Genomic DNA, 144,179 nt, shown 5'->3' with positions numbered 1-144,179 from the left:
GCCTGGTTTCTCTCCAGCTTCAACCCTGCAAATGCAAACTCACACCTCAGGCATGCTGTCTCTGCCACACACCTTACCCTTTAGCTTCAACCACCCTAGTGAAGCTACCAGTTCCTTAGGCAAACACCCTGACTTGCCTACACCAATTCTTACCAACCCTCCGCAACAACACCCCTTCTCTACCCTCTTCCAAAGTTCCTCTCCATGGTCTGTAACTAGCCGGAATTCTATCCCCAGCAATAGTACCTTAGGGACTCCACTGTCTACTCAATTGCCAAGCACTCTTGTTCGACAGTTGAGTACTTGCGCTCCCTGGGTAACAATTTCTGGCTTAAGTACAAAATGGGTTTTTCCTCACCATCTACCTCTTGGGAAAGGACTGCACACAACCCTGTCCCAGACGCATCAGTCTGCAGCACAAAATGTTTTTGAAAGTCTGGAGGATGCAACACAGGTTCTGCACATAAGGCTTGTTTTAAGTCTCGCAAAGCAGCTACCACTAGCTGGGACCAGATTTTTTAAACAGTCAGTGAGGCTGCTCTAGTGGCAAAGTCACGTATAAGCCTGCAATAATATCCCACTAGTCCGAGAAATGTTCTAAGCTGGGACATTCGTTCTGGCTTAGACCATGTTGCTACTGTCTTCACTTTATTGGGTTGTGGTTTAACATGCCCTCTACCCACAACATATCCCAAGTATTTTTCCTTTACCATTCTGATAGCACACTTCTCCAAGTTAGTCATAAACATGTGTGCCCGTAGAGACTGCAGAACTGCCTCTACCTTCAGAATGTGAGTTTTCCAGTCAGAGCTAAAGATGACCATGTCAGCAAGGTAAGCCGCTGCATACTCCCGATGCAGCCGAAGCAACTTGTTCAAAAGTTGCAGGGGCCCCATGCAAACCAAAGGGCAGCATTCTATACTGAAACAATCCTTCTGGAGTAGAAAAGGCCGTTTTCTCCTTGGCAGCATCAGTTAACTGCCAGTACTGTTTTGTCTAATCAAGAGTAGTCAAATATCGACTTTTTGCCAAATGTTCTACTAGTTCGTCAACCCGAGGCATAGGATAGGCATCAAACTGAGAGACTTTATTTTAGTTTCCAGAAGTCATTGCAAAACCTTAGGGCTCCCGAAGGTACTAACACAATGGGATTATTCCATTTAATGTTTGACTCCTCTATGATCCCTAAGCGCAGCACTACTTATAGCTATTCTTTTTTGGCAGAAAATATATCTTGGTTCCATCCTACCAAGTCTGTAGCTTCCCTCTTTTGATTGGGCCTTAACGAGGCTTCAATGGGCACCTGGCAGTCCAGGGTTTTAAGGACCAGCAGATAAGGTTGTCTAACACTGCCCTTCCAGGGTTTTAACAAATTAACATGGTAAATTTGTATTTCTTTTCTTCTACCATCCTGGTGTACTTTATAATTAATGGGTCCCACAGCCTCTATAACCTCATATGGACCTTGCCAGTTGGCATACAATTTACTTTCAGGGGTAAGAACTAAAACAAATACCTTGTACCCTGGTTAAAATGAGCGGTTGACTGCTGTGACATCATAATTCGTTTCGGACGTTGGACCTGGTTCATATGCTCTTTTACTAGTGGCTCAATTTGACTCAGGTGACCATATAACTAAGACACAAACTGAACGATATTAGGCTCGAGTCGGTTGCTGCTCCCAGCCCTCCTTTAAGAGATCCAAGGGTAAAGGTGCCCATCCACTAGACGATTAAGTTGCGCGATTGAATAACTATATCGTTCATAAATAGTTTGCAAAGATGTCTAAAGCAATCAGCGATGCGCGCTCCCGCTGGTCGTTTAGACATCTATCATCGAGCAAACATCCTGGAGTACCTGATTATAACTTCAGGTTCAGCATGTTTGCAGATGATTGATGTGCCTACACTGAACGACTGCTCGTTCAGTGAAGGCACATCACAGACTGACAAATGACTGCATGATTACAATGTCATAATCGTGCAGTCGTTTTGAGGTCTGCTAGTGGATGGGCACCTTTAGTGCAGGTCCCAATCTCGATTCTCTTGGAACACCGCCCGCCTTAACTGCTTAAGGGTTTGGTTAAATCAGACTGTCTGTTTGTGAGTGATGCACTGAGGTGGTAATTCTATCAACCCCCAACCGGTGACAAAGATCCTTCATTAATTTAGACATGAAAAGGGAACCCTGGTCCATCAACACCTCTTTTGGGATTCCCAACTGTGTTTATAACATTACCAGCTTCCGGGTGATCGTGCTAGGCTTAGTATTCCTCAGCAGTATCGCCTCAGGGTACCTGGTAGCGTAATCAACCACCACTAAGATATATTGATGCCCACGAGCAGACTTTTCCACCGGACCTACCAGGTCCATACCAATTTGCTCAAAAGGTACAGACACAATAGGTAGGGGACACAATAGGTAGGGGAACCAGGGGTGCTCTAAATTCTGGCCGGGATGCTGTCTTCTGGCATACTGGGCATTCCTGGCAGTACTTTTTTTTTTTACTGCAGCATGGGTACCCAGCCAGAAGTATCTTAACTGAATGTGTTGGAGAGTTTTCTCCTCTCCTAAATGGCCACCCTATAAATGTGTCTGAGCCACCTGTCGGCTTGTTACCCCTGCTGCTGGGTCACTTACCGCTCCTGTGGCCTGCCGGCTCACTCCCTGAGTTCAGTTCATGTGTCCCTGTCATTCCTAGGAGACACAGGTTTTATTGTTTCCGGCCTACTAGGCCGTAGCTCACATCCAACCAGACCCGAAGTACTGCTGTTCCGATCACCTGATCGCGATCCAGCCAATCACTAGTCAGCCGGTATCATCTGACACTGCTTTTCCAATCCTGGCTAATCCTAGGGTATATATTCTAGCCTCTGGCTCTCAGTCATTGCCAGTACACTGTGTAGCTCAGTCCCTACTAAATGAAGTTAACTGAGTTCCTGCTACATTTGTTTGTAATCCTGCTGGTGCAGTTCTGATTGGTTATTGCTGCACTCATTTCTATGTCATTCTACTTCTGTGCAATCTGCATCTCTAGCTGCTAAGGTATTTTCCAGCCTGCTCCTGTTTTGCTGATTCTGATCTACACCTGTACAAACCACACAATAGGTATATCCTGCTTCCCTGGTTTTGTTCCAGATTATTCCATAGCTACAATCCATTCCGGTGTTTGGTCTATGTCCTGTCCGGTCATTATCAGAGAAAACCCAGTTTGAGTCTGGTAAATACTTCTGCCAAATTCTGCATCTCAAGTGACCTGGACTACAGTATCAAGTAAGAAGAGTGCTTTTTATTATTTCAAGTAACAACCCAGTTCAGCCTGGTTAATCTACTGCTACACTCTTCTCTGCTACCATCAACAACACACGTCCCTGGTGGTCTAGTGGGTACGATTCGGCATCTCTGCCGAGACCCGGGTTCTATTCCAGAACAGGGAAGTATCTACTTACATGCCAGGAGGTCTCCTTAGGCCTGCCAGCTTTACCTACACACCTCCCACTTCTCATTCAGACATTTACCTGACCCTGGTTTCACAAACAAACACAAGCGCGACAGTTTGTACTGGCCAAATGGATCCGGCCGAAGTTATCTGTCCAGCACCGGACCTCCTCAACAATATTGCAGGATGTCTGGAGGTGACAAGTCACCAGCTGGCAAAATGCTTACAGTAAATCTCTACCCATCAGGATAAAATTCAATGCTCCGCTGCAGGACTTGGAGTCCCATCCTGCCTCAGTCTTTGCTCCTGCACCCAGACTCCACCTATCTCCACCTAATAAATTTGATAGAAGTCCCAAACTATGCCGTGGGTTCCTGAACCAATGTGAAGTCCAATTTACTCTGCAATCTACCAACTTCCCATCTGATAAAGCCAAAGTCGCCTATATTGTCTCCTTATTATCTGGTCCAGCCCTGGATTGGGTATCCCCATTATGGAAGAGAACTGAACCTCTACTTGCATCCCTGTCCCAAAGAACCTGATTCTGTGATTTCTGTGACTCTCATTTGTGCCAATAAATGTAAAATCCTTTCTGCTCTCCTGGATTTTGGTGCTGCTGAAAGTTTTATGACGCAGGACTATGTTAACAAATATCACATTCCTACTGTGTGCCTGATCCATCCAATTTTACTGTCAGCTGTGAATGGCAGTTTGATTCCACATGGCTCCATTACTCTGTGATCCTCAGCAGTCAAACTCCAGGTAGGGGCTCTACATTCTGAAGATATATCCTTCCTGGTCATCCTTAAAGCCACTCACTGTTGTAGTAGGGCATCCATTGCTGCGGAAACACAACCCTCAAATTGAGTGGTCCATCATGCACATTTTGTCTTGGGGTAAGAACTGTTCCAATGCCTGTTTTTGAAAAAAGTGGTACTCGTCTGGTCATCTGATCAACTATTGCTGAGTAACTACCATCCCAGTATCACTCATTCATCTATGTGTTTAGCAAGCAGGGAGCTGATGTACTGCCTCCTCACTGAGAATGGGATTGTCCCATAGACTTGATTCCTGATAAGTCGCCTCCCAGGTGTCGCACCTATCCATTGTCTGTTACAGAAACCAAAGCCATGACTGATTTTATATCCAAGAAAACCTGGAGAAAGGCTTTATCCGCCCATCATCCTCTCCTGCTGGTGCAGGGTTTTTCTACGTTAAACAAAAAGATGGGGGACTCCACCCCTGTATTGACTCAATGAGATTACAGCTAAAAATTGTTATCCCTTGCCTTTAATCACAGAACTATTTCACAGGGTGAAAGGGTCGACTATCTTCACAAGGTGCTTACAACTTGATTTGCATTCGCCAGGGAGACTAATTAAAAAGCTTTTAAAACGAGAGATGGGCACTATGAATACCTCGTCATGTCCTTTGGTTTGAGAAATGCCCCTGCAGTGTTCCAACATTAGATGACATCCTCATATTTTCCAATGATCTTGTTTCTCACCGTGACAAAGTCAAAGAAGTCCTCTGGAGGCTCTGTGTGAATCATTTGTATTGTAAGCTTGAAAAACGCATTTTCGAAGTGCCAGACATTTTTTTTCTAGGGTACATAATTTCCAGTGCCGGCTTCAAAATTGATCCTGAGAAAGTCCAAGCAGTCATCTCCTGGTCTGAACCAAATCTCTGAAGGCCATTCAGAGGTTTCTGGGCTTTGGTAACTATTACCGGAAATTTATCAAGGGATTCTCTACGTTGGTAGCACCCATCTCTGCCTTAACCCGAAAAGGTGCCCATCCAAGCCACTGGTCTCCAGAAGCAAAAACTGCATTCCAATTACTGACACAATCTTTTAAATCAATTCCTGTATTTAACCAGCCAGATGTCACTCAACCCTTCATCTTTGAAGTGGACGCATCCTCAGAAGGTGTGTAGGGGCAGTGCTGTCACAAAGACTAAAGGATAAATTACATTCCTGTGGTTTATTCTCTAAGAAATTCCTGCCTGCCAAGGATAACTACACTATTGGCAAAAACTAAATTTTAGCCATTAAGTTAACTTTTGACGAATGGCGTTATCTGCTGGAGAGAGCCCGTTTTCCAATTTCTGTTTTTACTGACCACAAGAATCTCCTGTACCAGTGTCTCACGCCCAGACAAGCCCGGTGGGCACTATTTTTCTCATGGTTTGACTTCAAAATTTCTTTCTGTCCTGGATCTCGTAATTGCAAGGCTGATGCCATATCTCGTTCAATGAATCCAGAGGACGAATCTGATGTGTCTGAACAGTATCACTGTTAAATCCTACTGTATTTGCTGCTACAGATGTGATCACTCCTCCAGGGAAAACATTTGTGGCTCCAGAGCTTCACAAGCAACTTATGTCATGGGCCAATTCCTCCAAGTTCTCTGGTCATGCAGGAGTCAAAAAGAGTTTAGAATTCATTAATAGATCCTATTGGTGGCCGCCTCTGTGTTCAGATGTACAGGAATTCATGTGTTCATGTTCTCAGTGTGCCTAGCATAAGATCTCTCGCCAGTCTCCAGTGGGTCCATTACAACCATTGTCAATTCCACTACAACCCTGGACCCATATATAAATGGACTACATCACCGATCTTCCAGCCTCCAAAGGCTTTACCATCATCCGTGTTGTAGTCGATAGGTTTTCAAAGATGACACACTTTGTACCCCTGACCAGCCTGCCTTCTGCTCCATGTCTTTCTCAGCTTTTTATTTCTGAAATATTCCGCCTGCATGAATTGCTCACAGAGATTGTATCAGACAGAGGGTCACGGTTTGTCCCTTGTTTCTGGCGAGCTCTTTGTTCATCTTTACCGATCCAGCTGAAATTCTCCATGGCTTACCACCCGCAATCCAATGGACAGACAGAGTCAACCAGGACTTAGAGATTTCCTCTGCATGTATATCTCATCTTCCCAAGATGACTGGATTGATTTTTTTTTGCTATGGGCCGTATTCTCTCTCAAAAATTTCTGCCACACTTCCTCTGAGACAACTCCCTTTTTCACTGTGTATGGGCGGCTTCCCAGAGTTCCTGAGTTTCACTCTCTTCCAGTATTCGATGTACCAGCTGCCAAAGCATCTCTTCAATATTTTGCAAACATCTGGAAGGAAGTTCATGCCACACTTAAAAAGTCTTCTGCACGCTACAAGATTTTTGCCAATGTACACGTGTGTGTATGTGTGTGTGTGTGTGTGTGTATATATATATATAGTGAAGAAAACAGCGGCACTCCGTGTATTAATAATGTCCAACGTTTCGGGGCCGTAACACCCCTTTGTCAAGGTATACATTAAAGAACAATAAACATGCTTACCTTAAATACGTGAAGAAGCCCGCGAATAATGTGCATACAGACATCCGACCACCAGAGCGCACAGCGATGACGTCACGGCCGCCGAGGTTCCCTGGTAACAGTAACCTGGGAAGCCTAGCTATGCCTGACGCATCTCGCTGGGCAGAGAAAAAATGCATAAACCAACGTGTAAGTATAACTCAAAAAAGAAACAAATATAACCAACACAAATGAAGAAGAAAAAAGGAAGACAGAATCAGAAAAGAAAAAAATATACTGAAAAATAGTGGCATAAATCAATTGGAATAGCAAAATAGTGACTTGATCAAAAAAGATGGTGATGCTTAGAGGTAACTGCCATCTCAAACCAGCTATAATAAACAAAATAATTCAACTTGTCATAACAAGTACAACTTCACATATGTGCTGGATATGCATACTATTTATACCAAACATTATACAGACTTCAATTCAATGAAATGCCTTAGGATAAAGGTAATATAAACATTGATATATGTTATACGTATCGATAGAAAAATAAAATAATATACACCTAAACCACGTACAAGTGTCAGGAATTGTACACATGGACCAAGATGTAAATTAACAAAAAAACATTCCAAGCAAATTTCTCATTCAGTCCATTGGGACTCAAAGTTTACCTATTCTGGACGGTGCCTCTCTGAAGGAACATGCAGATCGTAAATGTGAGAGTACTCTCAAATCCATATTTGGCAGCAGGTGCTATACTTGGGCCTAGTTTGGCTTCTGCTTAGGTAGCAATAGCTATTGAAAAACGGATTGATATATTGGTAGATTGTATTCAGACTGATTCTGAGTAATGTGGTTAATGGCGGATACGGAAACAGAGGATTTGGAGAATTTGCCAATTGATGGTAAATATTTATGCGGGAGGAAAGAGTTCCTTTTTGCCTTTGAAGAAATATTTTTAAACCAAGAAGAGGACATTATGTTTCTTTTAAGCTTCAGTCTATCCAGTCATTTCGAGGAAAGGGGCAGTTTTACTCGACCAGGGGCTTCAGCATCAGAAAGACCAGGGAAAACAGACTTTAGATGCCCAGGACAACTCTCTATGACTGGGGGTAGGGGGTATACACCCAGAGACCATTGAGACCAGTGGAGGATGTCTTTCACAGACAAGTGGGTCACTGACATTATAGAAAGAGGTTATGTTATCAGCATCTCGGATCTTTGCAGCAATATGGCCGACAGACAGAGAACTATATAGACTTAAATCAGGCCATAAAGAGTCTGTTGGATTCAGGAGAAATCATCCCTGTACCGAATTACTAAAGAAAGATGGGGTTTTATTTCATTCTGTTTCAGGTTCAGAAACCAGATGGCAGTCCAAGACCATTCTTAAACTTAAAGGAGTTAAATTCAATAGACAAATTCAGGATGGAGTCTATAAGGTCAGTCATCAATGGGATGTTAGCAAGTGAGTTGTTGGCATGCACAGACATCAAGGACACCTATCTCCATATACCCCATTTGGGAGAGCCATCAGAGTCTGTTAAGGTTTGCAAACAGGGAAAAGCATTTCCAGTTTAGGGCCCTTTGGACTAGCAACAGCCCGCATATATTCACAAAAGTCATGGCAGTTATGTCACGTGTTCTGAGAAAGAAAGGGATAAAAATGATTCCATATTTAGACGATTTACTGTTCAAAGCAGAAGAGGCACTTCAGTCAAATCTACTTGGAGCACTGGAAATGTTACAGTACCATGGTTGAGTTATAAATTGGAAAAAATCCAGGTTGATTCCTAGCCTACAAAAAAAATTTGGGGTCTAAAATTCAACACCGAATTGGCTAGAGTGTTTCTGACAGAGGAAAAGATCAGAAACATTCAGAAGTTATTCAAAAGGATTTTAGGATTCGGAGTCCTTCAGTTCTTTGTTGCATGAAACTGTTAAAGAAGATGGTCTTTTCATTTGACACTATCCAATATGTAAGGTTCTATTCCAGAATGTTCAAATTAAACATCTTAAGGGGTTGGTCAGATTCCAACCATCACCCATCAAAACAGTTAATTACCCTGTCGCCAGAGACAAAACAGTCTCTCAAGTAGTGGACCAATGTGAAAACCTAAACAAAGGCAAAAGCTTAATTTTCCTGGACTGGGTAGTGATTACCACAGATGCCAGTCTCAAGGATTGGGGGGTGATCGTGGTTAACCATATTCAGTGCTTATGGTTCCAGAAGGAAACAAGGCTTCCCATAAATGTGTTGGAAGAGCAGTTCTGAACACATTAAGGAAGATGGAAGACCTTCTTCTGGGGAAATCAATAAGATTTAATCTGGCAATGCTACAGCAGTAGCATGTATAAATTACCAGTTAGGGGCAAGGCATTCCATAGCCATGAAGGAAACTTTTCAGATCCTGTCCTGGGCAGAGACCAGGGTTCCGGCTATATCAGCATACCTTCACCAATCAATATAACTTTTCCAGACTCTGATTATCTGCAGACACCTTTTTTCTGGCTTTAATCATATTTTATTAAAATGGTGGTTGCTCAAATCTACTTAATGACCCTTCACAGGTGCATGAAAATGGAAGGGTTAATCTATACAACAAAAAGGATTAATGTTCCCCCAGCACACTGCAAAAGACCAGCAATGAGACTTGAATACTACATGATAATAGAAATACTGAGATTTTAGTTTGCATATATTTGTAAAGATATGTTTAAGTTAAAAGGTCTTGTCAAGGCTTCCCTGTTTTGGTGGTCCTTAACGTTACGTGATTATAGCACCCACTTTGGGTCATATAATTGCATACCTTTAGGCTACATGCATTAAAATATCTAAGTTGACTCTATTTGTATTATGTAGTATTTAAATCTCATTGGTCTTTTGCAGTGTGCTGGAGGAACATTTTTTTTCCTTTTTCTTGTCTAGATTAACCCTTCCATTTTCATGTACCTGTGAAGGGCCTTTAAGTTGATTTGAGCAACCACCATTTTATAAAACTATGATTAAAGCCAGGAAAAAGGTTTTTGCAGATAAGTATCATAGAGTCTGGAAAAGTAAATATTGATTGATGGTTTACTAATTGATGAAAGGGGAGAGTGTAACATTCCTACTTTTCTTCACCTATAATCCCTTTTTTCTTACAGGACAGTTTCTCTTTAGGTCTCATGCTAGGATCCCTGAAATTGCAAGTATCGGCTCTTTCTGTTTTTTTTTCGAAAAAGGTTGGCTGTCATACCAGAATTGAAGACATTTCTGCAGGGTATTTTACACATACAACCACTGTATAGGCATCCTATAGAGCAGTAGTTCCCAAACGCTCTCAGGGCCAGATTCAGACCCGCTCGCTAGGCTGCGTTCGCAGGCAGCCAGCCGATGTTTGCATTCTGCACATGCATACGCTTCGCAGTGTGCGAACCAGTGCGAGTGATCAAGAAGCGTTAACTCACTGTACATAGACAGCCCAGCAGATTGAGTGACAGGAGAAGCAGTTTGTGGGTGGTGACAGGGGCAGGCCGCTAGAAACGGGGGAGCGGAGGTGCAAACGCAGGCGTGCCTGAGCGTCTTAACGCATAATGAAAAGGCAGCATCATAGTACACGTCACATGGTTGAAAATCACACAATCACTCGAAGTGCTTGCGTTGGGGTATGGTCAGCCACAAGCGCTGCGATTGCTTCCGATGGTACTCGATGTTACTGATGGTTGCATAAACTTCCTGGAGATGACGTGCGCAAGTGGGCATCTTAAGACAGGCTGGTGGGCGTCTGCATACACAGAGTGATTGCACGCTAAGACATAGTGGGCGTGCTAATGCCTTGCCGTGCGATCGTCTGCCTTTGCAGGATTTGCATACGCTGGGTGCGTGTGAACACATCTTGCGAGCGGGTCTGAATCGAGCCCTCAGTTCGAAGTACCCTTAGAGTCTCCATAAGTTTTTCAAGGCATCCCTAAGACAAAATAATTACCGAGCAGTCTCGTTTTTGGTCAAAATAACGTAATAAGTATTTAAAGAAAGAGAAAAAGGAAAAACTGTGCTATGCTTCCCTATTGCCCCTCTGTCTATCTCCCATTGCATTCTCTGTGTCTCTACCTTTTCTCCCTCCGTCTCTCCCATTAGCATCCTCTGTCTCCTTACCTTTGCTACCTCCATGTCTCTCCCTTTGCCTCCTCCATGTCTCTCCCTTTGCCTCCTCCATCTCTATCTCTATGCACCCCCTCCATATGTCTCTAGTCTCCCTTTGCAGCCCCCTAAATGTCTCCCTTTGCAGCCCTCTCCATGTGTTTCCCTTTGCAGCCCCTCAATGCGTCTCCAGTCTCCCTTTACAGCCTTCCCCTTCTCCATGTCTCTCATTGTAGCCCCCCTTACTTACCTTTAGTAGTGATCATCAATGCGGTTTAGTTCAGCTGCCTAGAACAGCCAAGATCCCATTCGCTGCCTGTTGCTTACCACTGACTGTTCATGCACCCTCCCTCCCACTCACCATACCGACCCTCTCCCACCATGCAAAAAAAAGTAATAAATCATGAAATCAGGCAGCTTCTGGGCAGCCTCCCGCATATGTTGAATATATGAGAAAAATGGGTATACGTAGTTGTTTTTCAACCTATCCTTCAGTCTCTTTAATGTTCAGACAGAGGAGGGATTAGGGGGGAGGAGCTTTTAAACTACTAAAAAGTTATCTTATTAAGGCGCTGGCGCTTCTATCCCGCACTAATCCCATGGTCATTCAGTGAAGTCAGAGAAAGAGATTTAACTGGTAAGTACCAAAAATCTTGTTTTTCACATAGAAAGCCACAACATTTTTTATTTTCATTTTGTTTTCAAAGATTACACAAGTGTTTTGTCACGAAATTAGTATGTATTAATATGAAACTGCTAAATTAATAACACCGTTGAATGACCAAACCTGCAAAGATCCTCAGTGTGCAAAATGTGGGTGTGGAGTTGATAAATGGTTACATTTGTGATAAATGTGTTTCATGAAATTTACACGTTTTATTTCCTAGTTACAGCAGATACTATTAGAACTGAAAAGATGTTTGCTATTTAGTATGAAAAATGAAGTATCATAAAGTGGTGTGGTATTAGGCCTTTAATTTATCTCTCTGTATCACACTTTAGAGATTCTCCAACTTTATAAAATCAGACATCAACCACCTCACTCTAAAGTCGATTCACAGATTTTATAAAGTCATAATGTGTTTTTATCCAGACAGCCATTCCCTGAATAGTTATATCTAAAAATTTAATTGCAAGGATATTCTGCTAGACAAATATCACAAGCACTTGGCTAGATGAAGCTGCAGGTCCAACAAATTACACTGTGATCTACAACAGAACAGAAGGGGATGTGAAGTGGCAATCTGCTTTAAAAGCAAAACATTAACTTGGAGTCCACCATGTGGAAATTGTTCACTCATTCAAGTGCATCACTGTCTGGAGTTCTATAGGTTTAGGTTTCAGAGTCCTTCTCATTTTACCAGCCCCCTGGAGATGAGAAGTTATTTCTACAAGAAACTGCAGATGATGTTGCTGACCTAGGGCCTGATTCAGACCCGCTCGCAAGCGGGTCGATGGCCGGGCAGTGCGCGCAAGCCCAGCAGTGAGCGAGAAATCACTTGCTCCGGGGCTTGCAACAAAACGGGCAGCTGTTGATGTTGATCGACAGCTCGTCCCATTTTGTAGGCGGGGAGGGGGGGGGGGTCACTGACCGAACAGAGGCGTTCCTGAAGGAACGCCTGCCATTTGTGGGCGGCCCTACTGACATCACCAGTGATGTCAGTAGTGAACTTCCTGCTCTATTAGAGCAGGAAGTTCACTGGAACTTGCGGTCGCAAGCCAGATGGTCGCGATAATCACAACCATCGCCAGGCCGCTCACACAAGCTGTGGGTGGTCACCCACAGCAGTGCGAGCGGCCTGGAGGCTGGACCAAAAAAAAAAACAAATAGAAAAAACGCCAGTCAGACCTGCGAGCTGCCTTCAGCAGCGAGCGGGTCTGAATCGGGTCCCCAGTCCTTAGGCATCAAAGATGGATGGGGGATATCGATGCATGGATGGATGGATGATAAACACTCACACCTAAGCCAATACCTACTGTGCACAATGAATGATCTGGGCCTCATGCAAGTTGTTGTTGTTTTTGCACACATAAAAGTGGTCAACATGTATTAGGGGTCCATGACCTCATATTAAAACCAGTTACGTGGTCAGACCACCACCCCATTTGGTTCTCCGTCTCTACACCTCAAAAAAGAACTTTGCCCATGCAGTTGACTGGATCTCTCTGCTGTATTCGGTGCCTGTGAAGGTCCTTATTCCCTTGTCTTTTTACTACAATAGAAATGTGATGGCTGCAATGGATGCTATTACTCCTGACACCCCACATACAACATCGCCAAGTTCCTTGGTTTGACAACAGTGTTAGGGAGCTCAAGAAGGGAGTTCACAAGCTGAAAAGACGATTGAGGAAGACAAACAAAAACTAGTCAAGCATATTGTAGAATACTAATACACACAACCTGTAAGAAAACCGTTCTTGTCTACGGAGATAATAGCAGCATACAGGCCAGTTTGGCTTTTCTGTACTGTGGAGATGCTAGCAAACCTGCATGGCTGCAGCCAGATCAGCCCCTTCCCGGTCACAGCGCAATCAGTTTGTAGACTTCGTTGCAGATAAAGGGGTACATTCAATTTTCTGTGAGACTTACCATGGGTTGTAGCTCCCAGGTTAAGTGCCTGGGGCTAATCAAATACAGTCCGCAGTAATCCCTCAGGCTGCACTTAACGTAGATTTCTGTTTGTAACCACCTGAGGTACGAACAGTCAATCACTTTAATGTTAATAGGGCTTTCAGGTCTTACCGTGGCTGCCTGCAGCTCCTGGCAATCTATTGTTTACCGTATGAGAAAGCAGGCTGCTACTTGAATAGCTCTGGGTGTTAAAACCGGAAGCCGTAGCCGGACCGTATGTACTGCAGCTAATTTAATATTCCACAAAGTATGCCCCATCTGTGCTGGATTCCCAACTGTGCCATCAAATGAATGCCAAGGCTCCAAGCCTGTTAATGTAAGCTACCTGGCGTCTTGGACTATCATTGATCCCCTGAATGTAAATACATTGAAATTACCCGTAGGTGATGTCCCACTACCTATGGTCTGGCCTCCACCAAGCGTCTAATAAGGTGTATAGACATAATTGGCCCAATATTTGCGAGCATACCACAATGCTTTTTGCAGAGAAGCTTTTTTTTTTTATATATATACAGTATATATTCAATATTTATGATCCATACCCGTCAGGGCTAAGGAGACTAACACTAAAAGAACTGTGCGTAATGATCATATGACGGCGGGTGTTTTGTCAATCAAAATCCTTCTGGATCTTTATGCAACATTTGATACTGTGGACCAAGGCATTTTAATTAATCGCCTGAAAATGGAACAAATGGCACAGTTCTTAGTTGGTTCAAATTGTTTCTCAATGACCAGTCACAGAGTATCTTCAGGAGTACACTAATCATCACTAGTAGCACTGCCATATGGTGTTCCACAGGGTTCTCTCCTATCTCCCATGCAATTCACTGCATACTTGCTACCACTGGGTGAAATATGATATCATGGCCTTTTCTAATACTGCTATGTAGATAATACTCAACTGTACCTGTCTTTTGCTCTTTGTACTAAAGAACCTTATACTAGTCTGGAATGGCTATCTAGCTGAGCTTTAGGAGTGAATAAATGATAGTTGGCTGCAACTCAATCCTGAAAAAAACTGCGATTCTTATGATAGAACCTCACAGTCTACAAACTAGACCATAGTTTCATCAACCAATTGGACTTATGCTTAGAGGGGGGGGGGCAGGGTGGTTCAGAGTTGCAATACACTTAACATGGTGATGACCTGGATTGTGGCCTGACATCATGTGACAGCCATGATCAAATATTCATTCTTTCATCTGAGCAACACAGCCAGAGTTAAGCACTTGATTCCTTTAAAAGATCTGCAAAACACTAATACTTATATTTATATCATCACGCTTGGACTACTTCAAAGCCCTCTACCTAAGTCTCCCAGCAAAAGAATGCACCGCTTGCAGCTGATACAAAATGTAGCAGCTAGATTGTTAGCTAACCAGCCCTGTTCCTGCCACATAACATCCATTCTCGAATTCTTTTACTGGCTGCCTGCAAGATTGTCTTGCTGACTTTCAAAACGCTACACAACCATGGTCAAAATTACCTGCAGCAGCTCCTGACTACTTACACCCCCACTCAGTGAGATCGCTTTCCCACACACATCATGTAGGCAGAGGAGACTGCTGCTGAAGCCCGTAAAGTCCTTTTGGGACGGTCTCTTATCTCGCACTGCTCTGACATAATGCTGAATAGGTACTTAAGTAGGGGCCCATTTATCAACGTGTTTTATCATACACAACAAGTTTAAAACTTGTTGCATATGATAAATGGTTCTCAAGCAAATTGGCTCCCAACTGTAATTTTTCAAACAGATGACAGGAGCTGATTGGCTGGAGCACCATTATCATATGTAAAAAGTGTTAAAACTCATTGCGTATGATAAAACTCGTTGATAAATGGGCCCCTTACTATGCTGTCTCTTACAGTGTTTATGTTAGCGTTGGATGGTGCACCCAGATGTTTAATTAAAATTAATTCATGGTAATAAGCTGTTTCGGTAATTTCTATGGCAGAGTGGTAGGGCTCGTATTAGCCTTAGGAAATTATATCAACCTAAATCTAATAGGGGAATACATTTTCCCAATATTCTTGTCTATAACCATTCTTCCCTGATGATGTTCTTGACCAATTGGTTACACGATCAAGATTCTTACGCTAGTACAACCCTTGAATCACAGTTCCTACCTACAATGGCCACAAAAAACTTTCTTCATATTCATGATCAGGAAGTTCTGACAGAAGTACGTGACAATTCCTTTACTGATGACAACCAGATGCACATTCTGCGCCAAAATGTTTTGCCTTAATGCTCACAAATCGACCCACCTCCCGCTTTTGCATAATCTAGACTTCCAAGAGGCAGAGGTAGCCTATACTTTTACATTGTCGAGAGTGGGGGAGGTTTCATAGTTTGTCACCTGCTTGACTTTAATGCAAAGCGACTCCTGATGTTTCTCGAGGCCACTGCGAAATTTGAGACTCTGCTGGCTTATCCACTAGCTTATTTTCAGGCACAACATTACAATGTCTTTCTGGATCAATGCCCTCACGTAAGGTCATATCTAGCTATTATACATTTAAGAAAAGCCCATACTTAAGAATGTATATCACATGACTTTTATATTTCCCCTCACAGACGATATAGAATGGGTTTATCTGATTCTCATACATGCCCTAGATGTGCCAGGGAGGAGGCTGACCTTTATCATTGTCTTTGGGAGTGTCCAGTGGTCCAAAGATTCTGGAGGCGGATAATGTGACCTGTGCCATGGCGCAGGGCAGGGGGTGCTATTTGGGCCTGTCAATTTTCCTGTTTATTATCATTCTCACTTGTAGCTTCCTCTTCTCTTACTCCAGCATCTCCTGGCTGCCCCTATATCTTCCCTGGCCCTTCCCCATGAAGCCATGGCCCTTTTTCATGTCCCTATTTAAAAATGGGGGGGGGGCACCAATGCTCTCTCTTCCAAAAGCAGCTACCTTTCTTCCTCCAAGCGGATTCACCATCCAGATCATCATACAGCCCAATGCCCTCTCCAATAGAGAGATTCCAGTAATCCACAAACAGCCAAGGAGTTTACATCGAGAGGCACATTCCTCTATTGTTACTGCAGGCACCCGCTCCCATCACTCCTTCCAATAGGGAGAGTCCGGTTAAACTTCCAAACTGGTATGAAGTCTCCACCGGGGGTCACGTCCTTTCCATGAGACTACAAGCACCTGCTCCCAAGTGACTATACAGCCAAGCCGGCCGGCAGTTCCATCAGTAGCTACACACCACTTGAAACGGAGCGGAGTAACATCACTGAGAGCTCCTGCGACGAAAGGGAGATATTCCGACATCCTGTGACGGATACATGAAGAACACATGCTGTAATCATTGGGATATATACAGCACCACACGTGGACTACTGAGACTCCTGATCTGCAGATCATAGGCTGTCATATCTACCAGAATCGGGTGAGCTCATTCCATGTTGCCACAAATAGCAACATTATATCCAATTGCTGCATTAGCTTAAAAGCTGCCACAGATACAGCGTATTTATACTCAAGAGACACATTTTATATTTTTTCTTTTTTTCTGGTAACAATTTAACCAGAAACATTGACTTTATTCATTTAATTTTTTTTTCTTGTTATTATATGTTGTGTATATGTATGTATTTTCCCAGTAGGAACACATATATGTTCCACTTAGGTTCTGAATATTTTTATATTTGTGTATAATATTGTCTTATTAAATACCTTTTACTTCACACTACAGTGTGGTTCATAATATACATATCCAGTGTGACTAATTGAGCGCAACCAATTTTTTCTATTATATAGGGAGAAACTACATTTTATTTTTCACATGGACTGGACGGAAACTCTTTGATAATGAGAAGGCCTCTTTCTTTTTTGATACATGGGAAAACTTTTTGGCAATCTTGCCAGTCTCGACACAATCCCAGATCCACCATAGTATGAGTCTGACCCAGTGGTATGATCCTCCGATTACGTTGCCCAATGGGTGAGTGCCAGACACCCTCCTTTTACATTTTGTTTTTCACTATCTCCCACTTATTTATATCCAAACACTATGTATGTGTCTGTATTTTATACAAGTCAGGTGTTAAACCCTATACTTTGTAAAAGATGCCCATGGAAATGTGCTGGGGCATATTAAATGTCTGTTATGTTTGATTTACTTGTCTATGTATTGCAGATTTGGTTGCAGTGTTTTTGTGTCTATAAATAAAATATAATATATATAAAATATGCAAAAGAATAAGGCGCTCAGGTATATATAAAAATATATTTTTTTTTACAGGATTCAGTGCAACAAGCAAAATAAATATATACAAACACTACCCAATTAATGGGTGGCTGCTCTTTGCCGTAAAATTTGTATTGGTTGAAACACACTTAAGTAAAATTAGATAAATAAAGATAAGAGCGCCTACTAGTGTAAAAATCAATTGCAAAAGTGCCTAAATAAAGTGCATAAAAGGACAAGAGGATCCGGAGACTTTTCTTATAAGGGAATGATCTTCGGTCAACTCATGAAGCTGAGAGAATGCCAAGAGTGTGCAAACCTGTCATCCAAGAAAAAGGGGGGCTACTTTGAGGAATCTAGGCTCTCTTCTAGTTTGTGATGGTGTCTTTTAAGAGCAGGGAGTCGAGTGGATGTCTATGGTGGGAATCAAAAATACAGAGTCCAACACAGGCATGAACCTCAATGACCAGTCATTGAGGCAGTGGCAAAGGGTACCCAGAAAGCAGGGGACATGACAGCCACTCTTAACTGAGAGAATTAGTCATGAAAAAACAGTGCTAAGTAGGGACGTGTGTGTGTGTTTGTGTGTGCGTATATTTTATTCAGTCCTTATATTAAGGCTGAATAAAACAAAACAAAACCGTATTCTCCCATAGGGAAGTCCTGAGGCGGGGGGGGGTTGGCATGGTGTTTTAGAGGCTACACCTCAAAAGCTTTTGAATGTACCGAGCTGAAATTTGCAAAATGGCTTGGAGAGGTAGAACTGTCACTTGGTGATGCATGCACTCTCAGTTAGGACCACTTTTTTGCTGTAGTCTATGGGGGATGTTTGGGAAGGCATAAGTCAGGGTAGGGGACAAATTTAGACTTTGGGTTTGTTTTATTGGCTAGCTCTTGTTCCAGGGTAGGTGCTTTTGAGGTTCAGGTAATTGAGAAAGTTAGTTTTTAAACTATTAGCCCACAAATGCCCCATTATAGAGATAGGGAATGTCAACTTGCTGAGCAATGTCAGTTGGTGGCTTCCTGTACAGTGGCTTCACTTGGGTGCACAAACATGGCTGCCTTTTAGCCCGCATCCCGTTTTTATTAGGTGCACTGGAGGGGAATGGGGTTGGTGTAAGCATATTATCACAGTAATTAAACCCTTTGCACCGCTCACATTAATGAGTTTAATCCTCTGGTTGGAGCGGTGCCAGAGAAGTCTGATAGAGCACGACAAAATTACCAGGGTGTAAAGAAATGCGTTAGTAAGACAGTTACCTCATCCTTTGCATCATTATTGCCATCGATCGTAGGGACCCAGAAAGGAAGCCTGCATACCCCACTGTGCTAACTTCAGGCAGCTACAGAGACTCCGTTCCACTGCGCTAACATCAGGCGACTATAGAGACCATCATCGGGATTCAGTTGCTTGTCCACCCTCTTGCAGAGCTTGCAGGATACACGGGAGCTTCGGCTGGTACACGTGTCTATATGGCGTACGGCGGTCTCATCAAGCTGTATGAGCAGAGACGCTGGTAATTAGCACGGACCCTGGAGACAGCCACAGCAGTATTGGGATGGCTCTGAGACTTATCTACACATGCTGCAATGGTAAGCCGCTTTATACTATCCAGCTACTATTGGCATTTAATTTAATGGGAACGTATGTGATTACTACAGCTACATACTATTGGAGACATTGGCCCTCATTCAGAGCCGTTCGCTATTTGCGGTCGTTCGTTCAAAAACAAGGGGTGGCTATTCAAATGATCCGTTCGCAAATTGCAGTCTGTTCACACCTCTAAGTCTGAACGAGCGAGCAAAACATACGCTCTTTTATTTGTTAAAAACGCCCCCTGGCCGCTCGCACCATACGTCATGTCCGCTATTTATTAGATTAATCGAGTACATCGACCAACGTATGAACTGCTCGCTATTCTTGTGGTTGGTGTTTGCTACCACAAATTTGCGAGCAGTTCTGGCTATAAAATAACCCAGTGACGTGGTCAATGACGCTGCTGTATTAATTATGCACACCCATAATACGCCCGTTTTGACCTTTAAGCACGCCTGCGTTCGGATCTCCACTCCCCATTTTCAAGCACCTTCCCCTGTTACCACCCACATACGCCTCATTCTGTCACTCAAAATAGCAGGCACTCGCTATATAGCGTACAAACGATTTTTGGCCGCACTGACTGGTTCGCGCATGCGTACTAAAAACCGTACGCATGTGCAGATGTGCAAACATCGCTCGGAACGAGCGTACTGCCGCTAACGAGCGGCTCTGAATGAGGGCCATTATCGCTAATTGAATGAAAAGTTATTAAAATCTTTCCAACAAAGCAGATTTTACATTTTTCCCTGTTTTTGTAACATGTTTGGGAACTTTGTGACACTATGGACCTCAATCAGACCCACTCGCTAGCAAGCATTCACACGCAGACAGCCGATGTTTGCAATCTGCGCATGTGTACGCATCACAGTTCACGTGTGCGAACCAGTGCAAGTGATCAGGAAGCGTACGCTTGCTGCGCATAGACAGCCCCGCTGAATGAGTGACAGGAGAAGCCATTTGTGGGTGGTGACAGAGGCTGGCTACTAGAAACGGGAGAGTGGAGATGCGAATGCAGGCGTGCCCAATCGTCTTAACGCTGTTTCAGAGGCGTACATAATTAAGAGGCAGTGTCATAGTACACCATTTGGTTGTATTTCACACGGAAGTGCTCGCAGTGCTTGCGGTAAGGTATAGTCAACCACAAGCGCTGCGATCGCATCCGATGGTACCCGATGCACCGATGGTTACATACACTTCATGGAGATGACGTGCGCAAGTTTGCATCTTAAGACAGTCTGGTGGGCGTTTACATACACAAAGCGATCGCACGCCTAGACATGGTGGGCGTGCTAATTCCTTGCCGTGCGATCGCCTGCCTTCCCAAATTTGCATACGCATCGTGCGAGCGGGTCTGAATGAGGTCCCATATTCCATAGCAGTGGATTATGACCATCTAATCTGTGTTTATCAGGACATTTAGTACTACTTTTTTTTCCTATTGGATCTAAAGAAAGGGTCTTGCTCTTATAACACTATCTGATATAGGCCCTCATTCAGAGCCGTACGCTCTGAGCAGAGCGCACGCTCTGAATGAGGGCCGGGCTCCATTTTCATGGAGCGTCCTCCTGGACGCTCGTATAGCTGTGGGTCACCACCCACAGGCTATACGAGCGTGCTTTTTGATGGCCGCGATGGTCGAGACCATCGCGACCATCGAAATTGCGAGCCGGAGCCTGCGGTTGAGGTTTTCAACCGCAAGCTCCGGAGTGATTTTGGCTCTATCAGAGCCAAAATCACTCCCACTGACATCACTAGTGATGTCAGTGGGCCGGCTTCTGACGGGAGGCGTTCCCGTGGGAACGCCCCCGTCAGGGAGGCACGCCCCCGGCACGCCCACCAAAGGGGGCGTGCTGTCAATCAACATTGACAGCACGCCCCCTTTGATCGGACACAACGAGCGAAGGACTTTCCGTCGTGCGCATGCTCAGTGCATAACATCGACCCACTTGCGAGCGGACAGCCGCTCGCGAGTGGGTCTGAATCAGGCCCATAGTCTATTGTTTTGTATGTATATGAAATAAGAATATTACTTATTTTTATCAGGTTTAATTACTATGCTGGGACCCATGCACTAATGTTATCATAAATAATATATGTTTTAATAAATTTAATTTTTATATATTGCATTTGTGTCCACATACTGTATAGTTATTATTATGGTTGGTATAGCGCAGTTCCTTTAATTTAACATTTTTGATACAGCACGTGATCATGATGTAACTAATTTATTCAGAGGAGGAAAGTCAGCAGAAAATTCAAAAGCACTTTATTATAAGGGCACTAATGTGCCCTTATATTAAGGCTGAGTCAAAAAAATTGAATTCTCCCATAAGGAATTCCTGAAATGGGGCTACATCTCAAAATCTGAGCTGAAATTTGGCATGTACGGGTAGAACTAAGGTTTGTTTTGTTAGGTAGCTCTTGTTATAGTGTAGGGACTTTTGTGGTTTAGGTAATTGAGAAAGTTAGTTTTTTAACAATTGGACAAAATATGCCCCTTTTTAAAGATAGGGAAGTTCAATTTGATGCACATGCTCAGTAGGTGGCCTCCTGCAGGGGGTGTACAGTGGCTTCACTTGGGTGAACAAACATGGCTGCCTTTTAGCCATGTTTTTATTAGGTGTACAGTATATAACATGTATCTGGTGTGTATAAGTATATATAGTGTATGTATTGGTGGAGGCTACAAGATATATATAACAGTACAAGGCCCAGCAGCAGAACGGCTACACCTCCTGGCACTGTCACACTGACTCACCCCTGCACAGGAGGACACACCGGGTCAGTAAGTGGAGATCGGTCAAGGATCATGTCTCCGGGTGGATGGGAGCGGAGGGAAGGGGGAAATGACCGAAACTACACTTCTAGTGCTTTTGGAGCAGCGGGCTGCACCGATGAGAAACAGCCACAGGGGATAGCAGAAAGCGGGCATTAAGGCGTCAGCAAGACGAGGCGGCTGCACATCTTACAACTTCTATCCTTCACACCGAAGCTCCTGCTGCCTCTGTGTGCGATGCTGATGTGCTGAGCCGCCTGTGTCCGCCCACGTGGAGCATGTTCCCGACAGGCTGTGTGAGTGGCAGCGAGTAATCCCTCCCTGGAGCGCATTTCCGTTGCCATCTACCAGATATTTCACACAGCTGGACCTCCTTGTGTACCGTACAGTACACCAGCCAGAGGACCCTCCCGCACTTCCTGAAGACCATGCAGCCCAGTACAGAGCAGCCTGTGGAACCGGGAGGGAAAACATGGTGTTCTATGTAGATAATAGTTTCAGACAGGCTGTGAGATGAAGCCCCCTGCTGACTTAGCCCTAAGTTATGAACAGGGCCGTTGCTAGACTTCTAGGCACCCTAGGCAAAACTTCTGCATGCGCCCCCCCTAAAACACTAAGGACCTCATTCAGAGTCGGTCGTTGCGGCCGCACGGTCGAACAACCAACGACCGCAAAATCCGATCGTACGGCAGGGTGATCGTAAACAAAGTGGCGCCCATTCGTTAGCACTGCACCTCCTCTAGCTACCGACTGATCTGAACGAACGAGTCAGTCCTAGTCAGGCGCTGCCAGTCGCTGTATGCTAATTATGTTCTGATGGTTGCGGCCGTATGTGCTGTTTTGATGGTCACATGTCATGTTCACATGGACTATCGATCAGCTTGTTATTAGCTTGTTGTCAATTATCTAATTAAGTGTTTAACTCTTGCTGTTCTTTAAAACGAGTTTTTTATCATGTGTCAATAAACTTTATTGTTCATTTCGTGGTTGTTTTCTCCATTTTTTTATTTTCACACAATTTTCAAAACAAAGTAAGGTTTATTAACTGTGAATGTACGTTTGCTAATTGTGTTAACTTTATAAATGCATGTGCATTTTGCGTTAGGATCATTTGCACTCTTATGTTTGCAATTGCACACTGCGTGTTGTAGCCAATCAAATGTGACCTTATTTTTCAGGACACATGATTAAAGGATTGGCCAATAGTGGTTTTTTTGAGGAAAGTGTAAATATTTTAGCCAATCATATTTTTTGTACCCCATGTATATTTCATGTTTTCTGTAAAATCGGCCATTGCCATCATGAGAGCTGCAGCCTTTACCAGGAGAGAGTTGCTTATCCTGGTAAACATACTGGACAGGCGGATTACGTCCACAGAGCCGCCCATTTCCAACCGCATAAAGCGGGCGGCCTATGCGGAGGTGAGGCGAGCCCTCCGATCAGCGAGGTATAGGCGCAATATTGCCCAGTTAGAGAGGCGCTGGTCGGACCGCCTCATGAATTTGTGGGCGCAAATACACAGACGTAAGTATGCGTTTGTTTAAAAGTAATAATTAGTGGACTGTTAAAAATGTATGTTCCTTTGCCAATTATTTTAGTAAATGTTAAAAATCCCTCCTGTATGTTGTCCTTATTGTCCAGAATGTGTATAGTGTACTTGTATTGTGTCGCCGAAATTCTAAAATATTTTTATTTTGGGATTTTATGTTTACATTTTAGAAGCACAGTGGAGACAGAGAAGAACACGCAGAAGGCAAAGACATGCTGGTGGAAACCAGCAGCCCTCCCCTGCATCTCCTCAACCCAGCCCGCCCTCCCCACCACCATACTTCCCCAGTAACCCTCCCTCCCTCTTCCAATCCTCCCCAAGTCTTCCTCCCTCCCCTGCCCACTCATCCCAAATGTCTCAAATCTCCCCTCCCTGTGATCTTTCCTGCTTCATTTCCCCTTCAACCATTCCCCCCCAGTCCCGAATATTCTCCCTCACCCGAAGGATCTCCGGCACCATCTGTTGCTGTGTCAGAACACTTTGAGGGTATTTTTTTTTTTTTTTGGGTGTTGTTGTTATCCATGTATTTGTACAAATTTCTGACCTTTATTTGTTGGTTTAAAAATTTGCTGTATGGGGTTCAACATCATTGCGCAGTAATGCTGTTTTTCAGAATTACGACCTTATGTTTAGTGGCTGGCCCTTTTTTTTATTGGGGACCACAAAAATATAGGTTTAGTGGTTTTTTAAAAATGTTTTGGAGTTTTAGGAAATAATGATTACATTTGGATTAGTATTTTACAATGTAAAAAAACATGTCACCAAACTTGGCAAGGTGCTAGGAACCAGACTACCCTTGTTGATGTTGTGTACACTGTGTTTAAAATGTACTAATGTACTTAGGCAAAGTGATGTTTTCCATAGCAAACAAACACATTCTATTTTGGTTTATCAACAACATTCTAGAAGTGAATACTGTGTTTTAAGGATATGGCCATCATGACTTAAGAATACACCTCCCATTATTTGTAACATCATCATAGTGGATTTTGGCTTATGCCACATAGTTAGGGTTTCAAATTATTTTAACAACATAAAAGTACAAACCTATTAATAATGTGTGTCTGATACTTTCAAACACACCATAACATCAGTGTGTTTAAACACTTTTTGGTACATTGAATAATGTGTAATGTTCAAATGTTTCTAATTTTAATGAAGTATTTAATCCTAAAATCTTTTTAATTTTCCACAGATCTAACCCACATCCTGAGGGAAATTCTGGAGGAGTTGAGAGAGACCTCGGGCTATTTAATGCAGGACTACTGCTGCCTACAAAGATTAGTGGGGCATTTGGAGGATGTGTAGTTTGTTTGTTTTCAATTTTTTACATTTTTATGACACTTTAAAAAAAAAAAAATTTTGGGGATTTCTGCATGTAAAAAATTTTTGGACCAAAGGTGGGTGCCTTTCCATAGTGTAAGAACTTAAAAAATGTATTAGTAAACCTTAAGAACATTTGCAGTAATGTTGTACATTATTAAATTATGGGTTGGCTTACATTATCCACCTCAAAATAGCTTTCAATTTTTTAAAAACAAAAAACAACATTTGTATGTCGTTTAAAACATTTATTACATAACAAACATGTTGCCAACAGGCTTTTACTGGTAAAAAAAATTTCATAACAGATTCACACATAACAAATGTCCTCATGGTTTGGCCAAATAAAACATCTGGCTTAGTCAAACATAAACAACTATAGTAAAAAAACAAACAGATTTTTGATTGGGAAACATAGAAATTACTAAAACAAAAGGCAAATTAACTAAACATGTTGGGGGATATCCGTGCAAAATGTGTTAGTTGTCCAAAAACATACAGGGTATTGCCAATGGGTTCCATTTTTTTTGCAGGTTTTGGAAAGTGTTGTGATTTGGTTGGTAGGAAAAGAAAACAAGAAAAAGGTACACATTAAAATACATTTGGAAAAATTTTATTTTAATTTACATTTTTTTTTAAATATGCCTACCTAAAAAAATATGAAACAACATCATCACGTCTGGCCCCCCCGACAACATCACAACACCTTCCTACGGGGGGCCATCCTCTGGCAAGGCCTCCTCTGGCTGCATGGGTACTCGACTCCTTATTGCAATGTTGTGTAAAATCCCACACAGGACCACAATGCGAGAATCCATATCCGGTGAGTACATGAGTGCACCACCAGAGTGATGGAGACACCGGAACCGGCCCTTTAAAAGGCCGATACAGCGCTCCACCACCTGCCTGGTGGCAGTAAACGCAGCATTATAGTGAGTTTGGGGCCCTGGTGTGGGAGTCAAATAAGGAGTCAGCAGCCAGGGCGTGCAAGGATATCCACTGTCACCTCATGGAAATGGGACACCAAAAGATACATACATTTACCATGAGAACCTGTTTACACTATTTCTAGAAATACATACTGGATTTTTACTTACCAAAAATCCATGCGTCACCAGCTTGCAGTGTGATTTTTACTTACCAAAAATCCATGCGTCACCAGCTTGCAGTGTGCTTAATTTTGGCCAAATCTCTGAATGCTGGATCACGTACGCATCATGGCCGCAGCCTGGGAATTTTGCATTCAGGGAGAGGATCTGGAGGGAGGCATCACATAGCACCATTACATTTAGGGAATGGTAATGTTTTCGGTTCCTATATATTTGTTCCCTGCATGCAGGGGGCTGAAGTGCTATGTGAGTGCCATCCACCACCTCTATGACGTGTGGAAAGCCTGCAACTTCAAAAACTTCTGCTTTACCACATCAAGGGCTTCCGTATCCAAAGGCATACTAATAAATTGTGCTAGATGATTGAAAAATGCATCTAGCACATTCCTCAGGATCCGTGAAAATGAGGGCTGGGAGAGGCCACCTACCAGCCCCACAGTGGTTTGGAAGGACCCTGAGGTGCAGAAATGTAACACCGCCAACAACTGTGTAAGTGGTGAGATTGCTGTAGGAATGTTAATCTGACTTTCTAGATCATTCTTTATTATTGAAAGAGTGTCTAGGATAATATTTGGAGGCAGGTGATAAGTGGTTACAACCACATCATCAGGCATTCCAAAAAGGGTGACACGTGTTCTATATATCTTGGCCCTTGCATGCCTCCTATGCCTACGCCCAGGAGGAGGCTGAGGAAGGTTGGTGGGGGTCAACATGGCCACTAATAGCTGTCCAACATCGCTCTGTAAAGTTAAATTTATATTTTTAATTGGTTCTAAGAGTGTTTTTTGATTATTTGTGCAAAAATACTTAGCTTTATAATAATGGTGCATATTCTTACAGGGTCGGGCAGTGCCATCTTCGGAAATCACTACAGGTGTATTTGTTGTACTTTTTTAAAATTAGAGGGAATAAAAAAAAAATTGATTTTTTGAGGTCAAACCAATATTACTACTTTTAGTGTTAAAACCATGCTTAATTTTTAAAATCATCAATATGAATTGTTGTTAAATGTACAAATTTACATTTAAAAAATAGATCAATAAACAATATTCCAAGTAAAATGTTATCAAAAATTTAAACCAAAAATATAAATAAGTGTAGGTTTGAATAAATAGACACTTACCTGATTCAAGTCCAAAATGGAGTGTTAAACACCTTTTAATAAATATTTTAAAAAATATAAAAATTAGTATAAAAAATTTAATTTTTTTATGATTGTTGATCCCAAAGAAAACAAAATCAGAATGGAGTAGGCTGGCACACTTACTTGATTCTTCAAATAACATTGGATTTTGGAAGACAAAAGCCCGGCCAACCAAACCAAACAAGTAACCGGCTCAAGCACAACAATTAACGGGGTTTGTTAAAAGTCCGAACCAATCAAATTTGTCAATGAAAAACCACCACCAAAAACAAAACACAAAAAATAAAAAAAAAAAAACAAACACCAAAAAGAAAGGAACACAAAGGAACCACCAAAAAGAAATGAACACAAACCCCCCCCCCAAAAAAAACTAACCCCCCCAAAAAAAATACCCACAACCAAAAACAAAAAAAAAACTCACACAAGAACCTCTCAAACAACACACTCAAGCACCTCTCAAACAACACACACAAGCACCTCTCAATCAACTTCAAACAAGCACCTCTCAATCAACACACACAAGCACCTCTCAAACAACACACACAAGCACCTCTCAATCAACTTCAAACAAGCACCTCTCAATCAGCACACACAAGCACCTCTCAAACAACACACACAAGAACCTCTCAATCAACTTCAAACTATTTAGCTACTATCAAACACCTCCTGCACCACCAAACACTCCAACTACAACCCACAAGTAAGGGAACATTTGGCTTTGCCTTAAATAAAGAAACCAAACCCCAATTATTGAAACATGCAGGAAAGGTGTGCATTTGTAGTTAGGGAAATAAGGATGCACGGGTAACCAATCCAGGGATGCGCTAACATCTAGCACAACCCATGCAGTAATTAAGGAATGCAGGAAAGGTGTGCATTTGTAGTTAGGGAAATAAGGATGCACGGGTAACCTATCCAGGGATGCGCTCACATCTAGCACAACCCACATAGTAATTACGGAATGCAGGAAAGGTGTGCATTTGTAGTTAGGGAAATAAGGATGCACGGGTGACCAATCCAGGGATGCGATCACATCTATAAAAAAGTCTGCACAAGCAGTATTCTTCATGCTCTCTCACAGGTTAGCAGAATGTCAACCGAGGAGCATGGTGAGCAGAGGCCAACTGAGCCAGGTAAGTGCAAATCACATTTTTTACACAACACAAAAACTGGTCATATTTCCCTAAAAAAAAAAGTTAAAATTTTTTACTATTTTAAAAATTGTTGTAGGTGCTGGGAATCAAAGTCCACCAGTAGAGGAGGAGGAGGCGGGCCCAAGCAGGCCAAGAAACCCTCTATTTTCATGGATCGAGCTTGAGAGATTGGTGACCATGACAATGGAGAACCTAGTCAATGCACCCAGAAATATGGGGGCTGGAGCCAAAGACAGGATTTGGGAGGAGATATCCAGGGCTATTAATGCTGTGGGGACAACCTACAGAACACAGAAAGTCATAAAAAAACGGTAAGAAAATGATATTGTGAGTGTACTGAAGTCCAAAGCTTGATCTTATTTAAAAAAACTAACACTTTAAATTTCAAAAATAACATTGACAGCTGGACGGATTTCAAGTACCAACTGAAGAGGAAGCTACGGACTAGGGTGGACCATGCTGCGGGGACAGGTGGTGGTCCCATCCCTGAGGAGCTGGCCTTGACAAGGTTGGAGACGTTGGCTCAGGGATGTGTGACGGAAGAGGAGATAGTCGGCGTGTCCACTATGGACACTGACATGGCCGACTTCAACGCTCCACATGTGCAAGAAGGTAATTTAATTTTGTTAGACAAAAAGTATAAAGCTGAAACGTCTGGTTTTTTTTTTGGGGGGGGGGAAACAAATAAAAACATTTTTTTTTTATATTCCAGACTCAGAGGAGGAAGTGCCTGCTCCTGAGGTCAGGTCTGGGTCCAGCACATCTGGGGACCCTGTGGAGTCTACTCCAGGGCAACCATCAGACCGAGCAGTGCCTCTCCTCACCAGGTTGGTCTCCCAAACTCAGGATAACACATATGTTCTTCTGAGGATGGAGACCACTCTGGTGAGGGTGGCGGTGGCCCTGGAGACCATTGCTGGAGCCCTAGATCGTTTGGCCAATACCCAGGAGCAGGCCAACCCACCTGCCATGATGGAGCGAGACTCCATTCCTCCCAGGACCACCACCTCTGGCAGCCCAACAGCCACCCTCGCAAGTATGGAGAGCCCTATGCCTAGGCCAGAGGAAATCCCATCTACCTCTGGCCAGGCCAGTCGGCGTGGTACACGCCAGTCGGCTGTCCATAGCTTACCTCTTCCTCCGAGCCGGCCCAAACAACGCAAGTAGCCCTGGATATCTCCTCCCTCACCTGTTGTCCAGTCCCCATATTTCTTCACCAATGTCTCAAGCTCTTTTATTTTTTTTAACAAAAAATTTATGTTTTTTTTTTTAACATTATTTTAATTATATACAAATGTTGCCGAAACAATTATTATTTAAATTGTGATGAAAGGCAAATTTCAAAAAAATAAAAAAATTTCATACCAAAAATGTCTATCTTTAACTATATCAATGTATACAAGGTTTAAAAAGTGTGGTATCTGAAAAGGCTGCTACACAATGCTAGATGTTTTAAAAACTGTTTTATCCAAAAACTGTTTAAAAAGCACAAAGAAACATTTGTGTTACGAATTCCCTAATGCACACGCAAGTGAAATGAGTTACAAGGTAATTAGCAGTGTTAATAGTTACAATGCAGCAATCTTAGCTGCTTGGTTTGTGTGGTTCCAAATCGAAACATCGCAGGTAACATCAGATTAACGATTGTACTGTTGCGGCTTACGGACGCTTCTTGCCTACCTTAGCCTGGACGATCAGCCTGTTCGTAGATTTTCATGCATCCGCAATTCTTGGTCGTACGAAGCAGGTAATTTATGCACTCCCCTAAAACGCCTCAGTTTCCAGACCACCACCCCCATATACTCCCACAAATGGTCTTTCCTGTCAATCAACTTTAAGAAATCCACTTCCGTGTCGGAAGCCCTACGACCGACAGTATTTTTGATCTGTAGAGCTCGTACACACATGCGCACTGCTAGCCGTGCGCAGGCGCAGAAAGAAAAACATCGTATGCATACGACCGTGCGGCTGCAACGACCGACTCTGAATGAGGTCCTAAATGCCCACTGTAATGATGCTCCTTATGCAATGCCCACTGTAATGGTGCACCTTACGCAGTGCCCCAGTAGTAATAATGCCCCTAAAAGTAATGCCCCCTGTAGTAGTGCCCCCAGTAGTAATGCCCCTGTAGTGCCCCCAGTAGTAATGCCCCTGTAGTGCCCCCAGTAGTAATGCCCCTGTAGTGCCCCCAGTAGTAAGACCTCTGTAGTGCCCCCAGTAGTAAGGCCCCTGTAGTGCCCCCAGTAGTAAAGCCCTGTAGTGCCCCCAGTAGTAAGGCCCCTGTAGTACCCCCAGTAGTAAGGCCCCTGTAGTGCCCCCAGTAGTAAGGCCCCTGTAGTGCCCCCAGTAGTAAGGCCCCTGTAGTGCCCCCAGTAGTAAGGCTCCTGTAGTGCCCCCAGTAGTAAGGCTCCTGTAGTGCCCCCAGTAGTAAGGCCCCTGTAGTGCCCCCAGTAGTAAGACCTCTGTAGTGCCCCCAGTAGTAAGGCCCCTGTAGTGCCCCCAGTAGTAAGGCCCCTGTAGTGCCCCCAGTAGTAAAGCCCTGTAGTGCTCCCAGTAGTAAGGCCCCTGTAGTGCCCCCAGTAGTAAGGCCCCTGTAGTGCCCCCAGTAGTAAGGCCCCTGTAGTGCCCCCAGTAGTAAGGCCCCTGTAGTGCCCCCAGTAGTCAGGCCCCTGTAGTGCCCCCAGTAGTCAGGCCCCTGTAGTGCCCCCAGTAGTCAGGCCCCTGCAGCCAGGCCACAGTAGTAAGGCTCCTGTAGTGCCCCCTGTAGTAAGGCCCCTATAGTGCCCCCAGTAGTAAGGCCCCTGTAGTGCCCCCAGTAGTAAGGCCCCTGTAGTGCCCATAGTAGTAAGGCCCCTGTAGTGCCCCAGTACACATACATATAAAAAAAACACCAATACTTAACTTAAACCCCACTCCAGTGCCTGCTGTCGTCCATCCCCGACGCCTGCTCCTCAGAACTATGGGAGTGACGTCATGACGTCACTCCCACAGTGGACTGCGGGACCCAGAAGACGGAGCTCAGGAGTGAGCACCCTCCTCCGGCTGCCTCTGGTGCCGGGGAAGAGGGAGTGGGGGTTGTGGGGTGGGGAGGAGAGAAGGGGCCATGCGCCTACTGGTAACCCAATCTCAGCGGGTACCCGGCAAATGGGGGGGTGATCGGAGGGCGGGGCGCCGTCTAGTGGCCGGCACCCCTAGGAAGCTTCCTAAGCTTGCCTAGTGGAAGTGTTGGCCTGGGTGTGAAACACAGGTTGGCTGTGTGTGCTGTGTGCCAGCTGTGACTGACAGCTCTCTGTGGGAAGTAAATGTAAACTACGGTCAGGGCAGGTCCGGGAAGATAGTGGCGTCCGAGGACACATCGGGTCAGAAAGATGAGACCGGTCCGGATCATGTCTCCAGAGGAGGGGAGGGGGAAATGCCCGGATATATCTCGGCAGCAGCGGCGCTGCCCAAGCTCAGGCAGAGACTGATCTCCAGGTGTGAGACAGACTGAAACTACGGTCAGGGCGGGTCTGGGAATATGGTGGCCTCATGTGTCCCCCTCACCTTCCACTATGTCATATATATATAATATACCATGTACATGTCCTAACACTTTACATATGTATGTCATATATACACTTACTAATATATACATGTCCTGTCATCCACACCTCCTAATATATCCAATACATGTCCTGTCACCTCATATATATGTCATATACACCTCCTAATATATCCTATACATGTCCTTTCATCTCATATATATGTCATGTACACCTCCTAATATATCCAATACATGTCCTGTCACCTCATATATATGTCATGTACACCTCCTAATATATCCTATACATGTCCTGTCACCTCATATATATGTCATAAACACCTCGTAATATATCCTATACATGTCCTGTCACCTCATATATATGTCATGTACACCTCCTATTATATCTTATACATGTCCTGTCACCTCATATATATATCTCGTACACCTCCTAATATATCCAATACATGTCCTGTCACCTCATATATATGTCATATACACCTCCTATTATATCCTATACATGTCCTGTCACCTCATATATATGTCATAAACACCTCGTAATATATCCTATACATGTCCTGTCACCTCATATATATGTCATGTACACCTCGTAATATGTCCTATACATGTCCTGTCACCTCATATATATGTCATGTACACCTCCTAATATATCCTATACATGTCCTGTCACCTCATATATATGTCATGTACACCTCGTAATATATCCTATACATGTCCTGTCACCTCATATATATGTCATGTACACCTCCTAATATATCCTATGCATGTCCTGTCACCTCATATATATGTCATGTACACCTCCTTATATATCCTATACATGTCCTGTCACCTCATATATATGTCATGTACACCTCCTAATATATCCTATACATATCCTGTCGCCTCATATATATGTCATGTACACCTCCTTATATATCCTATACATGTCCTGTCACCTCATATATGTCATATATACACCTCGTAAAATATATCCAATACATATCCTGTCGCCTCATATATATGTCATGTACACCTTTTATCTTGTATATCAATGGTTACTATAAATACCCTTTTAAAATAGGTTTTACTTACTTGAAAATAATATCACTTTCCACCTATATGTAGCTTTATTATTGGTTTAATCAAATAGCGTGTAATGCTTATTATAATTTACAATGGATGTATCTACATGGTAGCCAAATGGACCGCATAAAACAATATCCACCTAATAGAATATTAAGTGTATTTCTTATTGTAGATTAGCTTTTCAGATGACCTTGGTTCTACACCATCCTCTTCTCGCTGCTGTCCTTCTTGCTCTTTCCCTCTCTTTAGTTCATTCACCAGCTGAGGCATGAACATCTTCCTTTTCATCTTTCTGTTTGTTGATTGTAGATGACCTAGACATTGATTGCCGCCGTGTCCAAAATATTGTAGAAAACATGCATGGGCCATCTCCTACATGCAACCTTAGTGGTGTATTTACGAGTCATTTGGTGAATCACATCCACCCTGTACTTCATGGCATTATAGAAGGTTACAGTTTCTGGTTTCTTATTTTCTACTTTGCTCACTGCTACTTCAGCATTCAGTGTACTGAGAAGAACGACATGTCTTATTATTCTCCCCTTGATGCACAGTCACGGTGCAGTCTCTGTTGTCAGTCTGTTGCAAGATGGTAGTGGAGTGTATTTCTGCATTGGGCTTCTTCACCTCATCAGGGATTTTTTCCAAATTTTGTTTATTGTTCCCACCAATGTTTTCTTCTCTTGGAGCTTCTTGGCAAGTTGAAGAGATGTGGAGAAGTCTGTCGTCACATTTCTTCCTTGGTTTAGAAATGGCTCCATGAGGCAGATAATGATGTGATCTCCTGGTGGCTACTTGTCTGGACGGGCCTTCTTTTTACCAAGGTATGGGAAGGCATTACAGACATACTTTTTTGCTACGTCTGCAGCGATCCAGAAATTTAGTCCATAATTGTCGGGCATGTTAAATAAATAAATTGGGTAAACCTGAACCTTGTTTTGCTTGGAAGTAATTGCTCATCAATAGTTATATTTTTACCTGGGTGGCAATAATGATGACAGTTGTCCCTGAAATTTGTGAAAATTTTGAGGGAAAGAGCAAATATGTCAGGTGGCAGGCTCAGATTGATTTCTCATCGAAAATGAGAAATCTGAGAAACTCCTGAAATCTTTCCCTTGGCATTGTGTCTTTGATTAATTTTGGCCCCCCAAGAAAGTGACCAAATATAATCCATAGAGATATAACATTTTGCACAAATACCACTGGCGTACATTATTCCAGTGGTGTTCGAGTGACACGGTCCAATCGTTGCGCTTTAGTTCTTTCTGAGCATTTGATTCTGTTTGCCTCTTCATTAGATGAAGCATCGATCCGTCAAAAAGCAATGATGATGGAGGCATCCACTCTGTGTCAGGCGAATGTCATGGAATCTACTCGTTCCTTCCTCATACTCAGTTCCATCTCTGGCCTCCATCTTCACGTCTGAGGCATTTGACTGAGCCTGCTGAAACGGTAGAGGCGAGGACTGAGGTAGATTAGCACTTGTATCCTCCCCCACTGACAACTCCTCACTCATATTACAATCTTCATACTCTCTTGTCTCTGGCAAAAAATCACTATCTGAATCGTATATGTCACTTTTCGTTTCAATCCAAACTCTCTAGAATATGCAAGACCTCATCCCTAGAAAGACCAAGCTGACGCAACATGATTGAAGACATTAGTCATGGGCAAAGAACATTGAATACAATGAGAGCAAACTCAGACAAATTTGAACCTGCACATGTCAAGACCCAACATGCACTGCTTTTTGTACTGAAGCGACAATCTAAAAGCATCACACTTTCAAGTCAAATCTCTAAATATTATATATAAATTTCAGAAAATAATGTAAACTAAAATAAAGTTCTTATGGGGGGGGTTACAAAAATGATGCTTATTTGCTGTTCTAGGTATGCTACATGAGATGTCCATGCACACACACACTACTGATCTAGGTGTCGCTCTCTCTGAAAACCCATTTATTAGAGTTTACCATGCAGACTATGCTAACCAGTCTATCAGGGGTATTTTAAGAGAGGAGGGGGCCCCATGTGCAGCCTCCCCTCTGACAGCGGACAGAGGATGATAGATTCTGGCTTAGTGGAAGAATTTAATGCTCATGCCCGGGTCTCCGGGAAAATGACGCCCGTGCCTTATTCTCGGAGACCTCTTTTCCGCCCATGCGCGAGTCACAGGGAAGTTGGCCCCGCCACTTTCTCTGTGATTTTTGCTGCTCTGCAGCGCTGGTCCGGTGCCGCGGAGCAGCACTCTGAAGACGACGGAAAAGTAAGTATAAACAAATATGGGTGCAGGGTATGCGGTGTGGGGCCCCCAGGACCCAGGGGCCCGTGTGTACCGCACACCCAGCACCCTTTATAAATACGCCCCTGCAGGTTATTGCTCCCTCCCAGCTGACCCATTCTCCACTATGAATAACACTTGTTTCTCTTGTTTCAGATGTGTCCGCTTCCAATTAGAATGTAAACCTGGGTACACAAAAGACTATGTGCAAACAACGCAATGGTCATCCAGATTTACCTTGAACTCCCAGACAAACTATATAATGCGTACAGACAGTGCAATCTTCCAAACTATATATCCTGCGTTGTTTGGTCATTTCATCAATAACTATATAATGTTAACATATCACCTGGTCATTGACGCTATCTTCAGATTGAACAGCATGTATGGCAGATCTGAAGGGGCGTACGACCCCACATGAGCGCGCATAGTGCGTACACACTGGACAATTTGAATTATTTTTTTCATTCTGATCCGTTGGAAATCACCAAATATTTAAAAAAAAAAAAAAAAAATCTTCTAGTGTGTACTCTGCTTAAGCTCTCATGATCAGGGCCCTCCTTATACTTTGTTTTCATGCCTGCTTTTATTTTGTTTATCTGGTCATTCCCAGTTTTATGTATGTCCAGTTCTTCCCACTGTCCGGCACTGTGGCGCCTTACATATGTACGATAATAACAAATGCCTCATGAGGAAAGAATTCAGTTATATTCACCAGCGACTTTAACTATTGAATTGTTGCTCAGTTCAGGCGCGATGGCCTCTGGCGCCAGCATTTCTATTCTCATCTTCTTGAGATGGCGAGCAAAAATGTACAATAACTTCTGGTTTGGACTCCCTAAAGGACTTTAGATGCTTTTAGCCCCTTTACGCGACTAAACCCTGTCTCCTTGAGCTCGATATGTGCAATTAAAGCATGGGCGCCCAAAAACAACTTAATATCGCACCCCGATCTCCCATCACGATAGACAGATCGGGCGCAATAAAACAATTGAATCACCCCCTTGATGTCCAATACATCAAATGCTATACAGGGCTGGCTCCAGTGTTCTGAGCACCCTGTGCCAGCTCTTCAAAGTGTGCCCCCCCAAAAAATGGGGATGTGGCCTAATTACCATAGGTCACACCCCATATGTGATATTTGGAGGCATGGCCAAATGGCGCATCTTCAAATAACGTCAGGCCCTCTCCCGTTCCCGTCACTGAAAGGAGGCCGCGCGCATGCGCACAGCATCCATTCAGATTCCGGCACTGCCGCACAGCTGCGACGGTGGGGGACCTCAACCTCCCGATTTCACCACCCGGGAGCAACTTTGGCCCACGGGTGGAACAGCGGGACAGTACTGAAATCGGGATGTTGGGGAGGGGTACGCCCCCTATATGTGTGGCACCCCTGTTCGACCGCACTGGTCGAACACCCCTAGAACTGGCCCTGATGCTATAGTCCAGAGGTTCTCAAACGTGGTCATCAAGGCTCACCAACAGTTCAGGTTTTAGAGATATCCATGGTTAAGCACACTTGACTTAATTAGTACCTCAGTCAATATGATTTAACCACCTGTGCTCAATCATGGATATCTCTAAAACCTGAACTGTTGGGGTGCCTTGAGGACCGCGTTTGGAAATCTCTGTTATAGTCTCTTGGCCTTTATATCTGTGAGGATTCTTCCAAGTTTATCAAGACACACTGTTTCTTATTGGATTTCTTATACCTGCTGAAGTCACACAGGTACAAACTGCTATATTCAGTTCAACATTAAATAAGACAATTATTATTGTGAGGTCTGTTAATAACTAACATATTTTGTTCTTAAAATATTGACCATGCCAGTTATTATATTGGTGACTATTTATGATTTTACAGGTACGTACTGTTTAACTTGATTTATTGAATAAGCCTGCCGACCATGTGTGTGTTTAATATGTTACAGCATTTATTTTAAATATGCATTCTTTGTACTTTTTGATATATATTTTGTTTATTTTTTTTTAATACTGACTGTTTATCTATTTTTTATTTATTTTTTCTTGCCTACAACACTTGACATTTTTTTATGCTCTTAGGGCCTGATTCAGAGCCGCTCGCTCTGAATCAAGGCCGGGCATTTTTTTTTTACTGGATCGGCCTCCTGGCCGCTCGCATAGCTGTGGGTGACCACCCACAGCTATAGCGAGCGGCCATGATGATGGTCGCGATGGCCAAGACCATCGCGACCATCGGGTTTGCGACAAGACCCTTGTGGTAGGGTGTCGTGGCCGCAAGCCCCAGAGAGATTTCGGCTCTAACAGAGCCGGGCCCCAAACGGCAGGCGTTCTCATGGGAACGCCTCCGTTTGGGCAGCCACCCCCCCGATCCGCCCACCAAAGGGGGCGAGTTGTCACTCAACATCAACAGCTCGCTGCCTTTGTTGCGAGACCCGGAGCAGCGGATTGCCCGTCGCTAGCCGGGTCTCGCGCATGCGTACGACGGAGCTTGCTCCATCATGCGCTGTGGGCCACCATTGACCCAGTTGCGAGTGCTCAGCGCTTGCGACCGAGTCTGAATCAGGCCCTTATTTCTGAATTTTTAGTAACCATTAGAATTATTTAATTTTGGAGTAAAAGTGGCTTCCTTTTTAGTTTGGATTTTAATTTAAATTGTTTCTCAAATTTTAAGTAAAACGAGATTTAGGTTTACCAATATTTGTGTCACGGTATTTAATATTTCTTGTCTAGTTCTGATATGTGCAGTGAGTAGCCCAGTTTCCCTACTGTGAATAAAGGTTTTGCTTATTGAGGAGGATCATTAATACACATGGCTTTCCACATTCACAGTATAAGGAAATACAGTAGGTATACTTACAGAGATGCCTATAGAAACACACATTAATGGACCATATTCAAAAACCATGTTGAAAATATTGGTAAAGAAGGGATGTAGTTATGAGACCGGCGGCCGCATGGCCGCAGGTCCGATTCCCGACTGCGTAATCCCGGCAAGGGATTTTACATAGGCGTTGAAATACCAACGCCTATGTTAATCCCGATGCTGGAACGCCGAGGACGCCGGACTAATCGTTATCTGTGCTGGGTAAGTATACACTTAGTCCGGGGATAGGGAGGTTAGGTTTAGGGACTCCTGGGGAGACTTGAGGTTAGGCACCCCCCCTGGGAAGGTTAGGGTTAGGCTAGGGGAAGGGGGCGTTAGGGTTAGGCACTGGGGGGGAGGTTAGGGTTAGGTTTAGGGTGCGGGGAGGGGGGGTTAGGTTTAGGCACTAGGGGGGAGGTTAAGGTTAGGCACCCCTAAGGGAGGGTTAGGGTTAAGGTGGGGTGAGGGGAGGGTTAGGGTACATACCTCGAGGTGTTGGGATTTCGATCACCGGGCTGCCGCTGTCGGTATTTGATTCGGCGGCATTGCATACCGATTCCGGTAAAGAAGTAAATTTAATCAAACAAACATCAGATTGAGTTTCCAGTTTCCTGGAGCACAAATTTGAGGTAAATACAATTTACATGGTGGCTATTTGAGTTAATTATTTACCCACTAGGCAAAGTGCCAAAATGCGATCTCACTTATACAGTAGCCTGTTTTACTGTCTTGTTTGAGCTCATCAATGAAAGCAAAACATTACTGCTCCACATGTAACATGTTATAGGCAGCCTCGCTGAAAGAAGAAACAAAATTAGGATTATTTGCTTCAACTCCCTAGCATTAAAACAGAGACGTAACTACACTTTCAGTGCCCTGGGTAAGAGAGAACACCGACTGCCGCCCCTCCGCTACTATTGTAGTGGGTATGACTGAAGTCACCCCTGGCGTGGTGGGTCATATTTCACACCACCTTGCTACTGCTTTGTATTTGGTATTTGGGGTAATCCCTCTGCACTGTTTAATAAAAAGCAAGTATTTGTTCCATAAACAATGCATAGTCTTAAATACTGGCTTTTATGGAACTTATGCATTGATTATTTATTGTACTGAAATTAAGTAAAAATATTTCCTTTATCATCTGCTGGGGGATGCCGTTTCCTCTGGGTTATGTATAATGAGCTGTGGAGTCGGGCACTAACTAAGACTGGCTCCTACCCCCTACTACATATAACCCCTTCCACTAGAACCTCAGTCTTTTTTTTAGTGCCTTGGAGTAAGGCACTAGCTAGGTCCTAGCTCTTTTAGTTAGGATTCATTTCTTTTTTTTCCTTTTTTGGTTTGGGTGCTTATTCCCTGGCAACAGGCGGCAAGCACTAGCAGAGTGGGAGTTAGGTAGAATAGAGGATTTGTGTGAATCCTGTATCCCACTCTAAAGATTGCCTCTGGGAGAGTCACCAAACTACATAGTCCCTGGGACTCCATACCAGACACACATCTGAGGGGGCCGCTGGCAAAAAGGTAAGCTTGATACTTTTTTCTCATGTAAAGACCTTGTTGCTGTATTACTGTTTTCCAGCATGCCACTTTAGCAGAGCGGCTGGGCATGTTACTACTCACGTGACAGCGTTGTACCTGTCCCCCGAGGGCCGCTGGACCGAGAGAGATTACAGAACAAGAGCATGCTGCTGGCTTTTTAGGGGAAGGCGACTCGTTGGCCATGCTCCCATGGCGTGGTGCTGCTGCACGTGCAGGGCAGGCACGTCGGCTATGATGTCGTCACTAAGAGCCGCTGTACACTGGAGCTGTGGATCTCTGGAGGGAGACGCCGGTAGCTAGGGGAACACCTATGATGACATTAGGCATCCTGATTGAAGCAGGACGCCGACGGCATGCTGGTCCCACCCCCATGCAAGTTGAATGACAGCAGGCACATGGGGCTTCATAGTCCATGCTCCAAACAGTATTTTGGTGGGTGATTGGGTACTGCTGGATTCCCATATTTGAGACTCACTGCAAATTACAGGGGGATGACTGTCTCTTATCAGATAAGCAGTTAAACTAGGATTATTACTTTGGTAGTTAACCTGGTGATGTATGGTGGTCTTATAACATTGTTGTGTGTATATAAGCAACTTTACTGGACTATTTCTTCAGGAATTTAGGCAGTAACATACATTGTTTTGTACTGAAGATTCTTTGTTTACCTTTGGTTTTTGTGCAAGTGAATGTGGACTTCAAGAGTGCCTAGAATGGCACCCTGCAGTTAGAATCTATGCAGCAGTGCTGTCTGGAGTGTTCTTCGAATGATTCAGACTGTCACACCGCTGCCCTTAAAGCTCCTGAGAGCATCCTCAGGATGCTCCAGGCATTACTGTAATCACCGGCAATTATGGTCCCAACCCCATGTGATGTCACATGGAGGAGCGTGGCCTGCACCGGGACTGCAAATGTTATATATATTAAAATGGCCCTCGGCAGAAAAAAGGTTCCCCACCCCTGCTTTAGAGGCACTGCCTTTTGAAGGAGGTTCTCTGTTTGGTCCAGAATTAATTAAAATTATTTCTCGGGTCACGGGAAGCAAAATTCCATACCTTCCTGTATCAACACCAAAACCAAAATCTCTTAGCTTTTGGACCCAAGGCAGCGGAAGCTTTTGGCCATCATCGGTATGTCTAGGGATCCCCGTAGAGGTGTTTTCAGGGGGCGTGGTGTCCCCGGCACCCGTCGCCCAGCTGCTAAGTTAGCAGGTCAATTCACATGACTGTCACGAGACTGGGACCCGACCTCTGGTGGGAGGCCGCTTACTCAGATTCCGTGAAACTTGGATTCAAACCAGCCAGGATTTTTTTAATAAGTGGACTGGTAACCAGGAGTTACATTTTAGATTTGGAGGGGGTACTGTTCCAGCAAGATTCTTTTCCACTCCTCAACCTGTGGATGGTTGCACAAAGGCGGCTCTCATACAGGCAATTGCTGTGTTTTCTGATTCAGGAGTAATTATTCCAGTTCCGGTACTACAGTAAGGCCTGAGGTTTTACTCCAGTCTTTTCTTGGTAGACAAACCAGATGGGTCATTTTGTCCCATTCTCAACCTCAGTGGGTTAAATCCTTATCTCCACTTTCAATTTACGTTCAAGATGGAGTCCGTAAGGTCAGTCATTTGTTCCATGGAGGAGGGAGAATTTCTGGCCTCCATAGATATCAAGGATGCCTACCTCCATATTCCTATATGGAGGGGTCATCAACATCTTCTGCAGTTTGCAGTTGGGCACCAGCATTTTCAGTTTCAGGCCATGCCATTTGGTTTGTCCACCACTCCCAGAGTCTTTACAAAAGGTTATGGAACACATGATCTCCCTACTCATGAGTGAGGGGGTCAATGTGTTGGCTTATCTGGATGATTTGTTGCTAAGGGCACCTTCAATAGCCTAATTGAAACAACATTTACCAATTACAACAGATTACCATAAGCATGTTCCAGAGATTTGGCAGGATCATCAATTTTCCAAAATAAAAGTAATTCTGGGGGATCCAGACTGGCCGCGCCGTCATTGGTACGCAATTCTTTGTAACATGTTGGCAGACATTCCGTATAATTTGCCCCTACATCCAGATCTGTTACTTCTGGGTCCATGCAGTCACCCCAGTTCGCCTTGCTTCGCTTTGAGAGCATGGTTCTTGAATCCAACATCTTGAGGGTCAAAGGATTTTCAGAATCTGTTGTATAAACCACGATACAGGCTTGCAAACCAGTCACTTCCCAGATTTATCATTGAGTATGAAAGAGATATATTTCTTGGTGTGAACAACACAAGTTTAAACCTGTAGGGTTCCGAGTGCCTTGTCTTAGTCCTTTCTGCAGGATGGTTTGGTTAAGGGTCTTAGATTGTTCTCCCTTAAGGGACAAATTTCCACCCTATCGATTCAGTTTTAAAGGAAATTGGCCACCTTTCCTGAAGTTTAGACCTTCTTGCATGGGGTTCTTCGCATACAGCCTCCTTTTATATCCCGCCGGTTTCTCCTTGAGACTAATTTAGTTTTGGAGGCACTTCAAAAGGCACCTTTTGAGCCATTGGAATCTGTAGAATTGCAATACCTCACTTTTAAGGTTGTTTTACATTTGGCCATTGCCTCGGACAGAAGGGTATCTGAGTTAGTGGCTCTTTCTTGTAAATCTCTTCTTCTTATTTTTCATGAGGATAGAGTGATGTTGCACACTAAACCTTCCTTTCTTCCGAAGCTGTTATTGGCTTTCTATATTAACCAGGATATCATCCTTCCAGCCTTTTGCCAGGCTTCAGTGACTAGTGAAGGTTCTTCCTTAGCACTGTTGGATGTGGTACGTATGTTACGCATTTACTTGGAGCACACTTTGTCTTTGAGGTGTACAGATTCTTTGTTGGTGTTGATTGGTGCACCAAAAGAGGCTGGTCAGCCTCAAAAGGATCCATCGCTAGATGGGTCTCTTCTGCCATCCGTCAGGCACATTTGTCTTCATATACCATTTCCATACATTTGGAGCGAGGGACACCAGTGTTTCATGAAAAATTCTTTGAGTGGCCGGTTCTGATGCTCCCCCCCTTAAATTGGCTTGCTTTGGTAGATCCCAGAGGTAATGGCATCCCCCAGATGGATGATAAAGAAAATAAGATTTTTACTCACTGTAAAAAATTTTCCTTGGAGTCCATCTGGGACTCCCTCCCTTGTTTGGTTTCATACTAGTTACCTGTTGGTTTTCTGCTTTTCTCCGTTCTTTCGTGGGTCCTTCTCTGGCTTTGTTAATCATAGACTGAGGTTCTAGGGAAAGGGGATGGGTTATATAGGGGGTGGGAGCCAGTCTTAATTGGTTAGAGCACGACTCCACAGTTCACTATACATAACCCAGAGGTATTGGCATCCCCCAGATGGTCTCCAAGGAACAGATTTTATGGTGAGTAAAAATATTATTTTACCCCATCTATAGTAATATCACACTTTAATCCTCTCCTCCGAGATATTACCAATTAAAACACATTTATAGGACTACTGACCAGCTATTGGTGTGTGTTTATATATGAACAGTGTGTGTGTATATGTATGTATGTATACAGCCATGGCCAAAAGTGTATTGGTTTTCACAAAGTTTGCTGCTTCAGTGTTTTTAGACCTTTTTGTCAGATGTTACTATATTACAAGCATTTAATAAGTGTCAAAGGTTTTTGTTGACAATTACATTAAGTTTATGCAAAGAGTCAATATTTGCAGTGCTGACTCTTCTTTTTCAAGACCTCTGCAATTCGACCCTGGCATGCTATCAATCAACTTCTGGGCCACATAATGACTGGCCGCCCATTTTTGCCTAATCAATGCTTGGAGTTTGTCAGAATTTCTGGATTTTTGTTTGTCCACCTGCCTCTTGAGAAATGACCACAAGTTCTCAATGGGATTAAGGTCTGGGGAGTTTCCTGGCCATGGACCCAAAATTTTTATGTTTTGTTCCCCGAGTAACTTAGTTATCACTTTTGCCTTATGGCAGGGTGCTCCATCATGCTGGAAAAGGCATTGTTTGTCACCAAACTGTTCTTGGATGGTTGGGAGAAGTTGCACTTGGAGGATGTTTTGGTACCATTCTTTATTCATGGTAAAGCATCCTGAGACCATTTATGTGTGGGGTTGCTTCTCAGCCAAGAGAGTGGGATCACTCACAATTTTGCCTAAGAACACAGCCATGAATAAAGAATGGTACCAAAACATCCTCCAAGAGCAACTTCTCCCAACCATCCAAGAATAGTTTGGTGATGAACAATGCCTTTTCCAGCATGATGAAGCACCTTGCCATAAGGCAAAAGTGATAACTAAGTAACTCAGGGAACAAAACATCTACATTTTGAGTCATGGCCAGGAAAACCAACACTTGTCATTCTCAAAACTTTTGCCATGGCTGTATAGTGTCCTATCCCCCTACCAGTGACTTTTTGAACACATTTCTTTTTATCAGAATCCTGCTTCCCTGATTAGTCTCCCTACCAAATTTGGTGCAATCTGGTTGTTTGATAAAGATACAGGGCTTTTGAAAAGACCTATAACATTTTGAATAGATCTATAAATAGACCTATATTACATAAAATACAGATGTGTCCTCTACATCTAGCCTCAATACGTCATGTACAACCCATTTTTAGGCTCTTACATTTGAAATAATCTTATCTCTCAGTGGCACCCACTGCTATTCATTCCTCCTCTTGCCAGTGTATTTCCCAGAAGCCTCTTCTCAGTCTGAGGCTGTTGCTGTTTTACAACATTGGCCTGGGAAACAGTGGTAGGCCATCCTAAAGGGGTTTCTTTAAAATAAAAAAAAAACGTATGATTCGAAGCAAAATGATAGCTACTGCTATCACTTTTCTTCCGAAGGATCTTCCTCCATATAACAATTGAGGTTATGCTTTTGTTCAGCTTTCAAATATTATGATTAGGGTTCGAAGGTAGGCGCTCCAGATTTTGTTATCTGATTTGTTATCAGATTTTAGATTATCTTCAGCTACCTGGGGCAAGTTTGGAAATTTCAAATTTTAGTAGTACCCATAGAAATATATGAGAGCTACTTTTGTAAATGAAAATGGTGGAACCACAGCAGATATTGGAGGAGAATCCTCAGACTTCAAAGCCAATATACTATAGCATGTGATATCCTTCCATCTTACATCCAGGAGATAGCTTTTGCGGGTACCACCCAAAAATGGCTGATTTTGGGGGATCTCCCACAAAAACAGTTTGTTAAATATGCCACTTAGCCAGATCCTTTTATCCACCTATCCACCTTTAATGTCACAGTAAGACTAATCTTCCTCTGGGCCAATCAGAATCTGCTTCCTCACCACTCTCTTACATTTATGACCTCACCTGCTCATTGATCTCTTGACCTTCATGCCATCTTCTCACTCGTAGCTACTTCCAAAAGTTCCCCTGCGCTATTGCCCACCTATGTATCTCCCTCCTACTCCCGACCAGATTTTTGCCCAATTTTAAAATGCTTCCTCAAATTTCAGCTCTTTATCACAGCCCACCACCCTTCCACCTGACCTAATCATAACACTACCTGCTATGTTTCATGTCACCTCTCCGCAAAAAGTACTGCTCAGCTTGCTCCTTCCAAAGTAAATTGTAAGCTTTCAGTAGTAGAGTTCTCCCTAACATCTGTGCACTCCTACCTTATACTTTTTTGGGTCATGCCATTGTTTGGGTTTTTGTACAGCCCTCCAGTTCTCCCATCAGCAGAAGAACGTAACATTTTCCTGGAACAATGAATTGGTGATGTCATCCATAACAGCTTTATTATTATATATTTATTTAATTTTTTTAAAGGATGTCAAGGAACAAAAAAAGTGCCTTAAATGCAAAGTTAATAAGCTTTATCACAAGCACTGAAACAATTTTTTTTTTTTTTTACCTCCCAGTGTCTCTGGAATGGATAACCTCAACCTCTGGCCATGAAATGTTTTTGCAGACAACTTTCATATTAACAGCAGACTCTATTCTTTCCGGTCTTCCAGTAAACCGCAGCCTCCTTCTGGGTGAGCGACGCTGAGGTCCCTCTCCATGTAGCTTTTGTTTCTTCCGCATTGCTCCAGGGCACTCGCTTTGGATAAGGATGTCATTCCAACGTGCACAGACAGCTAGTGTATTTTGCCATTTTTGCAGCAAAGAATAACAGGAAATTAGCAGAATGAACACAGTTAGGAGCAGGTTGTTTCAGTCTCCTTAAAGCAATAGAAATAAAGTAAAGTTATAAGTCTCGAAAGAGAAAGAAAGAAAAGTTATGTCTTGAAAGAGAGAGAGGAAAGTTATAGGTCTCGAGAGAAAGAAAGTTATAGGTTATAGGCAGGGCCGCAACTAGGGCTAAGGGGGCAGGTGACCTGGGTGCCGGACATGATGGGGTGCCGGGGAGAGGCTGCCGGGAGGTTAGGTTGCTGCTCTTGTGAGTTTGGAGCCACATCCCGGCCTTGAGAGGCACAGAGACACCGTCAGTCTAATGTGGTGCCGGTCGCAAGCCAATCGGTGCTTGTGGACCGGCAGCCAATCAGCAGAGGCTGCCGGTCCGTGATCTCCAATTTTTTCATGAGCAGCGCTACATTACAATGACTGCAGTGCTGACAGTTCCCCAGCATGTGGCAGCCCCGTCCTGAGCTCACCCACTGCACGGCCCTGGCAGGTAAGAGAAGGGAGATGGGGCCTTACTGTGGCTTAATGTAAAAGAGGCCTTGTACAGAGCATTACTGTGGCATGATGTGTAAGGAGCCTTACTGTGGCATAGTATAAAAGGGGCCTTACTGTGGCATAATGTGTAAGGGGCATTACAGTGGCATAAATGTAGAAGGGGCATTACTGTGGTACTTTAAACAGGTTTTACAGCAGTCTATTATGACATCCAATGCACACACATCTTAATGTGGAATTCTTAAAAATTACATATTCCATGACCGATTCTGTCATAGAAATCTGATTCTACCTCCGAACAGCCAGTCACAGAACAGCCAGTCACAAATGTATACACAAGCAAAGATGATATACAACATTTATTAGTTATTCCAGTGTTTGGGGCCATTTTGTGCACCCCCCTCCCCCTTCCCATCTCCTTCCCTTTCCCCATCTGTCTTACTGTGTCTACCCCTTCCCTATCTTTCTCTTCCCACACCACCCTTTCCTCTCTCGCCCCCACCCATCTTTCTCTTCCTACACCACCCTTTCCCCTCTCTCTCTCCTCCATCTTTCTCTTACCACCCCACCCATTCCCATCTCTTTATTTCTATTCCTTCTCATGCATTTAACTGCTCTGGAAATCTTTCAGGCATGATCCCCTTGTGTCTCACTGCTGAAGTGTGATGATCTGGCTACTCACTGAAATGTACGGCACTCCCTGTTTGCCTCTGTAGCTGGTGAAGGACTGACTGGCAGTTGCAGGGAGCTGTTAGCAGGGGTTGTTCCCTTTAACTTTCACCACCAAGGAACCTCTGTATGTATGGCGTCCAGCCCACATCTTCTAGAAGGACACAATACACGACTATACAATAGCTTTTAGGAACATTGTGTTTTTACTATAGCTTTGCTAAATAGTTATACCGATTATAGTGTGTAATATCCCGCTATGCGAGGTATTACGTCTGACACTGTAGCGGGCTACAGCACATGAGGATGCCATTACACAGGTTGACCAAAATTTCAAGCAGACTCTGCAGCTGATCAAGAGGTTAGGAGCAGGTCACATGGGCAGTGTCAGGTGGTGAGACATGTGACAACTGGAAGTGAGAGCAGTCGGTAAAAGCGACTCTGAGGCAGGGGCATTTCTGGAGAGGAGGGGGCCCGTGTACAGTCTCCATCATGAGCCCCCTCCTTTCTGTCTGGCGGTAAGCAGCTGAGTGTTTGTAATAGCAGCCAATGAGAGTCAGGCAGACTCTCATTGGCTGCTGCACAGAGGGAGCCATTGGAGCTCACTCATGAGCTCCGTCTTCCAGCGCCCTCCGCGCGTAATAGAGCGGACGGCGGCAGGAGCGGGGATTCAGGTAAGTGCTTTTTATTTTTTTTTATTTGTGTGTTTGTAAGGGGACATTACTACTGGGGGGCATACTTATGGGGGCATTCTACTACTGGGGGGCATACTTATGGGGGCATTCTACTACTGGGGGCATGCTAAAGGGGGCACTACTACTGGGGGGCATGCTAATGGGGGCACTGCTATCAGGGGGCATGCTAATGGGGGCACTGCTACTGGGGGGCATACTACTAATGGGGGCATTACTACTGGGGGGCATACTACTACTGGGGGGCATACTGCTACTGGGGGGCATACTGCTACTGGGGGGCATACTGCTACTGGGGGGCATACTACTACTGGGGGCACTGCTAATGGGGGCACTGCTACTGGGGGGCATACTACTACTGGGGGCACCTCATAGGGGCCACCACTGCTGGGGGCATTGTATAAGTGGCACTACTACTGTGGGGATTGTGTATAAGGGTCATTACTACTGTGGGCTTTGTGTAAAAGGGTCACTACTGTGGGCATTGTGTAAAAGGGGCACTACTGTGTGTCGTAACTTAAATAAGAGACACTACTTTATGGTGTAATGTGAATCAGGGTCACTATGTGCGCTGTAATGTGAATAAGATTGTGCACTGTGACTCCTAGGGCCGTAGCCCACTTTCTACACAAGTACTGTGATTCTGCTGGCCGTACCCCACTGGGTGGGTGCACTACTTTTCATTTCTGCCACTGCTGTGTGGCAATGTGTCATAGATGTACTTTAAATGGTGGTGTCTCTGCTTTGTCGCTTGGTAACCAATCGGCTCACTGCAACCTTTGGCCAATAATGGTGAAAACTATAATTTAAACTGTGAGGTGGTCTAAATTGACTGCAAATTACTGGAAATTAATGTTAATGAGGTTAATAATAATAATAAAAAAAGCCCAATTTATGTGATTTTAGCTTTTGTTTTTGTCAATTTGTGTAAAAAAATCCAAACCCAAAGCCAGTCACCGCAGTTTGGCAAATCCAAAGCCGGACGACGAATTAGAACCAAATCCGGCAAAAATGGTCCGGCGCACATCCTTAGTACCAAGTAGAGAGAACTCTCTTATGTTTAAACTTCACCAATTTCAATAAACCAGGAAGTTGGAAGGTGATTGGGAACAATCAGACAATGACCTTCTCACAGAGAGCTGATAATAGACCACTAAATGATAAACTTGTACATAACATTACTTACAGTGGGAGATATTTCCGGTATAGGTATACTCGTAGTCCCATCAAGGAAATGGTTGGCACAGTACCAGAAGGGTACTGTGCAGATATTATACAACCAGAGATGTGTATTAGCCAAATGGGAGAACCTGCGATCGGATCCTTTGTCAGAGAAATGTGTTTAATGGCAATGATACATTCTATTCCTTATGTACTCCCAGACGATGTGTATTTTATATGTGGAAGGAAAGCGTACAAGTGGCTCACTCCGAGTTCTGAAGGTTTATGTTTATCTGGGAAGGGTACAACCCTTACACATGGTGAAATGCTTGGTATTCATAAAAACACACCATCACCATATCTTCATACACAGTATGAACACAGAGACAAAAGAAATATGATACCTGGTGATGTACATACAGCCACAGAGTTGGTTAGCGAAACAACTGGCTTCCAAATTTTGGTAGCACTAGATCCCACCAGGATCGCTCGGGGTACTTTAAATTTTAGATACATCCAAGATCTTGCTAAATTAATAGATAATATCACCAAGATGTATGATGACACGTTCAGGTACACTGGTAAGGAGCTACAGACCTATAAGAAAGAACTTGTGCAGCATAGACTAGTGTTAAATTATTTAACAGCTGTTACTGGTGGATACTGTGTGACTCTGGCCACCCAAATTGGTGTCAAGTGTTGCACTTACATCACAAATAATACTAGTTATCCCAAAGAGGTGATAGACCGGAAGATGGATGAGATTCTGCAGCTGAAATGGGAATTTCGAAAGAACCATAATACCTCATTGACTGAGGTGGAGAAAAAGAGTGGTTCTCATGGTTGAACTCTGTAAAATGGTTCTCCGGTCTATGGGAGTGGGTCCAGGAAATGGTTGCTAGTGTAGGTAAGCTCCTGATCCTCATATTGGTTGTCATCTTAATAATTGGTCTATGTGTCAGATGTGTTTCTACTGTGTTGAAGTGTGAAAAATGTAATGCTAAAGTAAACCGGGAGAATGAAATTATGATGGTGGTTAGTAGTAATAGTATGAATGCCAAGGTAGATGAAGAACTGCATTACAATCCTGAACTAGAATGTACCATCAGATGATGCATAGATTTAGCCATGCATGAAATGCATTATCAAATGTTATTTTAAACATCTTGAACAATGAAGTCCCTATCACCTTCAAGACTTCCTTTATAGGTTAGATGCATCCCCACATCTTTCCCATGATCTTCCGAGATCCGTGCATATAAGGGTAGTTTTATGTCTCTCTCAAGGGCGCATTATTGATGGTTTAATGACCAAATTGTGCCATCGCCTAATATAACATTAAATAATATTTTATAGTGTTTGACTGAATAGATTAAGCCTAAAGGGTGATTGCGCTTTGGTTGCAATCAAAGGGTGGACTGTCGAAGCCGGATGATTGGCTGAGACCAAATCGTGTAAATTAATATCTGGCGACGCCATCTTGTGTCGCCTCTGATGACACCATTTTGCATCGTCAGCACGATACCATTGTGTACGATGCTATATTTGATTATTAGCGTTGTGCGCCTGTTTTGCTACCGCGTAATGTTAAAAGTCCAATCAAAACCTATACGCACATTAGATAATACATATAAAACATACAAGGCGCACAACGCATAGTTGTGCTGTACATCAAAGCAGATAAGCACAAAACAAATAGACGCACAACGCATACTAGTGAATTCACACAATATTCTCACACATGCAATCACTTATAACAAGGTTCCCAAGCATTAAGGTTAATATTAGAGGTTTTATTAGCAAATACTTATGTTGTGAAATGTAATGTATATGATATTTAAGATACATAAGCTAGTAGACATGTCATGTTTGGTACCATTCTAAATCACTGTTTATTTGCAGATCTCCGGTTCTATCAGCAAGGAGATCGCATCATGCGTCTGCAAGATATGAATTATAGGAAATTAGTGATTAGAATGTACATCTCTATTTAGTGTCTTTTGATTAGTTTAAACCAGTTCTTCGGCGGGAAAACCACACAAAGCAACGTCTGAAGATCTGGGACATACCCACAGTGATGCTATATGAACTGTCCTATGACCTGCATCATACCAGAATGTCCAGGAGCAAGACCCAATGGAAATCTGTCAACTAGTTTCTTTGTTCTGTAAAGTATATAGCCTGAGTACTGATTATAGTATACAGCTATTCTTCTTGGATGACCACAGGCTTCTAGATAGACAACTTTATAGTGGGACCAGTGCACACGCGTATGTATCGGCTTGTACCTTTTGTATGTACTTGCTTTTTGCGCTAATTGTCTAGATCACAGCGAGTTGTACTTTTCATTGAATAATATAACTTTTTGTGCTTTGGAACCACAATTGGATTGGAAAGCAATTATTTCTTATGCGACTTGTAGCGATGAACAGCGACATTTGGGTATAAAGATTTAGGGGTATCAATAATCCCAACTTGACCTTGGGGTATCAGGGATTCCCGCTTACCGTCAGTGACCGCCTGTCACTGACCCCGCCCACTGTGCCGTGGGCGTAACGATGCTGCCACCATCAAACGCTACCATCGGCGTTTGGAACCGCTTTTTAGGTACACTCAGGCTCCCACCTCCAGCGCCTGGAACCACTTCTGCTGCATATGCGTCGACTAGCTGTGGACACACCTCCTGTTTGATGTCAGCTGTTCCCACCTGATCCCTCACAATGGAGCAGGCTCTGCACGGTAGTGGCAGAGGGCTTGAACTTCAGAGATGCTTGGCTCAACCCAGAACGGAATAGCGTTTGGTGCAATTCTGTTGGTCGCAGGATTCCGATGCAATCGAATAGGCAAAGGTGTTTATTGCTCAAAGTCTTAAAAAAGACCCTCCTTTCGGATTGAAGGGGAATATCAGCATACAATATGTTACAGCAATTCTTCTCCACACAGGATTTACAAGGATGTACAATTTTACCAGAAACGAAGCCGCCTTTTATGCTACTCCAATACACATTACCACAGGGGTAAGTCCACCCTGGGTTCCTCTTAGCCAATCAGGCTATCTCATAAAACATAAATAAATACGTCTTACATTTCACAGAGATTAAATCAATTAACTTGATACCCTCCTAAAAACAGTTGGCTTTCCTAAGCGCAAACTGAGTTAGCATATACGGTTTCTGAAAAGGTAAATATAATGCAAATTTCTATTGCATTCGTCAGGTTTGGCTTTCTGAGTCTTAACACCTTCTAAGTTCTTGCACAAAATAGAAGCTTCCTAAACACAAACAACTTGCTTTCCACAAACTTGCAGGGGTATTGTACACAGACACACACTGGAGACCACTGCATTGCATTTCAATGAAAGTGCTGTAAACAAAGGTTTGGTCACTACGTCAGGATAATTAACATGTCACTAGGAGGTGAGAATATCTCATAACCATTTGTCTTAAATGTTACAGCCTTCTAAAACAAAACAACGTATACATTCCTTATAAGTGCATAGGCTAAACATTTAAAAAGTACATTTCCACATTGCGCACAGCACATTGAATGACATGTTCAAACACATTATTTATACAATCGCAGTACGTGGCGCACTGCGCCTAAAGGTCCTTTTTAAAAATGGTGTCGCGGCATGAGGGTTAATTTCTGCAGTGCCATGGCAGCCATAATAATCACGTGTGGTTGGCCTCCGGCCGCACTGGGTATTTACCCTAAGGACGCAGAGGCACTACTCTATTGGGACTGTCTCAGCTCGTGCCGAATTCAACCTGGGCACTGTCTGCAGTGCACGGCTGCATTGGAGGCGGCATGTCCCTGTGGCTAGGCGTGGAGACGGAGACGACCTGCGCTGATTACTGTGCCTTCGTCCCATGTGTGACTGTGAGTAAGCTCTGCCACGGACTTTACCTTAACACCCGCTACAGATGCCGGCATACTACTGGAGCTTACTGTACTCCGCAGCACAGAGCCAGCGCTGAACATACAGTGCTGCATACGGCTTGGCACATTGCTGGACGACATTGGGACTGATATCTAATAACTATTAAAGTGTCTGGTAGAACACTTACTTCTTCAACACCAGTCATAAAGAGGTGCCTCCTATTATATATATATATATATATATATATATATATATTGATATATCTATATAATATTTTTCCCAGGACTGTGAGTATATGAAATTCCATTGATACACTGAACATATGCATCTCTAAATACACTTTATTGGAACTCCAAACATCTGGGCATTAGCACTACTGCAACATTGTATTGTAGTTTTTTTATGTGGTAAATTGTCATCTTATTTTCTTGTACACATTTATCAGAATGTGGACACACTAGTGTCTAATTACATAGGAATTGTCCAGAGAATTGACAGAGGACCAGTGGATCCGGGTATTCAGCTACACATTTGCCAGTTCTTCCTCGATACAGGTGCTTGAGACCCAGTATAAGATCTTCTCCCGCTGGTATAGATGCCCAGTACATATCCAACAGATGTCCCAAGGTCTCTGATCTCTGCTGTAGGTGTGCTCAGGCATCGGGCACTCCACTTCATATATGATGGCTCTGTCTGGGGTTGGCTGACCTCTGGCGGTTGATTTGCAAGCTCTCGTAAAAGATCACTGGTCTCCCTCTACCCGACACCCCTGATTTCTGGCTTTTCAACTTAATGGACATGTCCATCTCACAATTTAAGAAGTCACTACTTCGCCATCTGATGAATGCGGTGAGAGCAATTTTCCCCTGCTTTGAGAGCACCTCTGTACGTCCCCCTATTTCTCTGTGGTTCCAGAGGATTGGCCTCTACATGTCCATGGAAGACCTTATGTCTTCTTTACACCTGACACCTTTGCTACCATGTGGTTTGATTGGCTGGAATCCAAGGAATCTTTGGAGTAAGCTACTCACCTTGCATCCCCCTCCTCTACTTTGCCTCAGTAAACAGGATGGCAATCCTATCCCCCTTTCCCCCTTCCCGATCCTTCTTCCTTTCTACCTTTCTTTATTCTCTATTTCTTTGTTTTTCCTTCTTTTTTGTTATGGTCATTAATATATTTGTAATTTTTATCTATTCTAAAACTGACCTAGACTAAGCAGCTGTTTTTATAGGTCTAGGTTAGAATTTTCTGAACCATTGGTGTTTTGTCCTTGTTTCCTACTATGGCCCGTATTCAATTCAAGTCTGGACTTTTCGCCTGCTGTACGCGTGCCTGATATTCCCCGTATTCAATTCAAAAGGACGCAAAAACGGGAACCGGTAAAACTTGGATAGGCAAAAAAATAGGGAATTTTTGGGAAATCATCCTTGGACCCCCCTTAAAGATGTCCAGACATGGGGGATCACTATGGGTACCCCTGTTTTGCATGCAGAAGGGAAGTCAGGTTTTAAATAGCCACGGCAGGTGCATAATTGCGTCTTTGAAGAAGGTGATGCAGAAGAGCATAAATTGAATACTGCCTTAAGACGCGAATGTCTTTTTCTGTATTTATTGCTGCTGTTGATGTTTTTTCAATAAAAACAGATTGCACAAAAAAAAAAATAACATTCCTTATCACTGCATATCTCAGCAATTAGGAATATTTTCTCAGGGTATTTAGCAATGTGAGATATGGGCTCCCATAAGAGACCGTCCCAGAGATCAGTAAGAAGTAAAGTAATAGCTTATGCAATGACACCCTACTGCTCAATTGTGCATGCGTGTCCATCTGGCCAAGCATGTGCAGAGCGGAAAATTTACGATGGGCATCAATCATGGTTGTTCCAGCCCACCAAAGAGGAATTGCAAGATTTTTTTTCAGAACTTGTCAAATAGATATCCCCATAGAAAACTAATGGTGTGGCTGCTCGCAAAGAGATATCGCCTGCTTTTTAAATACTTTTCCGCATGTTGTAAAGACAGATTTAGTTTAATAGATCCCCAGATAATTCTCTAAATACCCTTCTTCTTCAGAATGTCAACATGCTAAGAACATTTTAAGAACACTGTGCAAATTGTATGTAATTGCAGCAATTTAGAAAGTGGCAGCAATATAAGCTTTTTGTTATAAACCTATTTCCTCTTTGCCTGTTAATAGCCAGTTTAATTTTATTACCTTATTACCCAATGTGTAAAGTGCTATTGCATTGGCTGGTGCTTAATAAATAAATGATTATAAATAAAAAAATAAAAAAAAAAGTTTAGCCACGGGCCATTTTCTTATGCTGGGTACTCTTTATCGATGGTCCGGTCAAAAGACTGATCTACTGTACGAGCGGCCAATTTGTTAGCTATACACACTTACCAATCGGCCTGACATCACAACTGGGCAGGCATTGAAATCTGTTGTGGTTTTTTTGGTCTTATTTGGGCGCACATGGGGTGTAGTCTTGATATAAAAATAAAATAAGAAAAGGTGAATATTTGAACTGTTAGTTTGCTGTTAAAAATTGTTTACAAATGTAATAAGTTGACGATGAATTGACAATAAAATATAAATAATGTTGTACACTATAAAAGGTTACTTTAATTATAAACAAGTCCTAGTTGGATGTCTAAAAAACAAACATGGAATATAACATAAAAATTGAAATATGTGCTAAAATCTCCTGAAAGGGTCTGTAAACACAATAAATAGATGATAAATCTGCTGAGTGTCCTTTCAATAGTAAACATGGAATAGTCCAGTCCCAAAGATATGAATAAAAAACTCTGTATGGATGGAATATGGGTAGTACAGAATATTATATTAAGAAGTGTGACCACATCAGTTTAGGTGCGCGCACCTCCTACCTTCATCCGTTCCTGGGTGCCAGTGGACTTGTGGGGTTCCTGCTGAGGTTTAACCAAGGCTGTATTCTCTCACCAATCCCGGAACTGTATATCCGGATGGCTTAGTCTTTTTCCTCCAGCGGTGTTCTGGCAGCGCTGCGTCCTCCGTGTAAAGCCTCTAGATCTTTTGCAGGGCTGCGTGATGGAGGCACGGGTGGCTCAGGCAGTAAGGAAAGCTCCGTCCGGCAGAGCTCATGCCCCCGGAGCCATACATACTGACACTTGTGGTGTCTTGCTGCTGCTTGAATACGGGTATGTGGTGGGCGTAGCCAACGCGTTTCTCCCAGTCGGGCTTCATCAGGGACAGTGATTGCGATGCTGGTTTCCTGGTTCCACCCTAGAGACGCCCAAAGAATACCATCCGAACTTGGAAGCTAAGGAGGGTTGGGCCTGCTGAGTAGTGGGAAGGGAGACCTCCTACGAAATACAGGTACTGTAAGAAACATCTTATCTCTGTAATATGCGTGTAGGAACACAGAAGCCAATATCCCACCCCTGGCTAAACCCACAGGATACCCGGGCTCATACTAAATAAACTGCAAAACACCCAGGTAAAACGGGGGATAAAATGGAAAGGAAAAGGAGAAGAATTACTGTCCATGCGAATGAAGATCAAACCACAAGATCGACCAATGAAAAGAATGAGTATCACTCTAAGGACATATGATAAACAAAAAAAGGCCAGAACATCTACAAAGACCAGCACCTTTATTCTTCTCAACTAATTAATCAACATTTTTCCGATTTGTTATTTGATGTGAAGTATATATCCCAATTGAGATATAGACATCTCTAAACATCTTTTTACCACAATAAGTATGAGAATGCAAAATACCATAATTTATAGGTTTTTTTTTTTATATTGCTCTTCAATATAGTTCTTCCTTTAATTAAAAGTGGTCTATTTGACCATACAAATGAAGCTTTCCTTACTGCCTAAGCCGCCCGTGCCTCCATCACGCAGCCCTGCAAAGGATCTAGATGCTTACTATACTTGCCAACTCTCCCTGATTGCTACTATTTCAGGGAGTCTCCCTGAAGAGTCTAGAAATCTCCCTGATTTCATCTTACCCATAAATATAAAGAAACAGAGATATATACATTCAAATAGGATCATTAGTATCATTTCCCTGCATTGGTTATAAGTAGGGGTGAGCGGGTTCGGATTTCTGAAATCCGAACCCCCCCGAGCCCCCCCGATCCGAGTCCGATCCGAGTCAGGCTCGACTTTTCCCGCCTGACTCGGATCTGAAATCGAGGCAAAACGTCATCATCCCGCCTTCCGAGTCTCGCGGGTTTTGGATCCTATATAAGGTACCCGCGTCGGCGCCATTTTCTCACTTGGCTGTGGACAGTGAAGAGGGAGGGTGGGAGTTAGGGCTGTGTAGTGTAGTGTAGTGCTGCTGTTGTCCACTACTTCAAAGTCCATAGGGGCTGGCTGTGTTGTGCTGTGCTGCTGTTGTTAATAGGGGCTGTGTCCACTACTTCAAAGTCCATAGGGGCTGGCTGGACTGTGTTGTGCAGTCAGTTCTCCATAGGGGCTGTGTCCACTCCAAAGTCCTGTGCAGTGTCCCAGTCCTAAAGGGGTGCTGTAGTGTTGTCCAGGGGTTGCTCTGTCCATCAGGGGTGCTCCCCCCAAGTGCTAAAAAAATAATATATTTTCTGTGTTTGTGAATTGTGTGCGCAGTAGCCGCACGTGCATCAACAAAGTAGTGCCAAGCGTGCGCCTGTGTCATAAGTAAAGGGTCGGCTGGCTTGACCGTTAAAGGGTGCTGTAACCCCCGAAAGTACACTCCAGTCCAAACCAAAAAAAAAATTATTTTCTGTGTTTGTGAATTGTGTGCGCAGTAGCCGCACGTGCATCAACAAAGTAGTGCCAAGCGTGCGCCTGTGTCATAAGTAAAGGGCCGGCTGGCTTGACCGTTAAAGGGTGCTGTAACCCCCAAAGTACACTCCAGTCCAAACCAAAAAAAAAATTATTTTCTGTGTTTGTGAATTGTGTGCGCAGTAGCCGCACGTGCATCAACAAAGTAGTGCCAAGCGTGCGCCTGTGTCATAAGTAAAGGGCCGGCTGGCTTGACCGTTAAGGGTGCTGTAACCCCCGAAAGTACACTCCAGTCCAAACCAAAAAAAAATTTATTTTCTGTGTTTGTGAATTGTGTGCGCAGTAGCCGCACGTGCATCAACAAAGTAGTGCCAAGCGTGCCCCTGTGTCATAAGTAAAGGGCCGGCTGGCTTGACCGTTAAAGGGTGCTGTAACCCCCAAAGTACACTCCAGTCCAAACCAAAAAAAAAATAATTTTCTGTGTTTGTGAATTGTGTGCGCAGTAGCCGCACGTGCATCAACAAAGTAGTGCCAAGCGTGCGCCTGTGTCATAAGTAAAGGGCCGGCTGGCTTGACCGTTAAAGGGTGCTGTAACCCCCAAAAGTACACTCCAGTCCAAACCAAAAAAAAAATTATTTTCTGTGTTTGTGAATTGTGTGCGCAGTAGCTGCACGTGCATCAACAAAGTAGTGCCAAGCGTGTGCCTGTGTCATAAGTAAAGGGCCGGCTGGCTTGACCGTTAAGGGTGCTGTAACCCCCAAAAGTACACTCCAGTCCAAACCAAAAAAAAAATTATTTTCTGTGTTTGTGAATTGTGTGCGCAGTAGCCGCACGTGCATCAACAAAGTAGTGCCAAGCGTGCACCTGTGTCATAAGTAAAGGGCCGGCTGGCTTGACCGTTAAAGGGTGCTGTAACCCCCAAAGTACACTCCAGTCCAAACCAAAAAAAAAATAATTTTCTGTGTTTGTGCATTGTGTGCGCAGTAGCCGCACGTGCATCAACAAAGTAGTGCCAAGCGTGCGCCTGTGTCATAAGTAAAGGGCCGGCTGGCTTGACCATTAAAGGGTGCTGTAACCCCCAAAGTACACTCCAGTCCAAACCAAAAAAAAAATATTTTCTGTGTTTGTGAATTGTGTGCGCAGTAGCCGCACGTGCATCAACAAAGTAGTGCCAAGCGTGCGCCTGTGTCATAAGTAAAGGGCCGGCTGGCTTGACCGTTAAGGGTGCTGTAACCCCCGAAAGTACACTCCAGTCCAAACCAAAAAAAAAATTATTTTCTGTGTTTAGCCGCACGTATATATCAAATTGATATAACATAAATGGAGGACCAAACTTTCTCCGATAAAAATAAAATAGAGAAAGATCAAGAACCACTTCCTCCTAGTGCTGAAGCTGCTGCCACTAGTCATGACATAGACAATAACATGCCATCAACGTCGTCTGCCAAGGCCGATGCCCAATGTCATAGTAGAGGGCACATACAATCCCAAATGACAAAGTTCAGGAAAATGACCTTGAAAAAGACATTTAAATCAGCTGAAGAGAAACGTAAACTTGCCAATATGCCATTTACGACACGGAGTGGCAAGGAACGGCTAAGGTCAATCCCTAGTATGTTCATGACTAGTGGTTCAGCTTCACATGACGATGGAAGCCCTCCTCCCACTAAAAAAAATCAAAAGAGTTAAGCTGGCAAAAGCACAGCGAAGAACTGTGCTTTCTAAGAAGATATCACAAATCCCCAAGGAGAGTCCAAGTGTGGTGGTGGTTGCGATGCCTGACCTTCCCAGCACTGGACGGGAAGAGGTGGCTCTTTCCACCATTTGCACGCCCCCTGCAAGTGCTGAAAGGAGCACCCACAGTCCACTTGCTGATATGCAAATTGAAGATGTCACTGTTGAAGTACAACAGGATGAGGATACTGGTGTAGCTGGCGCTGAGGAGGAAGTTGGCGAGGAGGATTCTGATGGTGATGTGGTTTGTTTAAATCAGGCTCCGGGGGAGACAGTTGTTGTCCGTGGGATGAAAAAGCCCATCACGGTCATGCCTGGGCAGAAGACCAAACATCCCACCTCTTTGGTCTGGCAATATTTCTATCCAAATCCGGACAACAACTGTCTTGCCATATGTACCATATGTAAAGGTGAAATAAGTAGGGGTAGGGACGTCAACCACCTAGGAACATCCTCCCTTATACGGCACCTGCAGCGCGTTCATAAAAAGTTACTGTCAAGTTCAGAAACTTTGGCTAAGACCATAAGCAGTCCAGGGACACCTAAATCCCGTTGTCCTGTTGTATCCAAGCGCATGCAAACCACACCGTCAACTCCCTCCTCGTCAATTTCCTCCTTAGTCAGGATCGGAAGTAGTCCTGCAGGCCATGTCACTGGCATGACTGACTCTCCTATCCGGGATTCCTCCGGAGGATCCTGCATTGCTACGCCTACTGCTGCCGCTGCTGCTGTTGCTGCTGCTGGGAGTCGTTCATCATCCCAGAGAGGAAGTAGGAACACCACTACTTTTACTAAACAATTGACCCTCCAACAGTCCTTAGCGAGGAGGATGAAGTACGACAGCAGTCATCCTGAAGCAAAACGTATAACTGAGGCCTTGACTGCTATGTTGGTGTTAGACGTGCGTCCGGTATCCGCCATTAGTGCAGTGGGATTTAGACAATTGATGGAGGTAGTGTGTCCCCGGTTCCAAATCCCGTCTAGATTCCACTTCACTAGGCAGGCGATACCGAGACTGTACAGAAACGTCAGAAAAAGTGTCCTCAGTGTCCTGAAAAATGCCGTTGTACACAATGTCCACTTAACCACGGACATGTGGACAAGTGGAACAGGGCAGACTAAGGACTATATGACTGTGACAGCCCACTGGGTAGATGTATCACCTTACGCAGCAACAGCAGCAGCATCACCAGTAGCAGCATCTCAGAAACGCCAGCTCGTTACAAGGCAGGCTACGCTGTGTATCACCGGTTTCAGTAAGAGGCACACCGCCGACAACCTCTTAGAGAAACTGAGGGAAATCATCGCCCAGTGGCTTACCCCACTTAGACTCTCCTGGGGATTTGTGATATCTGACAACGCCACCAATATTGTGCGGGCATTACATCTGGGCAAATTCCAGCACGTCCCATGTTTTGCTCACACAATAAACTTGGTGGTGCAGAATTTTCTGAAAAGCGACAGGGGCGTGCAGGAGACGCTTTGGGTGGCCCGAAAAATTTCTGGACACTTTCGCCATTCAGCGACTGCGTGCCGAAGACTGGAGTGCCAGCAAACACTCTTGAACCTGCCCCGCCATCACCTGAAGCAAGAGGTTGTGACGCGGTGGAACTCAACCCTCTATATGCTTCAGAGGATGGAGGAGCAGCAAAAGGCCATACAAGCCTATACATCCACCTATGACATAGGCAAAGGAGGGGGTATGCACCTGACTCAAGCGCAGTGGAGAATGATTTCCGTGTTGTGCAAGGTTCTCCAGCCCTTCGAACTTGCCACACGTGAAGTCAGTTCAGACACTGCCAGCTTGAGTCAGGTCATTCCCCTCATCAGGCTTTTGCAGAAGCAGCTGGAGACAGTGAAGGAGGAGCTAAGACGGAGCGATTCCGCTCGGCATGTGGGACTTGTGGATGAAGCCCTTCATTCGCTTTGCCAGGATTCCAGGGTGGTCAATCTGTTGAAATCAGACCACTACATTTTGGCCACCGTGCTCGATCCTAGGTTTAAAGCCTATGTGGTGTCTCTCTTTCCGGCCGACACAAGCCTGCAGAGGTGCAAAGACCTGCTGGTGAACACACTGTCAGCTGAAGCGGAACGTGACACGTCAACGGCTCCTTCATTTTCTCCCGCAACTGGGGCTGCCAGGAAAAAACTTAGGTATCCTAAGCAACCCGCTGGCGGTGATGCAGGGCAGGCAGGACCAAGTTTGGACATCTGGTCCGGACTGAAGGACCTGGCAACAATTTCTGACATGTCTACTGTCACTGCATATGATACTGTCACCATTGACAGAATGGTGGAGGATTACATCGGTGACAGCATCCAAGTAGGCATGGCAGACAGTCCATACCTGTACTGGCAGGAAAAAGAGGCAATTTGGAGGCCCCTGTACAAACTGGCTCTATTTTACCTGAGTTGCCCCCCCTCCAGTGTGTACTCCGAAAGAGTGTTTAGTGCAGCCGGGAACCTTGTCAGCGAAAGGCGTAGGAGGTTGCTTCCACAGAATGTGGAGAAGATGATGTTCATCAAAATGAATTATCAGCTCTTCCAGGGAGACCAGCCTCCAGAAGGTACAGAGGGACCTGTGGTGGTGGATTCAAGTGGGGACGAGTTAATACTTTGTGAGGATGAGGATGTACACACTGAAGAGGGTGAGGAATCGGTGGATGAGGAGGATGAGGATGACATCTTGCCTCCGTAGAGCCAGTTTGTGCAGGGACACATTAATTGCCAGCTTGTTTTGTGGGGGCCCAAACGAACCAATCATTTCAGCCACAGTTGTGTGGCAGACCCTGGCGCTGAAATGATTGGTTTGTTAAAGTGTGCATGTCCTGTTTATACAACATAAGGGTGGGTGGGAGGGCCCAAGGACAATTCCATCTTGCACCTCTTTTTTTTCTTTGCATTATGTACAGTTTAGGGCCTAGTTTTTCAAACTGCCATCCTGTCTGCCGCTGCAGTTTCACGCCTAGATGGGTCACGTGTTTGTGCCGCCCACTTGTGTCGCTTAGCATAGTCATCCAGCTACCTCGGTGCAACCTTTTGGACATAAAAACACTATTGTGAGGTGTGAGGTGTTCAGAATAGACTGGAAATGAGTGGAAATTAAGGTTATTGAGGTTAATAATAGCATAGGAGCAGAAAAACCTACAAATTCTGTGATTTTAGCTGTTTTTATGCTTTTTTTCAAAAAAATACAGATCCAAAACACAAAACCCAGAACCCAAAACACGGAAGGGTGGTTTTGGCAAAACCAATCCAGATCCAAAACACGAAGAAAGATCCAGATCCAAAACCAAAACACAAAACACGAAAAGTGGCCGGTGCACAACCCTAGTTATAAGGCACAATGGGGTAGATGTATGATAGCGGCACTTAACGTGCCGCTATACCGCTTCCTGCTTCGCCTCTTTACCGAGGCAAATCAGGAAGCACTACCGATGAGATGTAAGAACATCTCATCGGCCGGAGAGGGGGAGCGTTAACTCCCCCCTTCGGCGCTACCCGCTAGAGACAGCAGCACATCAGCCTAGTGCTGATGCGCTGTGTCTCTGTCCCGGCCGGCTCCACTGAGCATGCGCGGGATCTCACAAGTATCACGAGATCCCCACGTGCAGCCCTGGAGTCGGCAGCAGCCCCAGCAGGGACAGCGCTGTTCCTGCTGTGGGAATAGGCTAGCACCAGGCTGTAGCTGTCGATAACGACAGCTACAGCCGGCTGAACGGTCATTCGGTATGACCGTTCGTACATGGCCCTGCCGCTCGGCGCTGCTATCTTGTAGATAGCAGCGCCGATAATGACGGGCGCATAACGCCCCTGTAATCTATCGCCCAGACCCCCGATCATACATCGGGGAGAAGCGGTATTAGCGCACCTAACGTGCACTGATACCGCTTCTGGGTTTCGTACATCTCCCCCATTGACCCCTATGGCTACTAGGGGTGAGCGGGTTCGCATTTCTGAAATCCAAGCCCCCCCGATCTGAGGCCGATCCGAGTCAGGCTCGACTTTTCCCGCCTGACTCTGATCTGAAATCGAGGCAAAACGTCATCATCCCACCTTCCGGGTCTCGCGGGTTTTGGATCCTATATAAGGTACCCGCGTCAGCGCCATTTTCTCACTCGGCTGTGGACAGTGAAGAGGGAGGGTGGGAGTTAGGGCTGGCTGGGGTTGTGTAGTGTAGGGCAGTGCAGTGTAGTGTTGTGCTGTGCTGCGCTGCTGTTGTCCATAGGGGCTGTGTCCACTACTTCAAAGTCCATAGGGGCTGGCTGGACTGTGTTGTGCAGTCAGTTGTCCATAGGGGCTGTGTCCACTCCAAAGTCCTGTGCAGTGTCCCAGTCCTAAAGGGGTGCTGTAGTGTTGTCCAGGGGGTGCAAAAAAAATAAAATATTTTTTCTGTGTTTGTGAATTGTGTGCACTGTGGCTGCACGTGCATCAACAAAGGAGCAGCGCCAAGCGTGCGCCTGTGTCCCATAAGTAAAAGGCCGGCTGGATTGTCCATTAAAGGGTGCTGTAACCCCAATAGGGCACTCCAAACAAAATAAAAAAATATATTTTTTTGTAAATTGTGTGCGCAGTAGCCGCACGTGCATCAACAAAGTAGTGCCAAGCGTGCGCCTGTGTCCCATAAATAAAGGGCCGGCTGGATTGACCGCTAAAGGGTGCTGTAACCCCCAAAGGGCACTCCAAACAAAATAAAAAAATATATTTTTTTGTGTTTTGTGAATTGTGTGCGCAGTAGCCGCACGTGCATCAACAAAGTAGTGCCAAGCGTGCGCCTGTGTCGCATAAATAAAGGGCCGGCTGGATTGACTGCTAAAGGGTGCTGTAACCCCCAAAGGGCACTCCAAACAAAATAAAAAAAAATATTTTTTTGTGAATTGTGTGTGCAGTAGCCGCATGTGCATCAACAAAGTACTGCCAAGCGTGCGCCTGTGTCCCATAAATAAAGGGCCGGTTGGATTGACCGCTAAAGGGTGCTGTAACCCCCAAAGGGCACTTCAAACAAAATAAAAAATGTTTTTCTGTGTTTGTGAATTGTGTGCACTGTGGCTGCACGTGCATCAACAAAGGAGCAGCACCAAGCGTGCGCCTGTGTCCCATAAGTAAAGGGCCGGCTGGCTTGTCCGTTAAAAGGTGCTGTAACCCCCAAAGTACACTCCAAACAAAATTAAAAAAAATATTTTTTTGTAAATTGTGTGCGCAGTAGCCGCACGTGCATCAACAAAGTAGTGCCAAGCGTGCGCCTGTGTCCCATAAGTAAAGGGCCGGCTGGCTCATTTCTTAAAGGGTGGTGTAACCCACAAAGTGCACTACTCTCCAGCAAAAATAAAAAAATATTTTCTGTGTTTGTGTGCGCCTTAGCCGCACGTATATATCAATATAACATAAATGGAGGACCAAGCTTTCTCATATAAAAATAAAATAGGGAAAGATCAAGAACCACTTCCTCCTAGTGCTGTTGCTGCTGCTGGGAGTTGTTCATCATCCCAGAGAGGAAGTAGGAACACCACTACTTTTACTAAACAATTCACCTTCCAACAGTCCCTAGCAAGGAGGATGAAGTACGACAGCAGTCATCCTGAAGCAAAACGTATAACTGAGGCCTTGACTGCTACGTTGGTGTTAGACGTGCGTCCGGTATCCGTCATTAGTGCAGTGGGAGTTAGACAATTGATGGAGGTAGTGTGTCCCCGGTTCCAAATCCCGTCAAGCGACAAGCGTGCGTCTGTCTGTTAAAGGGTGGTGTAACCATCAAAGTGCGCTCCACAAAAAATAAAAAAATCTTTTTTTTCTGTCTTTGTGAATTGTGTGCACTGTAGCTGCACGTGCATCAACAAAGGAGCAGCACCAACCGTGCTCCTGTGTCCCATAAGTCTGTTAAAGGGTGGTGTAACCCCCAAAGTGCTCCAAAAAATAAAAAATATTTTTTTTTTCTGTCTTTGTGACTTGTGTGCGATGTAGCCGCACGTGCATCAACACAGTAGCAGCGTCAAGCGTGCACCTGTCATAAGTCAAGGGCGGTTTGGACATCTGGCCAGACTGAAGGACGTGCCAACAATTTCTGAGAAGTCTACTGTCACTGCATATGATACTGTCCTCAAAGCAGCAGCGACAAGCGTGCGTCTGTCTGTTAAAGGGTGGTGTTACCCCCAAAGTTTGCTCCAACAAAATAAAATAATCTTTTTTTCTGTGTTTGTGTGTGAAATGTATGCGCAGTAGCCACACCTGCATCCTCAAAGCAGCAGCGCCAAGCGTGCGTCTGTCTGTTAAAGGGTGGTGTAACCCTCAAAGTGCGCTCCATAAACAATAAAAAAAATCCTTTTTTTTCTGTCTTTGTGAATTGTGTGGGCTGTAGCCACACCTGCATTCTCAAAGCAGCAGCGACAAGCATGCGTCTGTCTGTTAAAGGATTACATCGGTGACAGAATCCAAGTAGGCATGTCAGACAGTCCGTACCTGTACTGGCAGGAAAAATAGGCAATTTGGAGGCCCCTGTACAAACTGGCTCTATTTTACCTGAGTTGCCCCCTCTCCAGTGTGTACTCCGAAAGAGTGGTTAGTGCACACGGGAACCTTGTCAGCGAAAGGCGTAGGAGGTTGCTTCCACAAAATGTGGAGAAGATGATGTTCATAAAAATGAATTATCAACTCTTCCAGGGAGACCAGGATCCAGAACGTACAGAGGGACCTGTGGTTGTGGATTCCAGCGGGGACGAATTAATACTCTGTGAGGATAAGGATGTACACAACACTGAAGAGGGTGAGGAATCGGTGGATGAGGATGACATCTTGCCTCCGTAGAGCCAGTTTGTGCAGGGACAGATTAATTGCCAGCTTGTTTTGTGGGGGCCCAAACGAACCAATCATTTCAGCCACAGTCGTGTGGCAGACCCTGGCGCTGAAATGATTGGTTTGTTAAAGTGTGCATGTCCTGTTTATACAACATAAGGGAGGGTAGGAGGGCCCAAGGACAATTCCATCTTGCACCTCTTTTTTTTCTTTGCATTGTGTAGTGTTTGGGGCCTAGTTTTTCAAACTGCCATCCTGTCTGCCACTGCAGTGTCACTCCTAGATGGACCACGTGTTTGTGCCGCCCACTCGTGTCGCTTAGCATAGTCATCCAGCTACCTCGGTCCAACCTTTTGGACATAAAAACACTATTGTGAGGTGTGAGGTGTTCAGAATAGACTGGAAATGAGTGGAAATTAAGGTTATTGAGGTTAATAATAGCATAGGAGCAGAAAAACCCACAAATTCTGTGATTTTAGCTGTTTTTATGCTTTTTTAAAAAAAAAAATACAGATCCAAAACACAAAACCCAGAACCCAAAACACGGAAGGGTGGTTTTGGCAAAACCAATCCAGATCTAAAACACGAAGAAAGATCCAAAACCAAAACACAAAACACGAAAAGTGGCCGGTGCACACCCCTAATGGCTATATATATTTTCTGTTAAATATCAGTGTGTTTTCATCACTAGATCTTACTAACTGCTTTGGGGCTCGTTTTCATTTGGACTTCTGTAAATTTTACAATACGCCACTCAGATGTAGCAGTACACGTCCACTTTATCGCCGCGCTCATTGGTGTTGCTTTCACAATCTCCCTGAAATGCTTTTTTAAAAGTAGGCAAGTATGGTGTGTACTCAGCTGAAGGGATATAAATAGGATAAGTGAGGTCTGGTTTGAAAAAAAAGTGTTTATATAATAACCATGTACAAATGATATTTTTTCCTCTAGTATAACAGTTTGACATGCTTCAGAAGTTATATCTGTGCAAATCATACTGTGGAGCACGTTGAGAAAAGTCAGAGTTAAGTGGCATAACATAAGGCTGAGAACTGCAGGCAGCATCGTGGTGTTGGCCTCTACAGGAACATTCCCCACATTTTATTGAGGATTAGCTGGAGCCTATTGCAGAATAGAGCTGGGTGGGAAGGGCTGGGAGGCAGGTCAGGTCAGAGGAGGTAGGAGAGGCTTGCTACAGGAAATGATGATGGAGCTGGCATGCCTAGCAAGTCACACAGCTTCCCGAGCAGGAGGTAAAGTGCAGACTGGGAAAGATCAGAAACATTTGTATCAGTGGAAGAAGACACTGATCTATCTGTAGCTATGTGTCCAGCCTGCAGCATGAGTGCTGCTTACCAGAAAATACTTCGTATTCATGTCTGCAAAGGTTGTGTTTATGGCCCTTTTGCAGCTGAGGCTTGTAGTTCCACAACAGCTGGAGAGCTGCAGGTTTCCAAAGTATTTTAGTACAGGTGGGAAAGTGGATTACAGTATTATACAGTGTGCTGTACATTCTCTAGGAGCCATAATGTAGCTTTATATTCCAGTGCTTAGGGTAACTGAGCAATTGTCTAATATGACGTGGTTTGTTTACTAAGCCTTCCTGGTGTGTTTTAGCCCGAAATTTAAGAGGGCGATGCTTTTTATAGCAAAATATTGGCTTAAACACACTTCCACTTAGTAAATAAACCTCAATGTCTGTTCTATCTTGCCTATTAGAAGTGACTACAATTCATTAATGACATACAGTAACAGAGCTTTCACTATATTCCAGAATCCGGCCCTAAACTAAGAGTGTTGAAGAAAAACCTCTATAACATTTCTGCTTTAAGGTGAATAAAATGTTAGAAGTGAACACCTGCTATTGCTATTTGTAAAATAACACACACAAAGCAGTTGCCAATCACTGGTGCACAGGTGGGACGGGAACAGAGGGGGAAAACTTTTCGACGTCAATTTATTTAAAAACCTTGGGGCCTCCATGGTGACAGGTGAATATCGATTATGTGAAATCATTTTCTGGATATTTAAGAGTGTATTTTTTGCATACCAGAGACAGGGGTCTATTTACTAAGTAGTGTTAGGAGACAGAGTGAAAAGTGATAAGGTACCAGCCAATCAGCTCCCAACTGTCATTTTTCAAACACAGCCTGTGAGATGACAGTTGGGATCTTAGTAAATAGACCCCATAGAGTTATTACCAATGGCTTAGCATCTGCCAGCTCAGAAGGGCCCAGCTGATTAATCACTGGTCACATTTTAGCTCCAATAAGCATAATTTCTGCATATTGTGACAATTAAAAATTATGTGTGGGGGTTGTATCATGCCTTGGAGAGTGATAAAGTACCAACCAATCTGCTCCTTAAACATGTACATGTACTTCCAGCTTCAACGCTTCTCAGACCCAGGACAGCGAACACAGGTTAAAGCCGGGCTACCCTTTTCACACTTAGGGAGATGACCCGGGAAGTCTCGGGTCGTCACCCTTCACACCGGACCCAGGTCTTGCAGTGACTGGGTCTTCCGGCATTCAGTGGGCAGTGGTGATTATCTCATCTCCAAGCACCACTGTCCCTGGCCAAACAATTTGTTTTAGGCATGACCCGGGTCGCACCTTTCACACTTGAGCCGGGTCGTAGACTTTCAGCCCGGTCGCACCTTTCAGACATTCGCCAGACATGGCTTGATGCGCGTTCACAAACAAAAACCCAGGTTTTAGGTTTGTGTCTGAAAGGGGTATAACCAGTGGTGGATTTTACCTAAGTGCTGTGGGATTGCAGTACCCTCAATAAAATCTGCCACTCACTGGGACTGCCTAGCGTGGTAGTGAGTTCTCTTTGGAAGCACTCCCTGCTGATCACAGCCAGACAGGCAGTCCCAGGGGGATCCACTCCCCCGCTATTACAGCAGCCCTGTCTGGCTGCTAGGGGCTGCAGCTGATGCAGTCCCTAGAAGCCAGCCTTTTAGCCAGCAGCGCCGGTCTTGAGCCACGTCCCCTCATTTACGTTTACCCCTTGCTGCCGCCGGACTTAACCACTGTCTCTGTGATTTCAGCTGTGAATCACCGAGATGGCAGGGAAGAGAGGGATGCATAGACTGCAGCCTATGGCATACAAGCCCACCAGCCAGGCAGGTAAGGAGCCACCGCTTAGTATAACTGTGCTTGAAAAATTACAGGAGCTGATTGGTTGGTACTTTCTCTCTCTCCAAGCTTTGATACATTCCACTCCTCCCCCCATATATTGGGTATTAAGATCTACAGCCATGGCCAAAAGTTTGAGAATGACACAATTATTGGTTTTCACAAAGTTTGCTGCTTCAGTGTTTTTAGACCTTTTTGTCAGATGTTACTATGGTATACTGAAGTAAAATTACAGGCATTTCATAAGTGTCAAAGGCTTTTATTGACAATTACATTGTTTATGCAAAGAGTGAATATTTGCAGTGTTGACCCTTCTTTTTAAAGAACTCTGCAATTAGCCCTGGGATGAAGTTAATCAACTTCTGGGCCACGTAGTGACAGATGGCCGCCCATTCTTACCTAATCAATGCTTGGAGTTTGTCAGAATTTGTGGGTTTTTGTGTCTCCACCTGCCTATTGAGGATTGACCGCAAGTTCTCAATGGGATTAAGGTCTGGGGAGATTCCTGGCCATGGACCCAAAATTTAGATGTTTTGTTTCCCGAGCCACTTGGTTGTCACTTTTGCCTTATGGCAAGGTGCTCCATAATGCTGGAAAAGGCATTGTTTGTCACCGAACTGTTCTTGGATGGTTGGGAGAAGTTGCTCTTGGAGGATGTTTTGGTACCATTCTTTATTCATGGCTGTGTTCTTAGGCAAAATTGTGAGTGAGCCCACTCCCTTGGGTGAGAAGCAACCCCACACATGAATGGTCTCAGGATGCTTTACTGTTGGCATGACACAGGACTGATGGTAGCGCTCACCTTTTCTTCTCCGGACAAGTATTTTTCCAGATGCCCCCAAACAATCTGAAAGGGGATTCATCAGAGAAAATAACTTTACCCCAGTCCTCAGCAGTCCAATCTCTGTACTTTTTGCAGAATATTAGTCTGTCCCTGATGTTTTTCCTGGAGAGAAATGGCTTCTTTGCTGCCCTTCTTGACACCAGGCCATTCTCCAAAAGTCTTTGCCTCACTGTGCGTGAAGATGCACTCACAACTACCTGTTGCCATTCCTGAGCAAGCTCTGCACTGGTGGTGCCCCGATCCTGCAGCTGAATCAACTTTAGGAGACGGTCCTGGCACTTGCTGGACGTTCTTGGGCGCCCTGAAGCCGCCTTCACAACTATTGAACCTCTCTCCTTGAAGCTCTTGATGATCTGATAAATGGTTGATTTTGGTGCAATCTTACTAGCAGCAATATCCTTGCATGTGAAGCCCTTTTTGTGCAAAGCAATGATGACTGCACGTGTTTCCTTGCAGGTAACCATGGTTAACAGAGGAAGAACAATGATTTCAAGCTCCACCCTCCTTTTAACGCTTCCAGTCTGTTATTATAACTCAATCAGCATGACAGTGTGATCTCCAGCCTTGTCCTCGTCAACACTCTCACCTTTGTAAACGAGAGAGTCACTGACATGATGTCAGCTGGTCCCTTTGTGGCAGGGCTGAAATGCGGTGGAAATTTTGTTTTTGGGATTGAGTTCATTGTCATGGCTAAGAGGGACTTTGCAATTCATCTGATCACTCTTCATGACGTTCTGGAGTATATGCAAAATGCCATCATATAAACTGAAGCAGCAGACTTTGTGAAAACCAATACTTGTGTCCAAAAATATACTGGTAGGTTAATTGGCTCCCTACAAAATTAACCCTAGTGCGTATGTGTGAGTGCATGTGATAGGGAATATAGATTGTAAGCTCTTCTGGGGCAGGGACTGATGTGAATGGCCAAATATTCTCTGTAAAGCGCTGCGGAATATGTGTGCGCTATATAAATAACTGGTAATAGATAATAAATAATTCTCAAAACTTTTGTCTATTGCTGTACATCTTGGGCATATTTGCCGACTTTACATTTCTTCTTTTTGGGAGAAGCACAGAGAGGAGATGCAGATGACCATTCTGGGGGCAGGGCCGCGCTCTTTACGTTATTAGTCCCAGGCCCTGTCACTGTATAATGTCGCAAATCATTGGACTGCGGGGAGGGGCCAGGGATAAAATGAAGCTTATCGCATCATATTGGGCCTGTTCCCTCCATACGTACCTGAAATTCCTGATATTGTCTCCCCATCCTGCCCACTGCAGTAGGAGGTGAGCGGAATGGAGAAGATCTACCCGAAAAATTGGGAGTATCCAGGAACATCTGGGAAAGTAGGTAAATATGATGCAGGGCCATGGCCTCAGCGATCACTTTACTTTTGGTTTGGGACCCAGCAGAGTGGCTGTTAATTTGTTGCCATTCGGCCATGTGTAAACAGTTATAACAATTGTTTATGAATGATCCCTCTCCGAAAACAAGAGGGTGAAGTTGTAGCCTATAGGCTACAATGGCTAACACCATCAAAAGATGATGTACGTCATGTGGAGTCATGCTCCGAAAAGCTATGGTTTTTGGGGGGGATGTATCAAACCTTGGAAAGAGACAAATTGGAGGGAGATAAAGTAATAACTAATCAGTTTCTAGCTGTCCTTTGACAGGCTGTGTTTAAAAATGACAGAAGCTGTTTGGGCGCCCAATCCACCGTCAGGGCGCCCAAAAAAACGAACTTTAGTTTTGTTTTTTTCTCGCACCTCATCAAGCTGTGAGAAGGAATGTGCCCTCCTGCAGCTTTAGGTGTTCAAACGGAGCAACAATTGAATTGCTCCATCCGGCGCCTATTCATATAGATACCCAACGGGGGTGTCTATAACAATTGAATCGCCCCCACAGAGTCCGACAGGTAAGGTCAGGTCATTCTTCAGTGGGGGCTGGGACAATGACTGTGTTTTATTTTTTTCCCTGTGGGGGCAAAGAATGCGTGCATTATTTTTCCCTGTGAGGGCCAATGTGTGTGTTATTGTTGTTGTTTTCCTGTGGGGGCCAAAGTGTGTGTGTTTTCTTTTTTTTTCTGTGCAGTCCAATACTTTTTTCAATAGTTTCTTTGTACAATTTAATCCTGGGATTACAAAATAAGGCAGGATTGACTTCCCTACTTTGTATGGTCTGGGTTTTTTTTGTATTGAATTGGGATTGTCAGTGTAAGTTTGTCTCTCTGCACAGTGCTACGAACACACTGGCGCCATAGATATATAATATATATATGTATGATATTATAATAATTTTCCCCTTGATAATTTAATAATTATATCACTTCACACTCATATTAATATCCAGGGAAGAAATAATCTCTATGTGCAATTACATAGCTTTGTTTTTCTTGTAAATTCATATATTAAAAAAATAAAGACAATAAAACTGTGTATATAAAGGTTATGCTTTTCCTTTAGTACACTGCTTTTCTTAAGACATTTCAGGTAAACATCTAAAAAATGTAAAGTCCACTGTATGCAGGTTATACTGTGAACATTTTTTAATTTAATTTTTTATTTCCGCAGGCCTCACAGATATTACCGCAATCACCAAGCATCAAAAATCATCGTACAAATGACAGCGAAGCTTACAGGTGTGTAAACGTCATAGTTTATATTATGGCACATGCACAAAACTGCAAATTTAAAACATGTTCCTACCAGTTCTCACATAATCTAAATTCTCAAATGACCCCTGTAAGTCTTTGTTTTCTCATATGTCTTCCTCCTCTGTTTCCTTCCTTACGTAGTGACCACAAAAGCTGTTATCGCCGTGTGTACATGCAGTGAGTACTGCTGACACCAAATATATTACAACAGAATCATTATTCCTGTACTGTAATTTGTAGGTCATTTTAGTGACATTTCAATTGACAGTATAGACAAAGGACATATCTGTCTTACATAGAGGAAACCAATATTTAATTATCAGGCACATTACTAAACAAAAAAGGTCCATTCACATGCATAACCATATTATCATAATTCCAAAGCAAATTACCAGGGGACCCTAGTTACAGCTTATTGTTAATATAAAGCTTATCATGGACGTGCTGCACACCAAACACACTTACACTGATCTCAACACCCACATACATTGCTAGGGATTTCTCTTTATGAGGGGTGGGAGATATTTGTTCTGTGTCCCTGACGCTGGTCAGCACTGATAGACCTTGTGTAAGTTGGGTTGATAGACCCTGGTTACACAGAATGGGGTAAATTTACTAAGATGGGAGTTCTATTTAAGAAGTGATGTTGCCCATAGCAACCAATCAGATTCTACTTCTCATTTATCTAGCACATTCTAGAAGATAATACCTGGAATCTGGTTGCTATGGGCAATATCACTTCTTAATAGAACTCCCATCTTAGTAAATTTACCCCAATGTGTCTATGCTGGGGTAGAGAACAGAGATAGGCTTCCTGAATGAAAATGTAAAACACAAACCTGTACCCCAAAAATGTATCAGCACAAACGCTGCATTAGTGCTATTTTTTACTAAAGATGAGCAAAATTGCCTTGAAATATCACGTGAATGAGATTTAATGACAAAGGGTGTTTCGCTGAAATGGAAGTTCTGGCAATACAATTGGCGATTTCCCATCTTACTTCGCCAGTCTGCGCCATGTGTTTTCCACACTGTTATTGTAAGTTTGTATTTCAATGAATGCACCCTTTTATTCTGCGCTGTGGTGTGTTTAGAACTCTTAAGGCTTAATTCCACTGTCCAAACAAGAACAATTTCAAACTCAAATAAGAACTGTAGTCGTGAACCCTCTCCTCCATCCTTATAGCCTGGTTTCAGCGCTGTTCCTGACCACTAATTATTTTGGTTGTTGGGTAGGCGATCCCTTTTACATACTGTTCAATAAGATGCAATGGACTCCAATCAGAAATGGGATTTCTGCTGTGGAGTTGCCAAAATGATGTGACAAATTAGTCTGACGCATTTATTCGGCAAAGCCTGCATGAGATCCCAGACCCGCAATAAAGTGCTGGTAGACCTCGTACAAAGTACACATATTTAGTATCCCTATACTCATGAGAAATAAGTTGACTTTCACTTTGTTGATAACCAGAAATATGACTTTATGATGTTGACATGGTTAAAATGTCCACATCTAACATGTCGACATCTGGAAAATTTCCGACATGGACAAAATGTCGATAGTGAACTTCCAGATCCGAGACGAGAACCGAGCCAGGCTCGGGTTTTCCCACCTGACTCTGATCTCAAAACGAGGCAACACGTCATCCTCCCGCTGTCGGGAGTTTTGGATTCTATAAAGGTCCCGGTGATTGGCGCCACAGACGTGTTGCTGTCACTGTCTGTGTCAGTGTGTTGTCCAACTTGTCCTGTCGGGTTCTGGGGCTGAAGGCTGCTGCTGTGTTGTCCATAAAGGGGCTGGGGCTGCAGTATATAAAGGGTGGTTTCAGTGGGTGCTGCAGCTGCTGTGTCATTTGTACTGTCAATCAAGGGGCTGCTGCTGTGTTGTTGTAGTGTCTATCAAGGGATTGGGCTGCAGTCCATAAAGGGGTGCTGTGTTGTCCAGGGGATGTGCTCTGTTAATCAGGGTGTCAGGAATGTGATCACAAGGTCCCGATGCAAAGTCCGCTCAGCGGCATTACATACCTCCGGCCTTTGGTTCACTGGCGTCGAGCATGGCTCCCATAGTTTCCAAATTCTCGTTCCAGTGCTGACTGATACTTCTCGTGCTGTAATGCGTCATCCTCCAATACCATCAGCAAGGACGCCAGTTCATGGGCGCTGCCATCTTGCTTCTGACATGTGATGTTGGATCATCCAATCAGATCTAGTTCTCAGGTCTGCTGGGAATCAGCCACCAATCAGCAACAGGCACTGCCTATATAAACCCTTCATGGATGTTCATTCAGTGCCTGTACAACGTCTTCTCAAGTCCTAGTATTTGACTCCTGATACCTTTGTTTCTACCCATCGTTTCCAGCAGTCCTCTGTTTGTTCAAATAAACCTTGTGTTCTTTATATGAACTTTTATTCTAATCTTCTTTCTCCTATGAGGAAAAGCTATCTGAAACCCCCTCAGTTTCTGCTACCACGGTCCCAGCCCACAGAGTCTGATTCATCACAGGAGGCCAACTTTCCTAGAGTCGTGAAACAGGGGTGCTCTTCCCCAGTGTAAAAAAACATAAAAGTGCTTTTTGTTTGTGTGTGTGCAATAGCAACTTAGCTGCGCTATTATTGTTTGGTGACACTGCAGTTTATCGTCCACGTATTTGTGACTCTGAACTGCAGGTGGTCTGTCCGTACTCGGCAGGGTTGCTTTGTTGTCCATAAAGAAGGGGTGCTGTCTGTGTTGTTCATCAAGGGGCTGCTGCCTCATTCAGGGGTGATCTTCCCCTGTTCGGTGACACTTCCGGTCAGACCGCAGTGTAAGTTTGTTGATATATGGAGGACGATCAAATAAGATTAGTGCAGGAACCACATACCAGCTTTGCAGCTGCTGCCAGCAGTCATGATGACAATGCAAGGCCGTCAACGTCCTCTACGAAGGCCGATGCCCAAGGACTTAAGTCAGGGCACTTAAAATCAAACAAGCAATGTTTTACAGTGTTAAAGAAAAAAAATTAAAAGCTAAGTTAGCTGCAGAGAAACAAAATATTGTCAATATGCCATTTACTACATGAAGTGGCAAGGAAAGTATAAGGCCTTGGCCATTATTTATGACTGGTGGTTCTGCATCTTATGATGCTGTAAGCCCTTCTCCCTGTAGAAGTGTCAAAATAATTAAAATCGCTAAGGCACATGAACCAACTGTGTGCTCAGAAAAGTCACAGATCCCCGAGGAGAGTCAGTGTGTCCGCAGTTGCCATGTCTGAGCCTGACCTTTCTAATACTGTACTTGAAAAGGATCCTCCTTCCACCGTTTGTGTGCCCTCTGCAAATGTGAGGACGAGCAGCTCAAGTCAACATGCTGACGTAGAAATCGAGGATGCTTCTGTGGAATTGCACTAGGAGGATGAGGAGGATATTTCTGTAGTTGGCGCTAACAAGGATGATGAAGATGTTGATGATGAGGATGTTAATGCTGAGGATGATGATTGTGTAAATCAGGCAACAGTTGTTGCCCATGTTATGAAAAAGCCCATTGTCATCCCGTGTGCATAAGACAAAAAAATCCACTTCTCGTATGGAATTATTTCCACAAAAATGCAGACAAGAGGTAAGGACATCTAGGAATCTACTCCCTGTTACGTCACTTGCAGCGCATTTATTAAATTCCAAAGTGTTTGCAAAATTTACAAACTTTGGTTAACAACCAGTCCAGCGTCACCTAGCTGCTCCCTTCTCTCTGTTAGATCCAAGCGCCTGCAATCTACACCACCAGCACCTGCATCCAATTTCATAAGCACGACTGACTCCTCTCCTATCCGTGATTCCTTAGAAGGATCCTTGAGTGCTACGCCAGTTGCTGCTGCTGCTGCTGTGAGTGGATCTTCATCCCAGAAGTGGACCAGGAAGAAAACTACTTTTAGTAGTTTAACAAAACAATTGACTATCAAACAATCCTTTGCAACGGGGAACAAGTATGACAGCAGTCACCCAGTTGCACGGCATATTACTGACGCCATAATAGCTATGCTGGTATTAGATGTGTGTCCATTATCCGCCATTAATGCAGTGAGTTTTAGACCGTTAATTTAGGTCCTGTGTCCCCGCTACAATGTACCTTCTAGATTCCACTTCACTAGAACAGCAATTCCCAGTCTGTAAACGGACATTAAAAAAAACCTTATTAGTGTCCTCCGAAATGCCGTTGAACCAACTGTCCACTTAACCACCGATATGCGGACAAGTGGGACAGGGCAAACTAAAGATTGCATGACTGACAGCCCACTGGGTAGGTGTATTGTCTCCAACAGTGCAAACAGCAGCAGCATCTAACAAATGCCAGCTCATTCAGAGGCAGGCTACTTTGTGTATCACCGGTTTCACTAAGAGGCATACCGCTGATAACCTCTTAGAAAAACTCAGGGAAATTGCAAAATGGCTTACCCCTCTTGGACTCTCCTCGGGATTTGTGATTTCTGACAAAGCCACCAATATTGTGAGAGCATTACATCTGGGCAAATTCGAACACGTCCCATGTTTTGCTCACACAATTAATTTGGTGGTGTAACATTTTTTTTAAAAATGACAGTGGTGTGCAGGAGATGTTCTTGGTGGCCGAAAGATTATGGGGCAAATCTTCAACATTCAGCAACTGCGTGTCGAAGATTGCAGCACCAGCTAGTACTGTTGAATTTGCCCAGCCATCATGAGCCGAGGCAAGAGGTAGTAACTAGGTGGATTTCTACCCTCTATATGCTTCAGCGGATGGAGGAGCAGCAAATGGCCATCCAAGGCTACGCAACGGCCTATGACCAAGGGAAAGGAGCGGGAATGCTCCTTAGTCAAGTGGAGTGGAGAATAATTTCCATATTGTGCAAGGTTCTCAATCCCTTTGAACTTGCCTCATGTGAAGTTAGTTCAGACACTGCCAGCTTGAGTCAGGTCATTCCCCTAATCAGACTTTTGCAAAATCAGCTGGAGAAACTGAAGGAGGAGCTGAAATGGAGTGATTCTACGAAGTATGTCGGACTTGTAGATCAAGCCCTTCATTCGCTTCGCCAGGATCCAAGGGTCGTCAATCTCTTGAAATCAGATCACTATATTTTGGTGACCATACTTTATCCTAGGTTTAAGTCATACATTTTGTCTTTCTTTCCGACGGACACAAATCTGAAGAGATGCAAAGAGCTGTTGGTGAAAAAAATGGTCAGCTCAAGTGGCACGTGACACTGCAGCATCTCCTCCTTCAGTTTCTGCGGCTGCCAGGAAAAACCTAAATTTTCCTAAGAGACCCACTGCTGGTGATGCAGATCAGTCAGCAAAACCTAATGACATCTGGTTGGGTCTGAAAGAGCTGCCTACAATTAGTGACATGTCTACCGTGACTTTGTCTGATATGGTCATCATTCAGAGAATGGTGGATGATTATTTTAGAGATAGCATTCAAATAGGCATGTCAGACCGGCAAGGCCACCGGTCACAATACCGACTACTGAATGCCCGCAAAGGATTTATAATAGGTGTCGAAATACCGACGCCTATCATAATCCCGATGCCGGAATCCAGGAGGACACGTGCCCGAATGAGGTAAGTACGGGACGCCCATCCTCTTAGCCATCTTATTTTTAGGCCAGTTAGCGGGGTTAGTGTTAGGTTTTGGGGGGGGAGGGGTTAATATTAGGCATCCCATGGGGGGGACATTAGGGTTAGGCACCCCCATGGAGAGGTTAAGGAGCGTTAAGGGGGGTTAGTGTTAGGCACCCCTGTGGGGTAGGTTAAGGTTAGGCACTAAGGGGGAGGTTAGGGTTAGGCACCACCTAGGGGAGGGTTAGGGGGGGGGGGGGGGGACAGGGGAGGTTAGGGTACTTACCTGCCTCTGTTGGGATTTTCATCCTGTCAGGCAGCCGCTGTCGGCATTTCATAAACAGCCACCAGAATTTCAATCCCATTCCATGTCAGACAGTCCGTTTCACTACTGGCAGGAAAAAGAGGCAATTTGGAGTCCCTAACACAAACTGGCTTTGCTTTGCTTAACTTAAGTTGCCCACCCTCCAGTGTGTACTCTGAAACAGTTTTCAGCACAGCCGGGAACCTTGTCAGCGATCGGCGTAGGAGGTTTCTTCCCCAAAATGTGGAAAAGATTATGCTCATCAAAATGAATTACAAATTCCACAAGGAAGACCTTTACCAGCTATTAAGTCATAAAATATACAGAGACGCCTGTAAAGGTAGATTGCAGCAGGGACAAATTAATATTGTGTGTAGAAGAGGATGTACACACTGATGGGGATGATGATGATGACATCTGATCTTACCTATGTTGTAAAGCCAGTTTGTGTATGTGATCATTGCCACCAATGTCCACTGTGCATTGGCAGCTTGTTTTGTGGGGGCCCACATAAACCAAGAATTTCAGCCACAAGTGGCAGTCCCTTATCACTGAAGTGATTGGTTTGTTAAACTGTGAATGTCCTGTTTCATATATACAACATAAGGGTGGGTGGGAGGGCCCAAGGACAATTCCATCTTGCACCTCTTTTCTTTGCATTATGTGCGGTTTGGGGCATTGCTGTCTGACATGTTTAATTTTATAGTTTATGAATGTCCAGAAATTGTAATGGGCGCAGACAACATCTCTTGTATGCCCCTTTTCATGTTTTTGAAAATATTTCTGAATCACCAAGTTGATGGGATGAGCAAATATGAGCAGCAGCACAGAGTATCTTCCTGCCAGTATGTGTGCAATAAAGTGCAAATGTGTTTAATACAAAATTACATGGTACATACAGTGCGTAAAGCAGACTGAAGTAACCTGAAGCACGCCACCTGTTGTTGACAAATAACTTCCAGTAGGCCCAGCAAACATCAGAGATGCTGGGAGTTCTAGTTCAGCCGGAGAACTAAAGGCTGCTTTCCTCTGATGTAAACAGCAAGCCTTGGTCCCCATTATCCTTCACAACCTCCCTGAGTACAAAGTAAACATCTGTTTACAGTATCTTCTAGCAGCACCTCCACAAGCAAGGCCACTTCATTTCTATTAGATGTATAAAAATTAAAAAACCGACTCCAGAGCAAAGATGTCTTTTAGGAACTGAAGAACTTGATCCTAGATTGATCTTCCCTCATAATTTTGTTTAAGAATCAAAATATTAAAAGAAATAATTTAAAAACTAATCAATCCTTCTGTCCTTTCCCTGTCTTCAGTCCATAAACCTATTCCAACTCCGTAGGGCCTCTGACCTAGTTAAGGAAATCATTCTTGGTTTTTAATCTTTCTAGGGGTCATATAGTTTATTAAACTGCCATCCTGTCTGCCACTGCAATGCTACTCTGTGCCATGTTGGAAGCTGAACTGCCACATGTTAGTGCTGTCCACTGCTATCGCTTAGCTAGGTCAGCCAGCTAGCTGAATGCAACCTATTGGCCTAAACTAGATGAAATCAATATTGTGAGCTGTGAGGTGGTCAAAATGGACTGGAAATGACTGGAAATAACGGTTATTGAGGTTAATAATACTGTAGGAACAAAAACAGGCCCAAATTATGTGATTTTAGATGTTTTTGATTTTTAGAAAAAATACAGATCCAAAACCAAAACACGCAAGGGGCAGTTTTGGCAAAACCAAATCCAGATCCAAAACACGAGGAGATACAGATCCAAAACACTGGGTTCGGCGCACATCCCTAGTGAAAATGTTAACGTTAGGTCTAATGTTAGATTAGGAATACCTGAGAAATTGATTTTCAACGTGATGAAGATGTTGTCTCTCAACATTATCACCATTTTGACATTATGAATTTTGACATGGTCACTGTCTATATACTATACAATATACTGTCAAGTATAATTAGATCTGGGACTATATAAATGAAGGAGGCTACACACCTAATGTTTTATGTATTTTAGATTTCTCTAATTATGGGGAGATTTATCAAACCTGCTAAAAAAGAGAAGTGGATGTGTTTTCCATAACAACCAACCAGAGTCTAACTATATATTTTTTAGAAATTACTAGGTAAATGATAGCTGGTCATTACATGTGACTCACGTTACATTTCATGTTCATTTTTAGAAGTTTAAATGCACCAAACACAAAAATTAAGCTTAAATTCAACATTATTAAAATATAGCAATAATATATGGGGCAGGTAGTCATAATTAATAGTTAGAAGCAGAAAAAAATGTACACTCTTAGGGCTCTATTCATTATCACTTAATTTCTACAAAAGCAGATGAAAATGCACATTTTCACCTGCTTTTGTAGAAATTAATTTTTGGGGCCATTCATCATAAAGGTAACGTAGGAGATATCACAGATATCTCCTGCTTACCTTTCTCTCCCAATGTGGCCCGCTGTCCCCATACACAAGTATGGAGACCTACTTTCATGAAGCTCTGAAAATGCAATATTTTCTGGAGCTTGATTGCTCCCACACACCCGCTCCTTCCATATTCCGGACACCGGGGCTTTGTGCGCCTGTGTGAACGCTAATTCACCCAGGCACACTAGCACTGCCGAGTCAGCTGTCTCCGCACCGGAGCAATAATAAATTGCTGCGGCACTCGCTGCAAGTAGGAATGTTAATTATCGGGATCTGCCCGGACCTCGGTAATTAACATAATAAATAGACCCCTCAGTAGTTAAATTTTATTGTTTAAATGTGTGGCTCATGTTACAACAGAATGGACATAGGAACTGAGGGGACTTATATATTTATTTAAACCTGCTCTCCTAATTATTTTTACAGTATGATTTTTCTACTATACTCTTATAAGACCCTAAACTTATGATTGACACACAAACAAAAAACTGAATGTTAACCAATCTATACTTAAAATTAATTTGGACATGTGACTCATGTTACATGTGAATGTGACTCGCGTTACATTTCTGTCTCCAGTCAATGGGCCGTGATACAAATGACTCAAACCTGTAGAATCCACGTGAATTAATCGATGTTGGCCTGTTTATCTTCCTGATTAACTGTGAAGATGTATAAAATATTTCATCTGGTGATGATGACCATTTCCCGTTGCTGCCAACTTGCTCCATTGTGCTCACTAAGTATTCACCATCTCTGATGTCCTTGATCTCACCTGGGTAACGCTTTCCATCATATTCAACATAGAACCAGTCACCAACGTTAACTAAGTCATCTGAAGTCACTGTGACAGTTACATTAAGTTCATCAGTAGAAAGAAATTAAGTTGAAAATGTCTTGGCATGTGCTGTGATGCAATTTCATTTTCATGTATTGTGTCCTATATTTAATGGAATGACACAGCTAGATTCTGATTGGTTGCTATGGGTAACACTTTAATTTTTCCTCTTTAGAAGGTTGATTTATCTCCCCCCTTAAGGTGCCCATACAGGTGCGATAAAGCAGCTGATCCGACGGATTGGTACGATTTGGCTGCCCTATCGTACCGTGTATGGGCATGATATCGGACAGCGTGTGCACCCGTGGGGTCGTACATCGCACCCCCAGATCTTACTGCAGGTTTAGTCGATCTGGGAATACGATGTGCGATCCCATGCAGCGCTATGCGGGTGGGGGAGGGGGGAACCAGCATATCGGGTGGCCAGCCACCCGATTGCACCGTCAGTGGGGACCGCCAGATGTGTCGGACGTTGGATCCCCCGTCGCGTCGCCCGGTGCATATTGCACCTTGTATGGCCTGCTTTAGTATCTTCAAGTATTATAATTGTTAGAAAGGATATGGAGATTTCTTTGGACCATATAGAATTAAGATGAGATTGACAAATCATAAGGTTCATTTTTTTTTTCCCGTTAAATCCCCTCTTTAATTGCCTTAGGTTTATGTCAGACTAAAGATGAAAGTAGATATTCTCTGCGCTTTACTGTAATCACATAGATTTAAACGTGTATCCACAATTGATGTATGAAAAAAAAAAGCAATAGCAATCCCGCTGCTAATCCAAAGGGACATGGTAAGTGTTTAATGAAAAAAGAACTTAGACGTGAATGTAATTAAACAAATTATAATAATAAATACAAATATAATAGTTGGATTCCTAAGAAAGCATAACCAAAAGATTTTGATAGCTTCCAAAACAACATACACAGTTCCCTATATGGCTAGCTGACAGAATATGGCCATATAGTGCACTAAACATCTTGAACTCCACTACAAGCAGTACTGAGTCTTGGCTGAAGAGGTGCTCTATTGATTTAGTATTGTGTGACTGTGGCAGCCATTGGATTACACAACTAATTGTCTTGTTTGTGGATCCAGCTTGAGATGATGTGTGCTTTATGACCTGGTGCTTTGGGGCAGCATGGTGGCACAGTGTTTAGCATTACTGTCTCACAGCACTGGGGTCCTGAGTTCAATTCTCAGCCACGGCCCATTGGTGTGGCGCTTGTGTGTTCTCCCTGTGTTTGCTTGGGGATGTAGTTAATAGACCGGCGGACTAAATGCGGGGGAAGATAGGCGTCAGTCTATCTTAATCCCGATGTCGAAGACAGATGCTGGACCACACAAGGTAAGTCCGGGTGTCTTAACACTTCGCCGCACGGGTGGGGAGGGGTTAGGTTTAGGGACTTCCGAGGGGACTAGGGTTAGGCTAGGGGAAGGGGAGGTTAGGGTCAGGCACCACTGGGGGGAGGCACCCCCTCGGGAGGGTTAGGTTTAGGTTGCGGGAAGGTGGGTTAGGTTTAGGCACCCCCAGGGGTTACTTACAGATGGGTCCACATACATCTAGCCTTCTGGCGCGTTAAACAGCCCATCTAGTTGCGACATGCCGTGACGTGACTCAGTAGCTCCGAGCCTCTTTTCATGCGTCTTTTTACCTTCAAATGCGTCTTATTCGCACAACGATGCGATGCGATAGCACAAGCGGTTTCTGCTGATGATATGCAGCATGCCTATGTTCTCTCTGCGTCTATGGGAGTATCTGCATGCTAAACACTACGTTACCGTGCTATAGCCGCTGACACTTTAACGTAGTGTTACTGTCGCCTTCCTTTCAGCTTGAAACACTCTGCCCATTTTCCTTTGACCTCTCTCAACAAGGGATTTTTACCCACAGCGCTGCCATTTACTGGATGTTTTGGGGGAGACTTATCAAGCCCTGTAGAGAGATAAAGTGGAGAATTCCCCAAAGCAACCAGTTAGCTTCTAATTGTAAAGTTTGTCAGTATAGTATATAATACCAGCAACGCATAACACTGAGCAATAATGCGGTGTGGGTCATAAACAGAGAATACATGATTTTATCATATACTGCCGAATACATCTATGTGTAAGACATCAATGTAAGGGATTTACATATGAAAAATGACCCTTAGGGCCTATAGATGTAAAATATATGAAGCGCACAAATGGTGGACTTCTCCTTTAAGAGTCATCCACAAGCGGCTTTTCTTGCTGCTCTGTGTTGTGCGGATAGCAGAGCGTGAGCAGTGATATTTGGTTTGTGTTAACCTCTGTCACACCATCACAATGCAATGTAGGCCTTGCTTTCATTTGTGACAGTGTGGATAAAATATCTGACTGCAATAGGAAATGATCTCTGCTTCCCATGTGTTCTAGGATATGTCGGTGCTTTAATCTAACACCAGGTTTACTGCTTTTCCCCCCATTTCTCAATGTGAACACATTCCTCACGACGGAGCTGAATTCCGCTGAAACAAATGGAAGGAAGCTGATATCCAAATGGGACACTCCAATTTCCAAGGGAACGCTCTGTTAGATGGAGGAGGAGGAGGTTGTTTACCAGTTCTCGCCTGTTTAAGATGGACTCAGCAATGTCTGGAATCCCCCTCACGCACCAGGCAGTGCTTCTAAATTTACCCTCTATGTGATTATATGGTACCCCATGTACTGTTACTGTTAGGCTCCATACACCAATGCTGTCATCCTAATTTTAATTTTAACTCTCCCTACACTTGGTTATATTTATGTGATATATGTCCTTTGATTTTAATTATGAATAAATATATATATCTATTATATATATAATAATCCCATGATCATAAAAAGAAGAATTGGGTAGGTTAGTACAGATGAGCAGAATAATATATATGGATGTGATTAAAAACAGAACAAAGCACAAGACACGCAGAAAAAGTCAGCATCACATGACAAGGGACAAACATACACACATACTGCTTGTTGCTTTTATGTTCCTGTGATTGATGTGACTGTTTGTAGTTTTTTTTTCTCCTGGGAATGGTTCTATACAGTGTTGTATACTAAGATGAAAAAAAATTACACAAACAGCCATTTTGCGTGTTGAAGCAAAAAGTTCAAAATGAGAACTATTAAATGACTGGACCGCAGCAACACGAAAAGTCAGTGACTAGTTGTTGAATCAATAGGCTGCGTTTTCTACAATATTGATTCCGACTACAAAACGGTCACCTTGCTTTGTGCGGCTCATCATAGTCACACCTCAACATAATGTTTTTTTATTGAATAAAAAGAGGGACTATTCCATTGTTTTACAACTGAGTGACAACATATCAACATATTTTCAATATATGGATTTTTTTTTTTTTTTGTCTAAAATTCAGGCCTGGCCAACCTGTGGCTCTCCAGCAGTGGTGCAACTACAAGTCCCAGCATGCATTACCAGCTGACTGGTGGGATGGTATGCTGGGACTTGTAGTTCCAAAACAGCTGGAGAGCCACAGGTTGGCCAGGCCTGGACTATGAATATTTCAATAAATAAAATAATAAATAATACATTTCAATACAACTCTATAATTTGCTCTGAGAATATTTCTACCTTTTTGCAGGATACTTTATATATATATATATATATATATATATATATATGTGTGTGTATGTATGTGTGTATATATATATATATATATATATATATATATATATATATTTATTTTTTTTAATCTAAGAAAATCATTGATTACACTTCCTCAGGAGTTAATGATATTGAATCGTGTACTGTATGTAACACCAAATGTAATTTTGTAGATCGCTGCTGCCCGGTTTGGCAGTTTAAGTCATCAGATTTACAAGGTTTGGTGGAGTCATCGGCCCAGCACTATTCGCATATTACCCAGCAGAGCGGGCCCTCCAACGAATTCTTCTCCTGTCCAGATGGAGAGAAGGCAAGTTTCTGCAATATAGGTTACATGTAAGAAGCGCTTAACGCTATGTATCTAATAAAGCTTTGTAATTTGACTTGTACTGAGCTGGTGTGCTGATATAATACCTGCAAATTGCTTTAATGGATTTCCATTAGGACAGAGTAACTAATGGCTTTCAGACTGAATTCTCATGGCTGCATTTTATTCTTGCTCTGTTACTGATCTCTCTATCTAATTTCCAGTTGTTCAACTTAAAGTGAATGTGTAGAAAGGCCCACCCAAAGTGTCCAGCTCTCAGTCATCTATTAGTGAAGAATCCCCATTTGAACCGTTGTAGGTTTTTTTTTAACCCGTTTCCGAGTCTCCCCACATCTCTTGCATATTTCCGATGCTTTAACTTTATTCTGCTGAGAGACTCTTCCTAAACTGAGCAGGAATTCTTATGAAGCACTAGCTGTTCTGCATGCTTCAATCTAGAAGCAGAGGTTTCAAAATCAATATTTCATTTGGGCGCCCTCTGCTGACTGCAACTGATAATACAGGTTCAGAGTTGTCATTCCGGGCAAGTTTTCATACAAATGTAGCATCCGTCAGATTCGGCCTTACGGTATGATTTCGTCAGCAGTAATGTGAAACGCCAAACCATTGAAAAGTTTTATTTTCAGTAGCTTGACTGACCTGCGCACACCTTGTGGAGCCTAATCAATACAACATAATAATAACAAAAGATTGCAGCTAAATCCTTGTTAATATATATCATCACGTCAAAACAACATTTAATACAAATCAGTAAAAAAAATTATATGTTGCTAAATGCAAATTAACTTTTAGGGGCATATGTGTCAAAGCTTGATGTGAGATAAAATTCTGAGATATACGAGGGTTGTTCAAAAAGTAATGCCTAAATGCTCATAACTATGAAATAATATGCAACATTTATTTGAAACTTTGTCAGTTTGTAGTTGAATATGTCTGCTAGCTATATATGTAGTTTTGTTTAGGTAGTCCAAGAAATACCATGGAATCCAAGATGAAACAAAGAGCCGTCATTGAATTTCTGGAAAAAGAAGGCTGCAGTGCTACAGAAATCCACAGAAGACTGAAAAAAGTGTATGGTGAGCGTACGTTTGACTATAGCAATGTAGCAGGTGGATGAAGCATTTTCAATCGGGAGAATCGTTCGTGTGCGACATACCTCGTGGTGGCAGACCATCAACTGCAGTGACAGCAGAGAACCAACACAAAGTCGATGCCATGATTCAGAAAGACCATTGTGTGACCATCAGAAATATCAGTGATGAACTTGAATGTAGCCATGGTACTGTAGAAGCACTAATCACTGATTTGGGATATCGTAAAGTGTGTGCTAAATGGGTTCCAAAGCAGTTAACCAAGCATCATAAGGCCCAGAGGGTGGAATTGTGCAATGACCTTTTGACCAACTTTGAAGCCAACCCTGAGACGTTTTTGGAAAATTTCATTACAGTAGATGAGACCTGGGTATTCCTTTAAGACCCAGAAACAAAGGCCCAATCAAAGCAATGGAAGTAGCTAATTTCACCTAGGCCAAAAAAGTTGAAATCACAGGGATCCGTTAACAAAGTCATGGCCACATTCTTCTGGGATTGCCGAGGCGTTATTCTCATCGATTATTTGAAACAAAACCAATCAATCAAAAGTGATCCATACATTATTGGACTAAAGAAGCCATCCGCAAAAAAGGTCAACAATTCGACTGTCAAAATGTCATCTTACACCACGACAATGCCAGACCTCACACTTCAATGGCAACATCTGTGGCCATTGCCAAAATGGGGTGGGCAATAATGCCACATCCACCATACAGTCCTGATTTGGCCCCTTCTGACTGTTTGGCCCTCTCAAATACTGTCTCCAGGGTCAACATTTTGAAGACATAGAGGTTGTTAAAAACGCCATACGTTCCTGGGTCAAACACGAACCACTGGAATTTTTCCAAAGTGGATTCACAGCTTGGGTTGATAGGTGGAGAAAATGTTTGAGGGCAGATGGTGAATTTTTTGAGTAGAGTCATTCTGTTACTAAGACTTCAAAGTATTTTACTGCAAATTTTCAAATCTGTATCTATAATAAAATTTGAGTTGTGAGCATTTAGGCATTACTTTTTGGACAACCCTCATATATCACCAACCAATCAGCTTCTAACTTAAATTTTGCAGGCTGTGTTTAAGAAATGATAGTTTGGAGCTGATTGGTTGGTGATATATATATTTCACAATTTGATCTCACATCAAGCTTTGATACATATGCCCCTTAATCTGCTGATTTCTTTCTGGATAGTAGTCCAAATCGGGTCAGGGGGAAGCAAAAAAAATCTAAAAAACCCCCCCAAAATCTTGCTGCTCACTGTGAATGACCACCATGAAATGATCAAAAGCCCATATATCCTGGTACTACCATTCACTGTCAGCCTATTATAAGCAGCATAGCAGCCAGCTCTGTGGGTGATGGGACACTCAAATAATTATGCTACCACTAACCATGCAACTATTCGTGCGATTTTTCAGTCATTGGAAGGGGGGAGGGTGGTATAACATCATTTTTATGGTGTCATTGGATGGAGCAGAAGGAGAGTGCTGTTTGTTCTGGCTTTCATAATTTTGTAGTAAGCAGGGGGGATGTTTATTCTAATGGAGAATTTTCCTATGAACAGGGGTCACAATCTTATTAATTACACGGTTCCCACAGGCCTGGGGAGTTAAGTGTGCATTGCAGTGTGGCCTGGAAGGTTTTGGGCCTTCCATAGTGATTCCAGCTCTGTGCTGACCAGCCTCTTCCCCCCCCTCCCACACCAGGGGAAGCCATACAGGCTGTCTAATGTGCGTTACTGTGGCATCTGTGGTCTGAGCTGAGGTAAATCATTTGCAGTTCAGCAGGGTATTTTTTTTATTTGCAAGTGACTGACCATTTCCTCGCTCACACCAATCAGGTAATATGATTCACAAGGCATAATAGGCATGTACTACATACTTTGTATTTATTTGAAATAATGCGAAGTAACATGCTCCTTTAAAGCTACAGTGCTCAGAAGATTAAGAAAATAGCTCGACACCTGTTACATCTTCAGATGACTTTACCCAATTGTTTCAACACCAGTACTGTATGATACATATTTACTGTACCAATTCTGTTAAATGATAAACTTGCTGCACCTAAGTTTATGCACAACTTCCAATAAGTTATTTGTAGAATGCCTGTTGCAGGTCAGTGCATAACACCAAGTAGCTTATTAATGCAGCAAGAAACTGTAGTGTGGAAGAAAGGTGATCTTTAGTTTACCCCATTTGACTTCATAGGGATGTGGGGACAAGGCGATTTATTCTATACAAAAACCTAGATCTCTTGCTTTTATTAGGGTAACGCATTTAATGACAACAGAGGTAAATACATAGGGGTTGATTTTCCACACTGTAGGAAAAAGAAAATGCAGGTGCACACTTTAAGCACCGAGAACACAAAATAATTATGATAAACTATAATTAACATAGAGTACAAGTGAGGTTCTTAGTTCATGTTTGGCCAAAATGTGTGCCCATCCATCATGTTACGGTGAACCCCATCAGATGGATCCCAAACATCTCTAATACTAACGCATTATATCAATGTATCTAGGACTTATCTATAATAGTGCCCATTCTAATATGTAGACAGCAATACAGGAACCTATGCTGATTAAAAACACCTAAGGGCAGATGGATGGGGTGCTAATACCAAGCAGGAGGAGTCTCTACCTTTAAAGTGTACAATAGATACACACATATAGAGGAAAGGTTGGGTGGCATGGACTGCACACTGTAATTTCAAACATAATAAGAGGTGCTACTATGCTGAGACTTGTAGTACCATGCAGGAAAAATAAAATGCAGGTTCACACTCTAAGCACTAAGAATACGGATAGTCAAAATAGTTATGATACACTGTGCGTGGCCCGTAGCTGAGAAAATGCAACTCTGAGCAACTACAGGTGATGAGGGGGAAATGTATCAGACCTTTGAGAGAGATAAAATGGAGACGTTGCCCATAGCAACCAATTGGCTCCATCATTTTGTAGTCTGTGCTAGATAAATGTTAGCTACAAGTAAATATAGTAGCATATATAAATATATATATACATTTTTATAGTATGCAGTGTTCACTCTAGGTCAGGTGCAGGCAGGGTGCTGGACCTAGAGTTAGGGCACTTCTGCGCACGCCTGAGGCGCGCGGCCAATGAAAAGACGGTGTATCTTTATGATGCTTCCCCTTTTCGTCACTCTTGAGGGCGTGCCTGACCCTTACGAACATGCCAGGCAGTCCCCAAACGCATGCGCCCGGCTTCCATTCACCTGCAGTGACCGATGCTCTGCCATTTTTCCCACCCGCAGAACACTACGGCCCGCGGGTGGAGGACAGAACCCGCAGGCTGGAGGGCAGGGTGCTTTCTGCCCTTCAGAAATAGGGCAGAGCGCGGCGCCTCGCTGAAACAGCCTAGCGGGAATGCTAGTATGATTGGTTGCTGTGGGCAACTTGTCCACTTGCAAGTTTCATACACGGTCCACCGTACAACGGCGCAATGTATCGTTACCTGCTGCATGTAACAACGATGCACCGGTCGTGGAATCATCCCATCTGATGTGCAGCACAGCAGATCAGACAATTAAATGAACAACAGCTGGGAACGATGATGTGAGCATACACACTATATCAGTGTTGGCTAACCTTGACACTCCAGCTGTTGTGGAACTATATATCCCAGCATGCCCTGCCACAGTTTTAGCATGCCCTAATAGCAAAACTGTAGCAGTGCATGCTGGGTTATGTAGTTCCATAACAGCTGGAGTGTCAAGGTTAGCCAACACTGCACTATATGATGTGTATTATAGCACTTTCTTAAACTTAATATGTCTAAGACTGAGCTGATCATTTTCCCACCCTCCCGAATAACTTTACTTCCCACAATTTCTTTATTAGTTGACGGAACAACTATCTCCTGTAGCCCCAAAGTATGCTGTCATGGTGGGAATGGCTATGAAGTCCCGGCGGCTTAATAGCCGCCAGTTCATATACCGACGCCAGCAGCCCGAAGGGAGAAGATCCTGACAGGGCAGGTAAGTATCCTATCCCTACCCCTCTCCCCCCCTAGCCCTCCCTTAGTGGTGCCTAATCTTAACCTCCCCCCTAGTGCCTAACCGTAACCTCTCCCCGGGGGTGCCTAACCATAAACTCCCTTACCGCACCCTAAACCTAACCCTCCCTTAGTGGTGCCTAACCCTAACCTCCTCCCTGGGTGCCTAACCCTAACCCCCCCCTTGCTGCACCCTGAACCTAACCCTCCCGAGGGGTGCCTAACCCTAACCTCCCCCCCAGGGATGCCTAAAACTAACCCTGCCCCCTAGGGGTGCCTAATCCTAACCTCTACCCCAAACCCTAACCTCCCTACGCTTCCTGAACCTAACCTTCCCCGCCCCCGTGGCTAATGATAAAGGCAACCCGGACTTACCTCGTTCGGGCTGGCATCCTTCGGCTTTCCGGCGTCAGGATTCAGATAGGAATTGGTATTTTGACGCCATCTTAAGTCCCTTGCCGGGATTCGGATGTCGGTCTTATAACTACATGGAGTTATATCATGGAGTTATCCTGAACTTCTTCAAACCACACATTCAGCGCCTCTCACAGTCTTGCCATTTTCATCTCCAAAATATTTCCAAGATCAGACCCTTTCTCACCCAGGATGCTACTAAAACCTTCATCCACTCACTCATCTCCAGATTAGACTACTGTAACTTCCTCTTATCTGGCCTCCCTGACTCCCAACTCTCTCCACTCCAATCTGTCCTTAATGCTGCTGCTTGGCTCATCTTCCTCTCCAGACGTTCTACATCTGCCTTCCCTCTCCTACAAGCCCTCCACTGGCTCCCCTTCCCCTTTAGAACCAAATTCAAGGTTCTTACACTCACGTACAAAGCCCTCACCCATCCCTCTCCCATTTGAACTCCTCTCCCTTCACATTCTGGTCCATCCTCTTCGCTCAACACCTCTCTACAAATCTTCAAACGGGCTCTCAAGACCCACTACTTCATCAAACCCTTCCAGCTCTTATCCTAACCCGCTGCTACATGCTCCTTTCTCCCTGTCTACCCCATCTGTGTCACGCCTATTTGTCTGCCCCTCCCCATTAGAATGTAAGCTCTCATGAGCAGGGCCCTCTACCCTCTTGTGCTTCAAATACTTACTCATACTGTTATCTACTCCTCACTACCCACTAAGGCACCTATCACTTACGCCCTGTTGCTTATTTGAGTGTTATGATCGTTAATGCTGCATTGTATATATAGCCATGGCCAAACGTTTTGAGAATGACACAAGTATTGGTTTTCACAAAGTTTGCTGCTTCAGTGTTTTTAGACCTTTTTGTCAGATGTTACTATGGTATACTGAAGTAACAAGCATTTCATATGTGTCAAAGGCTTTTATTGACAATTACATTAAGTGTATGCAAAGAGTAATTTTTTGCAGTGTTGACCCTTCTTTTTAAAGACCTCTGCAATTCGCCCGGGCATGCTGATAATCAACTTTTGGGCCACATACTGACTGATGGCAGCTCTTTCTTGCCTAATCAATGCTTGGAGTTTGTCAAAATTTGTGGGTTTTTGTTTGTCCACCCGCCTCTTGAGGATTGACCACAAGTTCTCAATGGGATTAAGGTCTGGGGAGTTTCCTGGCCATGGACCCAAAATTTTGATGTTTTGTTCCCCGAGCCACTTAGTTATCACTTTTGCCTTATGGCAAGGTGCTCCATCATGCTGGAAAAGGCATTGTTCCTCACCAAACTGTTCTTGGATGGTTGGGAGAAGTTGCTCTTGGAGGATGTTTTGGTACCACTCTTTATTCATGGCTGTGTTCTTAGGCAAAATTGTGAGTGAGCCCACTCCCTTGACTGAGAAGCAACCCCATACATGAATTTTCTCAGGATGCTTTACTGTAAACCATAGTAACATCTGAAAAAAAAAGCTATAAAAACACTGAAGCAGCAAACTTTGGGAAAACCAATACTTGTGTCATTCTCAAAACTTTTGGCTATGGCTCTAAACCTTGTCCTTGTCCTGCATTGTATTGTATTCACTTATTTATGTACTTTGTGAGGCGCTGCGGAACACTTGTGGCACCATATAAATAAAGGATAATAATATATATCAGATGATCAGAGGATAGATAATATAGTGTGTACCCAGCTTTAGAAGCTGATTGGTTGGTACGTTCTCTCTTAATTTTATCTCTCTCCTAGAATTGGGGGGGAGATGTATCAAAAGAGTTTTATACATCTCCCCCCACAGTGCTGCCGCATTTGAGATTGACCTGCGTGCAACTCTGTATTGGCCCCATAGTAGAAAATATTCTAAAAAGGAAATATTATATAAATATGGAGGAATCTGATAATGTTCTCAATGTTTTTGATGGTAAGAATATAGGAGGAAATGTAATAACCTACAAGATGCAGACTTTGGCGAGATCCTGGTGAGTCTGCACATTATTTTAAATGCAGCAATAATTTAAGAGGCAAAACCAACCTGGTTTTGCCTTTTAAACCGTTGCCACTTTAAAAAATCATGGGAAGACTTCTCGGAATTGTGCCGATGCCTGTATCTCACAGTCTAATACATCGTACTCTATGAAAATGTTTTTCTTTTGGAGGTAGCATGCTTTCTTGTTCTTATACAGTAGGTCTTAAGAAATAGCAATTTATCCTTTGTTGATTTGGAACATGACATAGTTGGAAATAAAAATACTTTTTAAAAATGTGCATAATTTCTATTATATAAAAGTGACATTTTATTGTGGCATTCTCTTAAGCATAAGAAGGAGTATAAAAGCGGACAATCCTAAAGATTTTTATAGAATATCCCCCCATTGAATGAAAATGTTAATATTTAAAAGTTTCAAAGAAATAAATCCCCATACATTGAGTCAATTAGGTGAATGTGCAGAATACATCAGTCTCCAGACATTTCAAATGTATTCACTAAGACGCTGTCTCCTTTTGCAGATAAAGGTAGATGGGAACTGTGTCCTTTGTGTGCCCCTGTACTGTGATGAAGACTCTCAGAAAATGCTGCTTTTAGTAAACCCGAAGAAGAAATACTTGGGTGCGGAATTAGTTCTGGTATCTGCTGACTTAGTATGTATGACTGTGGCTCAGGTCCAGGTCAGTGAACCTTATTTACAAAGCTCACTGGATGGGCAGCACAAATCACTTTGGTTTTGCACTGGTGCTCCTAGATGGTCTGCAGTGCACTATAAGGAATATATATTGGTGATATTAAAATGAACCTCTATATACCCCTGCCTGTACCTTCTAAAATCCTTCCTATAAACCTCTAAGGATGACGCTAATTTGCGTACGCAGTCATACAATAAATAGAGACTCCAGACTCAGAACATGTGGTTCCGAAGCACAAAGTATTATTCAAGTAAAAGTACAGTCAGTTACACGCTATGATCTGTGTACAATTTAGCGCAAAGGAATTATACAGACCCCAAGTACAGAATACATACGCATGCGCTCTGGACCAGATCCCGGCATTCAGAAAGAAAACCTCCGTCTATCAGCATTCAGCAAGAAGACTAAAGACCAGTGTTTGAGCACATATGTTTATACCCCCCCCAGAATAGACAGGACAATAGAGAAGTTTCTTGCTTATGCCATTGGTTCCCATGGGGGAACCATCTGTTAGAGCGTTTAACAGGCTGCTTCAAATAGACTCAACCCAGCCTCCAACAACTAGGGGTCTCTGCCCACCTGCCACCTAACAGTCATCCTAACAGTTGTTCATAAAATATAAATTTTGTTGTTTGAAGTCTCTGCGATCCATAACTCGAGAATGCATGATGCGATCTCCCCACTGATTACACCGGAATACTGTAAAAAGAGTACGCATCAGTACAAAACCAAACACGACTTGTTTAGCATGTATAATACCTTAGTTATCAAATATCTTTATTTCTCAGCATTTAAACTAACTGAACCAACTTAAATCATACACTTTAAAGCTTATTAAACCTTATGTGTGAATATGTAATGTGTGAGTGTTCGGGGTTTGATATAAAGACGTATTAATGTGCGTATGAGGAAGGGTGCACTTAACTCTCACTTAAGTGAACCTCTTAACAGTGTGACATGCTGAGCCAGATAGTTCCACATGCCCACTCTGCCAGCAGTCCCCCCCCACCTGTCCCAGGCTTCAAAAGAAAAACTCTTTATTCTCCCAGTCTCTTGTGTGAAATGCAAATAGCCCAGCTACAAGAGACAGACCTAAGATGACACTCTAGTCTTTGAAATCATGTCATTGCAGGAAGCTTGCTAATGTAGGTGTGTATTCTAGCCAGACCACCTGTAGTGAGGGCAGACACTGTCCAGGAAGCTTATCTACACAAGCAAGTTGTCACGTAGTCATTTGCTTTATTCAGCTAATGCAATCAATTTTGGCATACTGTAAAGTAATTTCTGAAATATATCCTTTATAATACGTAAAGTCATGAAATAGGCTTCTGGTGAATCACCGTAACTTGCTAATAGTATTATCGCCACATGTACTAAAGTGTGAGTTTATCTAAAATGGCGCTTAGGCGGCCATCTCGCAAAATGGCATCTTGCGGCCAGTCGCAAGATGGTGTCGCTGCGATTCAATTTTAAACTGATCTTGTCTCAGCCAATAATCTAGTTCCAACAAAATATATATATATATATATATATTGTTGAATTTGTAAATAAACCTTTTAATACATTCCTTCCTATAAACCTCTAAGATTCACCTGCCTAGAACCTCTAAGACAAAACCCTGCCTAAAACCTCTAAACAGAACGCTAATTGCGTACGCAGTTTAACCGCAAATAAAGACAGGAGTGGAATCTGTGTTTCCAACGCACAAGTATTATTCAGGTAAAAGTACAGTCAGTTACACGCAATCTATACATACACAAGTTAGGCGTAAAAGGAAATAATACAGACCCAAGTACGGTTATACATACGCTGCGCCTCTGGACCCAGAGATAGACTTCTGACTAGATATCCTCAGTTCACCCAAAATTCAGCATGAACTGGCAAACCAGTGTTCGGACACATGTATTTATTCCCCCCCAGACTGAAACAGGACAAAGGGAGAACTTCCTGCTGATCTCATTGGTTCCCAGAGGAGAAGCATATGTAACGACACATTTAACAGGTTTGTTTCAAATAGACTTTCCCTGCCTCTAACAGCCGGAGTCTTTCTGGTAACGCCTCCTTTATCATCCTAACAGTTGAATCTAAAATATACATTTTGGTTGCTTGTAGGTTCTGCGGTCCATAACTCGAGAATGCATAATGCCATCTCCTCACCGATAGCACCGGGAAACTGTGGAAAGAGTATGCATCAGAACAACTCCAAGAATGACATGTTTATCTTGTATAATTCCTTAGTTAACAAATATCTTTATTTCTTAGCATTTAAACTAACTGAACCTTCTTGAATCATACATTTTGATGCTTATGGAACCTTATGTGCGAATATGTAGTGTGTGGGTATTCGGAGTTTGGTATAAGGACGCTAGTTATTAATGGGTGAGATTTAAGTGCATAATCTCTCATACACGAAGTGAACATCCAGCAGTGTGGATGGCTGAGGGTTGTAGTTCTACATGCCCTCTGTCAGCAGGCCCCCACCTGTTGTGTGTTCAAAGGAAAACAAAACCTCTTTTGTTCTCACAGACTCTTGTGTGAAATGCAAATGTATTATCACCTCAAACTGTGGGATTTGGGGCCATCCTGTCTAGGATTCAGGCAAATCCAATTGTGTAGATATTATATTACAATTGCCACAACTATACTTTATCTGCATCCAGGGATTCCCAATTTGTATGTAAGAATACCCATTGTCTCTTCTTATTTACTTTTACTCAGAAAGCTGGTTTTTCCCATTGCCCTTGGTAGGTTAACAAAAACATTGCCATCTGTTCTTAGCTCCTGAGTTATAACTTGAATTGATGCTGACCACAAAAATGGTGTCTTGCGATCTCATTTCCAAAATGGAGTCTTGCGGCCATTCGCAAGATGGCGTCGCTGCGATTAAATTTTAAACTGAACTTGTCTCACTCAATAATTCAGCTTCGACAATATATATATAGCAACAGAACCAAAAGCTTACCCACCAAGATAAACTAAAGGAACCAGCACACCACCATGTATATATCAATCAAGCATATTGAATTTTTAATAGACAAAACATATTAAAAAAAATAAAGGGTCAGGCTGACCCTTGAAAAAGGCTATATGTGCCAAAACGGCCCGTCGGGATGGCCGGTTCGCATCTCTTGTTACACTATCTGAAGTCTCCAGTTGTGGATGAGTACCTATAACTTTTTTGATGATGGCTTTTTTAAAAAAATTTTTTTATGTTTTTTCTATTAAAAATTCAATATGCTTGATTGATATATACATGGTGGTGTGCTGGTTCCTTTAGTTTATCCTGGTGGGTAAGCTATTGGTTCTGTTGCTGGAGTTATGATTACCTGGCACCCACAGGTGCATAAACATTGGGACATTGGCAGAATTTTCATATTTTGGCCTCTATTTGCCACCACAATGGCTTTGAAATTAAACAAACAAGATGTGCATTAACTGCAGACTTTTAGATTTAATTTGAGGGTAATTACATCCAAATCAGGTGAACGGTGTAGGAATTACAATGGTTTCTATATGTGCCTCCCACTTTTTAAGGGGCCAAAAGTAATGGGACTATCAACTCAAAAGCTATTTCATGGACAGGTGTGGGCTATTCCCTTGTTATTTCATTATCAATTAAGCAGGTAAAAGGTCTGGAGTTGATTCTAGGTGTGACATTTGCATTTGGAATCAGTTGCTGTCGACTCTCAATATGAGATCCAAAGAGCTGTCACTATCAGTGAAGCAAGTCATCATTAGGCTGAAAAATCAAAACAAACCCATCAGAGAGATAGCAAAAACATTAGGTGTGGCCAAATCAACTGTTTGGAACATTCTTAAAAAGAAAGAATGCACCGGAGAGCTCAGCAACACCAAAAGACCCGGAAGACCACGGAAAACAACTGTGGTGGATGACAGAAGAATTATTTCCCTGGTGAAGAAAAACCCCTTCACCACAGTTGGCCAAATCAAGAACACTCTCCAGGAGGTAGGTGTATATGTGTCAAAGTCAACAATCAAGAGAAGACTTCACAAGAGTGAATATAGAGGGTTCACCACAAGATGTAAACCATTGGTGAGCCTCAAAAACAGGAAGACCAGATTAGAGTTTGCCAAACAACATCTAAAGAAGCCATTACAGTTCTGGAACAACATCCTATGGACAGATGAGACAAAGATCAACTTATACCAGAGTGATGGGAAGAGAAGAGTATGGAGAAGGAAAGGAACTGCTCATGATCCAAAACATACCACCTCATCAGTGAATCATGATGGTGGTAGTGTCATGGCGTGGGCATGTATGGCTGCCAATGGAACCGGTTCGCTTGTATTTATTGATTATGTGACTGCTGACAAAAGTAGCAGAATGAATTCTGAAGTGTTTCGGGCAATATTATATGCACATCTTGTTTGTTTCATTTCAAAGCCATTGTGGTGGTGAATAGAGGCCAAAATATGAAAATTCTGTCAATGTCCCAATATTTATGCACTTGACTGTGTATGTATATATATATATACATATATATATATATATATATATATGTGTGTATATATATAAATAATATATATTAGTCCCTAACAGCTCCCACATCACAGAGAGCTGAGGAAGACTGCAGGACACCAGTAATTGCGAGGAGCTGCTGGGGTTCTCTCTCAGCAATCTGCTTGATGTCGGGAAGGTAGAAGCTGCAGCCAATGGAGAATCTGCTGGACAGTGATTGGCCGCTGGACCAAAACCCATTGCTGATCTTCTGAATGTCTGTCTAAGGAGCTACAGCTCTGATCAAGTGAGGCCACTGTGGATGCCCACTGGAAGTGTAGAGATGGGGATAAAGTAGTGTCAAAGAAAAAAAAAAATCTGGTCCCTCAAGGGTGGTTTCTGGGTATTCAGGAACGCACCCCCGCCTGCGTGCACCACTACTTATATTAAGTACAAAGTTTTCTGTTTTTCTACTCCTTAACTTCACTATTTCCACTGATGTATGGTGTTCAATCAATCATGAGAGTGAGGTGACGTCAGTCCTCTCTTTGGGCCTGATTCTGATCCGGGCGCAGAGTTGATGTGTCCACAAATGCACATGCGTATATAAACTGCATTGCACATGCGCAGTGATTGAATCACAAAGAGGATTTACTAGCAAAGTGATTGACAGGTAGTCAGTGTTTCTGGGAGGTAACGGGGGTGGCTACAGAAACGCAGGCGTGACGGGTCAGTGTAAACACGGTTTTCTGGGTGTGCATATATATTTGCCACTGCAGTCTTGCTCGCAGCTGGAGAGCCCTGTATGTGTCAGGAGAGCCACTCTGAGTCAGGTCAGACTTACTCAGAAGGTGGATGGGCGCCCGATCTGCGTCAATGTTTCCGATGTTTAAGTTATTACACGTCATCGGACGGATATGAGAAGGCAGAAGTGTGGGTTCCTATGCTCAGGTAAACTTCTGAGTCATCAGCATTTATTCGCAATTGTGGAGTGACTGAGATCCCAATTGTGTCAGGATTGGAATCTGGCCCTTTATTCCTTGTGGCAAGTTTTTTTTTTTTTGTTAAACATTGGCAAGTACAGCTAGAAATGTGCTTCTGCGTCAAAGTGCTACTGTAAGGCATACTTGCCTACCCTCCCGATTTGGTTGGGAGCCTCCTGAAAATCGGGTGCCGCTCCCGACCTCCCAGGAAGGCAGGCAATCCTCCCGGCTGCGCCCACCCCTCCTATCCCCCCACAATAACCCCTGCAACCCCCGCAGCGGTTCGCGTCATTTTGGCCCCGCCCCCTGCTTCACAATGCCTATATTATCGGCATTGTGGGGCGGGGCCAAACTGATGCGATCGCATGGCCACGCCCACAAGTGCCTGTCATGAGAAGGCAGAAGTGTGGGTTCCTATGCTCAGGTAAACTTCTGAGTCATCAGCATTTATTCGCAATTGTGGAGTGACTGAGATCCCAATTGTGTCAGGATTGGAATCTGGCCGTTTATTCCTTGTGGCAAGTTTTTTTTTTTTTTGTTAAACATTGGCAAGTACAGCTAGAAATGTGCTTCTGCGTCAAAGTGCTACTGTAAGGCATACTTGCCTACCCTCCCGATTTGGTTGGGAGCCTCCTGAAAATCGGGTGCCGCTCCCGACCTCCCAGGAAGGCAGGCAATCCTCCCGGCTGCGCCCACCCCTCCTATCCCCCCACAATAACCCCTGCAACCCCCGCAGCGGTTCGCGTCATTTTGGCCCCGCCCCCTGCTTCACAATGCCTATATTATCGGCATTGTGGGGCGGGGCCAAACTGATGCGATCGCATGGCCACGCCCACAAGTGCCTGTCACCAGCCCAGCCACTCCCCCTTGTTCTGGCCACGCTCTGAGAGTCGGCAGGTATGCTGTATGGTGAAAATTGCGACCCAATACAAATATAGGATAAGATCCGAATTTCCACCATCTGAGAGCTAGGGAAAAATTAAAGGCCTAAATTCACTTGCACCCTTCCACAAAGTATGGACCATTCCTAAAATTGTGCCCTCTGCATTGCTTTATATCCTTTTAATAACTTTGCTTCTGTTGTTTTTTTATTGTGGTTTTCTGTAAAACCACTCTGTACTTTGCAAGGCCTAATATCTCCCATTGGCCAGTTTAGGCATCTGCTCCCCTGGAAAGGCTGACCTCTTGCTCAGAAAACCAATGAGCACTGACAGAAATCTAGGAGCACCAGCGTATGATGGCACCATATACAGACTGGCACTGTGCCTTGCACATTCTTTCTGAATCAGGCCCAGTGTGTGCAAGTTCAAAAGAAGATTATAGGTCCTGAAACTTGATAAACCCTTTATGTACTCAGATGCTTCAACCCTTTCACTTTTGCCCTGTAAACTGTAGGATCTTTCTGTAAGACCTCTCTTATTTGTCTTCCAAGTTCTCGCAGTATATTTGAATGACAAGTGGTGGGGAGTAGATGACATCTTGCAGTCATGCGTTCCAGTTCAAGAAGGTCTGAAACAGGTAAGTGTTGTGTCAGTAGCTTCTTCCAATAATGAAACTAGAATTGTAATTCATATCACTTACATGCATATAATCTGACTAACCTGCTGAACGTAATGCCTCTTGTACTCATGTAGGTGCAAACATGTACTCCTCCTGCTCTTTTAACTAAAGAACATGCTCTTTTTTTCTACGGGAAAAACTTCTATTTATAGTATCACTAAAATAATTTACATTTCAGTCTTGCTGAGTGCAAGTTATTAAGGGTCATTTACAAACTACAAATGTGTATAACTGCAGAGTAAATGCTCTTTTGTAACGTCTTGCATGATTGCACACGGTTTAATTGTGAATTAAATGGTATGCCGTCTATAGCGGTGTAAGAGTTTGCTCTGGAGAATGCAAGGAGTTAGGCAAAGGATTTTTCCAAGTTTTGCACTGAGGTACAGTAACAAGGTTTCATTTTACAGGACAGAGTTATATAAGTGAGGTGCCATTATGCAGGAGGGCACCATGCCATTTTCCTCCAGCAAAAGGATTGGAATTTAACACTACCTACCAAACAATGTAGTAAAAAGCTTTACACATATAAAAATAACACATGATATAAAGACAGTCTTGGCTTCCTCTCTTTCTCTTGTATCATTTAAAACTCCTCTCTGATTACCTTTTATCACTCTCTATTTCTTCCGGGGCACTACAAGCAGACTTGCCTCCAGACCTATTAAAGCTAATTTCTTCATGGAAGCCTACCAACCCTCCTCCTAATCGCCAGCTTATGCACTCCCCAACTCTATTCCCCTTACATTCTGAAGACAAAATTGAATAGGTCCGCACCGTATTATAAGGTTGATTTTTTATTTTATTTATGGTCGATTTTGCTGTGGGGTATAAAGTGGCAATTTTTTTTAAAGGCAAAACCAGGTTAGTTTGCCAAATCAGGATCTGTGATATTTATCACTTTGTCCACGAAAAACAGTCTAGATTGTAAGCTCACACGAGCATTCTCCCCTCTGTATTTGCTATGTAAGTTTAGCACTGCAATCATGTATTCATAAATAAAAGATCATTCTAAAAGATGAAAAGACAAATTAAGTATTTTAGAAGAGTAACATTGAAGGATAAAGGAATAATACATCTAGTCCTAATTTGGTAGCGTGGTCGACATATTAAGCAGCATTGCTGATCTACAGGTTGTGTTTCGTAAATAAAAACCCTTTTTCTGTTTTGTTATGAGCCATTTAGGCTACAAAACACTTTGACTATGTAAGGTCAGGAGGAAGTAAACTGTGCATTGAAAAACTCTTCCCTTGATTATTTCCTGACACCTACATACTGTACAGTGTGGTGGGCATTTTGTAGGCTGAAGCACGATTCATGAGAATGGAACCTATTAATTCACTAAGCTATAGTGGCACTGAGACATGAATCACGCCAGTGATGTTTCTAGTGCATTAATTACCTGTATTGTCATAGAAATGATTTAAGTCCACATATTGACTGCCTGCGTTGTGGCATTAGGTACTTTTTAATATACTTAGCAATAATGCTTTATACACATTAATAGCAGCCAGCTCAGAAATGCAAGTGATTTCCAGAAGTGAGAACCTCATAGTCTTGCAATGTATCTTTAAGTTAGCGGTTACATGACTCACTATGACTGATTAGGCTGCCCTGATGTTAATTCACTTAAATTTCACAAGTTTCCGGAGAACCTGACTCATGGATCAATCTGTACCATAGAAGTGAGACTAAAGTGAGGACTTTTCTTGTCAGCAGCTTGTGATTCATTAGGAATGGATACATCCTTTTAGTAATCATGTTTGTCATTACCCAGGTCCAGACCTTTGGAGAAAGGATTGTCCTCTTTGTCCTGAACTGCTTGGTGTGTGGGTTTGTGCAGGGCAGTGGCTCCGAGAACGGCATCTGCTTCCTTCCACACACTGCAGGGGAGCTGGCTAAGATCCTATGGCATCACGGAGAGGCTTTGGCATTTTATACATACAAAAAGAAAGGTGAATGCCCAAAATGTCACTTTATCCATGATTAATTTTCCTGCATCTTTAGTGGGCACAAACATCTCACTTGTGTCATGTGTGACTGTTTAGCAGGATATGGCAGTGGGAATAACCGATGATGGAAAGCATCTATAAATAAGATATAGGGGCCTATTCATCAACACTAAAATAACGTTTTTAAGGACATTTTCCTTAAATAACGTTATTTTGGTATTCATGAACAGACTTAGCACAGGAGATATCACAGATATCTCCCTGCTAAGTTCCCCTGCGTTCATTTCCACACTCCCCATACATTAGTGTGGGGATGTGGAAATTGTGGTATTCATCAAATTCCGAAAATTATGAATTTTCGGAATTTGATGCAGTTACTATTCGCCACTGTGAGGTGGCGAATAGCAGAATCGACTTACCTGTATCCGCGTATGCAGGTCCCCCGACGAGTCCCTCCGGCGCTCTGCTCCGTCCTCAGGCTCCGGAGGCTGGTCGGACATGTGTGCTCCCCAGCAGAGCACAAGAAAGTTTTGAAAAAAAAAAACAACTTTTTTTTTCCTAATCTGTCATGTGGTCTGCTGGGAAACCACATGACAGACCAGCAGGACGGAGCCGGAGGCTGCTGCGCGGACAGGTAAGTCGGGGGGGGGGGGGGGGGGGTCAGGTGAGCGGAGGGGGGAGGGGGGGGTACACAAACTTAACGCATCTGTAGGCAGTGCTGTGCATGCGCTGGTTTTACAGATGTAACAGCGCATGCGCAGCACTGTTTCCAGATGCGATAAGGTAGTGTAGGCAGGGAAAAGTATCTATTTCCCGAAAAGCTGTCATCGCAAAAATGACAGCTTTTCGGAATAGATACTTATGGAGAGGTGGAATGATGAATTCCACCTATAATTAGGTAGAACTCCATGCGAGTTCTAAACCTAATTATCTCCATCGAATTTTTAGGTTTAATGAATAGGCCCCATAGCCTGCAGAATTTGGAGAAATATTATGAGTTTTTAAATATTCCTTTAATTTCAGATATTTGAAATTGGATTGAATTGTCCGATACATCCCTGACCACCTGCTTCGTGTGGTTAGCCTTCGTTGTGAGATTTTAAATATTTAAGTTCTTAAAATGGTATGGGATCTATAATTTGGGATGGCAAAACAGTGCAGCTCAGTGAGAAAAGAGGTTAGTCCTCTCTTTTATAACCCCAGACACAGAGGGGCATATCTATAATGGGTACATGCCCCTGCGTCCAGGGGGGCCCCGCACCACACACCCTGCACCCATAGCATACTGTTGATGCTAGATCCTATGTGCAGAAAGGACCTTTGTGACGTATCAACCGCTCCTGCGTTACCATCCACGAGGGCATAGAGGGAGAATAAATAATTGTGGCGAGCGGAGCGAGCCACCGTGTCCGAAGCGCGGCGAGCGTAGCGAGCCTGCGAGGGGCCACTTTTGGTCCCCCGTTAGCATCCCCTCCCCCTTTCAGACCGGGTCACGTGGGTGTGACCTCACAGGTCCCCTGCAACCCTCTATTCTAGTCATAACCCATAGCATACTTACCTCTCCGGAGTCCCACGCGGGAGCAAGTGACCGGCGCTCTAAAAACTACTGGAAAATGGCCGCCGCAGCCATTTTCCCATCGTTCGCCATTGCGCAGTACAGGGAAAATGGCCACCGAGGCCATTTTCCCGGTGACCTGCGCATACTCTATAGACTCTGGGCGCACTCTCGTGCCCAGAGTCTATAACGCCGGCTTATAACAAGTGGAATTGGGCTTGTTTTTTTTTTTTTTTAGCAAGTTTCTTGTTTTTTTGCAAGTTGTTTTTTTTTTTTAAGGTTTCTTGTTTTTGGGCTTGTTTATTTTGTGTGCATTGCCGAGGCACCCCTGGAGCTAAGTAATTGTGTGTGTGTTTTTTGCACTGGTAGTGACTGAGAGAGGGGAGAAGGTTGTGTCCGGGGAGTAGAGGGCAGTAGCCAGTGGACAGGGTGAAGTTGGAGGGGTAGGCAAGAAGGAGAGCTAAACTAGATGATAGAAATGAAGCAGGTACATGGGGGCGAGTTAAAATGACTGAGGCTGTTAAAAAGAGGGGATAATGGAATTAGACAGGTGACAGGAATGAAGGAGGTAAAGAAGAGGGGTGAGAGGAATGGGGAGTCAGATAAAGGAAAGGTGGGTACACACACTATACGATATGTCGCCTGATCCTGCTGATTGGACTGACATATCATCCACATCGGCTAGTGCATACCTCCCAACTGTCCCGCATTTAGCGGGACAGTCCCGTTTTTCTGGGACTGTCCAGCTGTTCCGCCCACGGGCCGCAGTGTCCCGCGGTGGGGGGGGGAGTTGGGAGAAGCATACACGCTGCAGCATGGAGAGCGAGAATAGATGCTGTGCGCATGCATCTATTCACAGTACGGGTGAAGCCCGGGGGCAGCCCAGCATCTCAGAGATGCTGGGCATGCTCCATTAGTGATGTAAATGGGGGCGTGTCATCAGACCATGCCCCCTTTATGATCCGGCCACGCCCCCTTTCGGACTCGTGCGCCGAAGGCGTGCGCAGGTCCCGACTGACTCACTGCAAATGTTGGAAGGTATGCTAGTGTGTACCCACTATGTGTGATCCTGCAGACTCCTGCGGGTTGTCCATCGGGGTCGTTCCGTCGGCCTGCATGTAGGGCCGATGGAACGACCCAGACCCAGATGCTGACACTGGTATAGTGGATGGAGCCGCTGCCCGACATATCGGACGTTTGGTCACCACATCATGCAGTATGTATCGACTGCCCGATATATATTGCGTGGTCGGGCGTCGCATCACTGGTTACACATCTCGGCAAGTGTGTACCCAGCTGAAGACTGGCAAGGGAATGAGGTATGAAAAGAGGGAGGGGGTAAAAATATGGAGGCTGGTGTGGAGGGAGAAAAGCAATATAGGCAGATAAGGCTGTGCATACACTAAAATATTTAGGTTAGAGAAGAGGGGGAATAAAGGAAGTTAGGCAGGTAGAGAGTGAGGACAAAGAGACACCCCCATAAATTGGGCTTTTTTATTGGGCTTTTTAGGATTGGATTGGGTTGTTTTGGGCTTGTTTTTTACATATAGGTTGCTTGTTTTCCGTTTCAGAGTTGGCAATACTGCTCAGTGCGCTGCCGGCCGCCGGACAGAGAGGAGGTGGCCCGTGTCGGAGACTGCACACGGGCCCCCTCCTCTCTAGAAACGCCCCTGCCCAGACAAGCTTGAGAACCATGTTGTCTCTCCCACCTTAATGGCCCAAATCAAACATTAACAACAGAGGACCAAGTCACTGGAGAGCTTCTTTGCACCGCAGGTTACAGACTAGAGTCTCATCTACCCATCATGTGGTTGAACGACTGTTCAGGATGTAGAGAAAAGAAACATTGAGAAGCCAGTTGCCACCAGAAAGGATTGTTCCACTTTGGAGATCTTTACAACTGACCCTTTTGCACCATAGATGCTTATATTACAGGTACTGGTCCTGGTTCACAAGCCTCGAAGGATGTGTCCTATAACTGTCCCATCTGTATCGCTTGTACACATTTGGAGGTACAGCCCATTCTCATGTTACCATGCAAAGAAACCGAACACTACCCTGAGAGTGAGTGAACTGTAAGGTCTCCTACACCGAGGCTAGTGGTACTCTGTTACCCCTGTGAAAGTCCTGGATGGTTTTGCCCATGATCTTAAAAACCACTGGGGATACAATTCTGTCGTCTTCCATCCATTTTTTATCCTGGGCAAAAGCTCCACAAATTGCAGAATAGATCACATCTACTTTGGTTTCTTGAGAAGTTCTAATGGGGAATGTTTAACCACAAGGTCATTGAAAAGGTGGCTGTGCGGAATGTTCACTGTTTACCGGGTGCAGAAGCCCAGGTGCAGTTGCTTTATTTTGCAAAAAATATATTATTGACAGGAAATACAAACATAAGCAAACTGAGAACGCAGGGCCTAATTCAGAGATGTGCGTAAACCCCATGCTTTTAGGTTTGCCCATTTGTGGATCTGGGGCTGCAATGTCACTCTCCGTGCCCCAAACGCTGCAGCATGATTGACACGATTGACGCAATAGCAGATCACAGAAGTCGGCAGTGAGCGTCTTTTAACTCAACACTTCCTGCGGCTTTTGCATTTTTTAGCACAGGCGTTGGGTCAGGGCCGCAACTAGGGGGGGGGGCTGAGGGGTCATGTGCACCTGGCGCCATCCTCCAGCGGCACCGGGCACACACTTTTCTGTGCCGGAGGTAGATAGAGACCTCCGGCTGTGGTGCGCGCCGGACATTGAATATCGGCGGAAGATCCCGCCCTCTCTCCTGCCGTCGGAAGGTAGGGTGAGCGCTCGGGGGGGGCGGAGAGTCAGTGAGAGGGGCGGCAGTGCTGCACTGGGCGCACTGCCGTCTAGCTACAGCGCTGGTTGGGTACAAAGACACATCGGCGGTGCCCATCTCTGAATCAGGCCCAGGCCCTCGCCCCCTTTTTATTTATATTTATGCTGAGGTTGCTAGATTTTGTGCTTCTTGTTCTTTCACTTGACTGTCCCCAGACCCCTCCCATTCCTTTCCTATTGTTAGGGTCACTTTTGAAATCATAGCAATAGATTGATAAAGTTCTGGTTTTGACCTATGCCCTGTGCCCCAAACAGATAGGAGCTGCATTCATTCTTGTGCTTGGCAGGAGATTATAGAAGCTTCACACCTACTTTGTCCTTTGTTGCAGCTTTGCAAAAAATATTTGGCCTCTTACATCATTGGACTCCAGCATTTTGTGAGATCAAACAGATTCTCTGTGTGATACATGTTGGTGCTATAATTTTAGCCACCTGTTCATTCTACATACAGATGTGTCAGCCCTTACCATCCGAAGTTGTGTTTAAAGTTTCAGAAAGCTGCACCCTTAGTAGGGGTTGGGTACAGGATGTCGGCGCTGGGGATCCCGGCGGTCAGAATTCCAACGCCGGGATCCCGACAGGGTTAGGATTCCAACAGCTGTCGGTCGATATCCTAACCCTCCCCCTCTCCCCCCTTCCTGGTGCCTAAACCTAGCCTCTCCCTAGTGCCTAAACCTAACCTTCCCCTTCCCGCATCCTAACCCTCCCTCTTAGTGCCTGACCCTAAACTTCCCCCACCCCCTTAGTGCCCAACCCTAACCCTCCCCCCTAACCCCGAAGTTATTTTGCTAACAGGAGACGGGATTCCGGCGTCAGCATTGTGAGCGCTGGAATCTCCGCGGTCGGTATTATGACTGCATATTCTTAGTAGAACTGAAGGGAGATATATTAAACCTTCAAGAGAGATAAAGTGGAGCATAGCAACCAATCAGCTGCTGGCTATAATGTTTCTAGCACAGTGTATAAAATGACAATTAGTTTCTATGGGCAACTTCTCCATATTATCTCTCTCGTGGGTTTGATACATCTCCTCCCTGGCCCATGCAGTGGAGAAGAAATACACATTTGGGCCTTCTGTTACTTTCTGTAAGGAGGGGGTCGGGGTCATTCTATGCCCCTGTCAACCATCCCACCTGTGGTTGTTGCACTGCAAGTTGAGGCCAATGGTTCCTCTTTATCCGAGATGCTTACATCTCATTGCTGATATTTTTCCTTACTCCCAGACAGGTTTTGGGCTTCTTCTGCCTCTACATGTCTGAGACACCAACTCTGACCAGGGAGCTATGTTGGAATCTGCCACATGTGAGGAGGTGTAATCCTTCCATACACTGTGCCTTTATCCCAGCATTGCCATTATGGAGCAGATTACTAAGAGGGATGATTGTTGTGTGTTAGCTCATACTTTAGTACCCTTCGCAACTATAAATACTGTTTATATTGTATATAGTTTCTTCGCTCCCACTCTTCAACTTCCCACTCCTGTTTCCCTGTTGCTATGTTTGCTGTTCCTACACTTGGGTCTAATAGAGCTGCTGTTGCACTCTGAAGTCCTAATTTGACCCCGGCCAAACATTAGATGCTTAAAATTATACTGTTACACAACATAAAAATGAGACCTGCCTTTCTCTCTAGCCAATGAAGCCTCATTCCTGTTGATGTGTGCCAGTACTTAATGATATTTAAGTGACCCCTGTTGTCCAATAATGACATGTTTACCCTCAGTCCAAAATGAGATGTCAGCTTGCAAAACATTGTTTGTGAGCTGCCTGGGCTACATTCTTGCTTGGTGGTGTCAGTGTTTTTAACAAACAGGGTCTTTATTTGGCAGAAAGGTCTCCGCTGGCTTCCCCTGTGCCAAGTCCAGCATTAAAGCAGCAAAATAATTACCTCCTGTTGACTGTCTCATCAGCCCGAGGTGACGATATCCAATGTGTGTTGTGACAATATACACAGTCTACTTACCTGCTGTACCGTGCAGAACATGGCCTGCCTGCCAGCTCCATCCCTGGCTTTGCAAATACATGGCATTAGGGAGTTAATAGCCCCCCCCCCTCCCACCCTTTGCTACATGACTTTTTCTTAAGGCATTACTCACATGGTCATACTTGTTTTTTTCCCATGAGATATGTGAACGGTTGAGAAAACTACTGGTGAAGTTAATTTAATATACATAATTGTGGTGTTTTAGTAGAAAAATAAATGGACAGACGGTGTACATGCTATGCCAAGAGCCAAATAGCTAATTCACTTAGGGGTCTATTTACTAAGCAGTTTTAGGAGACAGAGTGAAAAGTGATAAGAAAGTGATAAGGTGCCAGCCAATCAGCTCCCAACTGTCATTTTTCAAACACAGCCTGTGAGATGACAGTTGGGAGCTGATTGGCTGGCACCTTATCACAGACTTATCACTTTTCATTCTGTCTCCTAACACTGCTTAGTAGATAGACCCCTGAGTCACATTTGCTGCCCTGTAAGATGGAAACTAGTGTTCAATTGGGCAGATATTTGACACCTCGCCCCCCCCCCAAAAAAAACAAACAAACAAAAAAAAACAGACTGGTCCTGTATGCACATCACTCACACGATTATTATGAGTCTGTTTCATTATTACTAGGTACAGATAAATAGTAAAATAGAAGAAGTTGATTGTAACCCAAATATGAGCTTCTTTAGATTCTAAAACCGCGCAGCCCCTTCCAGAGGCAACCTTGTATCGCACAGAACATTAAAACAGCACAGGGGGATTTGATCGCATACAGTAATATATAACTACACATCTTGTCTTGGCTTTTCGGAGCTTATGAAACTTTTCAATCGGCCTCCCCTGCAGTACTTTTTTCTGAAGGTGAACAAAGGAAAGACTGATTCTGACATAGAAATAATTGAAATCAACCAGCTTTCCACATGAGTGATGGTTGAAATACAGCATGGGGAAAATGTAACAGGTTCCAGTTTTGCAAGATCGCTGATTTTCAGCAATTTCATCAGATCTTTTTCATTGTATGTACTGTATGTGTGTATGTATATATATATATATATATATATATATTATACACACATACACATTTTACCAATTAATTATATATAGTATTTAAAGTTTAATAACTTTACCTATATAAACTGTCTTCCTCTGTTGCTTCATTGGTTCAAGATACTCTGTACAATATATATCAGATGACAAAATTGGAATGCGCTGCCTTTTAATTATATTTTGTTTTTTTCATTCCTCTTTCACTCTTTGATTTGTTTCTGTCCACTCCTAGGCAGCCTGTGTGACCTCAGCAGTCAGTGTTACATGCTACCAGTGCTGGACACCATCTATGTGCGGAAGAAGTGGCGGAGACAAGGTTTTGGGCTCACAATGTTGCAAGACTTCTGCCTGACTTTTCCACAGGAAGCTGCTTTGGGCATCAGTTCCCCTATTTCTCCTAAAATGTACCAGGGTAGGAAATCCTCATATACTGTAGATCCCATGTTTAGTTATCCATGTAGACACCATGGAATTGCCATCATTATTTTCCCATCTGATTGTTTGATACCATATTGAGTAAAGTGACGAGTTTGGCAGCATCTGGCAAGGGTTACTATACCATTGTTATTATTATTATTATTATTATCCTTTATTTATATGGCGCCACAAGTGTTCCGCAGCGCCTTACATAGTACATAGAACATAGAACTAATAGGTGAACAAGAAACAAGTAACATACAGTACATTACAGTACAGGACAAGGACACAACTTATATACATTGCTGAAATAGTGATTAAAGCACTCACAATAAGCTGCCGGGAATTGGCGGTCCCGTGTTAGGTGCCCTAATGGGGAGTAGAGAGTAGAAGAAAATGTAAAGAGGAGCACATGAAGCAAGAGGTCCCTGCTCGTGAGAGCTTACATTCTAATTGTTATCTGTTTTGTTATGATTGTGTTATTGTCTATTTATGTGGCGTAACAGTATTATACAGTTTTGGAAAGAGAATATTTAATCATTTCATATCAGACCCTGTCCAATTACAGCAGGGGTCTTCAACTTTAAGACAGTGTGGGCCACATTAAAAAATTCAACGAAGCCAGAGGGGCCACTAAGCTATACTGCAGTATTTAGACTCAAATTTTTTGAGGATTCCATGACCTTTTCCAGACTCATAAGTCCATAATGAAGATTTCAGAAGATCATTTTATTATATTATGGACTGTTTACCTTTTTTACAATAATATGTTCATGTCAGTGCGAAACTTGACATTGCTTTTGCTTGGCCAGCTTGTCGATGTTAGCATCAATGTAGGCAGCCTCTGTGCCGGTAGTTATTCCCAGGATTACAGGGTTCTGTTCGTAGAGATGGTTCTCCCCGTTTCGGTGGTCTGGCTATACATGACCTCAGTCATTGTCTTTTCCCTTTCTGCCGGATCGTGTGCCCGGCAGTGATGTTAGCCACTGTCGGTATGTCTTAGCGGTGTGCGGTGGCTGCAATTACAGGCTGCTGACTGAGCATCTGGGGGAGTGACTGATCACTTCTGGCTGTGTAAGCCTTGGTGATCCTGGAGTGTGTTGCGGCTAATAGTCACAGAAAGGTAGTGCTGTTTGCCGATGACAGTTTGTATGAGGGGCATGCGGGTACTGCTTGTGGGTGCTGTTGCTCGGGCATCTGGGGTCTTTCCGCTGAATCTCCCCGGAGGAGCCCGGGCTGCGAATGGGCTTCCTCCACTCAGCATGCTGTTGTCCCTGAGAATGCGGCTTGCAACGGCACTGCACGCTGCTTCCTTGCTTCCGGGTGGTCACGTGACCTGCTGCTGTGTTGGCGGGCATACAGAATTAGAGCATACAGTGTAATGGTCGGTCAGGTACAATAGACTGATTCTGCTCACATATCCATATACTGCAAGCAGAAGTCGTTTTGACGGATTCCGCGTCTAATTGAATTCGACCTCAAAGGGGAGATTTATCTAACCTTTTAAAGAGGACAAGGGGCTCTATTTATTAACATTATTTTTACTAAAATAAAGTGAAAAAGGGTGTTTTCACACCTTTTTCACATTATTTTAGTTTCACCTGTAGTTATTACAGGGCAATTGGAGTAGAATTAGTAAAATTCTACTCCAACCCCTGGTATCACTTATTTTTAGTAAAGCAGATCGCATTTCCCATAATTGTAATGGGAAATGTGATCCGACCAGAGTTACTAAAAATAAATTGTAAAAAAATACCGGGGGAAGCCCTGTGATAATAACGCCACCTGGAGGTGGCGTTATCCAGAGTCTCCCCCGGTTACTGGCTCCCACTCTGCTCTAACGGGGAGAGCAGAGGCGGGAGACGGTACCAGTAATCAGCTATGTGGTCTAAACAGACCGCAAGCTGATTGCTGTAAAAAAAAGAAAAAAAAAATTGAAACATTTTTTTTTACTTACCTGAATCCAGGGACCGGTGATCGGGCCTCTGGTGATGGCTCCTCTCCGGTCAGCTGGTCTCCCATAGTGCACTGCGGCCCGGTCATCAGGTGATCGGGTCCCAGTGCAGTATGGGAGATCACCTGATCGGGAAGCCCGGAGAAGATCACCGGAGGCCAGGAGAATGCAGGTAAGTGTAATGAAGGGAGGAGGGGGTCGCGGTGGTCCGCGATCGCGGGGGTCGGGGCTTAGCATCGGTGGGGGGTAGCAGCGACGGTGGTTTGGCGCATGCGCGGGCTCTTAGTCGCGGTATTTTCCGAAAATACCGCGATTAGAGTGCGGATGGGATCCGCAGGGACAGAGCTTTATCACAAGCTCTGTCCCTGCAAGGGATTTATAGTAAATCCCTGTGATATTGCCTGAATTCGCAATGCGAATTCACTCGGTAATATCACACTACAATCCGCATTCAATATGCGGATTGTAGTAAATAGAGCCCAAGGGAAGGTGTTGCCCATAGCAACCAATTATATTGAAGATATTTTCTGGAACGTACTAGAAAAATTAGAGCTAGAATCTGATTGGTTGCTGTTTGTTGCAGGGGTGTTTTAAGAGAGAAAGGGGTTAATTTGCAGCGCAGCGGAACATGGCACCTGTACCTTATTCCCGAGGACATCTCTACTGCGCATGCACAAATCACCAGGAAAATGTCTGCCGCATCATTTTCACAGTGATTAAAGTCTGCAGAATTGGCTGACGCCGGACTCGGAGAGGTAAGTTTAATAAATATATGGCTGCGGTGTGGGCTCCCCTCGACCCAGGGGCCCTTCTGCACCACAATCCGTGCACCCATTATAGATACGCCCATGATTTGTAGTACTTCTGCTTGCCCTCTTTAGAAGGTTTGATACATTTCCCCCTTAATTCTCTACTGCATCAACTTGCACTCTATGGTCCATTTTTTTTTTTTTATCAGCAGGCAATTAAGCTACTTGTATGTTTTTTAAATCTGGGTGGAAGCCGGTTGTACCCAGGGAAACCCTCAAATACATGGTGTTGGTTGGAATTACATTATTGGCCTCAACACCAGATTATTGTGAAGACTAATATTGCCTATTGTTAACGTTGCTTGCGCTGTTGTGCTGTGACCTTATTACCAGGGAGGTAGCGCAGGAGGAGCAGATGTTCCAGGCGCCGGTGTCTGGTGGGGGCACCAGAACAAGGGTATCTAAATTGGTGTTGAAAGTAATAGACAACAGTCTTATTAATTCAGGAACGGGGCAATATCAACATACTAGTAGTGGCATTGTAAATAATACAGGGGGCGCAGCTCTTCCTCTGTACATTCTGTGCCCCCTGACCTTACATCTACTCCACCCTTTTACCTCTCCCTTGATCGGGAGATGGACACAGCGTTGACCACAGACTCAGCCCTGGGGAAGGAAGTGAATAGTAGTCAGCAGCACAAAGCCTGTGAGGAGACGCTAGGTGAGAGCACTGATGAGGGGTCACAGGGTGTGAGACTGAGCTGCTTCTGCATCCTATTCACATCGCTGTGCGAATAAAATAACGCGCAAGGAGGCTAGATGTATGAAGATACATCTGTATGTGTGTGCGGCTGCTATGTATGTGTGTGAGACAGTGGCTGACTGCTATGTGTGCTTGTGTCTGAGACAATGGGTAATTGTTGTATGTGTGTGAGATAATGGGTGACAGCTGTGCGTGTGACAATCAGCACCGTCACTGTGTATCCTGAAGCCCTGAGCAGGCCACACCCCTGCGCACATGAAGTCATGTGGAGGGGGTGGGAGACCATCGCCAGGAATGACAGCAATACCCAAAGAATCCTCAGTATTCTAAGGACGCTCCGGGTGGCACTTCTTCAGAGATTCTGGCTGCAGGGTGCTGTTCCATGAACCCTGCTAACCAGATACAGGGACCATGGGGCAGTGGCGGTTTAGCCCACAGGGCTCTGTGCACTGGCACCACTCGCACACCTCTAGTTTCGGTCCTGGTGACAATGTCTGACTACTAAGTGTGTGTGTGAGACAATGACTGGGCAATGTGTTTCTGAAACAGTGGCTGACTGCTGTGTGTGTATGAAACATTGGGTGATTGTTGTTGTGTGTATGAGACAATGGGTGACTATTGTGTGTGTGTGTGTGTGTGAGCCAATCTAGAAAGAACATGTTGGCATTTTAACCATGTCATCATTTTTGAATGTTGACATATTGGTTGTCGAACTATAGTCCATGTCAACATTCTGACTGTCATTAGTCAGAACCTGCCGACATTCTGACTGGATTCTGACTAAAGCCCATTCATTCTTATTTACTGCTTTCTTTTCATTTCATTATGGAAACTAGCCACACAAATTGCTGTGTGTGAACACAATTCACAGATGTTATTTTGTCTGTGGGATGATAATGAGGAGCAATTCCACATTAAAAAGTGATTTTATTTTATTATTATGGGCCAGGCTGGTAGATGAAGTCAGTTGATGACGAGTCAGCACAGATCGCAATTGCCTGAGTCAGCACAGCTGCGTAATCGCACACAATGCTGCTGTAAAAATATGCTAATGTCTGCCACCACCAGCCAGCATAGAGACACCCACTGCTGCCTTCTCACACCCTTAATACCTCGCAGACCTGCGTATACATCGGTAACATAGAATCACATTGACCCGTCACGCACAATTACAGCAGGTCTGACCCATTGCAGAAATTGCAAATCTTGTTGTACGCAGTGAGTACTCAAGCGGCGTAGGCAATCACAATGGCTAATTTATGCACACCCATTCAATGGCGTGCATATGGAAAGGCACACCTGCATATCCCCCGTCACCACCCCCAAATGCTCATGGCCTGTCACTCATTCTGCAATGGATTTCTGTCTGTGTGCGTAATCGCAGCGCACGCACAGTGCGATGCATGCGCAGTACGAAACAGTCGGTCAATCTGCCTACGCGGTTGCAGTTGTGATCTGTGCTGAATCAGGCCCTGTGATCTAAAGCAATTGTAGAAAACAGGTCCCGTGTCTTAGAGTAACCAAATCTATCCAATTTTGTTCATCTACATTGGATAAAGGTTCAGTATTTTCATTGCTCAGATCAAAGCTCTGGATCTTTGCACACAACCAAGCTCAGATTAAAGCCTGGTAACAGCGGAAGGGAGTGATGTGCTAGAGTAGTAGGAATCGTAGAAATGTATTGCGGGGTTCCAATTGTGTTTCCCCTGGGGCCCATCCCACCCCAGGCCGACACTGCCGTTGATGGCTTTTTATCACTTGTACTTCCTTCCTCCCCATGTGCACATTAGTACCATGCAATTGCTGCCGGTAACACGGCTCCACACTACACCTATGCTTATTACAGTGGTCATATAATAATAATATAGAACAGGGTTTTCTTGGATATTTGCTGTCACTGATACAATTTTCCACCAAAATTGTAACCTAGTTTATTGCCACCGCTTATTGATCTGAAAAGGTCAACCCGGGTTGTGTTACCCAGGAATCCGTCCCTGGTAGCTACCAACTATGCTAAAAGTAGCGGAGGGCTGGATCACTGGCGCTTGACGATAATGTAATCTCCAATTACCTGCAAAAGGTGTCTGCAAAGAGATGACCCTGCAATAACCCATGTCCAGCCTGAAGTGTGATCATGGTTTCAAACAGCTGTGACAGCTTGAAACAGTGTTCAGTAACCTAGGTGGGACCTGGCATTTTGGTGGAAAAGTGCGATCATTTGACCTTTACTTAAAACTAATTTTAGATTATTTTTTTTTGTACTCTTAAGACAGTGCAGTCCGCAGCAATACATCGGATCAGAGGCTTTGGGCCAGATTCTGAGTCACATGCAAGGCCGATGTGCACTGAGCTGAGCGATATTTTACTACTGTGATTGTGGTACATCCCGCCTCTTATCAGGTACATAACGAGGTTAATTACCCTGGTATGTACTTAGAAATGTGATTAAAATCGCAAAGGACAGCTCTCCCATAAAGAGTTGTCCTTTGTGATACCCTCAGATAGACGGACTTCTGGCTTTAACAACCAGAAGTCCCTCTGGCGTCCTTAAAAATCAGAAGCATATGCCTCATAAGGCCATAGGTCTAAGAACACAGAAGATCAGAATTAGAAAATAAGTTTTAATTTCAAGAATACTTCAAAGCTTATAGGTACTAATAAGAGAGAGAAATTATTATTACAATTATTAAAAGTACACACAGATTACAGACAATTTCAACAAAAATAAATAAAAAGGTAAACAAAATTCAGATATCACATTCGGAATTGAACAATGCCGGAGTAAGGTCTCTCCTGAAAGAATTTTGGATCATGCCAGCCATGTGACTCCCTTAAAAGAATGAACGCCTGCAGTCCAGTTTGCGGGGTAAATATACCCATTCTGTCATGCTTCTTATCCCACAGAAATGTATTCTGAATTTCATAGCACATGAGATAAGAGACAGCAAGTCTGAGAATGTCTTCCCTGATACCAGGTGTGATGGGACCTTGTTCTCATAACGGGGTTCCTGTCTGGCAAATGGAGATGACAGTGGGCAGCGTGAATAGGACATGCTCTGGCATACTGAGAAGACAGGCTTAGTTCTCAGACAGCCTACAAGTGTGAATTCTTATTTCCCATTCAGCCTCTGTGGTGCTAATTACACAACCTACACAATACACTGGCTTGTTCCTCTAGGCATGCAAACATTTTGGATCCTGTTCTATCTATCAGTCATATGCTTTGAAACTTAATTGGGTTTTGCATAAATGTAAACATTCTCTATTGCTTAACTTAACATACCACTCATTTGGTTAGCTTATGCAATTTAAATGTATATACTAGGGATGTGCGCCGGACCATTTTTGCCGGATTTGGATTTGGTTCTAATTCGTCGTCCGGCTTTGGATTTGGATTTGCCAAACTGCGGTGACTGGATTTGGATTTGGATTTTTTTTACAAAAATTGACAAAAAAGCTAAAATCACAAAAATTGGTCTTTTTTTTCTTCCTAGAGTATTATTAACCTCAATAACATTAATTTCCAGTCAATTTAGACCACCTCACAGCTTATAATATTGTTTTCAACATTATTGGCCAAAGGTTGCAGTGAGCTGACTGGTTACTAAGCGACAAAGCAGCGGCACAACGACACAGACACCACAGTATAAAGCACATCTATGACACATTGCCTCACAGCAGTGGCAGAAATGAAAAGTAGTGCACCCACCCAGTGGGGTACGACCAGCAGAGCCACAGTACTTGTTTACATAGTGGGCTACGGCCCAAGGAGTCAGTGCACAATCTTATTCACATTACACCGCACATAGGGCCTGATTCACATTACACCATAAAGTAGTGTCTATTATTTATGTTACGACACACAGTAGTGCCCCTTTTACACAATGCCCACAGTAGTGACCCTTTTACACAATGCCCACAGTAGTGCCCCTTTTACACAATGCCCACAGTAGTGACCCTTTTACACAATGCCCACAGTAGTGGTGTCCCTTACACAATGCCCCCAGCAGTGGTGCCCCCTATGAAGTCCCCTTAGTAGTAGGGTCCCCTATGCAGTGCCCCCAGTAGTATGCCCCCCAGTAGCAGGCCCCCCAGTAGTATGCCCCCCATTAGCAGCCCCCCCAGTAGTATGGCCCCCCCAGTAGTAGGCTGCCCCAGTAGCAGGCCCCCCCAGTAGTATGGCCCCCCCAGTAGTATGGCCCCCCACTAGTATGCCCCCCAGTATGCCCCTCCCAGTAGCAGGCCCCTCAGTAGATATTGCCCCCAAGTAGTAGGCCCCCCCAGTAGTAGGCTGCCCCAGTAGCAGGCCCCCCCCAGTAGTAGGCCCCCCCAGTAGCAGCCCCCCCCAGTAGTATGCCTCCCCCCCCAGTAGTATGGCCCCCCCAGTAGCAGGCCCCTCAGTAGTATGGCCCCCCCAGTAGCAGACCCCCGCCAGTAGTATAGCCCCCCCAGTAGCAGGCCCCTACCAGTAGTAAGGCCCCGCACCCCCAGTAGCAGACCCCCCCCGGCCCTTACACAAGTAAAAAAAATAAAAACTTACCTGTATCCCCGCTCCCGCGCCGTCCGCTCTGCTGTCACACGCTGAGGAGGGAGCCGGAAGACGGAGCTCATGTGTGAGCTCCAGCCGGCTCCCTCCATGCAGCAGCCAATGAGAGTCTGTGTGACTCTCATTGGCTGCTGTAACAAACACACAGCTGCCGCTGGCGGCTGTGTGTTTGTGTCTGTGTAGGGCAGAGCGCTATCACAGCGCTCTGCCCTACACAATAGGAGCCCTGATGTCGGCTTCTCTAGTGAGAATTGGCATCAGGCGGCCGCCGTTCGGCCCCGAACGGGGATCCGAGTCAGGCGGTGAACACCCGAACAGGGTTCGGGTGGACTCGGATCCCCAATGTTCGTAGCGGTTCGGATTCCACAGAATCCGAACCGCTCATCTCTAGTATATACACACACACCTATGGTTATCAATATTATTGTTAATATGCCCAGTCCGATTTGAAATGGGCTTTATCATTACAGGTGGTTTTACCGCATTTTTCTGTTTAGTACATCCCATCCTAAGCATTTAAAACCCCAAAAAAAGAAATCTACAATATTCTAGCTGCGTGTCATCCGATCCTGACTGCATCATTGTGTGACTGTATTACGTTTCTGTTCCCAGTCTGTGGCAGATTTCTAGCAGATAATCCGAAAGAACGGGATCGCCTCTGGGAAGTAGACCCTCCAGGTGACTGGAGCCAACGCACTAATATTTGGTTACGGATTCAGCTTGGAGAGACCACAGAGGTGAGTTCTCTCTCACTTCTCATGGCATTATTCTTTGCTGTAAATGTCATGTGAATATACTTGGGGAGGTATTGGGTAAAATCTGCATGAAATATAATTTTGTATACTAGTCAGCTCTGTTTTAAAGAGTAGCATTTATTTAAGTTTAGAGAGAATAATTAAATTTAATAATGATTAGAGATGTGCAGCTGAACCCAGTGTTTTGGTTTTGAAAACTTATTAACTTTGTGTTTTGGATTTGGTTTTGGTTTTGCCAAAACCACCCTCATGTGTTTTGGTTTTTGGCTTTGGATTTATAAAAAATTGTTAAAATCATTGATTCTAGAGTATTATTTTATTTCCTGTCAATTTTGACCACCTCACAGTTGACAATATTGTTTTCATCCAGTTTAGACAAAAGGCTGCTGCAAGCTGGGTGGTTACTAAGCAACAGAACAGCTGCACAAACACACATCAGGTTATAGCACATCTGACACATTGCCACACAGCAGTGGCAGAAAAGAAAAGTGGTGCAAGATGGAATGGTCCCTGGGCCCTCCCATCCACCCTTATGTTGGATATTAAAAAGGACATGCACAGTTTAACAAACCAAGCACTTCAATGACAGGGACTGCCACTTTTGTGTCTGAAGTGCTTGGTATGTTTGGGCCCCCACAAAACAAGCTACCAATATGCTTAAGGCAGCTAAGCTAACAGTACTGTCAATGATGTCTCCCTAAAGTGGCAAGATGTCATCGTCATCCTGATCAGAGTTTTCATCCTTCTCACACATATTAATTCATCCCCGCTGGAATCCACCATTAGAGAAGTCTCTGTACTTTGATGTAATTTCCGGTAAAGGTCTTCCTTGTGGAATTTCAAGTTCATTTTAATGAACATCAACTTTTCCACATTTTCAGGAAGTCGCCTCCTACCTGTTATGAATACACAGGGGGGTACAGCCTACCGAGTCACAGTATGTTATGGATACACAGTAGGGTTCAGCACAAAAAATATATATTTTTAATTGGCAGCACTGAAGCAGATGGACACCAGACAGGTGCGGCAGCAGCACTGGAGCAGATGGACACAGCACAGAGCATTTACTGAAGCAGAGCACAGCAGCACAGGATAGACACAGGAGCAGCCTGGAGTTGATTGACACAGGAAAGAGCAGCACAGCCGAGAGCGTTCAGCAGCTTGTAACAGCAGACTGTAACTGGCGCCGGAATCACTGCGGTGGGGCTTTATATACGAATCCAAAACCCAACAGGAATCCAACGCCAGCTGATGACGTTTTGCCTCTACCAGTCTAGAATTGGCCATGGAGCTCGGAGCTCCGTACTGCGGGTTCGGATCCCCTCGGATTGGGTAAGTTCGGGTGGGCTTGGATCTCTGAGATCCAAGCCCACTCATCTCTAATAATTATGTCTGGTCCCTTACCGGGACCGTTGTAACTTCTAGGTTTACTTCCACTTTAACCCCTGCACAGTGATGTGACATTTATAAATGTCAGGTTTAATCCCTTCGCTGCAGAGGGTGTGTCACCCTTGTGCTGAGGCCATTTTCCGACATTAGTGCTCGTCACATTCCAACATCAATATCACTGTTTTTTGTATGCACTTTAAATAAAAAATTTTTTTTTTTTTATTTTCGCTGTCTCCGTTTACACATTTACTATTTGTGGGAAGAATTTGGCAGCCCAAGGCCTACCTTTTTAAAAACTAGACAACCTACCACATTAAGGGACTACCAGACAAAAGCTGCTAAGGGGGCATGTAATTTGAAAGAGGGATGTGATAGCGCACTTAGTGCCCTCCAACCCATATACGGAAAAAGTCTATTTTCCGTAGTGCAAGGTAATATTGTCTGGTGATCACAAGTAATCACCACACAATAGCTACTAATGACCAATATAATTTGAAAGATTAAACCCCCCTCTTTCAAATATGGATGCCCACAAAGTTGCCAATGTCATTATAGCGGTGAGAAAACATATGTTTTCTGTAGCATAATCCCAAGATCATCGTGCTAAGCGTACCCATAAATTGAAAGAGGAGATCCCCCTCTTTTTAAAATGGGTGCCCCTGATGTCATGGATGCCAGGTTGGGGGGAGATCTTCGACCATCCCTGGACTTCAGGACTTTTTTGTAGTGCAGGGGATTTTGCCTGGTGATTACACTAATCTCTCGCCAATAATCTCTATGGGGTCACATAGTTTGAAAGAGGGGACTACTCTATTTCAAACAATCATGCCCCCACCTCTTTAGGTAATGGGGACACGGAAAAAATTGGTGTTAACGTCACTGCTCCAGTACCTGCCCCCTGGAGCTTGTGCAGGGCCGTAGAGAACCGGCCTAGGCCCCATTACTATAGAGAGGGCATGGCCTCATCGTGGGAGGTGTGGCTATGCCCCCTTATAATGAAAAACTATTTGCAGAGCCGCAAAGCTGAGCACTGTGAACCCCTCAGCCTGGCACAAATCCAGGGGGGGGGCATGATCAGTGTGATCGCTCCACCTCAACACCCCCACAGGCAGAGAAAAACGAGACTGCTGCTTCGTGCGGCTGTGTGCTGGTTTGTTGACAGGTAAGAGGGAGGGGGCAGCCTGGGTCCCCGCCGGGCTCCTCCAACAAGCCCAGGCCTGGGTAATTTGTACCTGCCCCGCCCATTCTTGGCGCCTCTGCCCGCGAGAATCCCCACCACTGATTAGTACTGGTTGAAAGAAGGTAAGTTGGGGGGCACGATTGGGACTCGTCATCTGAGTTTAAAGGTATATGCAAATAACGAGCTCCACTGGTTCACCACAGTTAGGGGTTGAATACTGCCCACACTCTTGTATTTGCTACCAGTTCTGGAATATGTCACTGATTACTGTATGCAGCCATTTTGTACTGTAAGGAACTGATTTATGGGGTCCTGACCCACTCACTTATTACAAATAGTGTTCAAAACAAATGTTGTGTATAGTTTGAACCTGAAGTGCTTGTGTCTGTTGTCTGCATTAGTGAAGGAAGCATATTATCTGGCAATGTCACAGTTGTGATATCAGCAGAATGATCCTTTGTTGAGACAAGTAATTTTGCACAGATTTGACCACTGCAGAAAATCAGTCAAAGGGGGAGATTCAATTAGCCCCGATAAATTATTGTGGGTGAAATAATTTATTCCCACCCCCCCCCCACCCCCGATACCTGTGTTAATGCTGTTAAATGAACATGTAAGCATGTGATATTTTTGTTTATTTGGGGTGTAGTCACATAAACACTAAAGTGTCTGGCCTCAAACCCTATGGTGTGTGCAGCACATCCCAGCTACCGGTGAGTTCCAAACACAAATATTTGGGACACACATGCCAACATTCACAGTCCCCAAATGATTTACAGACTTGGAAGGTTCTTGAGAGGTTGGGGCCACATCTGATTGTTAGGCCTTACCCCAGAGGCTTGCAGTTGGACTGCTTTGGGTTATAAATGAGTGTACATTTCCAATTGAAATTACTGCAGATATCTGCAGATCCTATGCATTGGTGTTCATCTGCCTTTACCCTTTAGTGACTGCAGCTTATGGAGCTTTATTCATCACTATGGGCATTGTTGTGTCTATACCACTGGCCTTTGTTTCATTTGCTGGCCTTAGTAGAAAGCAGCGTTTAGGTCCATCCATAAATGTCAGCGGATACAGCGCTATTCCTACAGAAATATATCTGATCTCTGTAATTGGGCTCATTAACATTGTGGTCACTAGCGAATGCAGAGGAATGCTGTTGCATTCATTGTATACCTGATTCATCCCAATCATACATATTGTTTTATTAGGAGAGCCTTGTGGAGAAATCACCAGAATGCACAGAAACTGAGACCATGGTAGAGGCGCAAATGAAGCACTATAGTGATGAGGAAGACTCTGTCTCTGCCGTGAGTAGCATCACTCAGCCGCTCAGCAGGAAGAGGAGAAAAGATGGAGGACCAGTGGTGAAGAAACAGAAGAGAAGGAGGGGAAAGTAGACGAGACGAAAACAAAAGGAAAAATGGAAGTATGCTGGTGTTACAGCCTCTCACATGTTTTACAGAGTTTTTTTTGTTATTTTTACGGATCACAGAGATTGTTAATGAATCCTATCCACAGTCAGCGATCTAGAATGAAAAGTCCAGGGGAATTAGTGCTAGCCACACAGACATGCAAATACCTACAACAAATATTACAGGGAGTGAGTGTTCAAAAAATAATAATAACGTTAATATATATTGTAAATTAGCTTAAAGATCATATGTTATTAAAATTTAATGATCTATAAATTTGAAAATGAAAAGTTAGCCACATTTACATTGTACTGACGGTTCTATGATATTGCACTATTACGATGACTACTTAATGGCCTATGTCCACACAGGGTATGTAGAACACATAATCTACCATGGAAAATCTATGTTCTGCGTTTTATAATTGGATGCTGCTGTAAGCCTGAAACGATATGGTCTTTGCTTATGTCTGGGCCTGTATAATACAGGTTGTGTCTCCCATATCCAAATATTCCTAAATACAGAATTTGTTTTAGCATGACTGAGATAATGAAACCTTTGCTTTTTGATGGTTCAATGTACACAAACTGTGCCTTTAAACAAAACATTATTAAAATATTGTATAAAATACCTTCAGACTGTGTATAAGGTGTATATGAAATATAAATTAATTTCATGTGTGTACACAAACTTTGAGCCACGAAATTATTAAAAATATTGTACAAAATGACCTACAGGCTGTGTGTATAAGGTGTATATAACACATAAATGCATTCTGTGTTTAGATTTGGGTCCCATTCCCAAGTTATTTCATTATGGTATGCAATTATTCCAAAATACAGAATATTCCAATATATACAATATACCCTGGACCCAAGCATTTTGGATATGAGATACTGAAACTGTAGTACTTTATAGTGATGTCAGTGGCTTTATATCTGACTTTGGGTCCTTAAAAGGTGTAATGGTTAGCGTTACTGCCTCACAGCAATGAGGTCATGGGTTCAATTCCCACCATGGCCCTAACTGTGTGGAGTTTGTATATTCTCCCTGTGCTTGCGTGGGTTTCCTCCGGGTACTCCAGTTTCCTCCCACACTCCAAAAATATACTGGTAGGTTAATTGGCTCCCCTCAAAATTGACCATAAGTGTGTATGTGTGTGTGCATGTGGTAGGGAATATAGATTGTAAGCTCCACTGGGACAGGGACAGATGTGAATGGCCAAATATTCTCTCTGTAAAGCGCTGCGGAATATGTGTGCGCTATATAAATAACTGGTAATAATAATAATAATATCATTGGTTCCTAGATTAAACTTAGAGGCTGTTGATTTCTGCATCAGTTTCTCCAGCCCTGATTTATACACCGTTCTGTGTCAAATAATTCTATAACATGTTATTTTAATACATACGGCATTACATGGTAACCTTAGAACCATTAGAGGCATTAGTGTACTCTCAATGGGCTGGAAGAGAGTTTATATTATGGGAATACTGGTGTTGTCAAGGTTTGCCTGCGCTATGACACTGATGATGATTCAGAGTTGAACAAATACGTCTGTTTGCAGAGCGTATCGTGCGTTTGGGTGCTGCACATGCTCCAGAATCAACCCTGTGCAAGTACGGAAGATGCAGAGTTGTATGTATTTCGCTTGTATCTCTACTTGCGACTGAAGGGCAGTATATGAGATGTAGCAGGGTGTTCTCATGTAGGCAAATATCAGAGAGGGCTTGCCGAGGGAATTGTGGGCTATGCATGGTTGGGCGTAATTATATAAATGTCTTTCCAGGGGTGTCATTTGCACCAAGTATAGGCTGGTGAAAGTGGTGCCTGATGATGACGGCAATGACCATCACCAAAGTGTGCTGATTGGGAGCTGGTGAACCACAGAGATCCGTATATCTGTACCTACAGTCAATTACATGCATTTATTTCCGTGCATGCAATGCGGGATCCATTATGGCCGACGCATGCAGCTCATCGGTCCCTTTATTGCTGATTGTATAATAGGGAGAGGTGGAAGTCTGATAACAAATGGAACTCAAAGTCTTGTACAAATAAAAATAGTTCTGGAGAATACATACAAGGCTAGTAGAAGACTTCTGTTGAAGTGGAAATTATGGACCTACTAGGACACAAGTGGAATCATAAAATGTATTTAAAAAACTCAAATTTTTGCGACCAATTCAGTGTTGGCCGAAAACGCAAGTTTGCAACCGCGGCGCCCTCCACTTTACATACCTGGGTCAGTTGCTGCCTGGAATACAATTAGAGGTGTGGCTTACTGAGTACCAAAAAAGCCAAGAATCACAGTAAACAATGCATAGAAATGCCATTTGATAGCCATATAGTTAGCAGGTAATAATAAGTGGCTTATGGCTTTGGAGCATCTGCGTTGCTAAGTGAACCAGGAACTAATATTAATTTTTTTTTTTTTTAAAGACTACACTCATATAAATACTTCCCAATAGAGTATGTAGCATACTTTATTTGCTTAAAATCAGCATGTATTGCATTGTATTTTAATGTTTAGTGCACTGTGTTTACGGCAGTTTTGAAGTATCTGTATAGATGGGTGTGGTTGAGATGTCCAATCATCTTCATCAGTGTGAAACTTACACAAGGGTTTTAGCAACCGCAAGTCAGGCCACTCCAGACAGAAGCGTCTGGTCAGCTGCCACTTTAGTTGCAGTTTGTGGCTAATATACTGTGGCCTTTCCTGGACCTCCGTGCAGTGGCATATCTATAATGGGTGCAGTGTGTGCGGGGCCAGGGCCGACTGTAGGGGTGTTCGACCAGTGCGGTCGAACAGGGGCGCCACCCATAGAGGGCATACCCCTACCCAACATCCCGATTTCAGCGGGACAGTACTGTCCCGCTGTTCAATCTGTGGGCCAAAGTGCCCGCGGGTGGTGAAATTGGGAGGTTGGGGAACCCCACCGCCGCAGCTGTGCGGCGGTGCCGGACCCCCGGAGTGTGAATGGATGCAGCGCGCATGCGTGCGGCATCCATTCACAGGCGGGTGTTGAATCGTGCAATGAACCTTTAGTACATTCCTGCCTATAAACCTCTAAGATTCATCTGCCTAGAACCTCTAAGACAAAACCTGCCTATACCTTCTAAAACCATACGGTGTCGCTAATTAGCGCTGTGTTTAATTATACCATTAATAAAACTCTAAGACAGTTGAATAGCGGTCCAACGCACTAAAGATTATCATTCAGGTAAAAGTACAGATGTTACCACGCTATGATCTAACAATGAGCGCAAACTGAATTGTACAAACATTAGGTCATAAGGTACAGTCAATACATACGCGTGCGCTCTGGGACCAGATACCGGCATCAATAATGAGACCTTCGTCGAAACAGCATAACAGGAACACCGTAGCCTGACATCTCGTTTCAGAGCACTCACATATATATACCCGTACTGGGATAAGCAATACAATAGAATACGTTGGCAGGTTCTCATTGGTTCCTCTTCTTGCTTCTTCCGTTACGGTACAATTCATAGGTCAGTGCAAAGACTCAACCCAGCCTCTAACAGCCTGATTGTGTTCACCTTCCCGCTGCATAATAAATCTAATCTAACTATGGCATACAACATTTCAAGAAGTTATTCTCTCTACATTCATATTTCATAGCCGCATGTTCTGATCTCCTCACCGATGCCACCGGAATGCTGTGGGAACAGAGTAGATCAGTACAGCACCAAACACGGTCCAATTGCCATTTACTAAGCCATAGTTACAGAAAACATTAATTTCTTTATATGCTGACATTGCGATTAAACCAAGTAATAATCATTCCTTTCGCGCTGCGGGACCATTGCTTTTAAATGTGTATGCCGAGAGAAATGACACTAAATTGTGTTGTGCGTTTGAGGGTCTGTGGGGCACTTAGCGACCAGCACTAAGTTGGAAAGGCTTCTGTGTATGTGTGTGAGCATGCCAGTATGGGTTTGGGAAAGATCACTAAAAAGCTGGCTGTGCGTCTAAATCGCTATTTTGCATTGTCCTGTGTTTAACATGAAGTGCAGGGAAAACACCACTAATTTGCTACTTTTTGCTACATCGCGTACGTGTTAATGTGAATGCAGGGAAAACACCACTACTTTGCTTCTGCTCAAATATAAGTCTGTGGTGATTTTAATGTGTTGGAAAGTTATTTTATGTCTGCTAAACACCGTCGGTAGGTGTTTGGGGAAGATTGTTAAAAAGCTGTTCGTGCTACTTTTTAGCAACTTTGCACTGTGGATTGTGTACTATGTATTTTTGACAAAATGGCACTTGTGTAAGCTTTCTTTTCTAAAATGAAGTCTTGCTGCCATTCACAAGATGGCGTCTTGCGGCCAGTTGCAAGATGGCATCGCCGCGATTACATTTTAAGCTGAACTTGTCTCAGCCAATTATTCAGCTTTGACAGTCCACCCTTTGATAGCAAACAACATGCTATCACAATCTGCTATTAGGATTTAATTTAGGCTTACATTTATATATTATTTAGTGTTATTATGGGATGGCACAAGGTGGTTAATTCATCAATAATGCATCTCTTGGTGGGGACATAAAACTACTATTATACGCACACCGCAGATCTTGGAAGATCGTGTGAAAGGTGTGGGAATGCACCGGTCTCATAAAAGCAGTCTTGAAGGGGAATTGAGACTTTACATTATCTGAGGTGTTCTTATGAATAACATTTCAATAATACATTCTATGCATGTCTAAATATAATACATCAAACGATTGTATTTCCTAGCTCAGGGTTGTAATGCAGTTCTGTATCTACCTCGGTATATATATTGTTATTTGTGACCACCATCATAGTTTTGTTCTTTCGTTTCACTCTGTTTTTAAATTTTCCACACTTCAACACAATAGGAACACACCAGACGCATATGCCAATTATTATGATGACAATCAGTATAAGGATCAAGAATTTGCCTATGCTAGCGATCACTTCCTGGACCCATTCCCCTAGGCCTGAGAACCATTTCACTGGGTTCAGCCATGACACCCATCCTTCTATCTTTTCCCCTACTTCAGCCACTGAAGCGTTATGGTTCTTGCGAAATTCCCACTTTAGCTGCAGAATTTCATCCATCTTCCTGTCTATCACCTCCTTAGGGTCGCTGGTATCATTGGTGACATAGGTGCAACATTTTACTCCAAATTGGGTGGCCAATGTTACGCAATACCCTCCAGTAACAGCAGTTAAATAATTCAACACTAGCCTGTGTTGCACCAGTTCTTTCTTGTATGCTTGCAATTCTCTCCCTGTATACCTGAATGTGTCATCGTACATCTCGGTGATATTATCTATTAATTTAGCAAGTTCCTGGATATATCTAAAATTTAATGTACCCCGAGCGATCCTGGTGGGGTCCAATGCGACCAGAACTTGAAAGTCAGTTGTCTCACTGATTTACTGAGTGGCTCTATGTATATCACCAGGTACCATATTTCTTTTGCCTATGTGTTCATATTGTGTGTGAAGATATGGTGATGGTGTGTTTTTATGTATACCCAGCATTTCAACATGTGTGAGGGTCATAACTTCTGGGACTACTCTTCCCAGGTAACACAAGCCATCGGAACTCGGGGAGAGCCATTTATACGCTTTTCTTCCACAGATGAAATATACATTATCAGGGAGAACATAAGGAATGGTATGCATCATTATCATTAAGCACATTTCCCTTACAAACAATCCTATTTCTGGGTCTTCCATCTGGTTCATGCAAGTCTCTGGCTGTATTATTTTAGCACAATAACCATCTGGCACCTTACCAATAATTTCTTTGGTGGAACTCAATGTATACCGATACCTAAAATGTTTCCCACCAGACTTAATGGAGCGCAGCAGATCATAGTTTATAGACTCATTATCAGCTCTTTGTGAGAAGGTCATAGTCTGATTATTCCCCGTCACTTCCCAACTCCCGGGTTTATTGGGGTTGGTTATGTTTAAACACAAAAGTGATCTATCTACTTGGAATTGATAGAGTTTGAAATGAGGTGGTTTGGATGAGAGGAATTTTCCATCCAATGTTTTCCCTTTTTGCAATTTTAAAATTTCTGAGGTATTCAGCGGAAATGGCACCAACCCTACGTTATGCTGTCCCTGGGGCACATGTGAACACACACAGCAATCAGTTTGATTTAACACTTTGCCTACCATGCTATGATAATCCTCTAGAGGATACCCTCCCCAGTACGGATTATATTTAGGTTGGCACCGTTGGATACAGTTCTCATCAACTAGGGACCCACAAAGCTCACAAATACAGGAATCCTCAGACGATAACCCTCCACACCTTCCCCGAGTATCCGGAATGACAGCTGTTTTAACAATAACAGTACTAAGATTGGAAAGACACTCCCCTGATTGGCATTGCACTCCTCCAGATTCCACTCCATCAGCACTGCCATCAGCTCCCGTTTCCTCAATCGGTCCCCCATCACAGACTGGATATCCCCGGACTGACCAGGATGGTGAACACTCTAAAAGAGAATATGAAAATGAACACAGCAGGCCCGTGCATTGTCACAATAAGACCTGCAAATTTTTCTCAGTTCTGGTATCTTACTACGACCTTTTCAATCCTCCCGGAACAAGCTCGCGAGCGACAAATCCACGCTATCAGCATTTTTCCCGACTTGTTTCTCCACCGGTTGATTGACCTTTTTGCAGTGAGTGGAATCGACCCAGGTATCTCTCTCGGCCACCTTCAAAGGTGTAGTATTCATCAGCAGCACCTGGTACGGACCCTCCCACCGATCAGTCAAACAACCTGAACGCAAGGAATTTCTGATCATTACATATTCTCCTGGTTCAACATCATGACAGTTCGTTTCAGGCATATCATTGGACACCAATTTCAGTTTCTGCTGCTGTTGCTTTAACTGCTTACTCATTGATATAAGATACTTCACAGTTACCTCGTTGTTACCCTTTAGATCTTCCTGTGGACTTATCAAATGAGGTTGTCTACCGAACAATATTTCAAATGGGGACAGATTCAGAGGAGGTCTAGGAGTGGTCCTTATGCTATGTAGGACCAAGGGTAACGCTTCTGGCCATCCTAGTCCAGTCTCTGCCATGATTTTACTTAGCTTATTTTTAATAGTCCCGTTCATCCTCTCTACTTTGGCACTGGCTTGCGGTCGGTAGGGGGGTGAAGTCGGCTATTAATACCCATCAGCTTACACATATTTTGAAAAACATCACCCGTGAAATGGGTACCCCTATCACTCTCGATGATTCTAGGGATACCGTACCTGCATACAAATTCCTGAACTATTTTCTTGGCAGTAAACGCAGCAGTATTAGTGGCCGCTGGGTAGGTAGAAAATACGTCTGTGCACACTAGTACATACTTAAGGTTCCTGCAGGGTGGTAATTGGATGAAATCAATTTGTATCACCTGGAAAGGTCCATCAGTCGGTGGAATGTGGGACGGTTCGGTAGTGTCAAAACCGGATAATTGGCGAAGACAGAATCTGTTTGCAATCAGACGCACAATGCAATTCAGTGCTGTTTTCCCCGCATACATACATTTAAAAGCAATGGTCCCGTAACGCAAAAAGGATAATTATTACTTGTTTTAAACGCGATGTCAGTATACTGTGTAAAGAGATGTTTTCTGTAACTATGGCTTAGTAAATGATAATTGAACTGTGTTTGGAACCGTTCTGATCTACCTTATTTCCACAGCATTCCGGTGACATCAATATGAAGATCAGAACATGCGGCTATGAAATATGAATGTTAGAGAGAATATCTATTTGAAATGTTGTTTTCCATAGCAGCTTAGATTTGCATGTTGGGGGATACAAAAGGAGGTTGGAGACCTTTTGTATCCATTTGGAATTGTCCAATAAATGCCCTGAAACAGAATTCTAACCTTTACCAAAAGACAATAACATGGTGTAGGCCTATTTAAATTTTTCTCCAAAGGACTGGTTATTCCAGTCTAAACAATAGAGCTAGCTAGCTGGGAGTAGAATCTAATTCAGGTAACCAAAAGGATACTCCCTTTCTGATGACCTCACAGGTAAAAGGGGGCGGGAACATAGCATGCACACACTTGGAGAAACAGACTGGGTCACACTTGCAAATTTTAGAGGAAGAGAGAGGTACACTCCCTGACCAGACAACGGAAGAATATGGATCTCAGTTCCCCTGGGTTGTTGTAGCTAAGTATAAATTGTGCAATATTTAGCCTATTTGGGTGTCTGTGGCTTTTTGGTGTTAGTCTGTTATTAGCTTAGCATGGTGTGTGGTTTGTAGTTTTCTAAGGATATTCATGGGTCTGTGTTGGCATGCAGTGGATGATGTGTTGTCTGGTCTGTGCTTTTCATCTGCACTGTAGGGTACAGTGGTCTGTTGTCAGCATGCAGGAAAGGGATTGATTGTGGAATTGTTGTGATATTTGTGATATTGATGCTGGTTGATTGAGATCCCCTGATGTGTTCTGTGTTTGGGCCCTGCCATGTGTTCTGTGTTTGGGCCCTGCCATGTGTTCTGTGTTTGGGCCTTGCCGTGTGCTTGAACGGTATCTCTGCTTGGGAGAGATGGGCTTTGTGTGTGCTGTATACTCATGAATGTGATCTTAGGGTGGTGTCACGTGTTGTATCGTGGAGGTTGAATTGATGGCAGCTTTGAATGGTCGTGGGTGGTTGCCGTGTGGTGTTGTGTGAGTCAGATGGGTATGTTGTCTGCGGTTTGTTGGAGATGGCTTGCCTCCATGTGGGGTGAACAAGGGAAATTGTGATTCTGCCCAGTTGTGGTGTTGTGTGGGTCAGATAGGTATATTGTCTTTGTTGTGGTTGTGGTCATTGATGGATGATTTGCGGAGTTGCAGCTTGGTGCAGGATGGAGTTTGCCTAGGGATCATGAGGCTTGCAAACAAAGGAAAAACATGTGCTTCGGCCCTTCCCCCTCCCCACGGTCTAGTGACTACTGGATGAGGTCTGTTGTAGGTTCAGAGACCATGCTGTTTGGACAATAGGGCAGGAAGCATTCCCAACCCCCCTCACGCACAAACACGCACACCATCACCAGCCATCTTGAACATGTGCTCTCAGCAGACATTGATATATCTCTCATTGTATTTTAATGTCTCTTTTTCTCTCTCTCTCTCTCTCTCTCTCTCTCTCATATTGCTCATTGTATTTTGAGCTTTAATAACCATTTTATGTATTTTAACTGTACCTTATGACCTAATGTTTGTACAATTTATTTGCGCTCATTATTAGATCATAGCGTTGTAACATCTGTACTTTTACCTGAATAATAATCTTTAGCGCTTCGGACCACTATTCAACTGTCTCGGTATTTCATTAATGGTATAATCAAAATAGCGACATCTTGTGGTTTTAGAAGGTATAGGCAGGGTTTTGTCTTAGAGGTTCTAGGCAGGTGAATCCTAGAGGTTTATAGGAAGGAATGTATTAAAAAGGTATTTTTAAATTTAACAGTAGGGATCGCTTTCCCTTTCTCAAGCAGGTCAGACAGGACATTGCTATCTTCTCTGCTTGTGAAGAAAAACCTGGTGCGCACCAGTATGCCATCACCAACTTGCACATACCCTGTTTACCCAGGTGATTCAGACCGTGTGCTGCCTCAGCCAGGCTGGGGTAATATGCCTTGGGAGCTACTGGCTTACCATGTCCGTCCCTCCAGAGCCCAGAGGACTCTTGCCCACACCCCTTGGACTTCCAAATGGATTTTTCCTGAATTGAACACAAATTTTGCTTCTCAATTAAGTTCTGCATGTCAACTTTTTGGAAAACCATTACTTGTTCTATGGGTACATTTGTTTTTAAACCTGCTGCCCACTTGGCAGCTTCATCCACCCTGTTGTTGCCCAATGATACCGGGTCTTCCTCACATGTGGGCTTTACACTTTATTACTGCCACTGCTTTGGGCAGTTGGATTGCTTCTAGAAGGTGTTTTTTGTGTCGGGAATGTGCAACTGGTGTGCCTGCTGCCGTCATAAAATTTCTCAGACGCCATAGAGCCCCAAAATCGTGCACCACCCCGAACGCATACCTCGAGTCAGTGTAAATGTTAGCAGATTTGCCTGCTGCCAGTTCACATGCTCTAATCAGTGCTACTAACGCTGCCACCTGGGCTGAGTGAGGAGGATTGAGAGGTTTAGCTTCTATGATGTCTGTGTCATTTACAACAGCATAACCTGTACATAACTCACCTGTGTCTGTTTGTCTATGACAACTCCCATCCGTATAAAAAGTTACATCCACATTCTCTAAAGATGTGTCATGTATGTCAGGTCTAGCAGCAAAAGGTCTGATTCATATATGTCATACAATCGTGCGTATCATTATGTCTGCCGAACTCACCTCCCGCCAGCAACTCCTCTCCTTCCACCCTTTGTACATCATGTTGTACATATGGTAGGTATGTTGCTGGATTCAGCGTACTGCAACGTTTAACTGTAATATTTGCAGGAGCAATTAGGGCTAGTTCCCATTTGGTGAACCTAGCCGAGGAGACGTGTCTGGTTTGAGCTGAGTTCAACAGAGCAGATACAGAATGGGGAGTGTAGACAATCATATCATGGCCCAATACTACGTCCTCACTTTTACTCACCAATAGAGCGGTAGCTGCTACACTTCTCAAACAAGTGGGGAGTGATCTTGCTACCGTGTCCAATTGGGCACTGTAGTATGCTACGGGCCTACTGGCATCACCATGTTTTTGTGTAAGGACACCTGCAGCACAACCATCGGCTTTCGTACAAAACAAATCAAAAGGTTTTTCATAATCAGTTATTCCCAATGCAGGAGCTCTTGTCAGACTATTCTTAAGATTAAGGAAAGCCTGTTCTGATTCCTCTGTGTGTATGACACGATCGGGCTTCGAGGAAGAGACTAATTCCTGTAAAGGTAAGGCCAAAATAGAAAAACCTGGGATCCACATTCGGCAATATCCACACATTCCCAAGAAGGTACGAATTTGCTGTTGATTCTGCGGCAGTGTCATGTTTTGTATGGCTTGGATTCTATCTGTTGTAAGGTGTCGTAATCCCTGGGTTAGGCAGTGTCCCAAATATTTTACTCTGGATTGGCATGGCTGTAGTTTGTCCTTAGCCACCTTGTGTCCTGTTTGTGAGAGATGAAGTAACAAAAGTTTAGTATCATTCAAACATGACATAAACGAGTCAGAACATAGCAATAAATCGTCCACATATTGAATAAGAACAGATCCATTGGCAGGTTGAAAAGATTGGAAGCAGTCGTGCAATGCCTGGGAGAAGATACTGGGGCTGTCTATGAAACCTTGGGGTAATCGTGTCCATGTGTATTGTAAACCTCTGTATGTAAATGCGAATAGATACTGACAGTCAGGATGGAGAGGCACAGAGAAGAAAGCAGAACAGAGGTCAATGACAGTGAAATGGGTTGCATTTGGTGGGATCTGCATCAAAATGACAGCTGGATTTGGCACTACGGGGAATTGTCTCTCTACTACCTTATTAACACCTCTAAGGTCTTCTACCAGCCTATAACCCCTCCCACCACTTTTCTTCACTGGAAAGATGGGACTGTTGGGTACACTAGCTGTACAGACTAAAATTCCCTGTTGTAACAATCGCTCAATTATTGGAAAAACCCCTAATTCTACCTCCTGTTTTAGTGGGTACTGGGGAATTTTTGGAGCTTGCCTACCGCTTTTTAAGTTTAACATTACAGGGCTTACATTTGCCATTAATCCAGTGTCCTGTCCATCCTTAGTCCAAAGGGAATCTGGAATTAGGGACAACATTTCATCTACTTGTGATGGAGTTTCATTTAAAACTGTAGAGTGATACATTATCCTTTGAGGAGTGTCTAACATATCCCGCACCTCGTATACCATTCTCTCTGGGATATCTAAATATACACCATCAGGGGTGCAATATATAACACATCCCATCTTACATAACAAGTCTCTGCCCAGTAGGTTAGTAGGAGCCGCAGCAGCCAGAAGGAAAGAATGTCTGGTATGCAACGGCCCAATAGTAACCTCTGTGGACTTTGTTAAAGGATAACGTTCCACTTTACCTGTTACACCCATTGTTGGTACTGTCTCGTTGGTCACCTGTAAATTAACGGGAGATTTCATCACTGACCTGGTCGCCCCTGTGTCTACAAGAAAAGGATTTTCAGTACCAGCTACATCAACCATCATGACCGGTTCTTCCCTAGTACTTCCCGTTAACCTGACTATCTGTAGACTACAGGTATGACCTGACCCCTAGCGTTGGCTACCATTCTCCAATAAAGCATTTACGGCTACAATTGGAGCTGGTGCCTGCTGAACATTTGCTGGCCTTTGTGCATATCCCTTATGGGGATATCTAGGTCTTCCCTAGATGGGGATATCTAGGTCTTGATGTGGGATCCCTACTCCTTTTACTGTACAGTTTCTACTTAAGTGTCCTGTTTGTTTACAGTTAAAGCATGTTCGTGTTTCGGGTGAAGACGTGGTGTTGTGAGGTTTGCGCAGAGGGTAAAGGTGGTGGATATGGGTAAGGATAGGGAGGGTAAGGGTATTGTGGGGGATAAGTTGGTGGATAGCCTGGGACCTGTGGTTGCATCGAGTTAGTGGGATAGAGTTGCGTTTGTTGTTGAGTGGGGTTAGTGAGAGTGTGTGTGCAAGTGCAAGCGTGTCTGTTGGCTGTGATGTTACCGTCATTCCCTCCAGAGCTTGTATACTGACAGCCATTAGTTTCTCGCTCTGGGCTCCTCTCTTTTTGGAGATGTTCTTATCATGTTTAATGGCGGTTTCTATGAGGGTATCTATTGTAAGTCCCCGCCAGCCAGGCTGTGAGGTCTGAACCCGAGTTTTTAAAGTCTCTTTCAGACCATCCACAAGGTACCGTAACTATCATTCCCCTGTGGTGAGTGCTATCTTTAATATCTTCTATCCCAGTGTACTGGGTGATAGCCTACAGAGCCCGATCGCAGTAATCTTCTGCCGTCTCACTCTTTTTGTTTAATGGTGAAAATTTTGTTCCAGTTAACTACTACTGGAAAGTATATACCCAATTGAGTTACAATGCGGGAAATGTTACCTTGGTTTACTTGATCTGTTAAGGGGATGTCACCATCCAATACACAATCCGTGATAAATTTTGTCACGTCTGTATTGCGTGGCAGACAGGCTCTTAACACCACACGCCAATCTTTATTAGTAAGTTCATGTGAACTACCCAAATTTCTCAAAAATCTTTGACATTTGGCTAATTCCTTTTTGGGGACGGGGAAATCATTTATGATGGAATTTAGTTCTGCTCTTGTCCAAGGACAATGCATTACTACTTCCCTTGTGGGCACTATACCGTTTGCGTCTGCATTTCCATTCGGAACAGTTATTGTCCGAATGGGATGCAGACCGGTAGCGCTGCTACCTTTGACCTGGTTACCTGGCTGGGGGTTTAATCTGCTGCTGCTACGTATGGTATTAACAACTTCCTCTACGGGTGCAGAGTGTGTTAACACTTCCCTTGCTATTACCGAAGGAGATGGCGGCACCACCCGTGATTGTGGTGATGCAGCATCTATCATTTGCACAGCATGGGAAATGGCAGACATTACAATAGGCTCATCATCCACATCATAAACATTTTCTTTATGGTTGCTTAAGAGAGGGTACAAATTGCTTGTTATATTTTTATGGGTATTTTTTACATTGACTGCACCTACACCCCCATCCGCATAGGGTGGTGGTGGTGCGCATGAACCATCTGTACTACCTTCTGCGATGCTACCTTGCAGTGCGTGCGCGCTATCAAGCGATGCGTCCGCGGCGCTATTTAGCATCACCGGCGCATTGCCCGAGACTGTGCCCGTGATGCCTGCTTGCGTCGCGGGTACCTCCTTCAGCCACATTTCCCCCTCGTGCTGCCACAGTTTTAAACATTCAAAATATTTAACCTTTTTCTCTCGGGAGCGCATCAAACTGATGTGATCCCGGACATTGTCTAACACATTTTTATCAAAACTACCAATTCTGGGAAACGGTCTAGCACTCTTCCTCGTCATATTAAACCATAAATCACAATACCTTATTGCATAAGTACCGTACTTGGTATGCATGATATGACGGGCTGATCCGATCGGCGCCTCCATTAGCAGCACATCATTGCCTAACATTTCTACTGTTTGCATGGCTCCCATTCTGAGACAACTCCTACGCTTTCCAATAAAAATTTAAACCGGTGAAAGACAATCAAGATACTTTCACTTACCTGTGAACGATTTAAGTCGGCGGTGCCCAAACACCTAGATAATATTTAGTAAGGCAACTTCCACACCTGGATAAGATTCAAAAAAGGCAACTTCCACACCTGGATAAGATTTAGTAAGGCAACTTCCAAGCCTATGAGAGTTTATATGTCGGCTACTCTCACGCACTACATGCTACTGTGTATAGAACGGTAAAGCTGCTTACCGAGCGGGTAGACTAACCCTTGCACCTAGCCCTTAAGGATCATACGATACCCTTAACTTTGTTCAACAAGTATTCACTGTTACACACTTTTTCCTGCGCAGAAAAATACACGTCAACCCAGATATTGGTAATAGAAAAAAAAATGTAAACCTCAATGGCTTTGTTCAAACACGTGGCAGCACAACCGGAAGTACGTGTAAGCAATTGTGCGACTAGTCGCATACAGTGATGCGACCAGGCCCACGTTGTATTACCTTAACGCTATTCTGCGACTCCCTCTAAACTTTTATCAACGAGAGAAAACGACTTTTCTCTCCTTGTCCCTGGATTCTGATCAGCGCTTCCTCTACACAATAACCGGCAGTACGCTCTCAGCAACACTGTGGTAATGAAAGACTAATGCGTCACTCAAAAGGTGCCTCCACCCTTTTGCTGAGAGAGAACTGACCGAGTGTTACCGTGTATAAGATAACGTGATAAACCTACGAGCCTCCAACTGTTGAATCGTGCAATGAACCTTTAGTACATTCCTGCCTATAAACCTCTAAGATTCACCTGCCTAGAACCTCTAAGACAAAACCTGCCTATACCTTCTAAAACCATACGGTGTCGCTAATTAGCGCTGTGTTTAATTATACCATTAATAAAACTCTAAGACAGTTGAATAGCGGTCCAACGCACTAAAGATTATTATTCAGGTAAAAGTACAGATGTTACCACGCTATGATCTAACAATGAGCGCAAACTAAATTGTACAAACATTAGGTCATAAGGTACAGTCAATACATACGCGTGCGCTCTGGGACCAGATACCGGCATCAATAATGAGACCTTCGTCGAAACACCATAACAGGAACACTGTAGCCTGGCATCTCGTTTCAGAGCACTCACATATATATACCCATACTGGGATAAGCAATACAATAGAATACGTTGGCAGGTTCTCATTGGTTCCTCTTCTTGCTTCTTCCGTTACGGTACAATTCATAGGTCAGTGCAAAGACTCAACCCAGCCTCTAACAGCCTGATTGTGTTCACCTTCCCGCTGCATAATAAATCTAATCTAACTATGGCATACAACATTTCAAGAAGTTATTCTCTCTACATTCATATTTCATAGCCGCATGTTCTGATCTCCTCACCGATGCCACCGGAACGCTGTGGGAACAGAGTAGATCAGTACGGCACCAAACACGGTCCAATTGTCATTTACTAAGCCATAGTTACAGAAAACATTCATTTCTTTATATGCTGACATTGCGATTAAACCAAGTAATAATCATTCCTTTCGCGCTGTGGGACCATTGCTTTTAAATGTATATGCGGGGAGAAATGACACTAAATTGTGTTGTGCGTTTGAGGGTCTGTGGGGCACTTAGTGACCAGCACTAAGTTGGAAAGGTTTCTGTGTATGTGTGTGAGCATGCCAGAATGGGTTTGGGAAAGATCACTAAAAAGCTGGCTGTGCGTCTAAATCGCTATTTTGCATTGTCCTGTGTTTAACATGAAGTGCAGGGAAAACACCACTAATTTGCTACTTTTTGCTACATCGCGTATGTGTTAATGTGAATGCAGGGAAAACACCACTACTTTGCTACTGCTCAAATATAAGTCTGTGGTGATTTTAATGTGTTGGAAAGTTATTTTATGTCTGCTAAACACCGTCGGTAGGTGTTTGGGGAAGATTGTTAAAAAGCTGTTTGTGCTACTTTTTAGCAACTTTGCGTTGTGAGTAGCAAAATTGCTACTTTTAGCAATTTTGCACTGTGGACTGTGTACTATTTATTTTTGACAAAATGGCGCTTGTGTAAGCTTTCTTTTCTAAAATGGAGTCTTGCTGCCATTCACAAGATGGCGTCTTGCGGCCAGTCGCAAGATGGCGTCTCCGCGATTAAATTTTAAGCTGAACTTGTCTCAGCCAATTATTCATCTTTGACACGGGAGAGGGCTGGGGGAAGTCCAGCCAGTGACGGAGGGCTGGGCTTTACTCCCAGCCTGACGTTACTTGGAGGCGTGCCATGCGGGCACACCTCCAAATAACGGCACGTAGGGGGTGTGGCCTATGGTTATGAGGCCACCCCCCCCATTTCAGAGCGCAGTGTTCCGGGCCGGCACAAGGTGCTCAGACCCCTGAAGCCCACCCTGCACCCATATTATTTTAAACTCACCTGTCCGTGGTCCCGTGTCGAGTGTCAGCGCTGCTCAGAACACCGGAAAATGTCAGCCGCAGCCATTTTTCCGGTGTTCTGCGCATGCGCAGTAGACTCTGGGCACACTCTAGTGCCTGGAGTCTACTAATGCTCCGGTGGCTGGCCAACCGCGTCAGTCAGCTGCTGGCCACCGTGGAGAGAGGAGGGGGACCCGCACGGAGTGCACAAGGGCCCCCTCCTCTCTTAAGATGCCCTTGCCTCCGTGCCTGTGTATCCACGCCCATTCCAGCCCCCCAATTGTACGCAGTTGCAAGTGATGTGTGTGGATGGGAAAGACATGCAATGTGAAAAGATGCGAATGCGCACAAAAAATGCAAGTTGTGTACAAAAGAGCCGCAACTCATGTTTATGTCCAACTCTGAATGAGGTCCTAGGTAGTAGGATCAAACAAATCACCAGTACAGGATAAAATAGAATAAGATTTTCATAGATGAGTACATTTTTTTTACATTTTGTTCCCTATAACTTTTTTTTTTTTTGTAATTGCTGTAAAATTTTAATAAGAGACCAGGGTCTATTTGTGGTTGGTTGTGTTCATGAAGAGAGAGCAGTCAGGTATTTTTACTTGTTGTATTGTACAATGATTTGCATTGATTTTTTTCTGTCTATAATCTAGGGGTGAGCGGGTTCGGATTTCTGAAATCCGAGCCCCCCCGATCCGAGGCAGATCCGAGTCAGGCTCGACTTTTCCCGCCTGACTTGGATCTGAAATCGAGGCAAAACATCATCATCCCGCCTTCCGAGTCTCGCGGGTTTTGGATCCTATATAAGGTACCCGCGTCGGCGCCATTTTCTCACTCGGCTGTGGACAGTGAAGAGGGAGGGTGGGAGTTAGGGCTGGCTGGGCTGTGTAGTGTAGTGTAGTGCAGAGTAGTGTTGTGCTGTGCTGCTGTTGTCCACTACTTCAAAGTCCATAGGGGATGGCTGGACTGTGTTGTGCAGTCAGTTCTCCATAGGGGCTGTGTCCACTCCAAAGTCCTGTGCAGTGTCCCAGTCCTAAAGGGGTGCTGTAGTGTTGTCCAGGGGGTGCTCTGTCCATCAGGGGTGCTCCCCCCAAGTGCTAAAAAAATTATATTTTTTGTGTGTTTGTGAATTGTGTGTGCAGTAGCCGCACGTGTATCATCAAAGTAGTGCCAAGCGTGCGCCTGTGTCATAAGTAAAGGGCCGGCTGGCTTGACCGTTAAAGGGTGCTGTAACCCCCAAAGTACACTCCAAACCAAATAACAAAATATTTTTTCTGTGTTTGTGAATTGTGTGCGCAGTAGCTGCACGTGCATCAACAAAGTAGTGCCAAGCGTGAGCCTGTGTCACAAGTAAAGGGCCGGCTGGCTTGACCGTTAAAGGGTGCTGTAACCCCCAAAGTACACTCCAGTCCAAACCAAAAAAAATTATATTTTTTGTGTTTGTGACTTGTGTGCACTGTGGCTGCACGTGCATCAACAAAGGAGCAGCGCCAAGCGTGCGCCTGTGTCCCATAAGTAAAGAGCCGGCTGGCTCATTTCATAAAGGGTGGTGTAACCCACAAAGTGCACTACTCTCCAGCAAAAATAAAAAAATATTTTCTTTGTTTGTGTGCGCTTTAGCCGCACGTATATATCAATATAACATAAATGGAGGACCAAACTTTCTCTGATAAAAATAAAATAGGGAAAGATCAAGAACCACTTCCTCCAAGTGCTGTTGCTGCTGCTGGGAGTTGTTCATCATCCCAGAGAGGAAGTAGGAACATCACTACTTTTACTAAACAATTGACCCTCCAACAGTCCCTAGCGATGAGGATGAAGTACGACAGCAGTCATCCTGAAGCAAAACGTATAACTGAGGCCTTGACTGCTATGTTGGTGTTAGACGTGCGTCCGGTATCCGCCATTAGTGCAGTGGGATTTAGACAATTGATGGAGGTAGTGTGTCCCCGGTTCCAAATCCCGTCTAGATTCCACCTGCATCCTCAAAGCAGCAGCGACAAGCGTGCGTCTGTCTGTTAAAGGGTGGTGACACCCTCAAAGTGTGCTACACAAACAATAAAAATATTCTTTTTTCTGTCTTTGTGAATTGTGTGGGCTGTAGCCGCACTTGCATCCTCAAAGCAGCAGCGACAAGCGTGCGTCTGTCTGTTAAAGGGTGGTGACACCCTCAAAGTGTGCTACACAAACAATAAAAATATTCTTCTTTTTTCTGTCTTTGTGAATTGTGTGGGCTGTAGCCGCACTTGCATCCTCAAAGCAGCAGCGACAAGCGTGTGTCTGTCTGTTAAAGGGTGGTGTAATCCTCAAAGTGCTCCAAAAAATAAAAAACTTTTTTTAATGTGTTTGTGACTTGTGTGCGGTGTAGCCGCATGTGCATCAACATAGTAGCAGCGCCAAGCGTGCGCCTGTGTCATAAGTCAAGGGCTGGTTTGGACATCTGGTCCGGACTGAAGGACGTGCCAACAATTTCTGACAAGTCTACTGTCACTGCATATGATACCGTCCTCAAAGCAGCAGCGACAAGCATGCGTCTGTCTGTTAAATGGTGGTGACACCCTCAAAGTGTGCTACACAAACAATAAAAATATTGTTCTTTTTTTTTCTGTCTTTGTGAATTGTGTGGGCTGTAGCCGCACTTGCATCCTCAAAGCAGCAGCGACAAGCGTGCGTCTGTCTGTTAAAGGGTGGTGTAACTCTCAAAGTGCTCCAAAAAATAAAAAACTATTTTTTAATGTGTTTGTGACTTGTGTGCGATGTAGCCGCACTTGCATCCTCAAAGCAGCAGCGACAAGCGTGCGTCTGTCTGTTAAAGGGTGGTGTAACTCTCAAAGTGCTCCAAAAAATAAAAAACAATTTTTTAATGTGTTTGTGAATTGTGTGGGCTGTAGCCGCACTTGCATCCTCAAAGCAGCAGCGACAAGCGTGCGTCTGTCTGTTAAAGGATTACATCGGTGACAGCATCCAAGTAGGCATGTCAGACAGTCCGTACCTGTACTGGCAGGAAAAAGAAGCAATTTGGAGGTCCCTGTACAAACTGGCTCTATTTTACCTGAGTTGCCCCCCCTCCAGTGTGTACTCCGAAAGAGTGTTTAGTGCAGCCGGGAACCTTGTCAGCGAAAGGCGTAGGAGGTTGCTTCCACAAAATGTGGAGAAGATGATGTTCATAAAATGAATTATCAACTCTTCCAGGGAGACCAGCCTCCAGAACGTACAGAGGGATGTGTGGTTGTGGATTCCAGCGGGGACGAATTAATACTCTGTGAGGATGAGGATGTACACAACACTGAAGAGGGTGAGGAATCGGTGGATGAGGAGGATGAGGACGACATCTTGCCTCCGTAGAGTCAGTTTGTGCAGGGACAGATTAATTGCCAGCTTGTTTTGTGGGGGCCCAAACGAACCAATCATTTCAGCCACAGTCGTGGCAGACCCTGGCGCTGAAATGTTTGGTTTGTTAAAGTGTGCATGTCCTGTTTATACAACATAAGGGTGGGTGGGAGGGCCCAAGGACAATTCCATCTTGCACCTCTTCTTTTTTTTTCTTTGCATTATGTATAGTTTGGGGCCTAGTTTTTCAAACTGCCATCCTGTCTGCCACTGCAGTGCCACTCCTAGATGGACCACGTGTTTGTGCCGCCCACTCGTATCTCTTAGCATAGTCATCCAGCTACCTCGGTGCAACCTTTTGGACATAAAAACACTATTGTGAGGTGTTTAGAATAGACTGGAAATGAGTGGAAATTAAGGTTGTTAAGGTTAATAATAGCATAGGAGCAGAAAAACCCACAAATTCTGTGATTTTAGCTGTTTTTATGCTTTTTTTCAAAAAAATACAGATCCAAAACACAAAACCCAGAACCCAAAACACGGAAGGGTGGTTTTGGCAAAACCAATCCAGATCCAAAACACGAAGAAAGATCCAGATCCAAAACCAAAACACGAAAAGTGGCCGGTGCACACCCCTAATATAATCTTGTTACTACCAATTATTGCTTTCCAAATGCACACTTTTATGTATTGTATGGATTTTTCATGCAATGATAAAAGGAGTTAACCCATT

At 43.8% G+C, this 144,179-nt stretch overlaps 2 protein-coding genes across 5 annotated transcripts; one reads left to right on the top strand and one right to left on the bottom strand.

Moving 5' to 3' along the window:
- Positions 1 to 37,999: 37,999 nt before the first annotated feature.
- Positions 38,000 to 45,737, bottom strand: PGPEP1L (pyroglutamyl-peptidase I like). The gene is given in 3 exon segments (XM_088452889.1): positions 38,000 to 38,102; positions 45,530 to 45,632; positions 45,635 to 45,737. Coding segments are annotated over 3 exon segments (309 nt in total).
- Positions 45,738 to 67,152: 21,415 nt separating this feature from the next.
- LOC148481905 (protein FAM169B-like) lies at positions 67,153 to 124,278 on the top strand. Of its 4 annotated transcripts, XR_015871817.1 has the most exons (10): positions 67,153 to 67,231; positions 72,537 to 72,604; positions 85,565 to 85,701; positions 93,743 to 93,842; positions 100,791 to 100,876; positions 102,693 to 102,870; positions 110,539 to 110,718; positions 119,348 to 119,472; positions 120,486 to 120,822; positions 123,271 to 123,355. XR_015871817.1 is itself a non-coding variant. In XM_088452862.1 (9 exons), the coding sequence occupies exons 1-9, from the start codon at positions 67,197 to 67,199 to the stop codon at positions 123,457 to 123,459; spliced, it is 1,098 nt and encodes a 365-aa protein (XP_088308988.1). In that variant the 5' UTR covers positions 67,153 to 67,196; the 3' UTR covers positions 123,460 to 124,277. The 4 variants fall into 4 exon arrangements, 3 of the variants coding, with proteins under 3 accessions (XP_088308988.1, XP_088308990.1, XP_088308989.1); XM_088452862.1 differs by lacking the exon at positions 120,486 to 120,822 and having other exon boundaries at positions 123,271 to 124,277; XM_088452864.1 differs by lacking the exons at positions 67,153 to 67,231; positions 72,537 to 72,604; positions 85,565 to 85,701; positions 93,743 to 93,842; positions 120,486 to 120,822 and adding exons at positions 93,856 to 93,901; positions 95,837 to 95,918; positions 96,029 to 96,100 and having other exon boundaries at positions 123,271 to 124,278.
- Positions 124,279 to 144,179: the final 19,901 nt, after the last annotated feature.

Source organism: Taudactylus pleione, unplaced genomic scaffold (assembly GCF_031769625.1).
Source record: "Taudactylus pleione unplaced genomic scaffold, aTauple2 ptg000556l, whole genome shotgun sequence".
In the NCBI taxonomy this organism is placed as follows: Eukaryota; Metazoa; Chordata; class Amphibia; order Anura; family Myobatrachidae; genus Taudactylus; species Taudactylus pleione.
This window is presented reverse-complemented; position numbering and strand designations above follow the sequence as displayed.

Excerpts from the sequence above, each read along its gene's own strand:
- LOC148481905 (XM_088452862.1), top strand. The coding sequence starts at position 67,197 with ATGCCTAGCAAGTCACACAGCTTCCCGAGCAGGAG. Across the intron at positions 100,877-102,692 it reads TTCAAGAAGGTCTGAAACAG|GTCCAGACCTTTGGAGAAAG; the intron begins GTAAGTGTTGTG and ends GTCATTACCCAG. Across the intron at positions 119,473-123,270 it reads AGCTTGGAGAGACCACAGAG|GAGAGCCTTGTGGAGAAATC; the intron begins GTGAGTTCTCTC and ends TTGTTTTATTAG.